Genomic DNA, 144,179 nt, shown 5'->3' on the forward strand with positions numbered 1-144,179 from the left:
TATAGCAATGGTGCTGCATTATTCTTTATGGTTTCATTGATTTATGTATTTGTATTTATTAAATGGTAATCAGAAGTCACCTGGCAATTTTCTTTTCTCTCTTTTCATTCAAATACTCCCCAACAAAAGCCAAAGAAGAACATGAGGCACTTCTTTAAAAAATTGTCAGAACAATTACAAATTATTTTTCATCAGCTTTTGAGATGAATCCTCTTCTTTGGCACCTTTTTATCTGTGAGTATGAAGAAATGTTTTCTCCAACTTCATTCTTTGGGATGTATCCTATAATTGTTTATCTACTTGCTTGTTTTTTTTTTTTTTTTTTTTTTTTTTTTTTTTGAGACGGAGTCTCGCTCTGTCGCCCAGGCTGGACTGCGGACTGCAGTGGCGCAATCTCGGCTCACTGCAAGCTCCGCTTCCCGGGTTCACGCCATTCTCCTGCCTCAGCCTCCCGAGTAGCTGGGACTACAGGCGCCCGCCACCGCGCCCGGCTAATTTTTTGTATTTTTAGTAGAGACGGGGTTTCACCTTGTTAGCCAGGATGGTCTCGATCTCCTGACCTCATGATCCACCCGCCTCGGCCTCCCAAAGTGCTGGGATTACAGGCGTGAGCCACCGCGCCCGGCCGTTTGTTTTATAATCTATGTATTATTTCCAGGTTGGCTTATTTACAAAAATTACTCACCATTGACTAGTAAGAGCTGTTTCCTTGGGTCAAGTTATGTGTAGGTGACAGTAAGTACAGTAATGGGGGATTTGAATATTTTATTTCTAGTATTAGTTATTTAACCTTTTCAAACGTTTGTTTTTTTCTTTTATCTTGGTTAATATCTATTCAGTGTTCTTGTTTAATATGTGAGTGTGGAAAAGTGAGTTTGTAATAAGTACACTTTAACTTTATTATTGCTATTTTCCTTGAAATTATATTTTAAATTGCTTTATTGTATTATAGGATAACTTTAAGCCAATCCCCTTCTCTTAAAACTCTTTCATTAAAGATGATGAAACGAAATACAATTATTTCATTCAACTAGCTGTGGTATCAGAATTCATGTGATCTGGGATAAATGGTTTTGGTAGAGCTTACCCCAAGGTGATCTTTTAAAAAGATAAATTCAGATATCTAATCTACAATTAATTATTTCTCTCTCCATGAACTTTCCTCCCTTATGTTATTAGTGCCGTCTGATATAATTTAGATAATTACCCAACCAATATTCCTTTGAACTTGCAGAGAGAAAATAAGCAATTTTTGAAAATGTCATTAATTTTAGTAGGTCACTTGGGTCAAAGTCAGAAAAAATATTGCTTTAGGTTGGACAAAACAGTGCCCTTGTGATTTAAAACAGTTAATGCAATTTCCTTACTTAAAATTTAATTAATGCTGGGATTTAACACATTTGAGAATCTTTGTGGCTAATTTCCAGTTGGCAATAAATTCTCTTGGTTTCAGTTCTGCTTAAGCAAATTATGCAAAAGCGATATATTTAGATGCTATCTATTTCCTTTGTTTCTGAGTTTTGACTCTGAGCAACTTGTGACAGAGTGCACATCAGAGAACAAACTTTTGGCAGAGAGATATAGCAATGATGCAGATCAATTTCAAACCTAAAACAGGCCAAGGGCAATCTTCCCTGTGTTCACTTGTCACCATATTTTCCTGTCATACATCCTCAAAATGGTTAGCAATGAACATTTATTTAGAAGCAACTGTACAATATGAGAATGATTAATGTATTGTTAAAACTAAATTCTACTGTCATCTGCTACTCATAACTCTTTAGCTCCATCTCTTATGAGTGTGATAACTGTGTAACATATACTTCATCTTCCGTATCCTTGTGTGGACTTGTTTTAGACCACATAAGATAGGCAGACATTTTACGGCATCAGATTCTCTAAAAAATACATAACTTTGATGCTATATAAATGAGTTCATAGAAAAAGATAAGAAGTTCCCAATTAATTTGTAAAATCAGAATTGATTATCCAATACTGATAAATATGCTATGAAAAACGAGACGTTATAAACTTCTTAATAAATACAGATACCAAAACTCTAAATAAGATAGATGTTAGCTATTAAAAAACAAGTTTAATTTATGACCAAATTTGGTTAAATTCAGTGATGAAATACTAACCAAATCTGTCAATGTAAACAATTACATCATAAAGAACAGAATGTAAGATATTATTACAGAAATAGATACTAAAAATGAGATTTAGTAATGTTTTGTCATCATTACCAATAAAAACTCCAAGTGAAATAGAAATAGAAGTAATTTCATATAATAAAATTGTCTTTATAAAAAATTATCAAATATTAACTAGATATTGACATTAGAAGAGTATTTCAAGAATTATATGAGGTGCCTAAAACTGTGATTCAACATTGATTTATAGGTGAAACTCATCAATATTCAAAGAACTCTAGGAAGAAGATTCACAATGTCTAATATACGAAGATCTTGAAGGATTTTGTTATGTTATGAAAATAATCTTTTCTGTGTCAAAGGTATTTGGCAGCTTTATATTAATAATGTTTAAGTTTGGTCCATACCTGATATTTCCATTTTTACTAAGATCTCTGCTTAATGAATTTGGGTATAAAAAGCATAAGTCGAATAAATGTGATATTACCCCTGTTATGCTGTGATAGTAGCTATAAAATTTTTAAAGAATGTGGCAGAACCCAAATACTGACTTTTAAAGCTCAAAATTATAAAAGTACTTGTCAAAATATCTGTTTTTTAATATCAAAACAATCTTAGGAACAAATAAAGGAAACACCAGAACGATTCTTTAGAAATAGTGACAGAATACCTTAAAAAAAGACAAGTATAGGGTACATGTTGTTTTACTTTGTGGGCTCATTACAGATGTCCTCAGGCAGGCTGTTTTGCCTTGAAACACAAACTGTATATGGCTGAACTGAGGAAAGCAGTTATGCTTTTGAGACCAAATGAACATATGGAAAATATTCCATTAATACACGATATTTACATGGAAAATCACTTGCCTCTTTTGTATTATAAGCTTAAAAAATAAGCTATTTCTGATCATGGAAATAATTCACGGTCCATGTAGATAATTTGAGAAATACTAAAATGTAAAACAATCAAATAAAAAAAGTCAACAAATTCAACAGAACAATGATAACTATTAATGATAATTTGTATTTTAAATATTTTCTATGAAATATTTATATAAAATACATGTATTCTGACATGAAGTTTATATATATTTTATATGTATATTGAATACACAGATATGTTTGCATATGTTACTGTAAACTGGGATTTTTAATCTTTGTGAGACTTCTATAAAAATATATATATTCTTACACAATTACTATATATTAATATATATAATTATATATTTATATGTTGTCACTTTATGTTTAACATTATTATATAGCTATTTCTATCCTTATATGTTTACTACAATTTAGGATAGTCTATTGCATTAAACATTTCTTTAAGCATCTTAATGACTATATAACTTATCAACTTTGGGTTGATTTTCATGGGCTTATTAGAAATGTTATATTTGGTGCTAATAAAAATAATATTGCTTCTTTTGTTTTTAAAAATTTTTTGTTAAGTAGAGAAGGGGTCTCACTATGTTGCCCAGGCTGGTCTCAAACTCCTGAGCTCAGTTGCTCTTCCCGCTTGGGCCTCCCAAGGTGCTGGGATTACAGATGTAAGCCACTGCGCCTGGCTATATTTCCTCTTTTCTAACAATTAAAGTTATTTAATTATTTTTTTCTTATTGCAATGACTAGAAACTTTCACATCACTATTATGTGATAAAGGTGAAAATCAGAATCTGTTTTGTATTTCTAACCATGATAGTATAGATCTTGTCCTTCACTAGTACATTGATGATTGGGCTTATAGTAAAATAAAGAGTTCTCTATCATGTTAAGGAAGTATCCTATTATTCCTAGTGAGATTTTACTAATAATCAGCACTGATTTCTATCAAATGTCATTACAGTATGATTTATCATCAAATTTTAAACTAGGTCAGTTGAAGTACTTATAGTTTTAAAAATAATTTATTAATCACCTACTGTTTTGCAATAGAGGAATAGTTCTGTTCCATTATTCCGGGCTATTATTTCATTTACTTTGGATTCAATTGGAAAGAATATGTAAAACATTTTTACTACATATTTAGAACAGTGATGGATTTCAATTAGTATTTTCTAAAGTTATATGACCATAACAATAAACCTATGAAAAAGTACATTTAAAAGGTCTTCGCCTTTTTAATGATTTTGCAAAATTCTACATACAACTTCACAATTCACATCAGCATATTCAAGGTTATTAAAGGTTCAAGGACATCACAAAATAAAGAAATTTATTCTATTTTATTTAGCTTAGAGCATTCCAAATTTATTTGAATGTGGCATTTTTTTTTTTTGGAACATCTACTAAGAAACTGCTTTGTGCTATTCAGAACATATTTTGGAAATACTAGCTTAAATAAATGTTACCATTCCACTAATTTTTATAGATAATCAGTTATTTTTCTATCTTAGTATTTACTACTACATTTACGCAAAATAGGTGCTATTCCCTATTTTTTCTCATGTTGAACTTTTTCACAGAATGAGCACATCAGGTTTGGCTGCCTATACCTTTTAACTGAAATGTTCCCAGTAAAATGATGAATCTTATTAAGAATAATCAAACCTAACAAAATAGCACAAAAAGGAAAAAATTACCAAAAGAGACATAGCTTAGGCAAGGTAAGTCACTTCATTTTGGAAAGGATTATGTTTTCAAAGAATGAAAGTAATACTACTATGAATAACTGTAACAAAAATATAAATATAATTAAGCTTTAATTTACAGCTGACTTTCACATACATCTTACTATTTACACACACATACACACACATGACGAATTAATGTTCACTCAAGGAGATGACTTTTCCAAAGTGAAAGTTTGTGACCACAGAATTGAAGCCCCAGGTTTAGTCGTCTAGTCTAACTGGCCCTCACTATGTCACAATGTTAAATGTATGTTTCTCACTCTATTACAAAAAGAAGAAAGTGTGGCAGGGACAGCAAATACCATGTTTTCTGCAAATTGCTTCCTCTTACTAGTTAGAAAACTCTTTTTCCAGCCCCAGTTGCAGGGAGGTTAGGGGCAAAATGACTGAGTTCTGGACAATAAATGTTTTCTGCAAACTGTTATAAGTTAGGTAAAACTCAGACTGCTTCTCAAAATATTCTGTACAATTCTTTAACCCTTTCTTTCTTATCTTTACATCACAGAACCTATATTTAAGATGTAAACGTCAGTAGATGAAAGAGACCTAAATCTTTGACTCACTGCTTGAAGGAGAGTCCAAAGGAAATGGTCCAGCACTAATCTGATGGTTTTAGTGGAAAAATAAACTTTCATTATGCTAAGTCCCTAAAATTTGAAAGTTGTTTGTTAGAGCAATTAGAGTTAATCTTTCTGAAAAATACTAGGACCTATCTGTTCTGAATTGACTTGATTTAAACCTTGCTTTTGTTTTGCTTCCCCTTCCAATTTATGCATTTTGTTATATTGAAGATTAAATACCTAATTTAAAACTGTTTATGAAAAGCCACTTGAGATTGAGAATTTAATTTCCAACTTAAAAAAATTATCAATGAACTATTTGAATTGTTGAGTATCTTTCTATAAAGAAATATAAAACAAAGATAAAAATAGAATAAATTTTAAATGCAGTGAATTTTCAATTCAATTAAAAAATTGAATTGATAAAAATAAGGACAATGATTTGAACCCCTCAGATATTTAGAACCGAATATTATGTTACAATGCTCTTTTTAAGAGTACAAAAAAACTCAAAATTTTAAAATCAAGCAGTGACAAATGAATATTGAAAAAGTAAATTCACTTTTGTACATGGTAATCTAGGATTCAAGAACATTTTTACTTATACTCCTCAACTTTATTGTTCTTATTATAATTCTTATATATTATTAAAAATTGTCTTAATGATTAGAAATCCAGTTAATAAATTAGAGTACACATATTATAGTAGCATAAGTTGAGATATAATGTTAAATCCTATTAAAGGACAGTTTGTTTGTGTTTTTTGTCGCCCAGGCTGGAGTGCAGTAACGCCATCTCTGCTCACTGCAAGCTTCGCCTCCTCGGTTCACGCCATTCTCCTGCCTCAGCCTCCCGAGTAGCTGGGACTACATGCGCCGCCACCACGCCCGGCTAATTTTTTGTATTTTTAATATAGACGGGGTTTCACCGTGTTAGCCAGGATGGTCTCGATCTCCTGACCTCGTGATCCGCCTGCCTCGGGCCCCCCAAAGTGCTGGCATTACAAGCGTGAGCCACCACGCCCAGCCTAAAGGACAGTTTTTAAGACTGGTAGCTAGACTTATACAAATTTGATATAAGAAAAATTATTAAAGTTTGAGTAAAAATATGTAATTCTCTCATTTTTATTAACATGGTTGTTTTCATAATAATTTATTCTAGAAAGAAGTGGCTTTTTTTCTGACTCACAGTCTATACTAGTTATTACAATTTTTTGCTGTTAGGAAAATGGGTTTACTGATTAATCTGTAGCTCTCCACCACAGTTTCTCATTCTCCCCTTTTAGCCAATTCCATGGTGAAGTAAGATCTACAGAAAACCTTCAGCCAATATTTGTACTTAATGATGAAAATTTGAATATTTTCTACCTAAGATCAGGGAAAACTGAATATTCTCTGCCTAAATCAGAAATTGGATGTCACCATCCAATTTCAAAATTTATTATATAGTACAGAATTCAAGACTTCGTGATAGTAGCAGAGGAATAAATAGGTAGATCAATGGAACTGAATAGAGAACTCAGAAATGGACCCATACAACTACACCCAAATGACTTTTTTATGATGATGCAAAAGTAATTCAATGAAGGAAAGACAGCATTTTAAACATGTGATGCTGGAGCAATTGCCTTCACAAGCAATAAATAAATAAATACCCTCAACCTAAATCTCACACATTTTATACAAACTCAAAATAGATCAAGGACTTGAATGTAAAATGTAAAACTACTATACTTTTGCAAAAGACATAAAAGAAAATCTTTTAAATCAAGGGCTGGCAAAGAGCTCCTAGACTTAGTATCAAAAGTGTAATACATTAAAAATAATTTTTGATATAATGTGCTTCATCAAAATTTAAAAGAACAAAAATATTTGCTCTCTGAAAGAACCTATTAAGCTTTAAAAAGAAGTTTGCAAACTATCTTACAAAGGACTAATGTCGATAATATATGAAGAACTTTAAAAATTCAACAGTTAAAACAGCAAACCGTCCACTTAGAAACTCAGCAAAAGACATGTTACCAAAGAATATATACAGATGGCATATAAGCCCTTGAAAAAATGTCCAACATTATTAGACAATAGGGAAATGCAAAATAAAACCAAAATGTGATATAACTACATACCTATCAAAATGTCTAAAATTAAAAATAGTGACAAAACTAAAATGCTGACAAGATGAAATCAGATCACTCATACACTGTTGATGGAAATATAAAATGGTATAGCCATTATTACAAACAGTTTAATAAATTAAATAACTAAAAATGTAACTATCATACAACGCATAAATTGCATCCCTGAGCGTTTATTGTGAGAAATTAAGACATATTCACACAAAAACCTATATATGAATGTTTATAGAAGCTCAATTTGTAATAACTCAAAATTGAATATGACCTAGTTGTCCTTCAATAGCTGAACGGTTAAACAAATTATGATGCATCCATATCATCAAATGATACTCAAAGGTATAAAGGAAGAAACTTTTGATATACATAAAAATGTAACGAAATTGCTACAAAGTTATGCTGAAATGTAAAGAAGCCAATCCCAACAAGTTATGGTTACACGTTGCGTGATTCCTATTATATCACTATTTTTTTTTTTTTTTTTTTGAGACAGAGCCTCACTCTGTCGCCAGGCTGGAGTGCAGTGGAGCTATCTTGGCTCACTGCAACCTCCGCCTCCTGGGTGCAAGAGATTCTCCTGCCACAGCCTCCCAAGCAGCTGGGATTACAGGCACCCGCCAACACGTCTAGCTAATGTTCGTATTTTTAGTAGAGACAGGGTTTCATCGTGTTAGCCAAGATGGTCTCAATCTCTTGACCTCATGATCCGCCCACCTCAGCCTCCCAAAGTGCTGGGAGTACAGGCATGAGCCACCATGTCCCGCCCATAACATTCTTGAAAAAACAAAATTATAGAAATTGAGAACAGATTAATGGTTGTCAGGGTTTATGGAGGAAGTGAAAGTGAGAGAGAAGTAAGTGTGGCTACAAAGAACATTATGAATGGAAATGTGATGGAAATATTCTGTACATTGAATGTAACAATATCAATATCCTGGTTGTCATCATTGGAGGAAACCCAGTCGATTATACCCCACATCTCTCTGTATTATTTCTTATACCTACATGTGAATCTACAGTCATTTTAAAGTAAAATATGTGATTCAAAAGAAAAAAAAAGGTAATGAGTTGAAATTGCATGCTTTGGCCAATTAACACTAAATTATAAGTCCTATTTGATAAAATATGATTCAATTAGTAAATAAAGCACAGGTAAACTTTAGCAGACTTTTGGCAAAATGTGAAATTTGAACTTTACACATTTCGTTTGACCAGAGAAATATTTTGAAAAAGAAGACTGCATTAGTTTATTATGGCTGCCATAACAAAATACCACAAACTGGATGCCTGAAACAATAGAAATTAATTTTTCGTAGTTCTGCAGGTTAGAAGTCCCAGAACAAGATGTCAGAATTTTTTATTTCTACCGAGGCCTCTCACCTTGGTTTGCAGATGGTGTACTCACGTGGCCCTCTCTTCATCTCTGTGTTGTCTACCCTAATCTCTTCTTATAAAAACACCAGTCATATTAGATTAGGGCACACCTATATGACCTAATTTTACCTTAATTACCTGTTTAACAGCCCTGTATCCAAATACAGACATATTCTGAATTATTACGGGTTAGTGCTACAACATATGAATTTTGAGGGGGACATAATTCAGCTCATAACAGAGACCAACATGTAGAAATTAAGGAATTCCAAATAAAAATGTAGGTATCTACGTTATTTTTACAGCCTGCAATTAGTTCTAGCAACAATTGGTAGTACCTGAGAAATAAATCCCTGCTTCAAAAGCACATGCACACGTGCACTCAAACATCTGTAAAATTCATGCCACACACACACACACACACACACACACACACACACACACACACACTGTTGTCTTCACACCTTTATTAAATGACTGGCTTTTGTGGCATTGAGCTTGTGATGTCAGGAATAAGGAATCACATAGTTTCTGATGGAGTAGGGAGGGAAAAGTCAAGAGAAAGACTGAAAGGAGATGTGTGAGAGCTCCATAAACAAACAGCCTTCTTTATAATTTTGTGAGCAATACTCTTCAATTGTTTGGAAGCAGAAACTAGCTGGTTTGCATTTGCAGAGAGCAGACAATTTCTCCCTCAAAAGATTTTAAAAACGTTGTATCAAAAATGAATTAGTCTGTTATTTCAATCTTTCTTTTTTCTTCTTTGTTTGATGAGGAGTTGACTTCTTTTTACCAGGCTCTGTCCTCTCAATTTAGTAAGTCTACTTATGGCATATAGTGCACTGAACTGGTTTATTGAGAGCATTTCTATTATCATAAATAAATGGTCATTCTTAATTCAAACCATTAAACCAGGTTGGCAACCATGTCATTGTAGTTTGTGCATAAAAATATTTTGCTAGGTGAGGACAGCCAATTCTTTATTAGCATGAAAGCTACAAAAGAAAAAAAAAAGATAAGTGACAGGTATTTCCTTAAATGCAAAGCAAAAGTACAAATTCTACACAGTACAAAATGGAGAAGGGATATGAGATGTGAAGAAGCAAACGATAATTTTATTTTACACTGGAGCATAGAGGGAGCTTATTGACAAAGGCCTGGGGTTGTATTTGCATCCTTGCAGTACACTATTTAGTCGTGAAGATTTACTTAGTGGAAAGTCACTAACCAGCTTATTAAAAGTCAAACAATACCTGGAAAAAAATTCATGTATGCCATTGCAATTACATAAGGCCATTTTATTTATAAAATAAAAAATTTATAAAGCAAATAATGAATCAATATAAAAATAAAAGTTTATATTTGCACCGTGTTTTTATTTCTGTTATACCAGTTGATTTTAGTCTAATAAATTTATGAGGAAAATTTAAACAAAAATGTGTTTCCCAAGAACGTTTATATTTGCCTCTACCAAGTGGCCTCTGTGTTTCCCAGTAGGGATGCTGACTCAGCAAAATCAGCATTCATGACTCTAGTTGTCCAATATAGGGAGACAAAATGGCCAATTTAAGTCATTGTGCTTTGTCTTTCTCTCACAGACAGACAGACACACACGCACACACAAACACATGCACACAAAGAAATGATAAGGTTCAATGAAATACTCCATACATTTCCTTCAATTTTACTTTATAATTTTATAATTCTAAGGGTTTTTTTTAATTAAATGATCTTGTCCATATAGGGCACTGGTAAATAAAGTAAAGTCTAGAGAAATCACAAATGCAAGTTGAACTAGAATTTTGTTTAGAGATTTCTAGGGTAATAAGCAGATGAAGTAAATCTTTTCTTGCATCTGTGGCCCCCAAAAGAAATAACTTGTCACTCTAAATTATCTTTGAGACAAAACAAATTTGTCAGCTATAGTTGTCAGAAAACTGTAAAGTGATGTACTTTAAAATAAAAATTTTAACACCTTTTTCCTCCCTAATCTCCAGATATATTGGAAGTCATGAAATTAAAATGCAGTGTTAGGATAATATTTGCCTTTTTGGTAAATATAATTTATAATCTTAAATTCAAGTGTTAAATATTGAGTCTTTCCTTGGCTTTAGGATTAAACAATAGGTGATGCCAAAATATGAGAAAAGCATCTTCCAAGGTACAATTGCATATCTGTTACATACCTGCATACATAGAAAAGAGAAAGATAGGGGTAAGAGAATTAAACAAAAAAGTAGCAGTCACATATACATATCTGTATATATGACATAGATCTGCATATTTGACTACTACTTTTTCATTTATTTTAATTTAAATACATATTTATGTACACATATGTGCGCATACATGTATCTCTCTGTGTGTATCTATATATTTGTTTTGGAAAATATCAGGTTCAATCAGTTTAACCAGGTTTACTTTTCACAGGACATTTCAGAGTATTTAAAAACTATACTGCATTAAAAATCTCCAGGAAATGATGTATGTGAAGAGCTCCAGAGTGTTGTTTCTCATAGAAAACTTTTTTCATAGAGAAGTTTTTTCATAGAAACATTTTTTTTTAATTTCCAATTTTTATTTTAAGCAGGGGCACATGTGCAGGATGTGCATGTTTGTCACATAGATAAACTTGTGCCAGGGTGGTTTGTTGCACAGATCATCCTGTCACCCAGGTATTAAGCCCAGCATCCATTAGCTACTCTTTCTGATCCTCTCCTTCCTCCCACCACTCACTCTCCAACAGGCTCCAATGTGTGTTGTTCCCTCCCATGTGTCCATGTGTTTTCATCATTTATTTCCCACTTACAAGTGAGAACATGCAATCTTTGGTTTTGTGTTCCTGCATTAGTTTGCTAAGGATAATGGCCTCTGCCTCCATCCATGTTCCTGTGAACTCCTCTCTAACTCATTCTATGAGGCCAGCATCATCTTGATACCAAAACCTGACAGAGATGCCATAAAAACAGAAACCTTTAAAGCCAATGTCCTTGATGAACATAGATACAAAAATCCTCAACAAAATACTGGCAAACTGAATCCAGCAGCACACCAAAAACCTTATGCACCACGATCAAATAGTCTTCATCCCCAGGATGCAAGGCTGATTCAACATACGCAAATCAATCATTGTGATTCATCACATAAACAGAACTAAAGACACAAACCACATTATAATATCAATAGACACAGAAACTTTTAAGATGTCAATCTTCCAGAGTCAGTGACTGTCTCTATTACTTGGGATTTGTAGTTAATTTGTTTCTATTCTTACTAATTTAGAAAACACAATTTCAAGTTCTTGCAAAACAAAACACCTGATGTTTTTCAATAATTTTGTTTGTACTATGATGACATGCAAGAAACAAAAAATAACAATTTTCAAAAACCCATTTAAATGCTTTCATTTGCTAGAGTTTACTTCTCTGGAAATTTCATCCTTCAAGACAAATGAGAACCAGAGAATAAAGAATAAAGTTCTCCAAGTAGTCAAATAAAATAACTACAAGCGACGTTTACAAAAAAAGTAATGGTTATACATAATTCTTAGGTGGGCCATTTAGACAAGGAAAAGTAACATCATATTTTAATCTCTTAACTCACAGACACGTAGAAATTGTCAGTTTTCTGGAAATGGAGGAATAAGAGAACTGTCTCAAGAAGATAGGTAGGTCCACTGACAACATTGTGAGGTGCCCTAAAGATAAAAAGAAGTAATACAAAGCTGTCCAAGAAAACATAAAAAATCAAAGTATAATATCTTGGACTAGTTAGGAGATAAATTACCCTCAGTGTTATCAAAGAACAATAATCAATATTGTAGATATGTTTATGATTAAAACTACATTGTCAAGTAAAAGTTGAAATTCATTTAAAACATTTTATAAACACAGGACAAGTTAGACAAGCATGGACTCTACATGGAAACCCAGGTCTAATTCACCTTAAACTCCTTCTAGATTTGACCATTAGACATTAATGACCTCTTAAAGCATCAACCTCCTCATCTGTAAAATATCCATAATAAAATATCACCAACATTGGAGTCCTGGAGAAGATTAATCATTCCTTGGTTCCTAGTGTGTGCTAATAGAAACTATTATGCCTTCTATTTCTGTTACAACTATTACCAGGGAAAAGTACACGGAAGTTTCATTAACAGATTTATAACATATTGTTAATAAGAACAAAATTCCCAAACTTTCTTTGTTGAAAAACAACTCATTCTCTCATTTACGCTGTGTGAATCACACGTGAACTCAAAATGTTTTTTTCTATTTTCTCACTCAACAACCAATAACATGCATAGGGGACTTTTGTGACCAAATATGTGTTTGTTTTTTTTTTCTCTCACACACCAAGCAAACAATCAATTCTGCAGTGGATAGAAGCTGAGTCTCCTCCAATTCAATTCTGGCACTATCTACCTAAAGACAGCATCAGATCTCACCAGTTGAAGGCTCAGTCCCCACGACCACCTCCTGCTCCACTTCAGGTATAAGTCATAAGTCTGGGCATCAAGAATATCTGACCAACCAGCTTCAAGTTGGGGTTGCCACAATACCCTCTTTGAGTTTGATTAAGTTGTTCAGCAACTCTCAGAACTCAGGGAAACATGTGCTTACATTTACCAGTTAATTATAAAGGATATTACAAAGAATACAGATAAAGAGATACACAGGATGAGGTACAGGGGAAGGGGTGCAAAGCTTCCATGCCCCCCTGGTCTCAGGAATCTCCCCGTGTTCAGCTATGTGGAAGCTCTCTGAATCCTGGTTTGGGGGTTTTTAGGGAGGCCTCATTATGTAGGCATGATTGATTAACCTATTGGCCATCGGTGATTAACTTAACCTTCAGCTCCTCTCCCTTCAGTCTCAATCCTTCCATCATACCTTGGTCTTCCCCATCCTGAAGTTGCCTATGAGCTGCCAACCATCAGTCAATTATTGGCATGCAAAAGGACATAACTTTGGAGATTCCAAGGATTCTAAGAGTTATATGCCAGGAAATGGGGATGAAGACTAAATATATATTTCACAGTATCACACTGGGTAAACTGCTTTTATTCAATATCACACTGCGTAAACTGCTCTTATTCTTTTGGTGAAGTGGTTTTTGTTATAAATTTCCCTTCTGAAAAATTTTATCCTCCCTGCCTTTAATCACTACAAAGGAAGATAGGACTTTCTTTTAAAAAATACTGAATATTTTAGTGTCTTTAACATCTTTTTGTTTGTTTGTTTAAACGTAAGCCAACCTGGCCACCTTGTTACTCAAGATGGAACACAATGAGGCTGTTGGGAGTTTATGTTGTGCCCTCCAGACTCTCCTTGGAATTGGCTCTCTTTTCCTCCTTCCGCAGTTGGGATAAATGCAAAGACTTTTATTCTGTGATTTATAAAGACTTTAGAAGACTCTTGAGCAATTATCTTTTTCTGAATTGGGATAAAAGTCATTCTCTCAAGTGTCATCTCTCAGAGCATTTCGTTTTTTATACTTTGTGTAACACTTCCAAAATTGATGTCATAAAAGAGACAACAGATTGCTTCAGGATTCCTCAAATCTTAAAAGAAATATTAAACTTAGATTTTCAATCTGATAGTTATCTCGACAAAAAAAAAATGAGTATATTTTGGATCGAGTTTGACGACCTCCATTTAATGAAATGCCAGCATAGGATATCAATGCCTGGTTTGAAGCTTAAATTATTTCCCAAAAGAGATAACATTTAGCATTTAATGTGCTAGTAATTGCCAGGATGTCCGGTGTCTTAAATTGACATAATATAATGCTAAAATTACAACAGTCTTACACTTGTGTAGTTAGATTGAATTCTTTTGGCAGATTTAAAGGTAGAACTTCTCTAATACAGTGATAACTAAAGGAAATTTTTTTCTAGACAAATTGACAGATTTGTCATTTTAGTTTTTAAATATCTTAATATATTGATTTGACAGAAGAAAAACAAAGACTGTGGCAGAGTAACAACTACTTTAAATAACAGAATACTTTTTAAAATTGTAAATGATGTATTTTGGGCAAGTAAAGGGTAAGTTATGTCATGGAGTCTCATAAAAATGTGAATTTCTCAGTTATAGTCAAGGCAAGTGGTGGCAAAATTTGAACCTAATGTTAATAGAAATGTTGAATTCAACAGTATTTTGACAGTTATTACCATAATAAATCATAGAGGTATTATTGCAATCTTCCCTTACAGAAAATAACCTAAAATAGTTCATTAGTAGTAAGTATATTTTTCTGTTACTAATAAGTTGAGATCCCCAGATGCCTCCAGCAATAAATAGGTATCCATTTTACTTCAGAAAGTGCTCTGTTCTACTTTATTTAAGGTGATTAGTCTCAACACCAAATAGTAATATTTTTAATGAAAGTTTAATCATCTTATTCTCATTTATCCATGATCCAAAACAGTTTAACACCCAGTTGGCCATTATTAAAAATAACAACAACAACAAAAACCACTAACAACACTTTGTCTTAAATTTAACTCTGAAAGTACCTTTTGGTATTATGAAATATGCTTGTATTTGAAATTCAATTTCTATTTTGAGCAAAGTGTGCTTGTTACTATAAATTTTAAAAGATCAGCAGCTTTTAGAACTTTATATTATTTTAATAAAATCTATAGTAAAACATTTTTGAGACAATTTTTTTGAAAATTAAAATAAAATCCTGTCTATTTTCATTGTAAATGTAAGATAGCTTTTATTTTTTCAGTTATGTTCTCTAAGGGTTAGACTTTCTGTCATTAAAATCTCCAAATAAATAACAAGCAGCAGTTAATGAGCTTTTCCTAACCTATTTTAACCTTTCATATTCCTACCATCTGCTTTTAATAATATATAATTTATAACTTATTTAGTTATTATAATATTAATTTACCTGCATTTTAATGAATAAAAATCTTAAAGGCAATCTCTTGCTTTAGACTAGAAAACATCAGTATATCTCAATGTATCATCCTTGGAAATTTTAGATATATACATGAGTTTTTTTTGTTTTTGTTTTTGTTTTGGCAAAAAGACAAGTATGTCTTCTCTCTGATGTTAGTATTGCCTTTCACTTTATAGGAACATAAAATTTTAGTCATTAGAACATTTAGAGATAGGTGTATTAATCAAAAAGCTAGATAAGATGATGGTATGAGAGTCCTGTCCTCTGCCCTAATGAAGTAAACTTCCAGTTATAGCGAGTGCTGGGCAAAGCAGGAGTGTGATTATCATCCCAAAACGGGCAGTCTATAGGGTCTTTCTAGCTTCCCATTACCCTATGGAGTTGGTTGAGGCATTTGTTGTGACTGCATTGTGGCCAATTCCTCCTCCTCCCAATGTTGTTTCCTTTCCTTTCTTTACTGTTATAAATCCTGAGAGTACTTTCTAATGAGTTTCCTGTATGCAGATTTCTATTTTTTGTTGTTGTTTTTGAGATGGAGTCTTGTTCTGTCGCCTAGGCTGGACTGCAGTAGCTTGATCTCAGCTCATTGCAACTTCCGCCTCCCAGGTTCAAGAGATTCTCCTGCCTCAGCCACCCAAGTAGCTGGGATTACAGGCATCCGCCACCATGCCCAGCTAATTTTCGTATTTTTAGTAGATACTAGGTTTCACCATGTTGGGCAGGCTGGTCTCAAACTCCTGAGCTCAAGAGATCTACCTGCCTTGGCCTCCCAAAGTGCTGGGATTACAGGTGTGAGCCACTGCCCTGGGCCCAGATTTCTATATCTGAGTTTACTTTCTGAATAAATCAACCTCTCTAAGTTTGTACCAGGAGGAGTCAATAAAAGTAGATGCTAAGATGGGATTTTGAAGCTGAGCTGGATCACCTGTTGGCTAGCTGACAATAAAGAACTTTCTGTAAGCAGTAGGTAGACTATGAATAAACCCTGGCCCAATGTAACATTATAACTTAAAAGTTCATCTGGGTTTAACTTAGTGGTGTACCAATAGAAAAAACAAATGCAACTAGCAGGTGAAAGGTAGCAAGCTTTTAAGAAATATGAGAAAAATAGTAACTATAAAAGCAATGAAATTGTCTGGCTGTAGGGGCAAGCGATACTGTGGAGAAATGTAATGGAAGACTAGAGGTGGTAAGTTATCAATTAAAAGCTACATGTGAACAAATAGTGCTTCTTTACAGCATATAAAAAGCCTCTCAGCAGCAGATGGGCAAAGAAAGCTGAATATCATATCCAGAAGGCAGCACACCAACATGGCACATGTATACATATATAACAAACCTGCACGTTGTGCACATGTACCCTAAAACTTAAATATAATAATAAAAAAAAACTAACAGAACTCAGGAGAAAGATAAATTCTCAACCTAGGTAGGACTGCTATGCTGACATCAGGGCCCTGTTTAGGAAAGAATTGGACAGTTGCCTATGAGTTGGGTTGATGAACTTGAGAACCTTGAGTCCTCAGATTAATCTAACTTGAGCCTGAAAAAGTGGCTATTCTTCCTTGTTAAGGGCTAGTGCCCTTCCTTTGCTTGCAGGTGATGCAGACACCTCTTGCCTTCCAGTGAGCATGAACTCCGCATAGATTTGCCCCTGCCTTCCCTCCTGACCATCAGACCAATATATAAGAACTATAATTTGAAGGAGCTGTAAGAACTAGAAACATATATAATGTGAGTGGGTATTCAACATGCTGAATCAAAGGAGGATGACACATAACACTGATTAAGAAAGACTTTATTGAGATGAGAGCATTCTCTTAAAACAAAAGATTTAATACTTTGGCAAAAACTCCAGATGTTTCTAAAATGCTACTAAGATAATTCTAGAAACTGGAAAAGTATTGGCTCACATCAAAGAGGAAGTGCAATACCTGACCTGGCAGTTAGTGGATAATGGAGCAAAAGAGGGTGCAGAGATGTTCATTTTGTTCTCAAAAGGGTTCAGAAGACATGTTTACCAAAGCAGTAAGAAATGCACAGCTGAGAGGTGCTTCAATACCAAGTTCAGTGATGTCTGCTTTCTTGTATGCCAGGACTAACAGTAGCAGGTGCTGTTATATCAATATGCTCATTGAATTCAGTAATGAAAGAGAGGACTCTGGAATAATAGAGGCCAGGTCGTGGTGCATAATCATCAAAAATCCAGTAGATGTAATTATTGTAATGAGAGACATGGTCACAGTGGTAGCCAGGGGAGCTTGACATATACAGTTATAAAGCTAGTTAATAGAAGTTAACATCCCTGTGGTTAAGAGCAACCAACAAACAAACCAAGGAGTCTGAGGGCAGTCTCTTGCCTGTTTTCCATACCCTGAGTCCATTGACTGAAGAAAGCTAGAACAGAGCTGCCTACACTAAGGCCATTCCCTTCTCAAGCAAATCCCACACCCATTGAAGCATAAAGACTTGGTTCATACACACCAGTCCAGAACATCTCTGCAAAGCCATCCCACTTTCAAATTTTCTCATGTTTACGTGTGCATGTATTGCTCACTGCTCAACCTCTTACGCCCTTTTTCCCATAGGTGTTGATGTTGAGAGCAATTCTTAATAATCACTTGAATGTGAATCCACAAATTAGGGTTCTGTTTCCAGAAATACTCTTGCAATAATATTTAAGGAAACAACTTTTTTTCAGCTAAAAATTATAATGAGAAACCATATACATATATATATGTAAAATGAGGAGTTGTCTTAGAAAAGGACAAAGCATGCATGCCCTCAACTCCTCTTTGGATGATTCTTGATTGTCACCTAGGTATTTTGCCTATGTTTGTCACCAATTTATGTTCCATGGCAACAGCTAACTTCAGACTTTGTGTTGAACTAATATTCCAGACCTTAGCAGATTTTACTCTCTTTTTCCATGTTAGTGACAACTCTTGGCCCGAGCAAGAAGTGATCAAAGGGACAGGTGTCTTTTAACAGTAAACTAGTTTTTCAGAAATTAGCATGAACACAAAGAAACGTGCAATCCTCAGGGTCAGTATCTGCACCTCCCCAGTAATAGCCTCTGATTTCATCAAGTCCAGGTGCCATGTATTCCACCCTGCAGCTGTGACAAAATTAAGGGCTACCTGGCAAGACACTTACAGTCTCCTGGGCATATTTCTTCTTCTGTGGACTAAGCAGTTTGAATTTTTTTTAATTAATTGAAGTTATATATTTAGTAATGTTAACTTCACTACCATGAACATACAGAGGGCTATTCTCTGTCTCTGTCTCTCTCATTTTCTTTCCCCTAGACACTATACCATTTCAAAATTGCATCTGTTAACAATGTATCGGGCTTAGAATTACAACAGTCTTACTTTAAGTAAGTATTTTTTTTACATGTATGGTTTCACTTTAAAATTTTCCAATGAAAGAAAAATAGATAAAGAGATGGACTGAATTATTTAAAATAGTATGAAAAATGGTCTCTATGTATTCAACTTTCGTACTGTAAATATGAAGACTTCTAAAGAAACTCCCATTATTTAGTCATAATAGCATTAAAAACTAGTAAATGGTATTAACAATTACATATATTTCCTTGGGTTCTAAATTTTACTTCCTGAAAATTTTGTTACCATTCCATTGTCTCTCATAGCATTTTTTCAGCAGTTGAAGAATAATACATTTGTAGGAATTGATTATTTTTAATTAGGCCCTCTACATAAATTTTAAAATGTCTCTGGTAAAAGAACCATCAAAGAAGTATTTTGTTTTAGGTATAAATGAACTTTCTCGTACATTTTAAGAGAAAACCATCTTTTTGATTTATTGAAACTCAATTCTGTTCCCTGTCACATTTCCTCATAAAGTAAGATTGAAATAAAAAAGGTATATATATTATACTCTATGAACATATTGTACAGGTTCCCTTTGCCATTGTAAGTCGGATGTGCATTATAATTTCTTACCTTTCTCAACTCACTTTTACTGCTTCCTATAAATTTAAAAAAAAAAACTAACATAATTAAACCAAATTTCTCTTGATGAACCAAATTCATTCTTGATGGAATGAATGTGACATGCGACCTTCTATTCACAGTATAGGATGTGGTATTTGGAGCTCCAAATCAGGCTGAGTTCCTTGTTGTGTCACTTTGTACACATCATTTATACTCTCATCTTTAAAAACATGCATTTCATGTTTTTTATTTGTTAATTACTGATGTGAATACCCAAGGAAGTAACATATGAAGAATATCTAGCAATGGGGCTGGCACATGATGGAATCTCATAAATGGTATAAATAAAGTCCCCAGGTTTTACCCTAAAAGAAAAGACTTCTCTTTTATAGAATTGTAGAATTACAAAATAAGGCATTTCAGAGACCAAGAAGCTGCTGATGCATTTCTGTGATAGAATGTAAAATTTATCATTGAGTGTTTCCCCCCTTGTTATCTTTCATGGGATTTGTTTTGCACTTTAATATTCTACTGTAGATTAATCATTTTTAATGTTTATATACTTTCTGCCCAAAGAAATTCTACTCAGACCCTGAAACTAGACAACCCATGTTTCTATTCACTGCTCCATTAATTCTCAGATGTGTATGATGCTGAGTAAGTTACTTAAACACCTTTTGCTTTAGTTTCTTAATTTGAAAATCAGAAAAAAATAAAACCTCCTCCATAGTTTGTGCGAGTTATGTGAATTTGGATGTATAAAGTACTTAGAATATTTGGTATCATTATTACTTTTAATATAACTTTGAAATGATACAAGGTCTAATATAAAATGGAAACTGTACTTCATAGAGATTTGCCAATTAGATAAATAAATAATGCAAGCATCAATTCACAGACATCTATATCAAAATATGAGTGCTATGTCCTATGCAGGATACAAAGGTGAAGAAGATACACAGGACTTCATAACTGGATGAGAGGAGAAATAAATCTATACATTCTTGTAATTTATGCTGCCACATAACAGAGGCTCAAACAAGTTATAACAGAAATTGGTCTATGTATCTCCCCTTTTTCTGGCCACCACAATCAACTTATGACTGACCTTTTCTTGGCTATTTTTTGCTTCTCTGACAGTATTTTCAGAGGCTTCTTTGTTTTGTGACAAACAAAAAGTTCTTTTATGATTCTCAATTAACAAGTCTTGGAGTTATCTAATTCCCTTTTATCACAATATTCTAGAATAAATGCCATTTCTTTTCTTAATTATCAATGCAAAATGGTTATTAAACATTGTATTTTTTTCCTTTTAGTTTACATTATTTATTTTTATAATTTCTTTATGCAACTGCATTTAGCCAGTAGGGTGTGGAGTTATCCTTGCCTCCTCTTTTCACTGTAATAACTCTGTGACACTCTTAATTGTGGATTGATTATGAAGTGATCATTCTCTAGAACAGCAGGATTCATGGTACAACAATATCAAGTTTAATGCATACAACATAAATAATGAGATAATAATGCAAAAAAAAGTATATGAGGTTTTTACTGTTTTCGTTTCCAATCTAATATGCCTTCTCCAGTAGGAAGAAAGGGGCAATGTTATAGCCAATCTTAGCTGAGACAGTCTGTGACCATCGCTGACATTCATTTACAATGTGTAACAAAATTTAGTAATGCCTATGTGTTTGCCTTGCTCATATGACTTTTATATATCATACGTGTGATGACAGAAGTTAGAGCTAAGAACAGCTTTTCTAACTGTTCCTTCTGATTGTAATTTTAAAATATAATTTATAATTAATTTCCAAAAGCTAATGCCTCTTAACCAAAATTGTCTTACCAATTATTTCTGGGTGGAAAATATCAGGTATATCCTGTTTATAATGATAGGTCTTGAATTCTTCAGATTCTAACTGTTCTTTTTACTAACTGTTAGTTGAGTAAAAATTTGTCTCAAAATTGAAAGCTAAAGTAAAATATAGCACAACCTGACAAAACTATGCAAGGCCATGCTTTTTATTCTTGTGTTTTAGTGGAGCAGTTTTAAGTATTAGAAATGTGGAGTAAAACATTTAAAAATGAAATTACCGAAAAGGAAATGAACTAAGTGTTCAAAATTTATACTGTAATCATTTTAGACTTTAACAAATCTCTCATGATCTATGACTGATCCATGGTCATCATATGGTGTACTTACTGGCTCATCAATAACCCTTTATTGTTATCAGTAGTATGAAATCGTAAGAAGTGTTTAACATTATTTGGTTTAGCTCCTATATTTCAGAAAAAAAGAAAAAAACACTTCAGTAACCTGAGGTGACACTGTTAATGCTTTTTTTCCAAAATAACTGTGTGATCTAGGGGTATCTTACTTTCTTCTGCCCACTATTGAATGCAGATGCAACAAAAGTGCAAAGATTATAGGAGGACCACAACCTGAATCTGGGAAAGAGAGCTGACTTGGTATTCTGGGTGAAAATATAATCTATCCGCTTATTTTTCTTTGTGCCTTTCAAGAGAATTTTAGGTTCAATAGGCCAGTATGAACTGTTGCTCTCTCAGGATAATGCAGTTTTATTCTGCATAGTGTTTATCAGACAACCAGAAAGAGAAAAATGTTTCTGATATAGTTATTACAAACACACAGATGGTGTAGACTGAAAGAAAATCAGAAGCAAGAAAAGAGGTTCAAAGTTAGATTTTTAATGGAAATAGTTGCAGCTATCCATAACGTTAGAATTCAAATGTCAGTATTATCTGACCTGGTGAGGTCCAGCTACCTAAATTAATGGCTTTTAATTACGTATTTTACTAAAGTTTTCTGGTATACATAGACCAAGCTATTACAGTTTGCTTTTTACCAATGCTTTAAATTAGTAAATCATATTTATTAGATAAGTATTATACTTTTACAGATGTATATTAAAATAATTTCAAAGATACTGGAAAGCCAGAAAGAAGAATAATTTTATGCTTATCTTGATCTCTTGGATCTGCAAAACAAGTCGGCCTCCAAAACTACTATAAATCCATTTTCTTTTTACATTTTACCTGGCTTTGTCAATGGGTGATTGTGATAGTTTCTAAAATTATAGTTATGTTTTATAATTTGGCTTCACATCAATCCATTCTCTATCCAGAAAGCTGGATGATCTGTTAAATATGCAACTCTAATTAAGACATGCATCTGCATAAATCATGTCAATGGGCTTCCAGCTACAATTTAAATATCACCTTTCTCTGACATCTTATCAAAAGTTGATTTTTTATTAATATCTATGGTAGAATTCTACTCATTTATAGAATTTATTACAATTTAAAATTATATATCTTATTATATACATGTATGTATAGAAATATACATGTATAGGTGTTTCTTTAAATATGCATTTTTTGCTACCACTAATCCAAACATACACAAAAGAGAAGGTAATTCATAAGAACCAAGTTCCTATCTCTTTCATTTACCAGCACTTTGTAAGGACAAAATAACTCATTCACAGGTATATGCAAAATGGAACTATTTATCTATGAAATTAAGGAACTCTGAGTCAAAAGAAAATGCACCAAACTAGTAAATTCAAGCTTGTGTAACATCTTTCTTTCCCTATGTGAAATATGATGGCAACAACATAAATAATAAACACAGAATTTTTAAAGTATTCGTTGATTTTGCTTCTTCTAGTTTTGATCTTTCAAGAAACAGACATGTTTAATTTTTTAAATGGGTTAGCCTTCTATATAGAAATATAATGAACTTTGTTAAAATTAGTGCCATAATGCTTCATGCTAAGGCTTTACTAAGAACTATGGAGAACACTAGCTATAATCATTTTCTTCAAGGAGATTATAATCTAGTTAGGGTGATTGAGTATAACATTTTGTGACATGTTCAATTAATAATAGAAAAGCTTTTACAAAACTATACTGCATACAAATAATAACAAATGCACGGCTAAGCTGCAAAGACACACTTCAGGGAACTATTTTGCACTATTTTAGTACAAATAAGTAATCTATTTTGGATGAGTAATTTTCCTCACTGCATTAAACAGATGTGTTTAAATCAGGCATTTAATTAAAATTGAAAGGAAATGGGTAGTCATATTTTCCTAAACTATAGGCATAATTTGGTATCAAATATTTTTCTCTCAGGTTATAAAAGCTCTTAATTAAGTACAAGTGAATTAAGTGTAAAGCAGCACAGAAGAGTTTAATGCAAATTTTAGAAACATGTTAGTTGTTGTTCCAAGATCAGACTGTGCAATAGAGAAATGCTTTTTGCTTTTGTATTGCAGTCATATTTATTTTTAGCCACTTTTTATTCCATAACCTCTACCTGTCTCATGAATCTTAGTTTGCTATTTTGAGTTCATTTATTTAAAATGAAAAGAAACAATTTTAGAGCCAGCTGGATGATTCCATTACTGTCATTCTACTGCTACCATTTCTGTGTGCTTTTAGGAATAAAAAATTAAAGCCTTTTATGTAAATTAAAACCTAAAACATAAATTCCCAAGTTTTTTGATCCCACTATCTATAGAAAAGGAAAACCTTGAAGGATTTTTTTTAAAAATCAATAAAAAGTACATTCAACGTTCTCTTGTGACTTCATCTGTTCTTTCATAGTACCTATATTTTTTAAATTCTTCTTAAGACTCTCATTAATGCAGTTATAATTCATTAATGTGACTAATATTTATTAGTTAGTAGAATTATGGTGACACCATGAAAATCTTTATGGTTCAATAGACAGAGCTTATGATTGGAGGAAGGAGATTTTGAATCTTGCTTTCAGTAATAATGTCACTACAGGTGAATAGGTGAATTATTGAAACTTTCTGTACCTTGACTGATGTAATCTCATGGGAAAACGGTATCTCCCTTTAAGCATAAAATAGCTAAATGTACAGAAAAGCAATTATAATGAAGTGAGTTTATGTTGCTGTTATTTTTTTCATCATCATTATCATTTCAAAAGAACAAGAACAATCTTTAGATCCATATTTGGCAAGGATGAAGGGAAAAATCAAAAGTAATATGAGAAACTAATAAACCTCTATTCCAAACACAGTTGGAATTTTCTATAGTGATGTTTCTATTTCATCATTTTTTCAATAAGAAACTTGCATTAATGCACAGAATGTTCAATTTAGAATCAAATAGCCAAATTCCCATTTAATTTTCTGAGTTATATATAACCCATATAGCTCTTATATTTCCTGGGTAGACAGCTCACAATACCAGACGACATGACAATTTTGCTAATTCCCAATTTTGTTGTTCACAAGCTAGATTTTCTCTATAAATCTGATTTGAGAAAAATTAATTTCTAAATGTTCTTTTAGCTCTAATTCTGTGAGGTTTCATTACTACTGTAAGATGCATTTTATTTATATACAGACATAATTATTATGTAATATTATACACAATAATATATTATTGAAATATAATTTTCTTAGTGAAATACTAGAACAAATGAATAGTAAGACATAATTTATGTCAATCAAGAAACAATGTACATGGAAATATTGAAGGACACAGAGCATGCTACTTCAGATTGCATTAAAGACAACCAGAAAAGTTTTTAGAATAAAAGAAAAAGGATTGTATTCAACAGATTTTTTTTATTAAAAGAAAAAATATCAGTGAATAAAAAATATTGAAGAAAAATAATATGGGGTTAACACTGGAAATCAGATCCATGAAAGCAAATTTCAAGAGAAAGCTTTATTAAAAATAGAACATAAAAAGTCAAGAGAAGCATATTCTTGCTACTTAAAAATGTGACCTTTTTGCATAACTCAAAGTTCAAGTTTGTGTTTAGAAAAGGCTTCTGCAGCCCCTGACAACATCTATGTCAATTTATATAGACATATGAGAATATACAAAACTTCATGGATTTAATTAGGGAGAGTTCTAGAAGTAGATAGACTCAGAGTTTATCACTAAAAACAATTTGAAGAAACCTCAAACAATTCCCATGTCTACTAAGGGAGAAAAAAATGAGAGGTATTTATAGGTAACTACCGTCTCTTTTCTGTGCTGCTACACAGCCTCCAACATGGTCTTTGCCATGTTAATTTTTCTAAAATATAAATTAAATTGTATTACTTCCCTTTTTAAAATCATTCATTAGTTTCCCCCATCCTCAAGGACAAAGGCCACTTTCTGTTCATGACTTACAAGGCTTTGCAAAATATGGCTTTTGTTTATATCTGTAATCTTACCTTATCCCATTCTTTTCTTCATTCAATATATTTCAACCACATGATCCTAAAATGTGCCAACCTAATTCAGTTGACATTATTTAACACCTGCTATTCCCTCTGAGGGTGTGTTCTCTGAATCACTCTCACTGTGAAAGATGCTCATCCTCTCTAGATCTGAGCTTAAATCTACCTTGTAAGGTATTTCTTTAAGTATCTCACTTTTAACTGGATCAGTTGAATTTACTTCATAGCCACCCAATGATGTTTTGAAACAATAACCATTTTGTTGCTCATTTTTCTTTGTGAATAATATTGTCTGTACTAAGCAAGGCAACTCTCCTGGTATCTGAGGGATCGATCATTCATTCAGCTCCTGTCAACTGCATGTCATTGGCAGCTCGCTTCTCGAGAGTAGCTTCAATTAGGAAGACCAATCTCTGGTCCATGCAGTTTCTCACATTCTAGAATGCTAAGCCAATTTGTTCACATAGTCAAAAGGCAATGGGGAGAGAGAGATCTTAATGCTCACAGCAGTCACACTATCACTTCTAATGCAGTTTTCAGGTCAATACAAGTCACTACAAAGCCCAGAATCAAGGGAAGAAGATACAGACTGCAGTGTTTGATGAGAAAAGCTGCAGTCGCATTACAAAAGATGCAGAAACAGAAAGGATGGAGAATCGTGGCCATTTCTGCGGTTCACTACACAGACTTATTGGTAGGAGAGCACCCTGTTTATTTCCTTTATACCACATGCGAAATGTGCTTCACCAGTTTGATGTTTGCTGGATTTGTTTGTTACTCCCTCTAGACTATAAACAGAACAGAGACTTTTTTTTTTTAACATAGTATTGCCATGGTCTGACATTACACTTTGCACTTGGTAGGCACTTAATGAATATTTTAAAATAAAAATTTTAAAAAGCAAAATAAGAAAACTCTATAGGAATAATTTTCCTTACAGTTTTACAAACATGAAGGTTCTTGTTAAGGCTCATATATCTGTCATCTATTCACAATCCCAATAACTAGCAATAACATTAAAATGCATAACAGTAATTTAAAAGTTATATCAGAGAAACTGGACAAAAACCTAGCTTAACTGGAATGTATTGCTTTATTAATAGGAAGGAGATAACATACATTTGCTCTGTGCACTCAATATGTCTGTCACTACGCTGATAATTTTGTTCACACCATCACTGGTCTGCAGAACTAATGAGAGAACAGAAGAAAGGTGACCGTTTCATGAGTCAGAGACCTCATGGAGAGAGACAGCATGAGGTCTCTGACTTAGAGATGGATGCTTGGATTATCTGGCAGGAATCCGTGGAAAGCTAGCACATGTAAGGTGAAAGGAGTTACATAAACAATGAATGCTAGTATAGGATTACCATAGACTTCAAGAAAATACAACCATGTTATGAATATAGATATTTTTCATAAGGAATTTGCCTTCATATAACTCCAGAATTTTAGTCTTCCCAAATACAGAAACATTCAAAATAGAATAGTTTTCAGATTTTGGTATTTAAGAATGCTGTATCCGGTTGAGATTTCATGATTTTTTTTTTTTTTTTTGAGGCGGAGTCTCACTCTGTCTCCCAGGCTGGAGTGCAGTGGTGCGATCTCAGCTCACTGCAAGTCGGCCTCCCGGGTTCGCCATTCTCCTGCCTCAGCCTCCCGAGTAGCTGGGATTACAGGCGCCTGCCACCACGCCCAGCTAATTTTTTGTATTTTTAGTAGGGACGGGGTTTCACCATGTTAGTCAAGATGGTCTCGATCTCCTGACGTCATGATCTTCCCGCCTCCGCCTCCCAAAGTGCTGGGATTACAGGCGTGAGCCACTGCTCCCGGCCCATGAATTCAATTTTAAGAAGAACTATGGTATTAGAAAGGACTAAAATTTAAATACTATGATCTTTTCTGCACAGTACTTATTCCCTGAATCAGAAGAACAAAAACTTACTTTAATATTGGTTATGCTGACATATTGAGAGGTGACAGCATGCTGGCAGTCCTCACAGCCCTCGCTTGCTCTCGGCGCCTCCCCTGCCTGGGCTCCCACTTAGGCGACTTGAGGAGCCCTTCAGCCCGCCGCTGCACTGTGGGAGACCCTTCCTGGGCTGGCCAAGGCCGGAGCCGGCTCCCTCAGCTTGCTGGGAGGTGTGGAGGGAGAGGCGCGGGAGGGAACTGGGTCTGCACGCGGTGCTTGCGGGCCAGCGCAAGTTCCAGGTGGGCGTGGGCTGGGCGGACCCCGCACTCTGAGCGGCCAGCCGGCCCCACCGGCCCCAGGCACTGAGGGGCTTAGCACCTGGGCCAGCAGCTGCTGTGCTCAATTTCTCGCCAGCCCTTAGCTGCCTTCCCGCGGGGCAGGGCTTGGGACCTGCAGCCCGCCATGCCTGAGCCTCCTCCTCTCCGTGGGCTCCTGTGCCGCCGGAGCCTCCGGGATGAGCGCCGCCTCTTGCTCCACGGCGCCCAGTCCCATCCACCACCCAAGGGCTAAGGAGTGCAGGCACACGGCGCGGGACTGGCAGGCAGCTCCACCTGCAGCCCCTGGGCGGGATCCACTGGGTGAAGCCAGCTGGGCTCCTGAGTCTGGTGGGGACGTGGAGAACCTTTATGTCTAGCTAAGGGATTGTAAAAACACCAATCGGCACTCTGTATCTAGCTTAAGGTTTGTAAACACACCATTCAGCACCCTGTGTCTAGGTCAGGGTTTGTGAATGCACCAATGGACACTCTGTATCTAGCTAATCTGGTGGGGACTTGGAGAACCTTTGTGTCTAGCTCAGGGATTGTAAATGCACCAATCAGCACCCTGTCAAAACAGACCACTGGGCTCTACCAATCAGCAGGATGTGGGTGGGGCCAGATAAGAGAATAAAAGCAGGCTGCCGGAGCCAGCAGTGGCAACCCCCTCCGGTCCCCTCCCACAGTGTGGAAGCCTTATTCTTTATCTCTTTCCAATAAATCTTGCTGCTGTTCTCTCTGTGGGTCCACATTGCTTTTATAAGCTGTAACACTCACGGCAAAGGTTTGCAGCTTCAGTCCTGAAGTCAGCGAGACCACAAACGCACCGGGAGGATCCAGCAACTCCAGACGTGCCGCCTTAAGAGCTGTAACACTCACCGCGAAGGTCTGCAGCTTCACTCCGGAGCCAGCGAGACCACAAACCCACCATAAGGAAGAAACTCCCAACATTATAAGGAATGAACTCCGGACACACCGCCTTTAAGAACTGTAACACTCACCGCCAGAGTCCACGTCTTCGTCTTCATTTTTGAAGTCAGTGAGACCAAGAACCCACCACTTCCGGACATCGTATAGCCTGAAAATAGAAAAAAATCATAAAAAATTACTTTGTTTAAACTAATGAGACCAAAGTACAATAAAGCTAAGGAAACTTTTTCTCATAAAAAATAAAATAATCACTATAATACTAATATTGTATTTGTGAAGCACTGTGTAAAATCTCTTCGGCCAACGAAGCACAGGATTAGGATTAAAGAGATTAAATACCATGCATAAAGACTGCTGGTGTTAGGTACAAATAAACGCAAGACTCCTAATTTATGATCCAATGTCTTCTGCTTTGTGATGAAATATAGCAATAAATTTACAAAGAAATAAATAAGGGCCATAGCGTTGGTTGACACGATGCTAAATAAATTGCAGGATCCTTGAAAGTGTATTAGATTTCTATTTAGTCAATATTTTCTTATACATACACAAAGCAAACTGTCCACAATTTAAAAGTTAAAATATAATTTCAAATAAATTTGTGTTCACCCAAAATTCATAGGCTAAAGTTCTAACAATTGGTACCTCACAAAGCGACTGGACTTAGAGATACATAATTAGAAAAGGGGCTTTGAAATGGTCATATGAGTGGGCCCTAGTGAACTCTTACCAGTGTCCTTGTAACTCAGAGATACCAGGGATGTGTACACAGAATGACGAAGACACAGTAAGAAGGTGACTATCTGAAAGCCAAGGATAGAAGCCTCAGGAGAAACCAAATCTGCTCACACCTTGATAGTGAACTTCGGTCTCCAGAATTATGAGAAAATCAGTATTTGTTAAGTCATCTAGTCTATGGTACGTAGACCTAGCAAACTAATGTATCCACCTAAAAGGGAAATATCTCTAAGACCAGGCAGAAGGTAAGCGGCCTCCATTATAGAAACAGCAATGATAATTGGCTATGTGTCTTAGGGCTGACAGAATGTGTAAAGTGACCAGCCTCCCTGGAATTCACTTCTCTGTTGGCACTTCTCTGCAATAACCAATCAGAGAGTTATCTATGCTGCTTTTACTCAGAATATCCTTTCTATATGATGACAGGTCTTTTAAAAAAATAAAAAGAAAACAAAAAACAGAGCTTGGATCTGACCTCTTGTGTTACAAAATGCATGGACTTCTCCCTAATTTTTTTGTGTCCCTTGCCCTCTGCCCAGACTCATGATACCAAGCTGACTTCCCATTCCTTGTTCTCTCTGGCATGCACTATTTGGCAATTGTCCAAAACCTTGGTTGTAGTCATTAAATTTGATCACTGGCATATCAAAGGGCCCATTAAAGGTGTAAGAGACTATGCAGCAACTTATGAGTTTTTCAATACACAATTCTATTATTGGGGACTGGCAGAAATCCAGGTTAAAATTGGTATTTTTGCCTACGTATAATATACAGTGAAAAGCTCAAGTTTCTCGTTGCCGCAGCATCTGCTCCTGGGAAATTTAAGAGGCCAAAAAGTGGAAAATCAAGTCAGGGCTATAGCTTGGATTTCAGGATAAATAAGGAATTGGTAAGCCATTCATGTTGCTTTTAGATATAAATAATTTTAGGCCAAAGGAATGGAGAGAAAAATCAATAGATATTTTATTCTTCTTTCACTCTGCAATGCTTCTCTTTCATCCTATAGGAGGCAGAGAGATGGCGACATTGATGAATATTTTTATGTTTTGATTTATATCTTAAGAGATCCCTTGGTATTTCAAGAGATATGTAGTATACTTACTGTTGTCAAGACACGTACTTCCCATTATATACCCCAGGAAAAGAAAAAGTAAGTTCAACTGGCAATTTGAAAGATACATTGTGAGTGTCTCTCACAAACACTGAAGACACATTTGAGTCTCTGATGTGCAATTTTTATAAAATGCTACCTTTGTGCGTAAAATAACTTTTTTTTTCCTGCAACTGTGGTAAGATTTCTGATCTGTATATAAACTAAGAGAACCATTGAAAGTGCCTGGGCATCATTCTAAGCAGACTATCACAAGGACAGAAAACCAAATACCACATGTTTTCACTGAAAGGTGGGAGTTGAACAATGAAAACACATGGACACAGGGTGGGGGACATCACACACTGGGGCCTGTCAGGGGCTGGGGGACTGGGGGAGGGATAGCATTAGGAGAAATACCTGATGTAAATGACGAGTTAATGGGTGCGGCAAACCAACATGGCACATGTATACCTACATAGCAAACCTGCACGTTGTCCACATGTACCCTAGAACTTAAAGTATAATAAAAAATAAAATAAAAAATAAAGTGCCTGGGCTCCCCCTAATGATCGTGGAACCAAAACGGACTAATTTTGCTTATACAGGATGCATTTCTTTATAGCTTTGGCAAATGACCTTAAACATGATCATTTACTTATGCCTCTCCTTTGTGCAAAATGTTCAAATTCCCCAGTGGCCTAAGTTCTGAGTATTCCATGGGGATGTAAGTTGCAGTGTGTCTGAACTGAATTCCTCCTGTTGCCATTTCTCTAAACCTGCTTCTCTGCTTACATTCCGTCTCTTGGTGGATTCTACTCAGTCATCAAAGCTGGCAGCTGGAAAGCCATCCTACCAGTGTTCTTCCCCGTGTCACTCACCATATTAAGTTGCAGATTCTTTTACTACCTCATTATAAACTTTGGTACTGCTATCCTAAGTGAGCATCATCAGCATAATTGATCTCTACAATTATAAAGTCCTCCTTGCTGTGTTTGCTCTAACATTCCCCACATCCTTTTCACTACTGTCTTGTGTTATGGGCATTTATCTCCTCTTCAGATCTCTTCATGTTAGTACTCACAGAAAAAATGTTTGATATCTCCCTTTTGCCTATGTTTAAAATTATTAATGTGGACAATCCTAATCTGTTCTAAAGCTATTTTCCTGATTACCACTGAAGTAAAGATACTGGATCATCCAACAGCTTAATGGAATACTAGGAAATTATCTTCACTGAGTCATAATTTTTGGTCTTTCAAAAAACACTCAAATTTTTCTGATACTGAACAAATGAGTGAAACCTATTGGGTTCAGAAAGAGATGAGATAATATATGCTTTTAGATCAATTTAGCAATTTTAAATCAAATTTTAGCAACATTTCCCCTATGGTTAGTTTCTTGCATGGTCTTATTCATTCCAATGCAGGACCTGAGTTACTCCCCTTCAACATTTGTTAATTTCTATAACTTATAACTGTTGGAGTCAGGTTGATTTGTACATTTTAATATGACATTGACAATATGTGTTAATCTGTCACACTTCCCTATAAGGATCCAAAAGTGCCAAAACCCTGCTTCACTGTCCTAAACCCATTCATTCCACATCTCGTGATATACACATATAGATTAAATAATAAAATCTTTTACACCACTCAAAGGCTGTGCGTATATACTGGAAAAACATCTGCATGCTTTATAAAGCACTACATACCCTCAGAATCTGAACAATGCAGTGATAATCTCTAATTACTTTGCTTTGTGGATATTTTCTTGCATTTCTCTCAGGTGATAATCCATAGGTTTTACTTACATACAACTATTAAGAATGCTTCATCTTAAGCAATCAAGAAGAAAGCTGATTTACCTAAAAGTGATATTCTTAAGCTCAAACTATATTTTGACATTATTATTTTAAAATATAGTAAAAATATACTAATTACCCCTTAAATACACACATGTACAGAAACATATACATCACTAGTAAATGTGTTATGCTCTTAATTTTTTTTCTGTGGAAATAGATTGTGAAAAGTGGCATGGGGAAATCTAAGAAGAATCATGAACACCCTAAAAATAAGAAAATAAGACAAATAATTTCTGATATAAGACTGTAAATAAAAGGAGTCTCTGAAGAATCATAGAAGTTTGGGCAAAGAAAAGTTTTATAAAATCAAAAGTATTAAAGTGTTAACATTCATGGATATTATTTACCTCTTGGTATTCTAAGGATACTTATGGCATAGGCTATATGTTTTCTCCCTTTTGCGTCGATTATGCAGTTTTTTTCAATTCTATCATACTTGGGCTTGGGGAAAACATGGAAGGAGATTTAGAGGGAAATGAGAACTCAACCAAGTAAACCTTCATGGTCTACTTGAAGGTTTACTTGGTTGGCTAAGGCAGATTGTAGAGAGACTTTCCAACAGTCTGGAGGAAAAGGCTCTGGTAGGCAGTTGAACAGTTTTATGCAACTGTATATTAAGGAACTCAATGGTTTGAAGTTTGATTAATCAGGGCAAATTTTGTTTTTTTATGTAAGCGTTTTTAGACTTTTATCTTTCCATCATTCTTTTGCTCCATCTCTCTGCCTTTCATTTCTTTGTTCCCTTTTCCTCTCTTCCATGCCTCCTCTCTCCCTCCCCTGCTTCTCTCTCTTCCTTCTCTCTCTTCATCTCTTTCTCCTCTCCTTCTTCCTCCTCCTTTTTTTACTCTTGTTCTTATTGTAGTTCATGTTCTTCTTATTGTTTCAGCCTCATTCTCGTCCTTCTTCTCCTCCTTCTATCCCACTCCTGGTTCTTTCTGTTCCTCCTCCTCATCCTCCTCCCACTCCTGTTCTTCTTCTTCTTCCTCCTCCTCTTCTTCTTCCTTCTCCTCCTCTTCCTTCTTTTTTTCTCCTCCTTCCTCTCCCTCTCTCTCCCCTTACCTTTCTTTGTTCCTTCTATTTCCATGTGTTGTAGATTTCACAGGATAATTAGACTAATAATTGTACTCCAGTTATTTGGGTGAGATTTTGATCTCCTGGATTTATTCTCAGAAAACATAACACTGCATTTAGCCATATAAGCTATGTTTACTTCAAAAGGTACTTTTTCTCTAGCCAGGTATGGTTGTCTGTAATTTAAAAAAAAAAAAAAGGCATCTGAGGAAAAGATGATGATAGATGTTACTTCTTTCTTTCAAGGCCCTCATGCAATATAAAACAGCAAAAAAAGTTGGAGATTTTTATAAGATGGAAGTCTACTCAATCATACTAAAAAAATTGTCTATGTATTACTTAGCAAAACTTAATTTGTAAATCACTGTATCTGTGTCATTGCCAATATATAGTTAATTAGAACATATAGCATCAGAAGAAAAGAAAATGTCTTCAAACTTTGAAAAACATCATTGCTCAAAACAGTAAAAGAAAATTTTACCCTTGAGTTTGTATCTAATTTTGCAATCAGCATAATTTGATGTTCGAAATAAAATTAAAATAGTTATTAATAGAACATAGAAATCAAGAAGTGCTAACTGTACCAGGGCGTCAAGATAAGTTAGCTTTCATCTTTAGTCTCCGAAAAAAAAAAAAGCCAGAAAAAAAACCTTTTACATTCTCTTGACTATTTTTCTCCTTATGTTAAAAATGGATATTTTGGGTTAGACTAATTTTTCTCTTGCATGTAAACAAAAGTGGTATTTGTTTAGAAATAACTAACTAGAATATGGAATTGGCCTGGAATGTTTCACAGTCTCAAAAACCATAGTTGATTGAATGACTGAAGCTTTATTTTAAATGTAAGTGGGAGACTTAAATGAATGCTTTTTAATTCCCTGAACTTAAAGAGAAGGGATTTACCCCAGTGCACCATTCTTTCTTTTTAAAATGAGAAACTGCTTTAATAGAGTCTAGAGTCTGTGTTCTGAGGCTGGAACAACTCTAAGATTTGACATTTTTAGTATGATAAACACTTTAGAGTTCTGACCGTTTTGGAATCTCCAAAGGAGTGATTAACTGTGAAGAAAGTAATCATGGATGAATAATTTAAGTGGTCTCATGTTAGTTTGAGTTTAATGATGTTCAAGATTTCAATTGCTTATGGAGTTCAAATTGCCTTTTGCTTTTTTCCTCTTTCATATAATTATTGGAAATTAAGTATATATATAAATATTTCATAGTTCATTCTTTTTTAATAGGCATCTAAGAATTATTTTGAATATGACATATGTCTAATCAGGACACTTACACGTGCTTTTTAGTTAATTTTAAATTATAGTTGACCCTTTAACAATGCAGGAGTTAGGGGTGCCAACTCCCATGCAGTTGGAAATTCGTGTGTAACTTTGACTCCATAAAACATAGCTACTAATAGCCTACTGTTGACCAGAAGCCCTACCGATAACATAGTCACTTAACATATATTTGGTATGCTATATGTATAACATAGTGTATTCTTACAATAAAGTAAACCAGAGAAAAGAAAATCATAAGGCAGAGAAAATATATTTGCCATTCATTACATGGAAATGGATCATCATAAAAATCTTCATCCTTATTGTCTTCAGGATGAGTAGGTTGATGAGGAGAGGAATAGGAGAGGTTCTCCTTGCTATCTCAGGATGACAGATGCAGAAAATCCACAAACGGACTTACACAGTTTAAACCCATCTTGTTCAAGGGCTACCTATATTTATAGTGACACAATTAAATATAGTTGTATTTATAATTTCTAGAATTGCTATTTTTTGCTACACTTATGTTTCTTCTTTCATGCCTATAAGAAAAGACCTCTATGGAGAAAAAGGGGGAAAAAAAAGCACTTGAGGGTTATGATAAGGATATGGCACCTGTACATACCAAAGTCAGCAGAAAACAGAGTAATAATTCAATGGTAGAAGTGTAGACAAGTAGGGATTTGCTTTTTAAAAAGATATAATTTTTAATCATTTTATGCCTGAGAAGCAGATTTTAGCACATGTTTGGTTATCTATTGCTATTATATAACAAATTATTTCAAACTTTAGTGGCTTAACACATCATTTTATGCTATTCATGATTTTGTTAACCAAAGATTTGGGAAGGGCTTGGCTGGGGCATCTGTCTCTCACTCACAAGCTGTGAATTGGAGTAACTGAGGATAAGGAAGTCAGTTCCAAAATGGCTTCATTATGTATACGTCTGGTACCCTGGTGGGGACAACTGGAACACTAGATTCTGAGGAGTTCCTTTGGTTCTTCATGTAGCTTCAGGGTGTCTCTCCATGGTCTTTCTAGTATATTAGTTTGACTTTTCAATTGGTGAGTCAGAGCTCTATAAGCTATTCTAAGTAATAAGAAGCATAAAATGCCCTTCTTTTTAAAGGTTAGAGCTGGAATTGGCATGAATTACTTATGCCATACTCTGGTCATACATTAGGGTAAATAAATCTCATCTCTCTAGGGAAAGCTGTCAACATATTTGTGTCATATTTACTCTGCCATAGTTCATACTATATCTCTTTCCTCTATCCTACCTCTCACATTTATCCAATCTCATAAAATGTATTTACAATGAATGTTTTCTATATCCATCAGCAAGTGTACCATCTTCTTTAAATGCATCTATCAATTACACTATGATCAGTATAATAACAGAGGATAAAATGGGGATAACTGGATATGATATTACTCTTTGAATATCTATTTAACATTTTTATTAGCAGGTACTGAAATGGATTTTTCCTCAGTATTCCCATAGTGTCTTAGACAAGGGAAAAAGACAAACCTCCATTAAGAACATTCTAAATCCTCTAAAAACTTCTGAATTATTGTGGTACCATGTGGAACTTGTTCGTTCTTTCCCACATCTCTGCTATCTCCAGAAAAATATTTTGCAACTTGCCATATGCCATCCGTATACTTCATGCCCATATATAGACAGGACATAATGTCCTGTAATCTGATGATTCAGAAAAGTCTTGATGAATATTCTTGGGAAGTAAAATAAAATATATTAATGTTTATGAAGACATCTTACTTAATAGCTACTTGATATATGATCACTCATCAAATTCTCTCAGATGAATATCTATAAATTAGATATTTATTATTCCTTTATTGAAGAGAAACTGAGACTGACTGAGAATAAACATTTCCAAGGTAACACATTTATCATGTATCTGAGACAAAACCTGAATTTAGTTTGGACTGATTCTAAAACCTATTGCAATAATCAGGGTAGGTTAAATTATGCTGCAATAATAAGCAATACCGTTTCCCCCGAAAATCAAGCAAACCAACACATGAAATTCCCATGGCTTATAACAAGTAAGGTTATATCTTAATTTCATTAGGGATATCCTTCATGAGTTGGTTCAGCTCTGTTCAATATTATTTTCATTTTTGGACCCAGAATAGCAGAGCAATCTCTTTCTGGAACATAATTATTCCTACAAAGAAGGAAGAGAGATACAGCAAACTACCAGCAAACTGGCTCTTAAAGCTTCTGCTTGAAAGTGATGCAACCGACATCTGTTCCTATTTCATTGATAAAACTCATAGTCCCAAACATGATGACAATGCAATAGGAGAGTATAATCCTCCATCCATGTGGAGCAATGAGTACTTGTGAGCCATAATGCAACCTTCCACACTCATTTCCCATTTGCACATTATTTGTTCTTTAGATTATCTTCTTCCATCTTTCCACTTGCCACAATTCATTCTGTACGTTCCATACATATTGGTGCATAGCAGAAACAGTAATCACCAAGAGAAGCAGCAATGGTGCATCTTTGGCATGTGGTTTCTAGTGCCAGGAGCAGTTATTTCAAGCAGATAACACATGATATGATCTACTAAGATATGAGCAGAACTTCTTAATATTCTTGTATGAAAATCGTGGGAAGAGGCGGAAGTGCTGAGATCCTATGAGGAGTGATATTTGAGTAATTCCTATAAATGTGACCAATTTATTTTATCCCACAATTTCGTAAGGCCCAAGAATCTCTGGTTTATTAGTAGTAAAGGACTTTAAAGAATGAATATTAACACAGTCATGTAAAGAAACTTCTTCACTCTATAAAGGCTTAGCAGTTTATTCTGTTCAAACTGACCATCTATGAGAAAATATCCAAAGAAATGAATGTCAATTCATGTTTCTATGATTGTCAAGAAATGAAATAATAAGAAATCAAAATTTTGAATTCCTGATGCTCATACTCAAGTAATCTTCTTTAAAGACCACAGTGTCCAGGCATGTCCTTGGAAGGACAAATTACTGCAGGTTTCCTTCAGAGCTCCATTTATTTAAGACTCTTTCTCTGAATTAACCATATAACCATCAGCTTTGGCTCTTTCATAGCCTGTCAGCAGATGAAAGAGGGCTGAGTGTGATCAGAAACAGGTTTGAATGGTTAAATATGTGCAACAACAATGGCATTTTACTATACATATAGCTTATAGACTGCTTTTTATTTAACACTTTTCCTGGTCTCTTTCAGTGTTAAAACTATGTAATGATATTTACTGATAGTATTTCATACAGAATTATTTAACCACACTTTTTGATTTAGTCATCTAATTGGTTTCCAGTATTGTTTATAACATGTAATATGCTACAAATAATATGCTTGAAAAGAAATCATTTTCTTTTTAAAAAAATTATGTCCTTGAGAAAGATTGTGTGTACTGTGATTTTGCATTCCAAAATATATACATGTTGATTTTTTTTTTGCTTGGTATCCTTCCTGGACTGCACAAATATTTCTTGTCACTTTTTCCACACATAATTTTTCTACATAAAACATTAGAATTATTTGAAATAACTGACCACCTAATGGAAATAAGTACATCAGTATTTTAACATGTAGTTTTTATTCATTAGCAATTTCCAACATTTTTAACACATTCCTGTCTTTTGGACATCTGGGTTTATTATCTTGTAAATTATCATTTCCTTTTTCGATTTTCTATTGGAATATTCATATTTTTTCCTAAATGTATAGACCTATTTACATAAATGATGCTAACCCTTTGCTATAATATATATTAAACTATTTTATCCATTCTTTGGTTTAATTTTTCCAATTGTTTTAGAAATAAAATCTGTCAATATTTTACTCTGCAGTCTCTGCCTTGATGTCTATGTACAGTCAAGGCTGTAGAAATACTAGGCTCTGTAAGGATTGAAGCATGCATAAATTCAATGGGTGATCACAAACAACAATTCTGGTGCATAAGAAACACGACTTGAGAAGGGAGCTATGGAATTATGGGCAGGGATAATAACTATCTCATGTTTCACTTGAAAATTTAGTGGCAGAAAATAGGTTATTAACTTTGCAAGCTCTCTGAGTTTTCCTTTCTTTTTATTTTAGACCAACAATGTCTCCCCTAAAATGCTTGTGTGTTGGGGGGGGGTGGGGGTTAATTTTTCTTCAATCCATTAACTCATGTGATTCTAAAAATAATAACATTTTTGCAGACAAGATCATTAAGCCCATTTGATAAATATTAAGGAAAAAGAAAAGCATAAATATGTCTCCTAGTATCATAGGCAAGTTATAGACATGTCCATAACCTGATTCAGGTCTTCACTTCACATCAGAATCTGTATTGTATGATAACATGTGGTTTTCCCTGTTACTCTTTGCTGAATACGTTGGCTGATGTAAGAATCATCAGTGAAGTTTTTTTAATGACATTAAGTTTACCATGAAATAAAATTCATATTAGTTTTAATACTTTGTTATTTCCTCATAATGTACACATTAAACTGTACATTATAATGTGTACATTATGAGGAAATAACACAATACATTTATTACCAATTTTACTATCATAATATTTTAAAAGCAATTTCAGAGAACTAATAGTTTGTAACATTAAGCCAGAATTATTATTTGATTCTGAGGTATCTTTGTTAAACCCTTGATATTTCCATTGGAAAAAAGAATTGAGTTGGGCCACAATGAAAGGAACACATATATGTGATTCTAACTCTATATTTAGTTATAAAAATAGTATCTGAGAATGTTGGCTCATATCATTTAAGCATTTTACATATGTCCAACCATTTTCATAAACTTGGTAAAATAAGATGTATACATTGTAGACTGACATGGTTCGGATCTGTGTCCCCACCCAAATCTCATGTCGAATTGTAATCCCCAGTGTTGGAGGTGGCACCTAATGGGACGTGATTGGATCATGTGGGCAGAGTTCTCATGAATGGTTTAACACCATTCCCTATGTGTTGTTCTCATGATAGGGAGTGAGTGAGTTATCATGAGACCCGGTTGTTTTAAAAGTGTGTAGCACCTTGCCCCTCTCTAGCTTGCTCCTGCTCTGGCCATATAAGACATGCCTTCTTCCCCTTTGCCTTCTGCCATGCCTGGAAGTTTCCTGAGGCCTCCTCAGAAGCAGAAGCTGCTATGCTTCCTGTATAGACTTCAGAATTGTGAGCCAATTAATCCTGTTTTCTTAAATAAATTATACAGTTTCAGGAATTTTTTATAGCAATGTGAGAACAGACTAATACATAGACCTATAAGATATGGAAAGTGGGTAGCATGTGTCATTGATGTTTTACAAACATAGATACAAAGGCTCAGACAATTTAGTGACTTGCTTAAAACCAAACTTAGCTACACGTTTGTATGATTCATCAAATTCATTCATTACATATTTATCGAGATCATTGTATGTGTCAAGCACTATTCTACCACAGGGGGCATAACTGTGGGAAAAAAAAAAACTAATGAAAGTCACCTTGTGGGTCATAAGTCTACTGTTAATGGTGAGGAGGAGAGCAGTAAATACATGTAAAATATGTTTATACTTATATTTTGCATGTATCAATACATATAAAAATGTATGATCTTACAGTATTTTAGAAAGTAGTAAGTACTAGAACAAGGTAAGAGAAATTGGGTGTGCAGGCAAGCTGCAAGGTCATAAAGAGTGGTCAGAAAAACCTCCATAGAAATTCTAGAATGTTAGCAAAGATTTGAGGATGAGATGGAGTGGTGTATAGATATCTGAAGGTATCTTGAGGAAGAGCAAACAACTGAACAGCCCATGTACTGACCCTTAGGCTGGAGTGTGATGGTTTTGCAAGGAACACTAAAAAGTAAGCATGGACAGAAAAAAGCACATTAGAGGACAATCATAGAAATTAAGGATGGCATGTTAATTGTAGCCAAGTTATGAAGGGCTCCGTAGAATTTTTAAAATTCGTTTTATATATTTAATAAAAAGAAACACATACTCAATTTTAAATAGATTTTGGGCTCATGGAACTTGTGTATATCATGTTCGACTGGATCCAGGGGCTCAAATTATGCCAGCAATTTTTTTTTTATGTTTTCTTCACTGTGATGACACTATTCTCTACTTGTGCTATTTGAATTGCTCCATAAATCTTGAAGATGGCTACTTGCAGCCTTTGCTACTAGTTTAACACCACCAGTTAAAAATAGATTTCCCCCGGTGATATTATGCCAATACAAATGAAGAACCTCAACCAGCTTTGTTTCATCATTTGTCAACCCCTAAAATGCTCATTATTGTGAGACAGAGGTAGTGCTACAATGTGAAAAATCTAGATTTCATGATAACTTCTGTAGCTCAGGTGAGAGGCTTAGATTGATAGTTTACCAGAACCACATCGGATGGGGCCGATTACTTTCCACAAAGAAAGGGATGTCGATGAAAACAAGTATCTATCCCTGCTTTAATGCCTAGTAAATGGAGTAAAATCATACATATCTTCTGATTTCAAATCCTGCTCTCTTTCTTTTTACAAGAAGATTATTTTGGTTGTAAACTCCTTAAATCTCTAGAGTTCTAATTCTTTATATTGTTGACTGGTTAGATATCTCCTTTATGCGACACCATTGCAAAATCTTGTGTGTCCAGGTTCTTTCTAAATCACATGCACAACTACGTAAGAGGAGCTCTCAGTTTAGAGTGCAAACATAAATAGCACTACTCCTCTTCCTGTAGTCTCAAACAAGTACTCAGAAAAGCACTCTCTATACCTACAATAAAAATCTGAATAGTGTAGCATTGAACTCTTTGTGGAAAAGATACATAATTCTTTGAAAAAATACTCCAAATTTGCATCCTGTAAGTGAAACTGTACATGATAATGAGTTGTTAACCTTGAGTTCTTTTTTACCTGTAGAGGGGCTATGAACGGGCCAAGGATAATGGTTATATGGTTGATACAGAGAAAGAGACTTAAATAAAAGGGACTCTAGAAATATTCAGTAATTTACCCTTTCAACGACTTTCCTGGATACTTGTCTTTAAATAAAACGATTTTATAGCATGGTGTTCTTAGAATGTGAGTGTTAGCAATCCTTTGGATGTCACCCTATATTTGGTGGATACATGCTATCTGAATTCATTTGTGTGGCATATTTAAAATTAGTCACATTCACTTGGAATAGGGAAAGTTAGGAATATATTCCGTCAAATTTACCTTAGGCAACAGAGGACTGGAGGAAACTATTTCTCTGAATAAACTACTTCTGTCTACATAAACGTGTGTTCCAGCTTTCTTCCCTTTTGTGTCGTTATATCTGAAAAGAAGAGCGAAATCGGGGCAATGCTGAGCTACTAACTAGTATTTAGATTGGAAATAAGTATGAACAGTTTGTTAGTTAAAGGAGTTTATTTAACAAGCCTGAAGATTGAAATGAAAAGGCAAAAGATTGAATTCTTTGCTGTCTCCTAGCATATATCTTTCTGAATCACCTAAAAATGTTTAGTTACTTGTAAATTCTGAGATGTCAGCTTCTACAATGCTACTTTATTGGCAATGCAGAAACATGGGAAATACTATAAAATATTACTACCAACCCGTCCCTCACAAATTTAACTTTGTCATTAACAGATCTCTGAGTGATGTACTTTTGTGTCCAGAATTGGGAGGGTTCTTGGTCTCACTGACTTCAAGAATGAAACCAGAGACCCTCGTGGTGTTACAGTTCTTAAATATGGTATGTCTGGAGTTTGTTCCTTCGATGTTCAAACGTGTCCGGAGTTTCTTCCTTCTGGTGGGATCGTGGTCTCGCTGATTTCAGGAGTGAAGCTGCAGACCTTTGCAGTAAGCGTTACAGCTCTTAAAGGCAGCGTCTCTGGAGTTGTTCTTTTCTTCCAGTGGGTTCGTGCCCTTGCTGGTTTCAGAAATGAAACTGCAGACCTTTGCGGTTAGTGTTACAGCTCTTAAACATGATGCGGACCCAAATAGAGAGGCACAGCAAGATTTACTGCCAAGAGCAAAAGAACAAAGCTTCCACAGCACTGAAAGGCATGTAAGGACGGTGCTGCTGCTGGCGCAAGTGGCCTGCTTTTATTACCTTATCTGGCCCCCACCCACATCCTACTGATTGGTCCATTTTACAGAGAACTGATTGGTCCATTTTACAGAGAGCTGATTGGTCCGTTTTACAGAGAGTTGATTGGTCCGTTTTGACAGAGTGCTGATTGGTGCATTTACAATCCTTTAGCTAGACAGAAAAGTTCTCCAAGTCCCCACCCCAACCAGAAGCCCAGTGGCTTCACCTCTCAATGGCACTCACTGCCAGACTTTGGGGTACCTAGCCCAGGCACTTTGGCAGTGCAGAGGGAGCTTGTGCCCCATCAAGGCCAGCAGGCACTGGCTGGCAATGCCTAGTGCGGGGCCGCTGAGCGGGCGCCCACCCAAAACCTGTGCCAGCCTAAGAGCGCCCAGTGCAGCCCCGGCTCCCACCTGCGCCTCTCCCTCCACACCTCCCAGCGAGCAGAGGGAGCCGGTTCTGGCCTCCACAGGCCAAGAGAAAGGCCCCCACAGCACAGCGGTAGGCTGAAGGGCTCCTGGAGCGTGGCCAGAGCAGAGGTGGAGGCCCAGGAGGCGCCAAGAGCAAACGAGGGCTGCTAGCACGTTGTCACCTCTCAATTTGACCTGTATTAGTTCTGAATACAATGACAACCAATTTCAGCAAAGAACTCAAGGATATATAATAGGTCACACCATGATTCATTCAAATGCACACTAGGCTCTGGGATTTCTTAATGGAATCTTGTCTTTATTGATTTCAAAGAGATCTAGAAACTTAATGACTGCGTGTTTTGTTTTTCCTGTGTTCCAAATTACTTCAGGTAATTAAGATTGCAAAGTAAAATACTTTGAACCATCACTCTTCTAGCTGCCAGAGAGGTATTCATTAGTTTGCATTAAATCCGATTGTATTTGGAATCAGCATCACTTTTATCAGTAAAATACCTCCCTTTTTGCATCAAATATTGAATAACTTCTTTCTCTAAGACAGGATTTCTCAAGCTTGGCACTATTGATATTTTGGGCTGGGTAATTGTTGTATGGGTTATTCCATGCATTGTACTTAATATTTAGCAGGATCCCTGAACTCAAGCCACTACATGTTAATTTAACTCTTCCCCCACCACACACACACACACACACACACACACACACACACACACACACACACACACGAGTTATGACAACAAAATTTCTCCAGATACTAAATGTCCCCTGAGAAGAAAATCACCCAGGTTGAGAACCATGACTCTACAGCAATGGCAACTGTCATAAAAGGTGTAGTCAAAAATTTTTAAAGAGAAATGTAAAGTTAAATGTTATGTAGTCAAATAACCCCTCCTATTGCAGATTACTAATTTAAATAACAGAAAAGCTTATGGAATTGAGTAAGGTGACACAGAGCCAGGATTTAAACTCAGCTACCTCAAATTTCTATCAAATGCCTTATAGTTATTCACTATAAAGAAAATAAAATATTGTAGAAGGTATAAACCCAATTATATTTATTTGTTGACATACTTTTTAAAATTATATTTTATGCAAATTGATATATATCTTAGCAGTTATGCATTTATGTAAAGGCTTTTATATTTTTATGAATGAACTTTTCCTTGTGAAAAAATATTCAAATAAGTTGCTGGCTTTGATTAAAACACAAATGTTAATGCAAACCATATCAGAAAAGAAAAAGAATACTTATCATTAGAGCTTGATTAATGACTCAATCATATACATTGTAAATTTTTGATTAGAAATATTCCACACTAAAATAATTATATTAAAAAATTGTTTTTATAATATTAGGAGAAATAAAAAAATCATTTGGAAGTTTATCATTGTCCCTAGTGTTTTGTCTGAAGGAGATTGCTAGTATGCGTGTGTTTGTACGTGTGTGTGTGTGTGTTGTGGATAATCAGAATTGAAATATAATTTTCCTCCTGAATCAATTTTCTAAATGTGTTATCTTTACAATTCAATTACATGTTTAAAATGCACTACTACACTTCTTCTTAGGTTTCTATTGCTACTGTAACAAATTATCAGAACTTTAGAGGCTTAAAAAGCACAAATTTATTATCTTCCAGTTTTGTAGGTCAGAAATCCAACACAGGTCTCACTGGGCTAAAATTAAGGTGTCAGCAAGGCTGAATTACTTTCTGGAATCTCTTTTCCAGAACGTAAAGTCTCGGTGGAATCTCCACTGAGAACTTTTACCCTTTCTAGCTGCCTAAAAATTATTTCTTAGTAACTCCTGTATTATTTTCACCCTCAGGAGATTTTGCCCTAACTGCTGTTGGGGGTGTTGGATGATGATTCTTTCTGGTTACTTCCTGCCAAAAAGGGGCGTGGTGTGGGGGTACAGCAGTTGGGGCTCCTCCTGAGGTTGGTCTAAGGGTTCTCACAAGATTGGTGTGTCCATGTGTGGCTCTGTCTGCAGCACCATTTGGTGTTTGATTGCTTTTAGGCAAAAAGAGATAAATTTTACAAGAAGGTTTAAAATATAAAGTTAGAATATGAGTATTAAGATTATCACTGTTAGTGGGGATACTGTAAACCTTAACTATGACAATAGTTTGATACCTGTTAGTTACACCAATGGATTGTAATACCGGTCTGCCTCCACTAGATGTCATAGTACACTACAAGAAAAGTTAATATAAAAGTAACATTTTCCTTGAGAAAAACACATTTTGCCCCTTGACTTGCCACTAGGGGATAATTTTAGGCTTAGGCCTTTTTTATAACTTGTGATATGATTAAGAGAAAAGCAGTATTAGGTGGCTAAAATAACTTTAGTGTCAATCTTGGCAATTATTTCCATTTAATTATTAAATTCTTACATGATTTTCACAGACCCTCTTAAAACATATTCAAACTTTCTGACTTGTCCTAAACATTCATCCTTAAAACAACCAGTCATTTCCTTTTAGGATGAGAATTTACTATACAAGATCCTTTCTTATATAAAATCTCTCTTTTATAACCTTTCCATAGCTTAGAGTGCACCATATTATCAATCTTCAGTAAAAAGTCCTAGCAAACTTAATGATAGTAAAACTTTCATGGTTACTTCTTGATTGTAACTAGTACTCCTGCTACAGGCAAAACAAACTTGACTAAATCCTTCCTGTAATTATTAATCCTGCTATAAAGATGATAATTAGGCAAAATATTACAGCCATGAGAATTTTAAAACCAGAATTCCACATTGTGGGTACCACAGTGTATAGCTTTATTGCAAATCATAGCGTGACTATAACAATTCCCATAAAAGTGGCATAGTAAATAATTTTTGTTTAAAACTTTACTTGCCAAGATATAACATTTCCCTTGGGGGATTTATGAAGTTACAAATGCAATTCCATGTATAATTAAAATCTCTCTGCAAATACGCGTTACAAAGAAGTTCTATTATTTGGCAGAATAATTATATTAAAATAAATTATTTTTATAATACTAAGAAAAATAAAAAAAATTATTTGAAAGTTTATCATTGTCCCTAGTGTTGTGTCTGAAGGAGATTGCTAGTATGTGTTTGTGTGTACGTGTGTGTGTGTGTATAGATAATAATAATAAAGGTAGAAGTAATAAAAAGTATTTGTTGAGGTAAAGGAGTGGGGCTGAGTAAGATGATTGTCCCTCACTCAGTTAGTTATCTTTTATGATTTTCAGCCTAAGATCTTCTGTTTCTCCACATTGATATTCGAGATGTTCCTCTGGGCTGTCAGGGGTTGCTCCCTCAGGTCTTCAGGCATTGACTTGAGTGTGATGTATTCAGAAGTTGATACCTGTAACGTTTACTGCTGAGGGGGTTGAAAGAAGAACTGTATAGGGCCCTTCCCAGCTTGGCTTAAAGAAGAAGAGAGAGAGATGAGTTTTCACTAATACGAAATTTCTTAGGTTAAGTAAAGGTGGTCCTATTTCTTGGGGTTGGGCTTTTTCTAGATGTATCAATTCCTATTGAAAGTGAGCTAGAGAGGGTAGATGCTTAACCAAGTTAGAGGTTTTCTGCCTGAAAACAACCTCTGAGCACATTGATAAGTTTTATCCTTTCCTAAGTGAAAAGCTTGGTGAAGGAATGTAAGGACTTTCCATTGACTGGAGGCTGGCAAATGGAGTTTGCCATCCTCTGACTGTAGCTATCCTGAGTTATGAGAAGTACACCCTTGAGAAGTGGCTCACTCTATTTCTGCAGGGGAATAATGAGGTTTAATTTTTCTTATGGAGCCTTCCTTGATTAGGATGGCTTGAAGTGTGTTAATCCCTTGAGGCTTCCTTGCCACCAACTTAGCTGCCTGATCAGCTAACCTATTTCCTTTGGCTACTTTATCTGTTTCCTTTTGATATTCCTTACAATGCATTCCTGCTATTTCTTGTGGAAGGAAAACTGAGGATAATAGCCTGCTAATTTCCTGGTAATATTTTATAGTAAATCCATTAGTGATAAGAGAATGTCTTTCCTTTTAAATGGCAGCATGAGCATGAAGAACTAAGAAAGCATACTTGGAGTTAGTATAAAAGTTAGCTACCTTTCCCTTGCTTAATTTGTGATCTTATAAGAACTTTTAGTGCAGCTAATTCAGTGCTTGTGTCTGGGGAGAGACATTTTTTAGACGTTATCCTGCCTTATGTATTGCTTGCTTTACTGGCTGTTTGTTTGCTAAGGATCCTCCGTCCACTCCTCACAGCCTGTTTACTACTCTAATGAGCAGAGCTTCATGTGCTTTTAGTAACGGCAGTGATGAAGATGACCTCCCTCCAGACCTGGCCGAGGCAGTGGGAGTGACCACATCTACAACCACAAACACCACAACGGCCGCCACTCAAGTCTCCATGCCACTGCCGTCCCCCAAGGTCCAGAATGTCAGCTCGCCTCACAAGTCAGAAGGCCAAGGCCTGCTGTCCCCTGGGGCCAAGGTATTGGGGGGTGGAAAGCTCTGGTGAGCAGCCACACTTGCTGGGAATGTGGGGTGTAAACAGGTAAATTATTTCCTAGGGTTAATTTGGAGGCTTTTCTGATGAGTAGAGCTACTGTGGCAGTGGTTTGGAAGCATGTATAAATAACAGGTCCTCCTAATTGCAACTAAGAGGCTGAGAAAAATATTGGATTGGAGTTTGTCCTGAGACGCCCCTTACAGTCGTATTATGGGAAGAGGGGAGGTCTAAATTAGAGAGGAGCAAAGAGAGACAGACAGGCACTAGTGTTCAGAACGAGGTCTACTTTCCTTCCTTCAATTTCCAGAATTACCCAGAGCTCCTGTGCTGTAATGACACTTTAGCCACCGGAGCCAGGATTTGAGCCCCAAGACCTATCAGTCCTGCTGGAATCATCGGTGAGACTGGTTCTGTACTCAGTGACCTCTGCCTTCGGGGGCAATTTGATATCCAGTGGCCTACACTTCAGGCTGGACCTGGTCAAGGTGGCTTCTTCTTGATGTTTGGGCACTCCTTCTTAAAATGCCCTGGCTCGCCACACTCATAGCAACTAACGGATGCACCTGGGGTATCCTGGACTTTGCAAACTTGCAAAGCGGCTATTAGAGCCTTTGTCATTCTCCTGAGCTTCCTCTCTATCTTTTAGGCCTCCTCCTGGTCCCTATTATAAGAGACCAAAGTGGCCACCTCAAGGAGGTATTCCAAGATGCTATCTGGTCCTATAGCTTACTTCTGTAGTTTCCTTCTAATATCGGAAGTTGCCTGTGTAATAAACTTAAGCTTTAGAATGAGCTGTCCCTCAACTGAATCAGGGGATGAGGAGGTGTCCTCTTTTAGTGCCTCTCTCAGCCTTTCCACAAAGCCTGCAGGATTCTCATCTGGCTTTTGGTCTATCATGGACAGTTTAGAGTAATTAACAGATTTTGCCCTATTCTTTCATAGGCCCTCTAAAATACATATTAAAAAGTGCTTTATTTTCCATTCATCTGTAGAGCTATTGGGATTCCAATTAGGGTTGTCAAGAGGAACAGCTTCCCTTCCTATTGGAAATGGTGTTTCTGCTATTTCTTCCCTTTCCCTATCTCTTTTCTTCCTTTCTGATATATTACAGGAGGTATATTGCTCATCTCCAAAATTATCTGCTACCTGCAGAACTGCCTGCTGTGGTTAGAGTTTGGTTTAGGAGCAGCATAACATCCTTCCATATGAGGTGAAACACCTGAGTTAAATTCTGGAAACCTTTTGCATACCTATTGGGGTCGTCAGAAAATTGGCCTAGTTCTTCCTTTATTTGCCTAAGGTCCTGTAATGAGAAGAAAACTTGAGGTGTCCCCAAATAAGGGGAATTATCAGATGGTTCCCCCAGAAACTGCCTTTGTAATTGGGGGATTATTTTCTATAGGCTTACCTGTTATGCCTGTTAAAAAAGCTAGGTCGATCTTACGACACTTGCAAAGGTTAGTAAAAATGCCATGCCCTTGTGCGAAATAAAATGAGTCACATTTCTCTTTAAAGTACCGAGGTTAAACAAGTTCCAGTGTTTCAGAGTGCACTCCAGAGGGGTGCAAGCTGAAGATAGTCTGTTACCCATCTAGAAAAAGAAGTGAAAATAAAAGCATCCTTTTAGTCCTTCTTTCTTTCATTGTGACCCAGGGTGGAGCGGGAGGAGAAGACAGTGGGAGCATCCCCCCAACTATTTTCTCTCCTCAGTTCCTAAGTCCCAGCACTGTGTTAAATATTCCACCCAAGGTTGCAGGCGTAGCCTTCCAAGCCATGGAACCAGATGAACTAAGTGATTGGATTAACTATGCTTTACCCACAGAACCTCAGCTTATCTGCCTGTTGTGATCCCCTTTGACTTCCTAAACTTGTGTGATCTGCCTGGCTCCCTGAAAAATGGATCTCCAGAGAGTCTATGTCATCTTTGGTCAAGGCTCCTTTAATGGAGGGAATGTTCTATATTGCCTGCTACTACAGCCTGTGCTAAAACATTTACCCTTAGCAAAATGGTTCCAGTTAACTTCTGAACTTAAAAACTTCTTACTAATTAACTACTGTTCCAACTGGAGACAGAAATGAATGTGGGGACCTAATGACAATTTTCCTGCTGATGGTGAGAGGTGAAGCCAGCTGGGCTTCTGGGTCAGGTGGGGACTTGCAGAACTTTTGTGTCTAGCTAAAGGATTGTAAATGCACCAATCAGCGCTCTGTGTCTAGCTAAAGGATGGTAAACGCACCAATCAGCACTCTGTAAATGGACCAATCAGCACTCTGTAAAGTGGACCAATCAGCTCTCCGTAAAATGGAGCTGATTGTGGGTGGGGCCAAATAAGCGAATAAAAGCTGGCCACCCGAGCCAGCAGTGGCAAACCGCTAGGGTCCCCTTCCACACTGTGGAAGCTTTGTTCTTTTGCTCTTCCCAATAAATCTTGCTGCTGCTCACTCTTTGGGTCCACACTACCTTCATGAGCTGTAACACTCACTGCGAGGGTCTGTGGCTTCAATCCTGAAGTGAGCAAGAGCATAAACCCACCGGGAGGAACAAACAACTCCAGATGTACCAACTTTTAAGATCTGTAACGCTCACTGCGAAGATATGTGGCTTCACTCCTGGAGTCAGCAAGACCACAAACCCACCAGAAAAAAGAAACTCTGGACACATCTGAACATCTGAAGGAACAAACTCCAGCCACACCATCTTTAAGAGCTGTAACACTCACTGTAAGGGTCAATGGCTTCATTCTTGAAGTCAGTGAGACCAAGAACCCACTGGAAGGAATAAATTCCATACACAATGAGACAGTATCAGATCTAAAATCTGGTCATGGAGGACATTTTACTCCTAATTGTTGATGGCAGAGCTTTCCTGTTCACAGAAGGATCTTTTCCAGCAGCACGAAAAAAGAGGATTAGAGAACTGCAGTGTTACCAGACTGACAATGTGCCTCATGAAGAGGATTTCTATTTCCACTAGATGGTTATGTTGGCTTAGAAATACCATGTACTCACCAGAGAGAGGATAGAGAGAGATGCTTATTGGGTTACTGCCTGTGGCGATTGCCTATCTTTCCTAAAAGAACTGTTTGCCTCAACTGTAAAAATTTTTGCACATTGCACACACACAGAGAATAAGAGACAAGTGACCACAGAGAGAAAAGGAAGAAAAATTTTGTGACAGGATAGCTGGAGATCCATTACCAACACCCAGATGGCTGACGGAGGCTGGGTTCAGTCCAGACTCCTTTGAAAAACACCAGGGTGTGCCCTGGCCAGAAATTCTCATTTGCTGGAGGACTTCTCACAGCCTAACACAATGGCTAGGAATTCCATGAAAGGAAACTGGTTTGAATAAAGCCTTGAGATTAAAGGACAAATTTGAAGTTCACTCCATACTCACCACTCTGATGTTTCTACCTTCCATTCTGATTCTGATCCCAAACGAGCCCCCAAAATGAAACGGCTCTGTTGTCTGGTGTATATACCCTGGTCCTTGGTCATGCTGGAGAAAGAATTCAGAATACATGTTTTTCAAACTCAACTAATAACATGTTTAAAACATGATCCTTTTATTGTAAGTTGTAATTCAATAAAGTTGATTAAGAATATCCAGCTTTAGGTATCTTTATATGTTTGTGACGTAAAAATATACACAATTTTTTGAAAGTTTCTGTTGAGATCTGTTAGAAACATGAAAATAAATAATGTCTTACAAGTTTAATCAATCTTCATTGCTTACTGTAAAACTTTCACAATTAACTCAAATTAAATATTGCTTAATAAAAAAATTCCTGTTTTTATGTAACATTGTTTCCAATCCTAATAATTCATTTTTACATTATTTAAATCTTTATCTAAATAGTTCTGCTTTGTATTTTCATTATTTTTCTAACTTTTATTTTAAGTTCATGGGTACATGTGCAGGTTTGTTACATAGATAGTTAAACTTGTGTCATGGGGGTTCATTGTACAGATTATTTTGCCACTCAGGTATTAAGCCTAGAACCCATTAGTTATTTTTCCTGATCCTCTCCCTCCTTTTACCCTCTACCCTGCAATAAGCCCCAGTGTGTGTTGTTTCTCTCTATGTGTCCATGTGTTTTCATCATTTAGCTCCTACTTATAGGTGAGAACATGGGGTATTTGGTTTTCTGTTCCTACATTAGTGTTCTAAGGATAATGGCCTCCAGTTCCGTCCATATTCTTTCAAAGGTCATGATATAATCGGTGGCCATTTAGATTGATTTCATGTCTTTGCTATTCTGAATAGTGCTGTAATGAACGTGTGCATACATGTGGCTTTATAATAGAACAATTTATATTCCTCTGGGTATATACCCAGTAATGGGATTGCTGGGTCAAACGGTAGTTCTGTTTTCAGCTCTTTGAGGAATTGCCACACTGTCTTCCACATGGTTGAACTAATTTACCCTCTCACCAACAGTGTATAAGCATTCCTTTTTCTCTGCAATCTCACCAACATCTGTTATTTTTTGACTTTTTAGTAATAGCCATTCTGACTGGTATGAAATGGTATCTCATTGTGGTTTTGATTTGCATTTGTCTAATGATCAGTGATGCTGAGCTTTTCTTCACATGATTGTTGGCCGTATATATGTCTTCTTTTGAAAAGTGCCTGTTTATGCCCTTTGCACACTTTTTAATGTGGTTGTTTCATTTTTTTCTTGTCAACCTGTTTAAGTTCCTTATAAATGCTGTGTATTAGACCTTTGTCAGATACGTAGTTGCAAAAATTTTCTCTCATTTTGTGGGCTGTCTGTTTACTCCATTGATAGTATCCTTTGCTGTGCAGAAGCTCTTTACTTTAAATAGAAATATTTATATATCCTAGTGCTTATCATTTGTCAATTTTTGCTTTTGTAGCAATTGCTTTTGGCAGCTTCATCATGAAATCTTTGCCTTTTCCTGGGTCCATAATGGTATTGCCTAGGTCTTTCAGGGTTTTTTAGAGCTTTATGTTTTACATTCAAGTCTTTAATCCATCTTGAGTTCATTTTTATGTATGGTGTAAGGAAAAGGTCCAGTTTCAGTTTTCTACATATGGCTAGCCAGTTATCCCAGCATCATTTATTTAATAGGGAATCCTTTTCCAATTGTTTGTTTTTGTCAAGTTTGTCGAAGATCAGATAGTTGTAGGCATGCAATCTTATTTCTGTATTCTCTATTCTGTTCCATTGGGCTGTGTGTCTGTTTTTAAACCAGTACCATTTTGTTTGGTTACTATAGTCCTGCAGTATAGTTTGAAGTTGGGTAGCATGATGCTCCATCTTTATTGTTTTTGCTTAAGATTGCCTTTGTTATTATGGCTCTTTTTTGGGTGCATTTGAATTTTAAAATATATTTTTCTAGTTCTGTGAAGAATGGCAATAGTAGTTTCATAGGAATAGCATTAAATCTATGTATTGCTTTGGGTAGTATGGCCATTTTCACAATTGATTCTTCCTATCCATGAGCCTGGAATGTTGTTCCATTTGTGTCATCACTGATTTCTTTGAGCAGTGTTTTATAGTTCTCCTTGTGGAGATCTTTTACCTCCCTGGTTAGCTTTATTCCTAGGTATTTTATTCCTAGGTATTTTTGTGGCAATGGTGAATGGGATTGCATTCCTGATTTGGCTCTAGCTTGACTGTTGTTGGTGTATAGGAATGTTAGTGAGTTTTGCATATTGACTTTGTGTCCTGAGACTTTGCTGAAGCTGTTTATCAGCTTATCAAGCTTTTGGGCTCAGAATATGCGGTTTTCTAGATATAGAATAATGTAATCTGCAAGCAGGCATAGTTTTACTTTCTCATTTTCTATTCGAATACGTTTTATTTCATTCATTTGCCCAACTGCCCTGGCCAAAACTTCCAATATTATGTTAAAAAGGAGAGACCACCATTGTCTTGTGCCAGTCTTTAGGGGGAATGCTTCCAGATTTTGCCTATTCAGTGTGAGGTTGGCTGTGAGTTTGTCAATAGAAGACACTTATTATATCAAAGTATGTTCCTTCAATACCTGGTTTATTGAGAGTTTTTAACATGAAGGAGTTTTGAATTTTACTGAAAGCCTTTAATGCATCTATTGAAATAATCATGTGTTTTTGTCCTCAGTTTGATTGGGATGAATTACATTTATTGATTTGCATATGTTGAACCAGCCTTGAATCCCGGGAATGAAGCCAACTTGATTGTGGTGGATAAGCTTTTTGACGTGCTGCTGGATTCAGTTTGTCAATATTTGTTAAGGATTTTTGAACTGATATTCATCAAGGATACAGGCTTAAGTTTTTTGTTGTTGTTGTTTTTGTGTTTCTGCCAGATTTTGATATCAAGAAGATGCTGGCCTCACAGAATGAGTCAGGGTAGAATCCCTCCTCCTCAATTTTTTAAAATAGTTTCAGCAGAAATGGTACCAGATTTTATTTGTGCATCTGGTACAATTCAGCTGTGAATCCACTGTATCCTGGGCCTTTTTTGGTTGGTAGGCTATTCATTACTGCCTCAATTTCAGAACTTGTTATTGGTCTGTACAGGGGTTCAATTTCTTCCTGGTTCGATCTTGAGAGGGTGTATGTGTCCAGGAATTTATCCATTTCTTCTAGAATTTATATTTTATGTGCATAGAGGTGTTTATAATATACTCTGATTATTATTTGTATTTCGGTGGGGTCAGTGGTAATACCCTACTTGTCATTTCTGATTGTGTTTATTGAGTCTTCTCTCCTGTATTAGTCTAGCTAGCAGTCTATTTTATTTTTTCAGAGAAACAGCTCCTGGATTTGTTGATCTTTTGATTCTTTATTTAGTGACTCAATCTCCTTCAGTTCAGCTCTGATTTTGGCTATTTCTTGTCTTCTCCTATCGTTGGGATTTATTTTTTCTTGGTTGTCTAGTTCTCTTAGTTGTGAAGTTAGGTTGTTAACTTGAGACCTTTCTAACTTGTTAATGTGGGCATTTAGTGCTACAAATTTCCCTGTTAACACTGCATTAGCTGTGTCCCAGAGATTCCAGCGTGTTGTATCTTTGTTCTCATTAGTTTCAAAGAACTACTTGATTCTTGCCTTAATTTCATTATTTACCTAAATGTCATTCTGGAGGTTACTTGATTTCCATGTAATTGTATGGTTTTGAGTAAATTTCTTAGTCTTGATTTCTAATTTGATTATGCTGTGGTCAGAGGGATTGTTTATTATGATTTCAGTTTTTTTGCATTTGCTGAGGAGTGTTTTATTTCTGATTATGTTATCAATTTTAGAGTACATGTCACGTGGCAATAAGAATAATGTATACTCTGTTGTTTTTTGGTGGAGAGTTCTGTAGATATCTCTAAGGGCCGTTTGATCTTGTGCTGAATTAATGTCCTGTAAATCTTTGTTAATTTTCTTTCATGATGATCTGTTTAATATTGTCAGTGGGGTGTTAAAGTTTCCAACTATTACTGTGTGGGAGTCTAAGTCTCTTTGAAGTTTTCTAAGAACTTGTTTTATGAATCTGGGTTGCTCTTGTGTTGGGTGCATATATATTTAGGATAGTTAGATCTTCTTGTTGAATTGAACCATTTACATTTATATAATACCCCTTTTTGTCTTTTTTGGTATTTGTTGGTTTAAGTCTGTTGTGTCTGAACTTAGGATTGCAAACCCTGCTTTTTTTGTGTGTGTTTTCCATTTGCTTGGTAAATTATCTCCATTCCATTATTTTGAGACTGTGTGTGTCATTGCATGTGAGATGGGTCTCTTGAAGATGGCATACCATTGGGTTTTGGTTCTTTATCCAGCTTTCCACTCTGTGCCTTTTAATTTGGGCATTTATCCCATTTACATTTAAAGTTAGTATTGACGTGTGGATGTGATTCTGTTATTATGATGTTTCGCAGGCTTGCTTATGTGGTTGCTTTATAGTGTCCCTGTTCTGTGTACTTCAGTGTGTTTTTGTCATGGCTGGTAATGTTTTTTGCTTTCCATATTTCATGCTTCCTTCAGGAGCTCTTGCAAGGCAGGCCTGGTGGTAACAAATTTCCCCAGCTTTTGCTTGTCTGTAAAGAATCTTATTTATCCTTTGCTTATAAAGCTTTGGCCAGATAAGAAATTTTGGGTTGGAAATTATCTTCTTTGAGAAGGTTGAATATTGGCCCCCAATCTCTTCTAGTCTGTAGGGTTTCTGTTGAGAGGTCTGCTGTTAGTCTAATTGTCTTCCCTTTGAACATAATCTAACCTCTCTCTCTAGCTGCCTTTAACATTTTTTCCTTCATTTCGACCTTGGATAATCTGATGATTATGTGTCTTGGGATGACATTCTCATCAAGTATCTTACTGGGGTTCTCTTCATTTCATGAATTTGAATATTGGTCCCTCTATCTAGGTTGGGGAAGTTCTCATGGATGATATCTTAGAATATAGTTTCCATATTAGTTCAATCATCCCATCTCTTTTAGGGACATAAATGAGTCATAGATTTGGCCTCTGCATAATTCCATATTTTTTAGAGCTTTGGTTCATTCCTTTGCATTATTTTATTTGACTCTTGTATTTCAGAAAGCCAGTCTTCAAGCTCTAGGTTCCTTCCTCCATTTGGTCTATTCTGCTATTAATACTTGTGATTGCATTATGAAATACTTGTAATGTGTTTTTCTATTAAGTCAGTTACATTCTTTTCTATAGTGGTTATTTTGTGTGTCAGTTCCTGCATTTTTTATCATAATATTTAGCTTTCTTGGATTGAGCTTCAACATCCTCCTGTGGCTCAATTATCTTCTTTCCTATCCATATTCTGAATTCTATTTCTGTCATTTCAGTCATCTCATATCTGTTCAGAACCCTTGCTGGAGAATTGATGCAGTCATTTGGAGAAAAAAAGGCACTCTGGCTTTTTGAGTTTTCAGGGTCCTTGTGCTGATTCTTTCTCACCTTTGTGGGATTATCTGCCTTCAAGCTTTGAGGTTTCTGACCTTCGGATTGTTTTGATTCCCCTTTTGTCCTATTAACTTTGAGGGTTTGGTCATGGTATAAGGTGCATTCAGCCATCTGGCTTTGTTTTTGGAAGATTTTAGGGGGACAATTCTCAGTTTCCAAATCCTGGACTGCATGCTCTAACTCTTGGGGACTTGGATTGGGCACCACTTTTGTTCTCTGTCTCCTCAAGTTTAGGACTCTACTGCACTGGAGGGACTGAAATGCATCAGGAGAGTGCTAGCAGAGCCTGGGTGCCTGCTCCTTCCAGCATTCACCACAGTGGTGGAAGCCTTATAGCTTGGGAGGGTGGTCTGCTGGTGACTGTGCATGTGATCACACTGGAGGTGGTATTGGCTCTGGAGCAAAGTGCTGGCAGGTGCAGGTCTGTGTACCTTCTCTTTGTTCTGCAAGCAGGAGTGGTCACTCAGTGTGGGGGAGGATCTGCTGTTCTCTGCACAGTGTTAGCACAAGGGCAAGTTGCCTGCAGGGGAAGGGCTGGTTGACTCTGTGTCTGCCAAGGCTCTATATGCAATGGTGGTTAGTGGGGAGAGAGAACGGGACTGTACTCCTGCATGCTGGTGAGGAAATCAAAACCCACCTATGTAGACAGATGCCAGCAAAGTGATGTGAGGAGTTGCTATGGGCCTGGAATAAGCAGCAGTATGGGGAAAAGTTGCCAGGCTGGTACACAGCCAAAGGGGCCAGCTCGCTGGAGCTCTCTGCTGGTTGGGCAAGGTCTGCCAGCCAGAAGCTATGGTGCAGGCCCTCAGGGCACCCAACACTGCCCTACAAGCAGGCATGGCCAGGCTGGGGTCCCAGGAGAGACCAGGACACCAAGGCCTACTCAGGTCAAACTACTCCCATCTGATGGGCAAAACTACCCTGCAGAGATCAGGTCCAACAGTTCCCTTGGGCTAAAGTGTCTTGTGGGAGCAAGTTGAGTTGAAGGGGATGTGTGACCCTGGCCATGCTCCACTACAGAAGCTCCTGCACCAGACCCTCTTGGCTCTACATGAGCTGGCTTGTTGCCCCTACCACTTCTCTAAGCAGCTCTCCCTGCCAACTCAAGTGTCCATAGTGATCAAGGGGTCTCCTCTTGGTGGTGTTTCAGAGGCCTCAGGAAAGAGCAAGTTGCTCCTTCCCAGTTCAACTCACCCTTTCCTCCAGAGCTGAACCAGGAGCAGGTCCCAGTGTGCAGTAGCCCTGTGCAGGGCTCCCAGCTTCCTCCCCCTTCAGCCCAGCCTCTGTGTCTTCTCTCCATCCACTTTTAGTGCCTTCTCTCTGAAGATCTGTCAGGAGCATGCAAGTCGTCTCATTCCCTCAGTGTGAGCTGTTCCACCTGGCTGCATCTAGTCAGCCATCCTGCCCCCACCTTGGCTTCTACTTTTTATATTTAAACCAGCTATAAAAATATAAAGATTAAAGTATATAAAAAGTGTATTTCAGCACTTTTTACTTGTCTGGAGGAAAAACAGTTTTATAAATCTCACCAGAAGTCATTAGAATAAGATTTATAGTGCACATTTTCTTATATTGTATCCAAGACATATAAAAAGTTTTAAATTTGGTTCACATATCAGTGGTTTATAACAATGGAGTCACTTTTCTTTTGTCTATACCTACTATTTGCTTTTTTATGAAAGCATTTTTTTTTTACAATGAGGAGTGACTGGGGAAGAAGGGGTCAATGAGTCCATCATTTAAACTTTTAAAGTCATTATGTCACAATGGGAATTCTACTCAGCAACAGCAGCTCATAGAACTGAACAGAAGTAGTGCCTTGACTCATGTTTTAACATATAGACTTATTAATCACTTGCATAACAAAAAAGGTCAATTCAAATTATTGGATATCCCTATAAAGCCTTTTGGGCAAATACACCTGATTCCTAAGCCTTAAAATATTTTATTTGCATGTATATAAAATATATTGCCATTTAAATGATGCACATTTTAGAAATGTGGTGGATCACTGTGGTCCTTAAGTCCTTCCTCATATACATCTGAAGACTAAATATCTCTGTAATACATTGTCTCTGCCTTGTGTCTTGAATATTTCTTTTATTTATCTTGCTTTTAAAGTAATACAATCATAAAACTTTGAGAGTAGTCAGACCTCAAGCCACATTAGTTAAAACTTATGGGACAGTAGTTCCTCTTTGGAGAAAAGAAATCATAAGTATCCCCATGTTATGGGATTCTGCAACCCAGAGAGAACCCTTGGAAAGAGTTTACAACATAAGAATCCAAGTAGGTTGACTTCAGGCTAGACTTGAGCAGACTATTCGATAAATCACTGAGAGTATTTTAAGAGTGATGTGTATATATATGTGTGTATATATATATATATATTGCTAGGATAAAATTTATGATTTGTAAATTACTTACGAAAGTACTGGGAAAATGGTCAGTTCATTTGGGCAGTATTCCAGCCATATTCAGCCTGTATTTGAAGCATTAAGAACACAAAGGTAGTCACTATGACTATATCAGGGTTAAAGAATTCCCTTTCAATACTCCATTGATTAAACAAATATTTACTGATTATGTATATTTGTGAAATAATTCTTCATCGCTCTTTAGCATTTCTGTATCTCTTGAGAGCAGAGGCATGAACTAGCCTTTTGTTCCAGAAAAATCTTTCCAAGGATGTTTATATAAAACAGAACATAGAGATAGCCAGTGCTTCATCCAAATAAGGCTCTCCTTGTACTAATACTTATCTTTCATTTTCTTGGGGTTTCTTTTATAATTTATTTTGTTTTTTAATTTGAATGTCTTTATTGGTATATTATAATTTAACAAAGTGCAATTTTAGCTTAACAAAAGCCACTCTATTCTCATAACACTTTCTCTATAAAATGTGGAAGTTTTGCAGAGAGAGGGTGAGTTATTTCCCTTAGGGAGAGAAAGTATTAAGATTTAACCTCTTTTTTTTAGCTTAAATGTTATTTGTCCCTTTTTTATAATTGAGATGGTATCTGCTGAGATTTGCAGGCTGGTGTGTACCTGAAGGCTTTGCTTTCTCTTGCATAGGGGGACACATCATAAATAAGATGGGCAGCTGGCCTAGTCATCTAATGCAGTGATGTCTAATTTGAAAGTCACACGTTCAATCTTGCCCGCAAATGTGTTTTGGTTGACCTGCCAGTATAAAAAAAAAACCAATAGCTTTCAAATTCAGTCTGTGTTCATATTCCTAACTGTTCTTGAAATATTTGAAGATGAGGCCATACTACCACAGTCCCCATGACAGCAATGGCTGTAAGAGAATAGTACCGGATCCTCTCAGATGAAACATGTGCTTTCCAGTTTTCTGGCCCATCTGCTTCACTTGCCCTGTCAGATTCCTATAATTAATAACTTGTTAATGACCCATGGTTTGATTTCTTGTCTCCTATGCACAAAACAGCAAGAACGGTATTTCATAAATATCAATCACATCATGTGATTTCCTGAACTGACCCTTCCCGTGGCTTTCTCTCCCACATAGAAAATAATCTTTTAAAAAATAATAAAAATAATAAAAAAATAAAATAATAAAAAAGTTTTATTTTGCTCTAGAAAGCCCCATATGATCTTAGCCCATTTCGCAGACCTTATTTCTTATTATACTTTCTTCACCCACCCCCATTATCTCTATTTATATGGAACTTCTTTCTCCCTGTTACCTGAACATGATAAGGTCATTTATCAGGATTTTTTGCACTTGCTGTCTTTTATGTTAGGAGCACACATAGCATGTTATCTCTCTCCCAGTGGCTTCTTTTCAGAGTCTTTACAATACCCTCCTTCAGTCAGCTCTATACACTGTTGTAAAAATAATCTCTGACACACAACCAATCTTGTCATTAATCTGATTTAAATCCATCAAGAATTTTCCACTAACCACAGTGTAACAGTAAAACTCATTGGCATGATATACAAGGCCTACCGAATCCAGATTGAATATACATTTAGGTCTTATACTCCCACTCTTCCTTTATGAAACATATGCTGTACAGACTGTACCATTTTCCAATTGGGTGAGAATTTCCATAGCTTTGCTTTTACTAGGCTGGTGAAGAAGTAATTGTGGTTTTGCCATGAAAACTGCAATTACTTTTGCACCAACCCAATATGTTTGTGGTTATTCTCTTGGCCTGACTTTCCCCTTTCTTACCAAAAATCTAACCCAAACTATCATTCCCAGTCAAAAATATGCATAATTCATTAGGCATCTTCTGTGATACTGCAGCATTTTCTTAGACTTTTAAAATAAAAATAAATAAATAAAATAAAACCAGTGTGTTGAATGCTGTTTAAGTTACTCCTAAAGAGACTCCGAGTTCACTGAAAATAACAATAGAGTTTATACTCCAGTATAGAGCATATTCTCAACAAATTTATTAAATTCAAGCGAAAACTAGTGAAATTCATATCTGATTGCAGTTTAGTACTATGAGAAGACTTCAAAATCAATGCTTAGTAGTCATTGGCTCAGTTCTGTTCCCCTTAGGTGACTCAAAAAAAAAAATTCAACGTGCAAAGGAAATTGGGTTTGGACTTTGATTATGATTATGCAAGACAAACTATAGTGTAGGAAGCTTGTCCAACACACTTTATTTTATTGTTGTTCTGCTTTGTTTTGTTTTAGGCTTTTAGCATACTGAAGCCATGGTTTTTAGTTTCTGCCTCTAGTGATAAGTGGAAAAGAGGATGAGGAAAGGGCCTTACTGGCCCAACCAGAAACAGAAACCAAGAACCCATGAGTTTTTTCTCTCACTTGGACACTCCTGGGAGGTGATTTTGTATCATGTAACTTGATTCATTCAGATAGAAAACTCAAGTCCTATTGTAGCAGGGCATTGTCCATACAGATCATAGCTTAATAGCCAAACTTGGTTTCTTCTGAGAATAGAAAAGCCTTAACTTTATGGAATAAAGTAAAATTCTCATGGTTTGCAGTCAAGAAGAGACACTTTTGCTTGCTTCAATAAAGACAAAAGCAAGCACAACCTTCATGTTTGGGTCAGTTTCCTTTATCTTCCAAATTTCAAGAAGATGACATGATGAGTCCCAGGTGGATGCTGCATGAGCAATAGCTTTGTAGCATACTTCAGGAACTCAGAGTTTAGGGAATCCAAATATTTCGTAATTGCCTACAAGTAAACAGGGATAAGCTTTGCTCCAGATAGAAACACTATCCATTGATCTATATCTCTGTTTTGGTACCAGTACCATGCTGTTTTGGTTACTGTAGCCTTGTAGTATAGTTTGAAGTCAGGTAGCGTGATGCCTCCGGCTTTGTTCTTTTGGCTTAGGATTGACTTGGTGATGCGGGCTCTTTTTTTGGTTCCATATGAACTTTAAAGTAGTTTTTTCCAATTCTGTGAAGAAAGTCATTGGTAGCTTGATGGGGATGGCATTGAATCTATAAATTACCTTGGGCAGTATGGCCATTTTCACAATATTGATTCTTCCTACCCATGAGCATGGAATGTTCTTCCATTTGTTTGTAACCTCTTTTATCTCATTGAGCAGTGGTTTGTAGTTCTCCTTGAAGAGGTCCTTCACATCCCTTGTTAGTTGGATTCCTAGGTATTTTAGTCTCTTTAACACAATTGTGAATGGGGGTTCACTGATGATTTCGCTCCCCGTTTGTTGGTTATTGGGGTATAGGAATGCTTGTGATTTTTACACATTGATTTTGTATCCTGAGACTGCTGAATTTGCTTATCAGCTTAAGGAGATTTTGGGCTGAGACGATGGGGTTTTCTAAATATACAATCATGTCATCTTCAAACAGGGACAATTTGACTTCCTTTTTTCCTAATTGAATACCCTTTATTTCTTTCTCCTGCCTGATTGCCCTGGCCAGAACTTCCAACAGTATGTTGAATAGGAGTGGTGAGAGAGGGCATCCCTGTCTTGTGCCAGTTTTCAAAGGGAATGCTTCTAGTTTTTGCCCATTCAGTATGATATTGGCTGTGGGTTTGTCATAAATAGCTCTTATTATTTTGAGATACGTCCCATCAATACCTGATTTATTGAGAGTTTTTAGCATGAATGGTTGTTGAATTTTGTCAAAGGCCTTTTCTGCATCTATTGAGATAATCGTGTGGTTTTTGTCTTTGTTTCTGTTTATATGCTGGATTACATTTATTGATTTGTGTATGTTGAACCAGCCTTGCATCCCAGGTATGAAGCCCACTTGATCATGGTGGATAAGCTTTTTGATGTGCTGCTGGATTCGGTTTGCCAGTATTTTATTGAGGATTTTTGCATCAATGTTCATCAAGGATATTGGCCTAAAATTCTCTTTTTTGGTTGTGTCTCTGCCAGGCTTTGGTATCAGGATGATGTTGGCCTCTCAGAAATAATGCTGCATATCTACAACCATCTGATCTTTGACAAACCTGACAAAAACAAGAAATGGGGAAACGATTCCCTATTTAATAAATGGTGCTGGGAAAACTGGCTAGCCTTATGGAGAAAGCTGAAACTGGATCCCTTCCTTACACCTCATACAAAAATTAATTCAAGATGGATTAAAGACTTACATGTTAGACCTAAAACCATAAAAACCCTAGAAGAAAACCTAGGCAATACCATTCAGGACATAGACATGGGCAAGGACTTCATGTTTAAAACACCAAAAGCAATGGCAACAGAAGCCAAAATTGACAAATGGGGTCTAATTAAACTAAAGAGCCTCTGCACAGCAAAAGAAACTACCATCAGAGTGAACAGGCAACCTACAAAATGGGAGAAAATTTTCGCAACCTACTCATCTGACAAAGGGCTAATATCCAGAATCTACAATGAACTCAAACAAATTTACAAGAAAAAAACATACAACCCCGTCAAAAAGTGGGCAAAGGACATGAACAGACACTTCTCAAAAGAAGACATTTATGCAGCCAAAAAACACATGAAAAAATGCTCATCATCACTGGCCATCAGAGAAATGCAAATCAAAACCACAATGAGATACCATCTCACACCAGTTAGAATGGCAATCATTAAAAAGTCAGGAAACAACAGGTGCTGGAAAGGATGTGGAGAAATAGGAACACTTTTACACTGTTGCTGGGACTATAAACTAGTTCAACCATTGTGGAAGTCAGTGTGGCGATTCCTCAGGGATCCAGAACTAGAAATACCATTTGACCCAGCCATCCCATTACTGGGTATATACCCAAAGGATTATAAATCATGCTGCCATAAGGACACATGCACACATATGTTTATTGTGGCACTATTCACAATAGCAAAGACTTGGAACCAACCCAAATGTCCAACAACGATAGACTGGATTAAGAAAATGTGGCACATATACCCCATGGAATACTATGCAGCCATAAAAAATGATGAGTTCATGTCCTTTGTAGGGACATGGATGAAGCTGGAAGCCATCATTCTCAGCAAACTATCGCAAGGACAAAAAACCAAACACTGCATGTTCTCACTCATAGGTGGGAATTGAACAATGAGAACACATGGACACAGGAAGGGGAACATCACACTCCAGGGACTGTTGTGGGGTGGGGGGAGGGGGGAGGGATAGCATTAGGAGATATACCTAATGCTAAATGATGAGTTAATGGGTGCAGCACACCAACATGGCACACGTATACATATGTAACAAACCTGCACATTGTGCACATGTACCCTAAAACTTACGGTATAATAATAATAAAACTAAAAAAAAAGAAACACTATCCAAATTATACTGAACAGTAAGCAAACCTTCTCTGGAGGGAAGCACTCTCTTTTGTGCCTTGTCAAATCATGTCATGCAAATATGAGCATTCGCAGAATCAAAATAAAAAACATTCTGAAAAATAGAAAAATGAAATAAGAGTGTAGGTGCAAGTGCCTTATTTGGTTAAAGAACTGACTATGTATTTAGAAACAGAAGGGACATATATTAAAAGTTAGCATTGTTTGCTAGTGAGATTATCGGTGTCCTTAGAATATTTGATAACATATTTACATGTTGCCAGTCATTTTCTGGAGAAAATCTCTTATGGTAGCAAATTCAAGGTGATAGTTAGCCAACAAATAAGATATTAGTGAGAAGGGAGACAAATTTATTCCCGCAGATTAAACTAATCATAGCCTCTTCTCCTTTCTGGCAGAAGCCAGTTCCTTCTATTCATAACTAAACCAGCCTTCCAAAAGAATCAGGCTCTCAATTCAGTCATAACATAAAAGTAAAAAAAAAGTCTGGATTTCTGACTTTCTGTAAATATTTTTACCTGTGAATTTATAGACAGCTACATTTTATTCCTTTGCTTTCTTTCATATATTTAAAATATTGAGCATTTGCATCAATAAAGCCACAGAAGATATATTTCTATTTATGTGACAGTATAAAAACAACTAATGGGAAAACTGCCATGCCAATTCCAAAGTATGAGGGATCAATTGTTGGACAGATTGATTGTTGCCTTCCAGTCTATGACAATGGTGGGGAGGGAGCTGGTTTGAGGAAAAGAGGCAATAGACTGCTGCTAATCCTGAAAATATATTTCTGGCTTTTTCTTCATTCAATCTCATGCATTTTCTTCTTTCTGTCTGATTTGGACTTGCCACTAGCATCTGAGATTATATGGTGCTTGCCTCTTACAAAGGGAAGTTTGTAACTAGTTTGCATTTTTAAAGCTTCTACAGAATAAAGAAATTTCTGATAACCCTCCCATCCAAACCAATTAGAGAAAAACTGCTGAATTTGTGACTTTATCAGGTTTCAGGGAAATCTCACATATCCAAAATCAAGCATTCTTTATAAAAATTGTGCCATTTTCAGACATTTACTTTTCTTGAACCTCCTTGAAAGTCATTGCAAAAGCAAAGTGTTTCAGAAATAAGTACACTTACTTCTAACTAGCAGTCTCATAGACCATCAGTTGACATTTTTAAAGATACAGAAAATTTCAGGCAAAAACATTTAAAATTTGCTTTTTTCCTCACTAGGAGGATGCATTTGATTATACATTTTAGATTATTTAACACAATATTTATGTGGCATATAGAGTCTTTGCTATGACTTCCAGATCTTTTAATATGAAAAAAATATTGAAAATAGTCAATTGCATTTGTCTTTAAACTTAGATTATAATAAAACTGATTTACTTTACCAGACAAACTATAGAGTAATGATTAATAGTACAGATCTTGGAGCCAGAATGCCCAGATTTGAATCATAACTCTGCTATTTAATAGCTGTGTTATCTTGAAATATCAGGCAAGTTATTAATATCTCTGCACTTCGGTTTTATCATATTTAAAATAGGGATGATAATGAAGCTTTCTAAGGTTGATGTGAGGATTAAATGAGTCAATGTTGGTGAATTTTGAATATTATCTAGAATTTGGTACATGATGGAGGGGTAGTTAACTATCCTTATTAAGATTAATGAGCCAAACAAGCTCTGCATAATGTTAGGCATCTTATTTATTAACAATGGTCCAATTGGGACATAGCACTCAGCAGTACAATATGAACGTTCTATCAGAACCTGCTTTCCTGTGGATTCCTCAATTGGAAAATAAAGCAAGGGAGAACTGTATCACCAAAAACATGAATGTAAAGGAAACAATCTTCATATTTGATATGGTTTAGCTGTGTCCCTACCCAAATCTAATCTCAAACTGTAATCCCCATAATCCCCACGTGTCAAGGGCAGGTCCTGGTGGGAGGTGATTGGACCATGTGGGCAGTTTTCCTCATGCTGTTCTCTGATAGTGAGTGAGTTCTTACAAGGTCTAATGGTTTTATAAGTGTTTGACATTTCCTCCTACACACATTTACTTTTGCTCACCTGCTGCCATGTAAGACGCACCTGCTTCCCCTTCTGCCACGATTGTAAGTTTCCTGAGGCCCCTACAGCCATGTGGAACTGTGAGTCAATTAAACCTCTTTCTTTCTTTATAGCAGTGTGAAGATGAACTAATACAATACTTAATAATATTAATTTTATTTCAACAGCAAAAGTAATCATTGATTATAAAGATGACCCAGAAATATCTTTTTAATGTCTAGGGCACAATATCTGGAACTTGTAGTTGTTTAGTTTCAGAAACTCATAATTTTCAGATACCAACTTATAATTTTCAGATATTTATTTTAAAAATGTCCTGCCTTCTGAAAGAGTAATATAGCTTTGTTTTTCTCATTATTGTTTTTATGTTTAGCTTATGAGGAACCATAACAATTTATAATTTTTGTGGCACAAAGATGAACTATATGTATTTATTTATTTTTACCATATTAACTATGAGACCTATTTTCCTCAGGAACAGATCATATCATTGGCAATCTAGGCATTCTCCTAACCCAGTCATGCCCTAGAAGGTTGGCCACCAGAAATGTTAAAACAGGTCGTTATAAAGGGCATGAATATAAAAACAAGAGACTGCCCTGAGGAGGAGGTGCCAGCCTCTGGCCAAGCATTGAGGTTTCTCTGGCCCAAGCAAATCACTGAGCCTGCTCCAAGTTTTGCCTTCTCTGCCATCATTGTTGACATGGTGTTGGAGACTGGCAGATAATTTAACATTGTGGTTCCAATTCTAATTGTCTATGTGTTCACAAGCTGTTATTAGTTTTTAATAATATGTCAATGTTACTATTATTATTATTACTCTTCTTATTATAACTATTTTCAAATAGAAATTGGTCTGTTTAGAACAGATCCCTGTTAATCTCTCATTAACTGATTCCTGACTTCACCATTTGATTTCTTTAACTCCTAGACCAAATCTACATTTGTTGCTTCTGATGTAAACATCTTAATGTCTGCCTATCTCATAATAGTCTTATTATTCTTAAAAAATAGAATAGAAAAAGAAGCAAAATTTATTTTCACAGTTTATATTTTATCTTTATCATTTATTGACTAATCACTACACATTGAGAAGTTCCTTTTATTTGGTGGATATATTTAAGAGTCTAGCTTACGGTCTTGGAAATTGTACCCAAGGAAGAGCATAGCTTTCTGTGTGTTAGCATCACTGACATTAATTTTACAATTATGTACCTCTCTATACTTAACCTTAGTTACATGTTTCTCATTCCATATTTTGTACATATTCTAATTTATCTCTTTGTTCTTTAAAGAGCTCTCTGTATAACCATGTTGCTTTGAGAAATGTGGCTTAGTAATTTCTCAAGGACAGTTGGAAAAAAGTTTAAATTGTTTATAAATATTGTAAGAAATTGCCACCTTTCCCTAGATATTCTTCCTTTAAAATAACAATATGAATGCATTTTTCACCAATATCTTTTATAAGGCAACCCAACAATATTTATCAATACTTCATCCCACTTTCTAGAATAAGACAGACATTCAAATTAATTTCCCCTTTCAAAGTGTTGATGGCTTGTGAAATTAGACTCAGGTAGATAGCCTGGAAAAGTGTATTAGCCTCTCCCTGTCACTCAGACTTTCTGAATGAATAGACAGGCTTTCCTCTATTTAAAAAATGCTTGTATTTCATTTCAAAAGCATCAAATGTCTCTATAAAGAGAAAAATGGGAGTCAAGAGGATTGGTATTTTTCAAGTGGGGAGAACTCAGACTAGATTCTATGATTAAATGTAGAAACAACCCTCCAAAAAACTAGTTTATTAAAGCCATTAAGTTAGTATAACTACTTCATTTTGAAAAATAGCTACAGCAAAATCTAGTGTTCGGTTTATGCATTTATTTTTAGGTATTCTTTTTCCTTATGGAAAAAAGAACTTTGACATAGCTTTTTATTTATTTGTTTAGTATCAATATGAGTTGAGAAGAGACATGTTAAAATGCTGGAAAAAAATGTATACAAAAAATGAAATCAAGAGAGAAAATAGTTCATGATAGCAGGACCCCCTCCTGTTATACTGCAAGAATATGGATTCATATTTATTTTATAGTCTGCTTATCTTCATGCAAAAATAAAAGCAAATATGCAAAAATGGAGGTTATGAGATTTACTGATTATCATACACATAACTGGAAATTTGAAAAGCTGATATGTTATTTTATCAAAATGAATATTTTATAGAAAAACTAAAATGTCTTTAGTGAAGTATATCACAAGGTACCATAAAGAACTGTCATAAATGGACAGTATTCTCAAACCTATAATTTGCCCTAGTCCTAAACAATCCAGCTAAATAATTCTGTCCTTAAAACTGTGAACAATCAACCACAACCAAGTCTTTTCAGAAAAGCTTTTACACAATGTGTCCAAGTGAAAGGAGTAAAGCCAACTGTCAGTGCTAATTGCTTAGCAGGAATATTCTAACAAATTCAATTCAGATAAAATAATGAAAAATAAAATGATTAGTTATTAATTTAATTACTTTGGGTTCTCTCTAGCCTTGGAGATATTTTAGAAAGAGAAAACAAACAAATAAATGAATAGTAATTTTAAAAGAAGGAAATGAAACTAATGGCAAGTGAAATATTACCCTGTGGGATCAACAGACTTGTCTGCTGCTTCCTTTGTTCAGTCTAGCCTGTATACTCAACAGAACACATAAGGGTGTGGCTGGAACCTCATCTTGGGCTCTCTGATCTTCTCAGAGCTCAACAGCGGCAAGTCCATCGCTTTTGTTGGTCATGAAGGACATTGTCAACAACACTGTCTGGAATCTGCAAACCCCTGTGTATCAATAATTTCCAAAATAAACACCCCAAATAAAGGAGAATCACATATTGCCTGGTAATAATCTAGAGGATCTAAACACCTTATTTTCAGTGACTTTGTTTGTTTTGGATTATTCAAATCCTAGTAAAATGATTTAAATTCTCTTTGGTCATCTATTAATACCAACAATATTGATCAGGTGGGGTTCTGGGTGCCTAGTGACCATAAAAGACACTTAAAATGTTCAAGTAGTTTAATAATATCTTTCAGTTAAAGATATGACTTCAGATTAGTGGACTAAAAGGAGCTTATAAGACTTTTTCCCAGGCTTTGTCTCCTCCTGGCTAGATAAGTACTGCACACACATGTATGTGTGCTCACATACACACATGCACACACCCCTTTACATTGCAATTCTTCATTGAATAAATATCTACTGAGTATCTTTCATATGCCAGGTACAATCCTAGGTGCTAGGATGGAAAACAATTGAATAAGGAAAAGTCATTGCCACAAAGATTATAGTTGAGTTACTGCCTACTTCATTTTATAAGTTAATTAATTGAAAAAAATCATGATTCAACTTCATATATTAAATCAGATTTTCTAATCCAATTAAGCATCTCATTATAGAGCATATTTACTAATAACTTGAGCATGTTGTCATTATCTTTTAATAATAACACTATCATCTACCATTATTTAATATTTTGAAGGAATAAGATACTGTGCTAAGGGTTTTATATAAAATATTCATTAATTCAGCAAACATGTATTAGTATCTATACCTTACTGGAAACTAGTATAGGCTAGGGCTTCCCATGCATTTCAAATAAAAAAGCTGATGCTTTAACCCAATAGTGGTGATTAACTCCAACTTTCATATTCAAATGACTAATAGAGGAGGTTCTCTATACTCCTACCTCCTTTACATTTTTTAACACACCATGAAATAATAAAACACAAAGAAACAGCAACTCCCAGAAAGCTCTACTAAGAATACTCTCTATCTCTTTCTATTTCATAGAAATTCAGTTACTGAAGCAAAAACCCACAAAAATAAAAATTTTACTTCAGATCCCAGCTTCTTGTGACCCATTGCTTGCTGTAAAGTATACATTTATTTTGCTGTCTATTTTTTTCTTTAAAATAATTTCAAATTTACAGAAAAGTTGTAAGAACAGAATATTATTTTTTATTGAACCATTTCATAGAACATTGAAGATGTGTTAGGCCTTTATTCCTGAACACTCAATTTGTATTTTCTATAACATGGACATTATCTTTAAGGCCAATACAAGCATAAAAATCAGAAAATTATTAATGACATGTTATAATCATCTAAAGCACAGATTATCTGAGCAGAAGTTTCTAAATTTTTTTTTTAATAAAAACTGACCAGCTCAAAAGTACATCAATTATAAAAGGAATTCTTGGCATTTAATGATAAAGCACAAATGCAACAATAATTTGAAGAGTTGGAAGACAAACGCAAGCTACTTACTCGGAATATAGAACCAAACAGACATGTAAATCAGAAAAGCAAAGATTAGAAAATCAGAGTCAACTCAGGAAATACAACATTCAAAAAATCTTGATGAAGGAGGCTTTCAGGGACAGTGATGAAACCCTTCCAATGAGACATTCAGAGACATGGTCCTGCCAAAGCTTCACTCACTGTTGGGAAAAGAACAAGTCCCCCTAAGTAAATGTTAAAATGACCTTTGGAAATGAAACACAGGTATGCTTATACAAAACATTCTTACGTAGTCAAGTGACTCTTCCATCTTCCCCACATACAGTAGAGATACAGAGACGAGGGATGGGAGCAGGGGCAAATCACTCGGTCAATCTTTATTTTGACTACCTAAGATTCAAATTGTCCTGAGGTAATGAATCTTTTTCCTGTGGATTGTGGGAACAGAGCTGCCACTTGTAATACAGCCTTAGAAGTAGGCAGGCGACAGGTGGATTATTATCTCTCAGACCTGCTACTTTAAAATAATTATACAAAATTAAAATAAAGCAAACAAACACCCTCCCCTAATATCTATCATACCATGTTATACAAGCTATATTTTGGATTACAATAGACCCTTGGATAAATAATACTTGAATATTCCTTCCTCTTGCATGGCCCACATGTGGTCAACATGTGACTTGCATTCCTCACCCTGCCATTGAAGAGTGGACAGCTAATACCCCAGTAGTCCACCAGAAGAGGCTGTTTTTGCTTTCTCAAGGGTAAGTCATTAGTCTACAGATGCCCTTGACTGCCGTGAGCACATAACAAGCAAGCTTTTGAAGGTTCCCATTGCAGAACCCACCAATAGTATTGGAGTTAGAAGATAACTCCCTCAGTTCTTTCAGTTGGTGGGATTTTATCAGAGGGCTCTGGGAGAGATTTCTTGAAAACAATAAAATTGATGAATTATATAAAATTATTTGAACTATTAAGAGACACATGCAACTGGGAGGCACTGAATTAGTGTTAGGTCAAAAAAAAACCTAAGCAAGTGAAAATATGTCTTTAATAATGCTAGAGAAAACAAAATATTGAAAGAAATATAAAACAATCCTTGTAGAGTACATGACTGAGCTGTAAATGCTATCATTTAGTCATAATATAATAAACATGAATATTCATTAGATCAAAATTATGATACACTATTTCAAGACGATGAGAGCACAAAAGTGGAGATATGTGTGATAAGGGCTGGAAAATGAAAGCTAAATTCTCATCTTCCATAGTGGGAAGCCAATAAATAAAGCCTATTAATAAAAAAATCAAGACACTGTAGTATAACCATGTTATTTAGAGATATAGAGAGATCTTAAAAGAATCAGGAAATATAGTTGCAAGTGGTTGCATCTGTGCAACAGGAACTGGGCTGGGAAAGAACATAGGAAATGGCTGTTTTTGTAGCAAAACTAATAGAACCATTTGACACCTTAAAGTACGTACATATGTAAGTTGTTTTATTAAAATAAAAAGTAAATTGAAAAATACTATACTGCATATGTTGAAATCTAAATGGCCCTACACATTTTATTTTTTAATGTACATTTTACATTTATTTGAGGTTAAGTTTGCTTCCCTGAGATATGTAAGCTTGACAGCAGTCTAGTTGGAACTTTAAGAATACAAAACTGAAAATATTTACTTTCCTGCAAATGGAAAAAAAATTGAGCTACTGACACTATAGTAAAGTAGAATGTTTACTTACTGATTACTTGCTGATTACAGAAACTATAATCACCACAATGGTAGTAATTTTAGCCAAAAGGACAGAAATCTTATGTAAATAACTCAGAATTGTACACGTAACAAGCCATTTATGAAATACTGAAAAAATATACGCATAGAAAAATATTATGGAAAGTTCACTGTCACCATTTTACAGTTAGCAGGATTATGAATAACCCTGAGAGATGCTGCACATCACAGCTGTGTCTTGCAATGTTTCTTTCAAAATTTTAACATTTACACCAAAACTAAGAGTTATAAGATCATTCATCATCAGTGACCTTTAACAAATTTGTCTGTGATGATTTGAAAATTTTTGATTTTATTTCCTCATGGAAACTACATTTGGATATTTTAATTTCAAGTTACAAATGTATTAATGGCTCAAAAACATATGTTGATAAGCTCAGGTGAGCCTATTATTATACTATTTTATCACATATTTGTTAATGGTGCCTGATTTACTTGATGAATGAAACTGTAAGTCTTGACCCAAATGAGTACCAATTAACATTTGTAATATGTAACTGGAAAAGGGAACTGACAGATTCTTGAGTGCCAGCGGTCTCAATTTGTCTAGGCTAGATTTAGTCCTAATAGACAGAAACCACATAGGATAAATGACATTCTTTGACTACTTTAACCTAAGCTTTTATTCTGCCTTTAGATTTTACCAAACAGATGGAAGAGTAAGGCGAAACTAGTAAAAAAAAAAAAATCCTGCTCAAAAATGCAGGAAATAAAATAAGAAAAGCTAGCCAAAGGTCTAGAGCAAAACTTGCCTAGGTCACCTGTGAGATTCCAAATGCAGCATGCATTGGCATGGGAGAAACCTCACACACAAATGTAACTCCCATGTAGTCTCTAATCTTAACTCCCATAATCAGCAATGTCAAAACTTCCCTTTCAGATTCTGCATTTGTGATCCATGAACCCTACCAATCATGGGTAGTATATCACTTTCTACGGGTATAGAAGTAGAAGTAGGAAAGGCAAACAAAATAAGGTGTGAGACTCTTTGCCTATCGTTGCCTGCAGGTATCTAATTTTGGAAAAAAAAATGAGAATACACATTCCAAGATGTTTTTGAATGATAACAATTATGGTGCAAGCGGAACCCTGGAAACCCTGAATTGTAGACCTATGAGCCCTGGTAATTTGTCATGGGAAATAAACAAACAAATTAAGAAAGAATGAGATTAATTCGCTGACAGTGCTGTTTCCAAAGCATGATATTGCAAGGCTTGAGCATTTTGGGGAGGTGGGTGGGGACAGCAAGGGAAGACAGGGTCTCACTCTGTCACTCAGGCTAGAGTGCAGTGGTGCAATCACAACTCACTGCAGCCTCGATCTCCTGGGATCAAGTGATCCTCCTGCCTCAACCTCCCGAGCACCTGGGACTATAGGCACTAACCACCATGCCCAGGTAATTAAAAAAAAAAAAGAAATTGTAGAGACAGGATCTCACTGTGTTGCCCAGGGTGGTCTTGAACTCCTAGGCTCAGGTGATCCTTCCACCTGTTCCTCCCAAAGTGCTAGAATTAGAGGAATGAACCACTGTGCCAGCCAAACCTGAGCATTTTATTTCAAATGCAATTTATACAATTTAAGACAAGGAAAAAGAAAACACAGTTAAACTTCAACAGAATTCTTAGAGGATCACCAATCTACCGATCGTGAAGACAGATCTCACACTATGCTCCAATCCTTCTCTCCACTATTTGCTTTTGACACTCCTTATACTAGATACCTTCTTGGAAATATCCTTGGCATTCCCCCAGAGCCTGCAATACATGCCTAGGTTAAAGCAGATGCTAAATGCACACACATACACACAACACACAACATAGACACTCAGGAAGAAAGATCAAAATAGGCCTTTTCAGACATAGATATTAAATTATCATACAAAAGATACTTCTACCTAGAAATGAGAAGTCAAAGTATTTCATTTAAAATTACAATTCATACATATATCACCAATCAATGGTAAGTTCATTCTGCATATAGATTGCAGTAAGAGTCCTGCCTGTATTCACAATCTTTGCACTACAACTTCACAGTTCCTCCCATAGAGAGTTGCTATTCACCTGCCCTTTAATTCTGAGTTTAGCCATAAGACTTGCTTTGGCTAAAGGGATGTTACCAAATGTGATTAAGCAGAGGCTTGTACAATTGGGCTTGTTATTTTCTCCTCTCATTATTGTGAAAAATTAAGATCATATGCATATTAGTTTACTGAAAGATAAGAGATAGAAAGCCCTGTCCTTGCCCTAGCTGAAAACTGCCAACTACAACTACTACTGCCAACAACTTCTAGTTTCCACATGGAAACAAGAAGAACCAACCAATTAAGACTGACGTAAATCACCAACTCTCAATCAGATCTGCAAGCCAAGCAAACGCTTATTGTTTCAAGCCATTGAGATCTGGAGTGGTGTGTTATGCAGTGTTAAACATAACACATAGCAATCTCTCTTTTGAGGACATTCATAAGAATATCACCGAAAATGCATGGAACTAGTTAATTAATGGTTAAAAAAGTCATAATAAAAAATATCAGGTCGTAGAGTTTGAAAAATATCACACTGAAATTCATGTAACTTGCAAAGCCATAGTTAGAAGTTTAAATTGACAAGAAGCAAATAAATATAAAAATAGATTCTTACATAAATAAAGCGCATTGTATTTGTTACCTGAAATTTACTTCTCGTGGCAAGAGGGACCCTGTTTTTATGAAACTATCCGTTGGTATTGGAAATGTTTAGATAAAACGTACAGCCATGCTATGATAAATGTATTGCATTTCTCAAACTGTTTGCTATTAAATGTGAAGACATCATTGTAGCAAACTCTATTTCCCAGTAAAGTTGAGACACGGATTGATAACATTTGCAATACATCGTCATCAATTCAAGGAAAGTCTTTTGCTCCTTATCAATCCTTTCTTGTGTTCTTGTTGTACTACATCTTCCATTCTCTTCCAGAGCTATTCTACAACTTCACTGTCTATTCAAGCCCCCTTTCTGATATTAATCATTTCACTCACCGACTTATAAGGCACTATGCTATTATTCTAGTTTTCTATTTCTACTACAATATTAATCATTTATAAATAGAAAAATATTTTAAACATTTTCAAAAATTCAAATTTTTGTGTTAAAGTGATTTGGTAATATACTGCATCCCTAAAGCACATCCAGGATAATACTGAAAAGAAAAAGAAACAAAATCATAAAAGCAGAAGATATTTTTATGAAATGCAACCATTAAAATACAATTAAGGAAAAAGAATAGTTAAAATAAGTATCTAGAACAATTAAGAAAACAAATCAAAATTGTAAGGAAAAAGTACTTGGAAAAGGATGATAAAACTAAATGAAGTAAGGAAGACAGATCTAGAAAGTTCCACATGGGTCTAATCTGAATACAGAAGGCACCCACCTCCTAAAACACCTCAATAACAAAAATTAATGAACAAAAAATGAATAGTAAGTAGAAAATAATGTCTTTAAATAAGCTCTCCAAAATAAAATAACATATACCAACATTATCATAGTAATACTAATAAAATTGATGAAACTTAATGTTGAGGCAATCACACAAAACAAATGGCAGAAAGGTAATGAGGGAGAAATGTGCTAAACATGGCTACATTTGTTTTGTTTCAGGCTAAACAAGATAAATTTTCTAAATATCATTGCATTGTTAAATATTTCTGGTTCATTATTTAGGATAATTTAATAAACTGAAGGGTGTGTTTAGTAGTGTCAAATTTCATAAAAAGTGCTTATTCCAAAGGAAAATTATAAATTGATTTTTGATCACTAGAAAGGATATATATTATGAGTCTTTAAAATTGTGTCTTTATAAGGAAAACAAATGTAAAACAAATAAACAAAAAAAAAATATTACCAGGACTGGGGCACAAAATATATACCAAGAGGGGAAGGAAAAACAATGTGAGAGAGAGAAGAGGAAAAAATCTTAAAACAATGGCTCATTTATTGACAATTTGAGCTGTGTTCCTAACAAAACAATAAAAAATACTAAATGTAAAACAAATACACTTGCAAAGGAATAAAAAAGAAGCTTATTTTAGTGCTGCAGAAGTTTTTCTAATCAGTTTCTGCAAATCATAATCTTGAAATCTATTATTTATTTTTGTGAGCCCTTAGCATTAAGTTAATATAAAGAGTGCCTGAAAAATACACTTTCTAATTAATTTGAGGGGTTACTCATTGTCAATGAAATATTTTTGACCTGAAATTGACAATACCTAGATTCCAGTCCATTTCTTTTTAACTAACTCATCATGTTAAGTTACGCAAGTCACCAAAACTCAGGATCATTATCTTCTCATCATTAATACAAGATAGTTACAATATGTTGCCGTATGGTTCCATTTTGAGAGCTTGATACATTATTGCAAACACTGTGATATGTGATGTACAGCCAGTTCTCTGTATCCACGGTTCTGCATCATCAGATTTAGCCAATGGTGAACCAAAAGTATTTAAGAAAAACATAACAATACAAATAATACAAATAAAAATACAGTATAACAACTGTACACAATTGTAATTGTGTACACAGCATTTACATTGTAAATACACAGCATTTACATTGTATTAGTCATTATAAGTCCATTAGTGATGATTAAAAGTATAGGGAAGAAATGCATAGCTTATATGCAAATACTATGTCATTTCATATAAGGGACTTGAGCATCCACTGATTTTGGTATCCACAGGGATCCTGGCACCAATCCCCTGCACATAACAAGGGATAACTGTATATAATCTTGATTAAATCCTATCAACAGTATTATTAGGAGAATTTTTTATCTCTGTTTTAAAGATAGGGAAACTGAGGCCAAGAGACATTAAGTAGCCTGCACAAAGGCACACAAATGCATCTTAGTATTCCAGTTTGCCTCAGCTATTATGCAGTACTGCATCCAGGTGGTTGTAATAAAACAGCTAATTTCTTATGAAGCGTGAAAGAACTCGTGGCATGATTAGTTAGACATGTTAATTGCTCACAATATATAATTTCAGGTGAATTAAAAGTAGTTTATTTCCATTAGCCACTGCCTCCCACTTTTCTTATGTCACCATTAGGGATGCATTACCTTGGGATATCAGATACCATTAAAATGGGAATTGAAATATGGCAGAAAGGTATGAATCATTAAATACTAGCTCATAACAATCAGCCAAGGATAAGACACAAGATAATAATCAGTAGACAGGAGTAAAAATATGAACAAACTTCAGAATATTCTCTAAAGCAAATTCCATCTACTTCACACATTATTAACACTTGACTGATGGAGTACAGTAGTTACTCTTTTTCAGTATTTGTAAAAACAAATCTAGAATCTCAGGTCAGGAAAAGGATACAGAGTTGAAGCCACTTTCAGACCAGATAAAAATGTTCAGAACTTCTGGTAGACAGAGTTATAGAAACCCATCTGTCTCTAAAAAATTATGTAAGGAGAAAAGTTAGCAATTCAAAAATGAGAAAGAAAACCGAGACTGTTTTATTCTAGGAAAACTGAACAACACCAGCAGCTACTCAGCTGCCAGAGCTGTTTCATCTTTTCAAATAGAGGATCCTACAAGAATTGGATAGCAACAATGAGAGAATGAAGACAGCTCCTACTCAGCTCAGTCCTTTCCACTTGGCCCCATAATCCCCGACAACCAGTGTGAGTTTGTGTCTATAGATAAAAATCATTTTGCCATCTGAGATCAAAGAAAAAAATGAGTTCATTCTGAGAATGGAATGTGTCGAAAGATTATTCGTACTCTTGGCACTAAAGATTAGTATCGTATGCTCTAACACTTCTTTCACAAAGGACGAATGAACGCAGAGATCATATGGAATTAGAAGAACCGGCATTCACTTGTAGGAAAAATGTTAATCAATGATCATAATAATGCTTATTAAGGAAAATAATTAATTTGTCTGGAGATTTTCAATTTCTGTCATTGTGCTACTTTATGAAGACTATCTTATTTAATATTCTCAACAACCTCATGAAGTAGACACTGCATTTTACACATGAAGAAGCTGAGAATAAGAGAAATTATGTGACATGACTAAAACAATTCAGATATGAAACAGTGAACCATGATTTGAAATTGTCTGAGTGCAAAGCTTTTGTTATTAATTACTAATTATGTAAACATTTTGAGTTTTATCAAGTTTTTTTGGATACGGCTCATACTATCATTTTCTAGATAGCATTTGTAAACAAATACTCTCTCATTCTCTCAAAGAATATACATAAAATATATAGAAATGAATGTATCTATGTATCATCTAGAAATTAATATAAACCTGGGGTCCTCAAAATAAAAAAATGATTATAATGAAAAAACTATATGAGTTTTTTTCTATATGAGTTTACAACTCATAAAAACTTATTATTACATGTTTAAACAGAATCTAGTTTGAGAAACTAAGAAGGATAAGTATGAAAAGCCCCTATCAGAGAAACATGAATTCTGCTAAAACTGAAGCAAGAACAAAAACAAAACTTATGAGGAAGCTTGGGTGGAAGAATGGTGAAATCATTGCTGCTTCATATAAAGTTTATAGAGGCAATGCCCCAAAGAAACCAGCAGTTTAAAAATTAGTGACTAATTTTAAGAACTGATGAGATGATGTTGAAGATGAAGCCCACAGTGATAGACCATTCACATCAATTTGTGAGGAAAAAATTAACCTGGTTCATGCCCTAATTGAAGAGAACCAACAACTAACAGCAGAAACAATAGCTAACACCATAGATAGCTCAACTAGTTCAGCTTAACAATTCTGACTAAAAAATTAAACTTGAGCAAGCTTTTCACAGAATGGGTGCTAAAACCACTGCACCTAGATTAGTTACAGACAAGAGCAGAGCTTTTGATGTAAATGTTTAAAAAATGGAATCAAGATCTTAAAGCATTTCTTCAACACCCGTAACAGGAGGCGAAACATGGCTTTACCAGTGTGATCCTGAAGACAAAACACAATGAAAGCAATGGGTACCAAAAGTTAGACATGGTCCACTTAAAACAAAAGAGGACCAGTCAAGAGCAAAGGTAATGGCAAGAGTTTTTTGGGGGCACTCAAGGCATTTTGCTTATTGACTTCCTGGAGGGCCAGAGAACAATAGTATCTGCTTATCACGAGAGTGTTTTGAGAAAGCTAGCCAAAGTTTTATCAGAAAGACACCCAGAAAAGCTTTACCAGAGAGTCCTTCTCCACCATGACAATGCTCTTGCTACTGCTCATTACTATTACCAAACAAGGACAACTTTGTAAGAGTTTTGATGGACAATCATTAGGCATCAACCTTACCGTTCTGGTTTGGATCCTCTGACTTCTTTTTGTTTCCTAATCTTAAACAATCTGTAAAGGGCACCCATTTCTCTCTAGTAAATAATGTAAAAAAATTTCATTGAGATGGTTAAATTCCTAGGACCATCAGCTCTTTAGGGATAAATGAAATGGCTTGTATCATCACTTACAAAAGTCTTGAATGTGATAGAGTTTGTTGAGAAATAAAGTATATATTTTTTGTTTTTATCTTTTAATTAAATTTTTCCATGAACTTTTTGAAGTCTCCTCATATGTGTGTATACATATACATATATCCCCTATAAATGAAGAAAATAACACCACAATGTCTTCATATACAAATATAATTTGTACCTAATTTTTTTATTATGAAAAAATGGAAAAGAAAGACAAAAAATAAAAACACTTGAGGTTAAATTCATTTTGAATGCCTACTTTTTAAAGTGCTATTTTCTATATAGGATTATGAAGCAAAAATTTCACTTTGTCCTGTGCTTACTAAGATTATTTATTAGGCCATGATGGATGCTGTCATACTCATAAAGTGTTCTTATAAAACACACAGCACAAGAAAACAGCTAAATAAAATGGTTCATAAAAACTATTTCCATACAGACAACTCAAAAAACAGAATTGCTGCTTGTAAAATTGTCTGAAAGTCTAAGCTGAGGACAGAGTCCAGATGGTAAAATGTATGGCCAATATGGTAACGCCTAATTATAAAGGAATAAAAACAAAAGGTCTCCAATAATTAGATGGTGATGCAGACTAGAGCATACACTGTGAGTAGGAGGGTTAAACAGAAGAGTTGCAGATCTAGATCTCAAGTAAGAAAAAGCAGACAGCAGCTATGGTGCAACTGAAAGTAACTTCACTGAAGATATGAGGGATACACCACCCCGGGCAAGTCTCTGTATTATCTCAATCTTAGTCTCTTCATCTGTGCAATGAAGACATCACCCTTTATCCTTTTGGGGTTATAGCTCTTCTGGAGAATCTAGTAGAAAACAATCCACATAGCCACAGAGATGTGATAGTTTATATAAAATCTGTAGTATTCCAGACCCTCATAAATGAGAATTCCTGAATTAAATGATCTTTATGGTCTTTCCCAGATTGCCCACCTTTTCACTTTTCTTTTTCTGACACAAAACAAAATTCACAGGCTAAGATTTGATCTATTTTTTATGCCTATTTTCAGAATCAGACACCATAACTAAATAATTAAATAACAAAACTGATAGTTTGACACCATATATGTATTTGTGTGTTTATGCATGTGATTTCAATGACTATTTTTTGCAAGTGAAATCCAAGTTATCTTGGGTTTTAGTTTACATATCACACTAACAACAACCCTCTAGTAATCAGTGACTATTTTTTTTTCCTTCAGGAGACTTCAGAGTGGCTAAATCTCTGACTGCAAATAGGCTTCATGCTTTCTAAACAATTCACGGGCAACTTAAAGCATTTCTTGATGAAAATGACAGTGGTAAGGGCAGCCAACATTGATCCCCTGCCAATGCTAGGAAAAACTCACTCTGGTTTCTCTACTCCTGGAACACTACAGGTTATATCATGCCTCTCTAGCTGTCTTAGTCTGTTTTCTGTTAACTGAATACCACAGATTGAGAATTTTTTAAAAATAGAGGTTTGTATAGCTAATGATTCTGGAGGGTGGAAAGTCCAAGATCATTGTGCCAGCATCTGCTGAGGGCTTTCCTGCTGTATCATGAACTGGTGGGAGGCATCGAATGATGAAACAGAACAAGTGTGCTAACTCAGGTTTCTCTTCTTCTCCTTATAAAGCCGTTAATCCAATCATGGGAGCCCAACCCTGGTATCCTCATCTAATCCTAATTGCCTCCCAAAGGCCCACCTCCAATCATCACATTGACTTAGGGATTAAATTTCCAACACATGAAATTTGAAGGACATTTAAACCATAGTGCTAGCCTCTGCGAGTACAGTTTTTGGAACACGAAAACACATATACATACACACACACACATAGGCACATAGAAAGAGAAGAGAAGAGAGAGAGAAAGAGAGAGAGAGAAGGAAGGAGAGAGAGAGAGAGAGGTGTCCTGTGCTTCTTTAGAGGGCCATACTTAGGCCCTGCTTTGGCCATGTCTGTCCTTAGGGATAAACCTGGAGCTTGTGCTGTCTTCCTTGCCTAATCCAGATATCCAGAACCAAAAATGCCCCTGCAAAACTGACCTTAAGTCCGTCTTCAGTGTCTGCTTGAGCCTCTTCCCAGGCCTGAAGGTTGGCCAAGAGTTGGCTATTTCCTTTAAGTGTGGATGGAGATTGAGCAGAGGCTGGAGTGTCCACCATGTGTAGAAGGTCACTGCAGCACAGAACAAAGGTTAAAGTGAGAAGAGAAAAGCAGGATTCTCTGCAGGCTAGCTGTGGAGGCCTGATCAGCCCAACGTGTCCCTGTTTCAAAAAAATGCTATGTCTGAGAATTATAAAGGTGAGCCTGGATATTAACATGGTTAATATTAACATGGTAAAGGTATAAGTGTGAAAATAATAGATTAGAATATATTTTTTAATTAGTTTACCTGCTTGGCATATAATGTTTAAATACATACAACTGTTATATGTACACCTCCATTTGTACCCTTGCCCCAGGACCACAATATTGCAGGTAAATTTATCCGTTGCTCTTCTCCAAGATCATCCCTTAACACCCAATTTGAAGACAAAGTCACCTGATTTAATCTCCTCAGAAGTAAAGTTGTCTGCTTCTCCCTCTACTACTTTCCACGCTCCCTGTATAGTACATACTCTATGTAACAAGTCCTATTAATGCAACCCTTGTTTGCAAATCAAGTTTACTTCTCAAATTACTTTTTGTGGTATGAGTTTTTAAAGCCTCATTTAGAAGTAAAGACTAGACATAAATGAGGAACTAAGTGGTTCTTTTTATAATGTCAATCTTTTGGAAAACTAAAACATAGTTTTTCCAGATTGAGAACATGTTGGTAACATTACTAGGAAAAGGTAGGAATATTAAAAAATTAAGTCAGTCGTCATTTTCTTTACTACCTTATCTTCCTCACCACTCCAAAAAACATAAATATTATATGGCAGAAAACCAAATAAATGATTTAGAATAAGAGATGTGTTCGCAAAAATTTGCTATGAATTATAATACAACGTATGTTATTTCACTATATAGGAAAAATGCCTTTTTAGAAAAATGGCTCTGAAGTTTTGAAAAAGTTTTTTCTAAACATGAAAGTACGATGACATTATTGACAAAATGACCATGACTTATTTTTAAAACACCAATAGCAAAGGAAGAAGGTCAAGGGTATAGTCGTATCTTCTAAAATTCAGAAATAAATTTTGAAAAATAATTTGAAGATACAACAGCACAATTCTCTCGCTGATTTTCTTTCTTTCTTTTTTTGTTTGTTTGTTTGTTTTTTGAGAAGGAGTCTCGCTCTGTCGCCCAGGCTGGAGTGCAGTGGCGCTGTCTCCGCTCACTGCAAGCTCTACCTCCCAGGTTCAAGCCTTTCTCATGCCTCAGCCTCCCGAGTAGCTGGGACTACAGGCGCCCGCCACCACGCCAGGCTAATTTTTTTGTATTTTTAGTAGAGACAGGGTTTCACCGTGTTAGCCAGGATGGTCTCAATCTCCTGACGTCGTAATCCACCCGACTCGGCCTCCCAAAGTGCTGGGATTACAGGCGTGAGCCACAGCGCCTGGCTGTTCTGTCACTGATTTTAATGAGAGTCTGTGAATATTGTGACAAACTTCCCCAGTGGAAGTAAGCAGAGAAAATATCTGCAAATTCAAATTGGTTGCATTGGAGTTTAAATAAATGTAGATTTGGGGGAGTCAATTTTGTCAAAGCACAAAATTTGAAAGGAGACCACACTTCCAAGATCCAATACAAAAGGGAGGTGCAGGCAAAAGAGATTCAGGCAAGCTAAGGTCTATAGTGGCCTAAGCAACGTTAACATATATAATAGAAAAGGACACCTTGAGAGTTAATTTAAATATGATCATAAAGGAGGGAATAGTCTTTATTCCATGTCATTAGAGAGAAAGAAAGAGGGCCAAGGGGTTCAGTCTCCAGGAAAGAAAATCTGAGCTTAATGAAAAACCAGTGTTTTTTCTCTCTGCTAAGACAGCAAGTCAGCTAAGGGATTTTGAACATCAATGTCTGGATGACCACCTGACAAGACTATCACATGGGTGGCTTTCCACTGGTGGGGAGTTAAACAACACAACGTTCATAGGTCATTTTCAATTAAAATATGCCGTGCAACTAACATTTATTTATTGATATATTTGAAATCACACACACACATACAAACACACACACACAGACACGAAATTTTAATGGCATTCAAAGTTATATTTTTTCAATGTTATTTATCACATAAAAGGTCTTATATCAGTTATCTATTCTGACAATAATGCTTGCAACAGAAAAATATCTTTAAAAATTCAGTGGCCTGCAACAACAAATATTGAATTAGCTCATGTGTTTGTGAAATTCCTCTGACCTGGGCTGGATTCAAACAGTCTCAGTGGGACTCACTCACATATCTGGCAATCACCTGGCTGACAACTAACCTAGGATGCCCTGAGCTCGTGTGGTTAGAGTAGCTTCGCTCTACTTCACTCTAGCAAGCTCTAAGAGATCCTGGAAGGGAACCCAGGCCTGTTTTCTAAGACTCTAGAAGGCTTGCCCACATATGTGCTTATGGCCAAGATAGAGGATCAGGAGCACAGGTTGAAATATGCAAATAATTTTGTAATCTTTTTCTGTGTGTCATACATTAGTACATCTTAGTGCCCAAATCAAGACATGTGGCTAGCATAAATTTCATAGTGGGAAGCCACAAGAATCTTATATCACAATGGATGTGCATAAAAAGAAGCTGAAGAATTGGGTTTATTAGATGCAATCTATGTACCACACATCTAAAATTTCCAAAGAATGACAAATAAGTACCATGAAGCACATTAACAAAATGTGTTCATACTTTTTCTGATGTATTTAGTTCCTTTTTGTAAAGAAAATATTAATTGTAAAGAAAGCCATATGGATTAATAAGGATTAATAATAATTTCTATATTCAGATATTAAGTAAATGTTTACACAAATATTTATATTCAAACATGCATTGGTGCATGCGTAAGTATATGTAGGAAATAACTCCTATTAGAATAGCCAAAGGTAAAAAGAAAAAGAAAAATCAATACCAAGTGCGAATGGAGCTAGAATTTATGTAGAAACCCCATCCCTCAAGGAGATGGCACTTAACTCTCCACCTTTTGAGGGTAGATTATGTTTATTAAAGAATAGGTTATAGAAAGAATGATTGTCATATGCAGAAGAATGAAACTGGACCCCTATCTCTTACCATATACAAAAATCAACTCAAGATTTATCAAATACTTAAAGGTAAGACCTGAAAATATAAAAATACTGGAAGGAAACCTAGGGGAAACTCTTCTGGATATTGGTCTAAGCAAATAATTCATGACTAAGTCCCCAAAAGCACAAGCAAAAAAACAAGAATAGATAAGTCATACTTAATTAAACTAAAAACCTTCTGCACAGCAAAAGAAATAACCAACAGAGTGAACAGACAACCACAGAATAGGAGGAAATATTTGCAAACTATACATCCAACAGAGTACTGATATCCAGAATTTACAAGGAACTCAAACAACAACAAAAACAACCCCATTATAAAGTAGGCAATGGACATGAATAAACATTTTTCAAAGATGACACACAAATGGCCAACTACAATATGAAAAAAAAGTCCAACACCACTAATTATAGAAATGCAAATTGAATTCATAATGAAATATCATCTTATACCATCAGAGTGGCTGTTATTAAAAAGTCAAATAATAACAAATGTTGGAAATAATGTAGAGAAAGGGTAATGCTTATACATTCTTGGCGGGGATGAAAATTAGTACAGCCTCTATGGAAAACCGTATGGATATTTCTCAAAGAACTAAAAGTAGAACTACCATTTGACCCAGCAACCCTGCTGCTGAGTACCCAAAGGAAAAGAAATCATCATATATACAAGATACCTGCCCTCATATGTTTATAGCAACACTATTCATAATAGCAAAGAAATGAAATCAACCTAAGTGTCCAACAACAGATAATTGGATAAAGAAAATGTGATACACACACACATGCACACACACACATACACACACACGTATACTGGAATACTATTCAGCCATAAAGAAGAATGAAATTATGTCTTCACAGCAATGTGGATGGACCTGGAGGCCTTTATCTCAAGTGAAACAACTCAGAAACAAAATCAAATACCATATTCTGACATATAAGTGGAGGCTAAATAATAGACATACATGGACATCTATTGTGGAATAATAGACATTGGAGACTGAGAAGGGCGGGAGGCAAGTGATGGATAAAAAATTAATTATTCAGGTGATGCATTACACTAAAAGCCCGACCTCACCACTATGCAATATATTCATGTAGCAAAAATACACTTGTACCCCTTAAATTTATACAAAGAAAAAAAAAGAATGAAAAAAACAAACCAAACCAAACCAAATCAAACAAACAAAACTTGTAGTGAAGAACCTGGCAACCACTACCCTGGCCCAGTGATCATGCCTAACATCACCAGTGATAAGTCATGTTGGTAGCATGTATTCTTGATGTGATGTGATGACACTTCACTGCTGTGGTCTTCCTCCCCCAAATCTATGTTTCCTGTCTTATGATGAAAAAACAAAGTTAGACAAATTTAAATTAAATAACATTCTAAGAATTATCTACCAGTAATCTTCAAAACTGCCAAAGTCATCAAAAACAAAGAAAATCTGAGAAACTGTCACAGTTAAGAGGAGCCTAAGGAGACATTACTAAATATACTGAGGTATCCCAGATAGGATTCTGGAAGAGGAAAAAAAGTCACTATGAGAGAAAAAACAATAAAATCTGAATTAAGAAGAATGGAGTTTGGATAATAGTAATATACCATTTATAAATTGGATATAATCTACATGGCATGTATGAATCAGTGTTATGAAGAGAATGAAAGAGAATGATAGCATCTATATTCTCCACAACTGATATTAATTTATATGCATTTTCATAAGCATGAGTAGAGTACTAAGGCAGATAAATTAACATGAAATGACCAAAAAAAAAAAAAAAAAAAAAAACCCTTGAAGGCGCCTGCAATTATTCAGTGTAATCATGTTTAGGGGGCAAGTTTTTGGCAGAAAATTGACATATTGAGTGTGGAACACACGATCTTTAAATGAGACTTTGAATATGTTTTATAAATAAAAACAAAAAGTTTGGCTCTGCTTCACTCTAGCAAGCTCTAACAGATCCTGGAAGACAACCCAGGCCTGTTTTCTAAGACTCTAGAAGGCTTGCCCAGATACGTGCTTATGGCACCGCCATGGTAAGACGTGCTTTCTTCCCCTTTACCTTCTGCCATGATTGTAAGTTTCCTGAGGCCTTCTAGCCATGCTTCCTGTACGGCCTGTGGAACTGTGAGTCAATTAAACCTCTTTTCTTCACAAACTACTCAGTCTCGGGTAGTTCTTCATAGCAATATGAGAATGAACTAATACATGTATTATAAAGGATTTTACTAAATTTTATAACTAATACAATTACAACGTCCTTCAAAGTCCTCAATCACCAGTTATAGTCTATAGTCTACTGACAGTGCTAGTCTATGTCAGCAGGGAGTGAGGTGGGGGAGGTGAGGTAAAGGTATTATCAAACAAAGGATTGAGCTTGCTGTGTAACTTAAACTGTTTGCTTTAAGCGGTCCTGTTTCATTCTTGTGATCTCCTTTATTTGATGGCACCCAAGATCTCTCATACACAATAATAAATTCAGTGTTTACTAGAAAACTTAGCACCCCAATCCAAACTTCAGAAATGATATTGCATACATTATTCAATTTTTATGTCTATAGCTTTCACCTAAATGGGCAGTTATTGTAGCAAGATCTGGAAGATGATTTAACTGTTATAGTCCATCTTACCTGATTGTACAAAAAAAAAAAAAAAAACAAAACAAAAAGAGAAACCATTATAGAAATACAAGGTCTTCAGAGTTTTTGTACTCTATCAGATAGATCGTAATGGTATTATTTTATTTTTTATGTTATTTTTATTTGTTTTTGAGATGGAGTCTCCCTCTGTCCCCCAGGCTGGAGTGCAGTGGCTTGATCTCGGCTCACTGCAAACTCCGCCTCCCGGGTTCATACCATTCTCCTGCCTCAGCCTCCTGAGTAGCTGGGACTACAGGCACCCGCCACCACACCCAGCTAATCTTTGGTAATTTTAGTAGAGACGGTGTTTCACCATGTTAGCCAGGATGGTCTCGATCTACTGACCTTGTGATCCTCCCACCTAGGCCTCCCAAAGCGCTGGTATTACAGGCATGAGCCACCACGCCCAGCCTGTAGTGGTATTTTAATATTTGACTTCTCTTTCATAATTCACATGAAAAGTAAGTCCCTGCAAAATAATTTATTTTGTGCCCCTAAGACAACTTTGGCCAAATAATAGGTAAAAATAGGTATAAAAGGTAACTAATCACCTTTCACAGTATAAACATATGATATTACCATGGAACTTAAGAATTAAAGTTTTGTGTAAACTTTTTTTTTTTTTCTGAGACAGAATCTTGCTCTTGTCGCCCAGGCTGGAGTGCAATGGCATGATCTCAGCTCACTGCAACTGCCTCCTCCTGGGTTTAAGCAATTCTCCTGCCTCAGCCTCCTGAGTAGCTGGATTACAGGCACCTGCCACCATGCCCGACCAATTTTTGTATTTTTAGTAGAGATGGGGTTTTGCCATATTGTCCAGGCTGGTCTCGAATTCCTGACCTCGTGATCCACCCGCCTTGGCCTCCCAAAGTGCTGGGATTACAGGTGTGAGCTACCGTGCCTGGCCTTGTGTAAACTTTTGAATCTGAATATAGCATTCTGCCCTACGACAAGGGATTCCTTTGTAATGATTTCATTTTACTGAAACTATTCGCGTACCATTTTAAAGTAACCTTGTTAGACAGTTTATATAACCTTGTTATATAACATTGTTATCATTGCCCTATGAACAGCACAAAACATAAAACAGCTTGTTTGCACATGAAAAATTTGATTTGAGTTGTATTTAAAAGAATTTATCATTTTCACTTTTGAATAAATAATTTTTCTGATTTAAGAGAATTTGGGGATGCTTTATTAAGACTAATAGTGTACAGCCTGACTTTGTGTTGATGCAAATAATAAAAATAAAAAGAGCAAATATAACACATTTTTATTTAAATGTGAAAAAACCCCAGCTTTCTGTTTATATTTAGAGGTTTAGATAAGGGTGACTAATTTTTAGAAAAGACATTATGTCAACATAATACTTAGATACAGGAGTCAAATTAATGAGCAGATACTAAAGCCATTGACAAGTGCATTGTTTATAATAACTTTGTAAAAGTTAAAATTTTGCTTTTCTTACCAAGTATTTTAAAACTTAAACATTCTCAGAAAAGGAAAATGACAAGTCAAATTTTTGGCAAATTGTAGATAGCCTAGAAAACTAACTTAGATATTTTCAAATAGTGTACAACTTTTACTGAATTTTAGAATATCAAAGAATAATGTCAAGAATGATGCATGTAGACAGACTTAATATAGAAGCACAAAATTAAAAACCAAGCAAACAACAAATGTATAAGTCATGCTACAAGGTGCTAAGAGCAATTAAGATAAAAAATCTGACATAATGCCAACTAACTTCAAGGCAGTTCTTACTTGGTTTCGGAGAAGAAAGACTAACATGTTGAAAAGATAAATCTCAGTCAAAAATTAATGTAATGTATATGACATGGGAGTATATTATTTCAATTTGGGCCAGAATCATTTTAAATACTACTAACAAATAGTAAGACCAGGCAGATTCATGCTAAATTAAAAAGAAAATACAACTTAAAAGGTCACTAGCTCTTTTGTCAGTTTATCCAAATGAGAACCTTACCATGAACCTTTCATGTGATACATAAACTTAAGGTAGGCATGACTCTAAGTATAAAGGTAATTAATAAAAATAAGTAAACAATTGGAATTGAATGTTATCACAGAATCTGTCTTTTCCCAAATAACTTATCCAAATACATAATGATGAATGTTTGCATTTAGCTTGACGTCTTATAAGCCAAATGCAAGGTGATTTGGAGATCTATTTTTTTAATGTGTATCATCTCCCTCATTCACACCCCACCCCTGCCAAATATATGCCATCCTGTGTATTAGTTTTCTATTGTTGCAGTAACACATACCCACAAACAATGGTTTAAAAAACAACACAGATTTACATTTTATAATTCTGTAGGTCAGAAGTCCACCAAGCTAAGATCAAGGTGTCAACAGATTATATTCCTTTCTACAGGCTCTATAGGACTATTTCTTGTTTATTCAGATCACTGGCAGAATTCAGTCCCTTGTGATTGTAGGGACAAGGTCCCTATTTTCTTGCTGGTCATAAACTGAGATGCATTTCTAGCTCCTAGAGGCCACCGCATTTCTTGGCTCATGGGCCCTTTCCTTCATCTTCAAAAGAAGCAATGGATAATCAAGTCTTTCTCATGTTCCATCTCTCTGACAAGCCCTTCTGCCCACAGTTTCCACTTTTAAAAACTCATGTGATTATATTGGGAGGACATAGGTAATCCAAGATAATCTCCCCAATTTAAGGTCCATGCCTTCATTTTAATTTCTAACCCTAAAATTCATTTTTGCCACATAATATAACATAGACACAAGCTCTCAAGATTAGAAATAAATGCCATTTCTTGTATTTTCAGGGTTGTCTCTTCAACCATAGATCTGATTTTCATCACTGTGGTTTGTGAAGATTTCTCACTTGTGTTTATCTTGTCTATACCTCTCTACATTCTACTACATTCTAAGTAAGGCTCTCCTTCTGCACAGTGAATAATTTATTAAGTCAATGGGTGGGAATTCATATTCCCTCCTCTAGTAAACACATTAATTGTCTAACAAAAGGAAACCTATCAATCCCAAGTTATAACTTAAAAATGTGTGCACTGTTGAAACCTTCGTAAAATCATGCAACCAAGATTGCAAGCCACAGGGTTTTTGAGTAGCCATTAATTCATACAACATACTCAGCTGCCTGTGAATACTGGACTAATCAAGCTCTTTAGTATTCCTGGGTCTTGAATTTCTAAGACAAGATTTTCTGTACTTTATTGTGAGAATAAAAGTATATACTGAGATTGTATTATCTTGGAGTGGAGACACGTTTTTGGTTCTCCCCAGTGAGGAGTAATTTGATCTCATGATACTATATGCTTCTATCTTTCTTCTATTTTTTGTTCTTTGTTTATATTTTAGAGGAGGTTTGTATTTTAGGCTTCTTTTTGTTGTTGTTATGAAACTTGCATCCAGTAATATTAGAACTTAAATATTAGGTTAAAACAAAGTTCTCAATTTTTTGGAAAGCAAGAGTAGTATATATAATTTCTTTAGTAAAAGGACAAAGGAAAAAGTTAAGGAAAATAATTTAGTCTGATTTACTTATAAAGTATGGAGACTTAATAACTGACTTTTACCACACTACTTATCCACAATATCTACAAACACTCCCTATGCTTCAGAAATGCAAAAAAAAAAAAAATTACTTTGAAGTGCTATTTTCTACTTTCTTTTCCACTCTCTCTTCAATTTCATTCCTCTGAAATAAGCTGGTGTTTTGGATATTTTCTATTTTGAAATAGTAATGCATTTTTGAAAATCAAATAGTAGTAATAAAATCCCCACTAGCATTGCTAGTCAACCTGAGAACTCAAAATTAAATTCTTCTGCACATTGCCGCTATAAAATTTACCGTCAGAACTTTAGAAATGTGCTTATGATGCACAAAAGAAAAATGAAATCTATTTTGGAGGGGGAAATAAATGAGCTCTCTGCAATGGGCAGACTCAGTCCCCAAGCAATAGCCTTGAGTCGATAAAGGACTGAATATTTGGAATCAGGACATATATAATATCAAGAGGAAGGGCCATGTTATCAGTATAAATTTTGCCAGCTCCAATATAGTATATACTCTTTTGTTAATCTCACATTAATCAGTCTATTGACAATTGTTATTCAGGAACAAATAAATAAAAGTATATAATAGTTGGATTACCAGCACAATGTAGGCTTAGACATGTTCCACAGAGGATAAGTCAATTATTAATATTTCACTTCTTTGTTTTTCACGCTGATTTCAAGGAAGGATACAAGATATACAATATATTATACATCTTAATTCAATAATCACCTTTGAAAATACACATACAAAATGAAATCCAACTTATAAATATTTAGAAATAATAAATGTTTGTGAAATTCAGTTTTCCATGTTGCTTTTGGTTAAGAAAGTAAAATATAGTAGAAATTGATGGAAAAGTGTACATAAGGGAAAAATAAAAGTGTATTAGAGAGAAATAAAAAGGGATGAAAAACAGGGAACTAGAAATAAAATCAGTCTTTATATTATAGTTTGAATGTTTAGAATCTCCTTGTAATCTTCAATGGTCAGGACTAAAGACTAATACTTATTTACCAGAGGCATTTGCAAATATTTTGTGCCAGGAATGAGTCTCTAAAATACTTGCTTAGACATTTATGTGTTACACAGAGACCAAAAGAAAAAAAATAAAATATATGATTTTTTCCATTATTCATCCATTCACCCATGTGTCTGTGTGTCTATCCATCTATTACTTTCTAAAGTTCCATTAGAGTGTTTTCAGAGAGTGGATAAATGACTACCTGGCTTATTTTTTTTACAAAGCCTGTGTGCTTCTTTAAATTTGTTTTCTCGGCCATTTGGCACTCTTTGATAAATAGTAGTTACTGTGCTTAGAGGACAAGCAAGGTATAAAGCCAAGCCTGTAAGACTCTAAATCTCATGCTCAAAATCATTATATTTCTCTTTAGAAAAAAAAAATCTGTGACTTTCAGCATGTTACTTAATCTGTCTATGCCTCAATTTCCTTTTTTTTTTTTTTTTTTTTTTGTAAAACAATTAGTTTTAGTATCTGCCTCATAAGGTCCTTGTGAAGATTAAATCGTATTATACCAGTAAAGTCCCTAGGTCAGAGTTTGGCCTGTATCAGGTGTTCAATAATTGTTAACATTTATTTTTATTACCTTAATTCATATTCATAGCTAAGTCAATCATAGTCATTCCTCATAGTCACAGTCATAGTGGCCTCAATGAATAAAAACTCAAGTTCTTTCAGATTTTCAAACTGTTACTGTGTTTTTATAACTCTCAGAGAAACAGAACCTATAGAATATATGAGAGATTTATTGTGGGAATTGGCTCACACAATAATGGAGACTCAGAAGCCCAAGGGTATGGCTGTCTATTACCTGGGCAACCAGGAGACTGGTGGTGTAACTCCCAGTCCCAGGCTGAAGGCTTGAAAATTCTAGTGCCCCACCCCCACCCCCCCACAGCTGATATAAGTCACAGAGTCCGCTGGTCTGAGAACCATGAGCTCTGATGTTGGAGCACAGAAGATGGATGTCCCACCTCAAGAAGAAAGAATGTGCCCTTCCTCTGCCTCTTTGTTCTATTTGGGCCCTCAGTGGGTTGGATGATAATGGCCTATATTGGTGAAGGTAGATTTTCTGTACTCGTTTTACTGATTCAAATGCTAATCTCTTCTGGAAACAGCCTCACAGATACAATGTATTACCAACTATCTAAGCATCCCTTAGCCCAGGCAAGTTGATACATAAAATTAACCACCAAAATAACCAAGTTAAGGGTTCTGCTTCATAGCACTGAGGGTCTTGACAAATTCTGTTGGTACCTCTACTTATTAAACCCCACTGAATAAAGACCATCAGGGATACATTGGCAGCAAAGTTAGTTTTACTGGCTTACAAGATAGAAAGCAGCCTGGCAGAATTGTGAGCATCTCAAAAAGAAAGTGTTAAAAAATAACCTTAGAGGATTTGGGGGTTACAATTAGTCACACAGTTTTCTCAGGCTTTAGTCATCATTTGTAAGCTAAGTGATTTGCTGGAATAGTAAATGTTCTTATCTTTAGAACACATGACCTCATGCCAAATTACTGTTACATTGGTTTATCTGGTGTCTTGTCATTAATTTATGAGAATTTTTTAATGTTTTTGTTTAGTGTGCCTTGTATGTTTGGGTTTGGTAGTTTCTCTATTCTGTGTCTCACAGGAATGTTTTACAAATTGTGATTTATATTCCATTCAAAGTTCTTCCATCACAGCCTATTTGCCAATGGGGCCATTTTTCACATCACCAGCAATTAGTTTTGAAACTTACAGTAGTTCTGGTGAGAAATAATTGTGGCTTATAGCAAGATATCGTAAGTAGAAATCAAAATAAATTGCTAAATGTGAGGAGTTTCTATGAGGCAGAACTATCATGTTTTGGTGATTGATGAAAAGCCAGGGCTAAGGGAAAAAGACATATCAAAAATGCCTGCTAGATGTCTAAATCACAAAACTTTCTAGCAAATATGCACCTACAAATATAGAGCAAGATACACATCCACCACAACAAGTACAATGCTACATCACATTCAATTGAAATATTAATATTAAGCAGAATGGAACATCAGATGAAATTACAAAATATTACATAACCTATTGAGCCCCTTTAATAGCATTAAGATTACTGCAATGTTAAGCAAGAACATCACTGAAAAAAACAATAATAATGAGTAGTTTCTCCATATAGTTGAGAAATTGCATTTATTTTACTAGAATCTTAGATTTTCAGAGTGACCTATTTTGCCTTTGATGAAATGATCTGAACTCAAATGTTTTATTTAACTTTTAACAATTCCATTGAATTTGATCATTTTAGTGGAAGATATTTTAAGAATACACTAACTTTATTCACGTAAAAATTATTCCTCTTCATTGAGTAGCTGCTCTTTCATTCTTTATGCCTCACATTCACACACAAGAGAACACACTTAAACAATGCTTAGCATATGGTGTGTGTTTATAATATTCACATATTTACAGGGAAGTGGAAAATCAAAGGCTTCTTATAAGCACAAATAAAAACAATAAAAAGATAAAATGCAGCTTAAAATTAGAACTCTATTAAAAGGTCCAGCTAAGGTCTAGAAAATACTTATACTGTGGCATTGGTGTATAAGCTAATTGGAGAGCCATGCTGGTTTCAAGTATGTGTGAAGTCTGCTCCGAAAGGGCAGCTTTGATCATGATTGTGTCTTTCTTATCTGATCAAGTAATTAAAGTTTTATAATGCAAGCTGGAAAAGTACAACAATGGCAGACTCTTCCCAAATATGTTTTAAAAAAAATCTATCACGGTCTACTGATCACCTATCCCAGATTATCTGTTTGGAATATTACGCTTCAGGCCAGGTGCAGAGGCTCATGCCTGTAATACCAGCACTTTGGGAAGCCGAGGCAGCAGTATTTTTGAACCCATGAGTTCTAGACTAACCTGAGCAACATAGAGAGACCTCCTGTCATGAGTCATCACCCTCTTCACTTTAGGATGTCACCTTCTTCTCTCCATGGTAGGGTTAAAGACTTCCTAGGTGCTTTCAGGACACCAGATTAGAGGCATTCTGTTTTCACTTTTAAATATATTTAGAGTAATATCATTTGTCACTTGATGTTACCCTAAATACATCATAAGCAATCTGAAAATAAATAAAAGTTTAACAATATATCTTATTTAAAAAATTATTTTGTTTCCTTGAAGCAAAAAATGAGGACCAGAAAACACTCTAAAAAGACTTTTGAAATGTCAGCAAAAAGGTTTGGTATTTTTGTGAATGCACACACATAAAAAATTGGAGTTTATACGTCATAACTGCTAGTAGACACAAGTTCATGTAAAGCAAGCTTACGGATTCTGGCCCAACAACAACTAGAGAAATAAACGAATAATAAGAAGGCTATACCAAAAATGTAACACAAAATGAAATTGTGCATCATTATGGTGTGCTCTTCAATTACAGCAAATAAAACTTTTCACAGATGGAGACAATAATACTATTTGGTTGTCTTCTGAACTGACATAGAAACATATTACCAACATATTGTCAGGTTAACATTACATTCCAAGTTTTTCTCCACAAAAACTACGCTCTAGCTTTGTGTGGTGCTGTCTTAGAGTTGCGATTACAGCCTCCAGGGATAAGTCTATCTGCTATGGTAATATCCTGCCTGGAGTCTCATCAGCAAAAGTTGAATCAATCTTCAGCAATCTTCGGCACATTTTATGAATAATAGGAGATGTGTCATATTCTGCCCTGGTAGGTTGTTTTCTGAAATTGTAGATATTTTTCAAGAGATTGGAACACCAATGTGCTATACTTATTTAACTTCCATATGGTAAGATAATTTTAAAAAAAGATGGGTCTGTAAACACAGAGGACATTGTACATCATTATTATTTCTGGTTTTTATTCTCCATACAAATATCATACTCCAAATAAAATGAAGAGATTTGCTAGTTATGGATCATTACAAGAGTTATTTTGCTGGTAAAAGCAGTTGATGGCCAAAACAAACGTTTTATTACATACTGAAGATTAAATATATGGAAATACATTCATCACAATGAGATTCTTTCTTCAGAATGACATGATTAAGGTGAATTATGGATGGAGATAATTAAATAAATCTACTTTCATGTTACAAATTGAAACTAAAACAAGAATCAGACATCTCAAGTGTCTTTATTATCCTCTATAACAAATTAGACTTTACAAGATACAATATGTGTTTTTTCAGAATGGATTTATCCTGCAATAACTTTGCTGGTCAATTGCTTTACACAATGACTTGGATCCAGTTTCATTATAAAATAAAATTGTCAAAAACTTAACTAGAAATACCATATCTATACTGAATATATCAGTCAGAATTAATATAATTTCTGTTAATATTTTGGATATATATACACAGTATATATAATACTGTAGTCTATGTATTTCTTCTTATTATTATCATCCAATCTACTAATTTAGCTTGGATCATTCCCATTCTAGAATTTTTGATGTTGTAGTTGATTTTTTCAAAATTATTTTATTTTGTATTTTGAGAGTTTCCAATTATTTAGTTTTCTTCATCCTTCTTATTTTGTTGTGTTATTTTTTATTTTGTGATTTCTTGTTTCCGCTTATGCACATAAATGTTCTCCATGTTTTTGAGGACTTAAGTGTAATTGTTTTTAAATTATTCAAAATTTTCATTATTATTTTTATTTTGAAAAGTGAATTAATTTACAGAATGTTACTGTATAGGTTAGCTTCCTTTGTTCACCTATGTATTTAGAATTTTAGTTTCTAGGCTCTGTATTGACCTTGATTATCAGCCTTCTCTTTTCACTAGTCCTTTTTCAGTTTTCTCCCCCTTCCTTCCAGAAGCTCATGTCTAAACCAAGTCTTATGCAGATGGCTCCAAAATGCTGCCCCAATGCAATAGTGGCTGGGCTAGATTCTTGGGCAAGCAACACGAAATATTGCATTGGATTGCTAATTTAGATGAGCCCCTTCCTTGGTTTAATGCTCTTCTGTCTTGGTCTTGGTATTGTTAATAATGTTATCTTTAAACTTGTGTTTGTCAGTGAAATCTGAAGGGACAATGGAGCATGCATTTGAGCAGACTTATGTACAATATGCATGTCTCTGTTGCTTGATGCCCATGCACATAGAGCCTTCCTGGTGTCCCATAAGCACAGAGTCCCTGTGTGCTCTCAGTAAGTGGTAGTTCCAAAAAATTCAATACAAGTACAGGGTAAATGTGTTCTGTTCAGGCAGAGCTGTTAATAGCGCCGAGAGGCGATAATTTCTGTTCCAACAAAAACTGGCTGCACACACAGAAAGAAGGCTACAGATTTCTAAGAAACATGAACAACCAAAGAGTCCTATCATATCATTTCTTACTCAGAAGTTTCTTTCCTATATTAGCCGACCACTTATGCTGAAAATGAAGGCAGGGAAGAGAAACATAAGACAGCTCATAGTCTCTTCTCCATTTGATCCTTATATACCCATTGGTAAGTAATAGGTAGAGAGTGTTGGTAGAATGTGTGTATATTGATACGATAAATAGAAAAGTTGAGTTAGTTTTGTGCAGTGTTTCTACTGCACAAAATATATGTTGGTAGTAACAAAATATACATGCATGTACATACTATGAAATATGTATTATGTAATTTTTGTGATTCTATGTATAAGTTAAATGCTTTTATATTTGCATTTTAAATTGATACTGCACAACATAAAAATGAATGTGAAAATTTATTGTGGTAATTTAGATTTTTAATTTTTTTACATAAAAGGACATAGAATAGCAAAGGAAAAACAAAACAAACAAACTGAAAGACGTAACAAGTTGAAAAATAGATCACAGATAAAGGAAACATTTTATACTTTGATACACTTAATAGAACCTTTTGCTTATATTTTGAACTAGAGCCCCACACTTTCATTTTGCACTAGACCTTACAAATTATATAATCAACCCTGGACACTGAATTAAGACAAAAGCCAATATTTACAAAAATGGGCACCATAGCCCAAGCTATTGCTTTGAAGCTACATTAGTTCCTGTTTCCAGCTGTGAGCCTGAACTCCATTTTAGGAAGTGAGACTGGCCAGGGTTTCTGTGTAGAGTTTGGCATTTTTATTCTCTAGGACCCTGCAAGAGTCTACAGTAATTGTAGACTCAAAAATGTCAGAGATTGCTGCTTGTATTTATATAATGCCCCATACTGGAGAAGGCAGCCTCTCTCTATTACGGAATAAAGACAAGACTGTGGCTTTGGTATTTTTTTATCTTCTAATTCCTGGTCCATGGAGATAGTTATCTTATTTTGTTTATATCTACCTTTTAAATTTTATTTATTCATATTCTCCTGCCAACACTCTGTATTTGTAGCAGAGTTCTGGGCAGATGTCTCCACAAGAACAATCATTAACAAAAGTAAGAAGCACAGTTTAAGATAAACAAATTTAATGAAACATAAACATTAGATGTTATATATTTAATATTTCTAACAAAAATGAAATAAGAAAAAGAAAGAACAGAAGAAAGAACAAAAGGAAGAAAGACAAAAAACAAATAGTTTATTTTCTGAAATGTCTACATCAAAATGATTCACCCTTGCTGCCTCTCTTTGGTGATCACAGAAAAGCTCACTACGATAATCAACATTCACATGAACACAACTCCATGTGTCTGATGTTTACTAATACGAAAAAGTTGTTTCCCTTCTTTGCCAGATCTTTTAAATTTGAATTTATGTTGTGATCAATGATTATTAGATTTGACCAAAGAATCCTTTTATCTCTGTTTAATTACATTTCTTGTCATCAAGAAGTTAATATTGCAAAAACAAACAAACAAAATGAAGTATTTCCTTGGCAGTCTCAACAACTGAAAACAAAGCAAGCAAAATGGACACAAGCCATCTAGAAGACTTCATCAAATATTATTTTACTTATTCCAAGCTAAACCATCATTACTCTTGTCTCTCAGCTAGGGAACTTAAAAAGATGATCATATTCTGAAACTTTAATGTTCTATAATAATTGTTTATCTGTGAACCTGCAGCAGAGCCATGAACAAAGGAAATTATTCTCTTGTCTGAAACGTCTGCATTTTGCAATGTGTGGAGTGGACATTTGGGGGTGTAGAGCATAGTGAACACGTTTCTTCAGTTCCAGGGAATTACCAATTCAGTACCTTCAACCTTATATTTTGTAGCTTAAGTCCATGTTTGGAAATGTCATCTCTTCCATTCTAAAATAATTTGTATTTCTTGCCCAATTTCACTTGCCTAGTCTCAAGGTAAACAGTTTGGAAGTGGTAGTGCCTGATAATTTTCTAACTTAAAAGTGCAATGCCCACTTGGAATTCTATCCAATTAAGGCAAGGAAGTACCCACTGTCACCAATACTGCTTTATCAGCCAGTTTTATTCTAGCAGCTGCATCAAGCAGCTGGTTCTGAGACTAATTCCACATCTTTCCAAAACATTATTGGTTTTTCCTCTCTCCCTGAGTAGTGTTAAGGATGGTAGAAGTAGATGGATAGCTTTGCTCTATGTTGACTTATATGCATTGAAGTATCAACTACTGACCTGCCTGTATGAGAAATGTGTGCTTTCTTCAGATGATAAACAATGTCTTGTCAGTTGGATCTCTTTAGGAATCTCATCTCTGATTAATAATATCTGATTGAAGACTTAACTTGAAACTTATTAGGTCAACAAAAAGATTAGTAATAAAAAATATACACCCTGAAGTGAAACATAAACAGAAAATATGCAAACAAGCCAAAATTAACTTTTTAAAGTCATGATTTTTATTTCTATATTAAAATAAGTATATATCTTTGCAATTTATCATATAAGTATCATACAATATACTGAGCATCCACTATGCCATAGTGTTCCTGGTATTTTTGAGAAAGCGTCCTATGTTCAAATACTGCATTGGTTCTCACTAAAGGAATGGTATTAAAGTAATTATATTACCACACACAACCTTAAACTTCTCATCCATAAATAACACCTTATTTGCACAGTTATTTAAAGGATTTATAAAAGATATGCCAGTCATTTGTTAACTGTATTGTCCATAAGAATCACCAGGAAAGCAGGTTTACATATAGATTACATGGATTACAGCTCCATAGATTCCAATTCAGTATATTTTAACAGTGTGCAAGAATATTCCTTTTAAGCATAAACCACAGTGACTTTGATTTAAGTAGTCAGTGGATAGTTAATAATTATCTATATATAAATCAACTAGTACAATGTCATAGGTTAGGGGTTTTGCAGGTAATAGGAATTAGATAACATGTAGTTAGAGTTATAGTGAGATACTGGTGTTACCTAAAACTTCTCACTCTCTAGGGTTCTGTTCAGCCCTTAACTAAAGGCAAGTAGAGGAGGAACCCCTGTCTGAGATCAGTCCAGATCCATTTATCATAATCCTTGTGCTGAATGCCTGACCATGTTGTCAGGTTATGAGTCTTATATTGGGTCAGTCTAACTGGAGTAAATGTAGATATATTAAGTGCTGAGATCTCAATCTCTCCACTAGCAATTGCTCACGCTTCTGTTTACTCCTCTGGTGTTTATAAAATCATGGCTTTAAGGATGAGATATGATATAAGAAATACGTTGTAGGCAATTTCATCATTGTGAAAACATCATAGAGTGTACTTACATAACCTGGATGGTATAGACCACTACAAATCTAGGATATATGGTATAGCTTATTGCTTCTAGGCTACAAACCTTTGTAGCATATGACTATACTGAATACTGTAGACAGCTGTAACGCAATGGTAAGTAATTGTGTATCTAAACAAATCTAATCATATAAAAAGTACAATAAAAATACAGTATAAAAGATATTATAAAACACGGTACATCAATATGGGGCACTTATGATGAATGGAGCTTGCAAGACTGGAAGTTGTTCTGAGTGACTTAGTGAGTGAGTGCTGAGTGAATATGAAGGCCTAGGACATTACTCTACATTACTGTGGACTTTATGAACGCTGTATACTTAGGCTACACTAAATTTATTTTTTAATATAATTCTTCAATAATGAATTAACCTTAGCTTATTGTAACTTTTTTACTTTATGAACTTTGTTTTTTTTTTAACTTTTGGACTATTTTGTAATAACACTTTGCTTAAAATAGAAACACATTGTACAGCTGTGCAAAAGGATTTTCTTTACATCCTTATTCTACAAACTATTTTTTCTATTTTTAAAACTTTTTAAATTTACTTATACTTTTAAAACATTTTTCATTTAAAAGTAAGACACAAACACACTAGTCTAGACCTATAGAGGGTCAGGCTAATATCATTGCCTTTCACTTCTTCATGTGTTCCCACTGGAAGGTCTTCAAGGACAAAAACACACATGGAACTGTCATCACCTATTACAATGCCTTCTTTTGGAATACCTTTTCAAGGACCGGCCTTTTCAGGACCTTTTCAAGGTCCTGTTTTACAGTTAACTTTTATTTTTCTTATAACTAGAAGGATTACACTCTAAAATAACAAGAAAAGTATATTATAGTAAATACATAAGCCAGAAACATTTATTTTTCTTATCAAGTATTATGTACTGTGCATAGTTGTACGTGCTACACTTTTAGATGGCCTGCAGCACAGTAGGTTCATATACACCAGGATTGCTACAAACAAGTGAGTCATGCATTGGACTACAATGTCATGGCAACCACGTCACTGGGAGACAGGAATTTTTCAGCTCCATTATAATTTTGTGGAGCTTGACTGAAACGCATATTCGTTGACTGAAACATCGTTATGCAGCACATGACTGTATTCCTAAAAGCTATGCACAAGTCTAAGTGGCAAAGGAAGTGATGTCAGTGCCATCTCCTGAGCTGTCTTCCTATACATTTCTTAGAAGGCCTGAGAGTTGCACTTATCCCTGGCCTCTTTGCTCATTCAAATGTTCTTTCAGCAACATCCCCATAGAAAAGAAAAGTCCTTTCTGGAGAGTAATGCAAATAAATCTGGGACCCCCAGAGAGTCTATGCAAATGATCAACAGGTTTAGAACAACATGTTTAGAAAATGACCAGAAAGTAAAATTTTTAATTAACATGTAAATAAACTGATTTATGGGCTGACTAGCAGCTTATATCTTTTTTTTATCCTCCCTGAGAAGTAGAAGGGTAGTTAGTTAGGGGAATCTTGGAAATTGGTTGGATTTCTAACAGTTGCCTTAAGGGGATTGTCATAAAATGTAAATAAAATAAGGTACTAGCAAAAGTGTGTGATTTGTGATGAATCACTTGCAGATTTTTCTTTTCCATGGTACTAAAACATCAATGAACAGAGACTAATTACTTTGATCAAGAATTTCAATTTAAGGAATCCCTTTACTAAAACACAAATATGTTATATGATTACTACATAACTAACTGCTCTTTTGGAAAACTCACTTTCACAAATTGATATTGCATGTTAAACTTTTAAGACATGGAATATAGAAAGGGATGCTTCCCAGACATTGGCAGAATGCCTCAGGATGGTAGAGGTATTGCTCTCACATGGGAACATGTACCTGGGAGGAAAAACTCATGCACCACAAGTGGGGAGATGAGAATAGAAAGGAAAGGTGGACAGGACTGAACTGAAAATTCAATTACTTTACAATTCTTCTCAGGCTTTCCCTGTCTTTAAATCATCTTGAGAGGCAGATTTGATTTTATGCTACACTGCAGGGCAGGGAAGAGGAATGAGTGCTATTCTGTGTGCTCACCTTTGGATACAGGTGTGAGAACGATATCCTCTGACTGACTCAAATCCTGAGCAGAATGAAGAATTTAAATTATTTCATCATGACTGCTAAATTTCAAAATGAATTACATGATTTTAAACAAACAATTTTAAGCATCATAGATGACAATAATGATTTGTAATAGGAATAAGCTGATGATTTGCTTGTTAAAATATTTTAAAATTTAGTTTTTTAAGTTTATCATCTCAGCTTTAATTTGCCTAAATAGCAGTGAAATCAGCTTTCCATTGAGTACGGAGCTGTTTAAATCAGGGGTAGGCAAACTGCAAACTGGTAAATCTGGCCCACCACCTGTTTTTAGAAATAAAATTTTAGGGAAACACAGCCAATTTGCTGGCTGCTTTCCAGCTACAACAGTAGATTTGAGTAATTATAACAGACACCTATAGCCTGCAAAGCCAAAATTTGCTATCTGACCTTTTACAGAAAAAGTTTGATGACCCCTGGTTTAAATGTAATCGCTTCTTTAAAAAATCTCAAAGCCTAGGTAGCTTTTAAACAAAATGACTCTTTAGTAATTGAACAAAGCTATCTTGGCTGACACATGAATCATAGGAATATTGAAGAATGGCATCATAGTTTGAAATGTTAATTGAAAAATTAGCCTAAAAACCCAATTGTCTCTTCTTCGATGTAATTTCAGTGTGATGATTTACTAAAAATTATATTATAAGATTAACAAGTGACGTTTAAAATTTCTCAAGTATATTTAAAATATGATTGTATATACTTCTTTTTAGGAACACAATACTGCCTACATATAATTAAAATTCATTACAAAGAGAAGTGATGTACTGTATAATTAAATATTTAAAATGCACGTTGATATTGATATAAGCCATTGGCTTGACTGTAAGATATTAAGTCAAAGTATTGGTTGGAATAGTCTACAACTAGAATCAGGACTAAAGGATCTAACTGGACAATGGTCCTGTTACCCAAGAAAACTGATTTGTGTTTAAAAACAATACAGTAATAGGACATATTCATATGCAATTTGAGCGGATGCCATTATCAAAATGGTAGGATGTGGTAGCTAGGTATTCCACTCTAGACCAATATGTGTAATCAGGAAGGCAGGCCAGGGCAAATGAATGGAGAGCTTGGCAGAGTTAGTAATTCACATGCCTGAAACCTAGACTCAAATCTTACTCAAGTCGCTTCTTATCTGATGTTAACATGTCATTTTCCAGAACATTTCTGAACTTCGATTTCCCCCTAGGAAATCTAAAATGAGGATATGTATCTCAAAAGACAGCATATGGGGGTCATATGAGAAAAGCATGTGAAACAGTTTCATCTGTAGGAGAGCCACTTTAAAATTTGTGAATTAATTTTTATTTTTGCTCATATTGGTATTGTGACAGTAAACATTTACCCCCTAAAACAAGCTATAATATTAGCTGGGCATGGTAGGGCACACCTGTAATCCCAGCATTTTGGGAGGCCAAAGCAAGGACAGCCTGAAACCAGGAGTTTGAGACCATCCTGGGCAACATAGCAAGATCCTGTCTCTACAGAAATATTAAATAAAATAAATTGTCTATGAGTGGTGGTGTGGGCCTGTGGACTTAGCTACTTGGAAGGCTGAGGTGGAAGGATTGTTTGAGCCCAGAAGTTTGAGGCTACAGTGAGCCATGATTGTGCTTCTGCATTGCAGCCTGGGTGACAGAGCAAGACCCTGTCTCTAGGAAACACACACACACACACACACACACACACGTGCACAAACACACAAATACTATTAACATAGATTTCTAATTTTTATATTTAACTTTTTAAACATATATTTTCTTTAGAAATGTATATTTCCTTTGTATACTTGGAAGATGAAAAGGGAGGTCTTAATGGGTGACACATTACAAACAGGTCTGATGGGGGAGCTTATCTCCTCCACACTTTTTGTAGTCTCCAAAGCCCACCACAGGGCTAAACATGCCTGTTTGTGTTTGTGGCTGCCTTCATTTGCTGCCATAACCACCTTGAACATTTGCTTGATGGAGGAGTTTCTTAGGAATAATTAAGTCTTAACAACGCCACATCATAGAGGAAAGACAATATCTAAATCAGAAATGTCACCAATTTGCGTATCAAACTAAGATGCTAAACAGAAACAGGGACAGAGGATGAAAGGGGTTGGAGGGAGAGGGGGTGGAAAACAGGAAAGCCTTACAAGAGACTAGGGAAAGTAAAAAGCAAGGAAAGGCAAGCAGTTTTGAAGACAGTTCAATCATTACTGACTTTCCCCCAGGATGTTTCTTTTAGATAGAGTCCACCTCACTTGGATCAGATGGAAGTGAACTCTTTTAAAAAGTTGAACAGGGCCAGAAAGACAGTGCCTCAGAGACTTGCTTAGCAGGCCAAATAAACCTCTCTGAACACCTTCCCCTAGAGAACTATTCATAGAGAAAGTTGCCTGCCTCACCCATTAAAGCCCAGGCTTCCTGCCAGCCAGTGGAGAAGTTTATTTTCACTTACTTGTCCAGCACAGGAACACACCTGGAAGAGCTCTGCTTTCTCATAATCCTCTATATGAGGATTTCTGATAATTAAAATTTGAAAAACAGGTGATACCTTTTGGGTGAAAACCTGAAAATTATCTGTGAGCTATAAATGATGACCAAATTAATTATTATGTTTATTTATTTATAGCCATACTTTTATTTATAGCCATTATTTATAGCTATTCTTCTATTCCACCAAAAAAATCTGAAAATCATTCATTATAGAGTAAAAACAGGTATGGCAAAATACGTATGTATATATGAGATACATATATAATTTGGTATGTTATATGTATCTATTATACAAAATATAAAATATATATTACACATGTAAATCTTGCTTTTTTTTGTTTTTAGACAGAGTCTTGCTCTGTTGCCAGGCTGGAGTGCAGTGGTGCGGTCTCGGCTCACTGCAACCTCCGCCTGCGGGTTCAAGCAATTCCCCTGCCTCAGCCTCCCGAGTAGCTGGGACTAGAGGTGCGCACCACCAAGCGCAGCTAAGTTTTTGTATTTTAGTAGAGACGGGGTTTCACCACGTTGGCCAAGATGGTATCGATCTCCTGACCTCGTGATTCGCCCGCCTCAGACTCCCAATGTGCTGGTATTACAGGTATGAGCCACTGCGCCCAGCCCAAATCTCGTTTTTCTTTAGAGACCAAATTCTTAATAGAGCGGTGCCTGAAAACTTATAAACTACAATGATGACCTTGATATTTAGGATTACAATAATAATCCCTGCCATTTATATGCCCATGTGACCAGCATGCTAAAAACAATATCTAAATCAATCCAAAACTCTAGGAAGTATGCAATAATATTTGTAGCTAACAAAGAAAATAAGTAAGTTTGGTTTCCCACAAAAGTTAATATTTTATTTTATTTTTTAAAGACAGGGTCTCCCTGTGTTGCCTAGGCTAAATTCCAACCCCTGGGCTCAAACGATCCTCCATCCTTAGCCTCCCAAGTAGTTGCAACTGCAGGCATGCACCACTGCACTCAGCTCAGAAACTTATATTTTAAATCACACTGTCTAATAGCTATAATCATGATTAAGTAATGGAATTAAATTAATCAAATTCAATGTGCATATAATCATATTAAAATACCTAAAGTTAGTCTAAGTTAAGGACTGTGTCAAACTGCTAATAACATAGTATCTTGCCAGCAGCAGCATGAGTCTATCCAGATCTAACAATTTTAAATCTAGTGATCTTTCCTTGAAACTCAACTACCCATAAGAGTCAGTAGCCAGAAAAACAAATGGCTTTCTCTCCAAAAGTAAAAATAGCTTTCCTCGTGATATAGCTATAGATGGAACAGGCCTAACTGTGCTCTAATTATGAGAAATACATTTTATTTATCCTCTGGAAGTATTATTTGCTCAAGTTTTGGGGCAGTTCTCACATTTGTCTTTATGAATAGTTCTGGTATTACAAATACTTCAATTTTAGAGAAAATGTAGCTACACATTTTTACTAATGTTGTGAAGAATCAGACACTTCCAGATCCAAACCATACATTTTTGATTTTGTATTTACAAAGTGGTAAATATAAAACTACCTTAGAATGTCATATGGGAAAATATAGTATTTTCTTAGATTACGAGAATAAATCTACATATCTAAATCAGAAATGTCACCAATTTGTATATCAAGCTAAGATGCTAAACTGAAACAGGGCCAGAGGATGAAAGGGGTTTGAGGAAGATGGGGTGGAAAATAGGAAAGCCTTACAAGAGACTAGGGAAAGTAAAAAAGCAAGGAAAGGCAAGCAGTTTGGAAGATATTAGTTCTGTGAACTAATATTCTTATATTATAAAGTATTATACTATTAGTTGTGTGAACATGCAATGAAAAAAATCAGAGATTACTGTACTATTAAAAATGTTAAGCTATGAATGACAGCATAAGTAGTATAGTTCAAAAGATTAATTGAACTTCCTAATCACATATGGAATTTCATTTATGTTATGTAGCGAGAACTCTCTAACATGCACACAATTACTCAAATTTCACATAAATATATTTATACCTATTAATTCATATTCAGAATTATTGGAATATGGATGTCTTATTGCCCATCTAAAAGAGATAATGTATTAATGGTTTAGTCTCTCCAAAGAGTGTTTATTTGCAATATATATATATTTCATATTTAGAAGAGCTCCAAATTTGAATATAGATGGACTAATAATAAGGTCTTTGGCTGTACTCAGCAGTGCAAATGACACTGAGTAATTCTCACAGCTTCTGCAGAATCTACAAATGCAACCTTATTCAGATTACTAGATTAGATACCTTTGCAAATTAAATATAAGTAACAATAAGATTTTTAAAAAATGCATGGGAAGCCATTATTTTATTCTTTAAAAATTAATGAGCTCATGACAGAAAAATAGGTTAGAAGGGTCAACAGTCAATTCATGAAAAATATATAAAATAGCCCTTAAACATAACAAAAGATGTTCCACCTCATACCTAGAGAAATGAAAATTTCTATCACACATGAGATATTATTACTTATCTCTAAAATTGGTTAAATAATAAAAATTATTATAATTGTTAATGAGGCTGGGGAAACAGGTACTTTCATATAATTCTAGTAGTAATATAAATTAGAACACCCATATAAAGGAGCATTTTATAATATCTAATTAATACACTAATAAGCTTAGCTTCTGGCCCACATCTAGAAATTTTCCATGAAGATTCAACTCCAATAATATAAAAAGATATCTGCACAAAATTATTTATAGCAGGAAGATTTATAATTCCAAAATGTTGTAAACAAATTAAATGCCCAAATGTAAAAGAATAGTTGAAAAAGATGCGCTCCATCTGCATATTGGAGTATTGTCCAGCTGTAAAATAAGGAATAATATTTTCATGAGCTGAATGGAGTGATTTCCAGCTTATGTTATTAAAAAAAAGAAATATTCAAAGGAATATATATATATATATATATAGAGAGAGAGAGAGAGAGAGAGAGAGAGAGAGAGAAAGAGAGAGAGAGAGCTCTTTTGTGTAAACAAAAAGAAAAAATACATATATACAGACATACACACACAAGGAGAATAAATAAATAACTGAATCAATTACCTAGAGGGGTGAGGGGCTGGAATTAGGTGGAACAGGGTGGAAGCAGTAGAGAAAGAATAGGGGACAAATATGTGGCACCTCTCAGAATACACACTGGGGCACACTCCTATCTTTTGAAACTATGTGAATCATTCATAGTATACTACGTATATGGGAGTTTGTTTGAGTCTTTCCTTCAAATCTCATGCTGAAATGTAATCCCCAATGTTGGAAGTGGGGCTTAATGGGAAGTGTTTGGGCCATGTGGGTGAACCTCTCATGAATAGATTAATGTCCTCCCTATTGAGTGGGGGATGTTGAGTGAGTGAGGTCTGCCTCTGTAGTTTCCATGAGAGCTTCTTGTTAAGAAGAACCTGGTATCTGCTCCCCTTTCTCTCTTGTTTCCTCTCTGCCCAAGCTGGCTTCCCTTTGCCACATACCAGATTTTGAACTTTCCAGACAACAAAATCACAAACCAAATAAACCTTTTATTCCTTATAAATTACCCAGCCTCAAGTATCCCTTCATAGAAATACAAATGGACTAAGATAATGTACTCAAAAATAAGATAAATAAATTAACCAAAGTAAGACATTGGGGACCTACCCAAGTAACTTTGAGCATGTATTTCGGTTAATGCTCTTAGATGAAAGAGAAAAGCAACTTTAAAAAACATTAAATCAGAACTGGTAAACTTTTGTCTTCTTTTCTTTCACCGTTTGGGTTGTTTTTGTCATTGTTATTTTTTTTGCCACTAAATTGGGTAAGCTACTTTCTATGAACTTATGTTTGAGAAAATAAAATAAAATAATCCAGTTCCTTCACATTTATTCTTGGAATAATTTATTCAATATACATACATTTATTGAATATCTAATAAATAGTAGCTACCAGGTTATACAAACATAACTAAACAAAAATTAAGGAACAGCAAATGTATTTAGTGAGCTCAAGTTTTATTTAGAAAGACAAATGTGCAAAAAATAATTTCAGGATAGAAAATTAAATGCAACAAAAAAGAGTTATGGGAGAAATTTTCATATGTTTGTATATACTTGTGGGTGGTGGATCAAAGATATTTTCAGGAAGTAAACAAAAATCTACATACACTTTCTTAGGGGAGGATATGGTTAAACAAGGGTTTTGAAGCACTGTTTTTTCCTGAAATTAGTTAAAAGAGATACCAGCAAAGTAGCCCGATCCATGTACATAATAAATGGGTCACTGCTGAAAGGCTCATAATAAATGTAGCTGCCAGAATTTGAAATTACAAAGACAATTTTTGTAGACATTCAGCTACCTTGTGAAATTAGCATAATGCACACAAAAAGAAACATATAAATGATTTAATAATTTATATTTAAATATCTGTTAAACATTTTTATTAAATTGTCAGGACTTTGTTTGCTAGGTGATTAATGAGGGTCCTATAAATAAAAGAATGCTGTGTAAAAATACTTATAATCCATCTCTTTTGGGATGTTCATATTCAGAGAATAGACTATTACCGCTCCCATTACACAAAGATGCCTTTTAGAGGCAACTATTTTCAAATTGGTTTAATTACATTGTAGCTAATTTTAATTTGATTAGAATTTATGGCATCTATTCATTGCCTCTCAAATAAAATAAAAGACTCAATAAATGTATAATTAAATATAAAATCTTCAAAAGGAGTGAAGCAATGGACAAGAAAAGGATATTCTTTTATCTGTCACCAGACTTGAACCCATTTGTTGGCTTGCAAATGAACTGTCAGAAGGGCAAGTAAAGAAAATCTGCTTTGCATGGGTGTCACAGATTTATTGTGTGCAAAGAGTATTTGCTTTCTTCTATACAAGTCAGTGTGAGAGGTAAAGGAAAATGACTTCTTTATATTATATGCCACAGACAGTACACTGTATCATCTCACTTCAAGGGGAATTTAAGTATGGATACTCAAATTTAAGTATCATAAGTTTTAGGAGAAAAAAGTTGGTAACATTCACTCCATATTGGTTATTACATATTCTTTCCATGAAATGGCTATTATTTCCATGAAAAACTTAAGTACTGTAGTATAGGACATTCTCTTCTATATTTAAACTTAGGAAGACTGGCTTCAAAGAGTTATACAATTAACAGGGAAAGTTACTTAATTTTTTCATAAACAAGCTACATTTATCTTTGAAGATGAAGGCATCATTTCACTTGAATGGTTTTCCTATCTCTTCTGAGAATTCTTCCTCACAGGGGGAAAGTATTCTGCTCTGCAATTTTAGATTCAGGACTAGAAAGGAAGTCATTGACATAGATAGCTGAATTTCATCTCACAATCTATTCTTGATTTCTGCTGCTAGTGCTATATTATATATAATTCTATATATCATATATGTAATTCTATATATAATATTATACTGTATATTATATATTATATACTACATATATACATAATATATATTATTCTGGTCAAAAAGTTGCAAAATCACTAATTTTGTTATACCTTGTTAGAATAGTAACAAATTTTACTGGCAAAATGTGTCACTTATATCATATAACTATAGATATTAATAACCTAACACCATCTTAGTAAAATAAGTTATCTTAATTGACTAGTATTTGTGAGACTAAGTCTTCCATTTTTATCTAGTGGTATCTTTTATCAGTAATAAAATAAACTCTGTATTTCAATTTGATTACTTAAAATGTGTCACTCCTTTTGCAAAATACAATAAATTCAAAGAAATTTATTATGTGAATATTTACTCTAGTTGTAACAAATTCTAATATGATTTGACACCTGTAAGGTTTCTTTAAACATGATCATTTTCCAGAGGCCATATATTTTGACATTATATTAAATTAAAAGTGTGCCTTAGTTGGATTACTTTATAAAACACAGGCCCGCTAGCACGAGGATTTCAGAATGACTGGGTCATAGTTCCAGGTTTAATAAAATACTCATACTATCTTCTGTTAAAAGAATCTCTCCCCTGCTGGGAAACAGAGCATCTAATAACAGCAGAGCCTAAATATGCAATATGGGAAGAGCAAATTCTCCAAACAGGTTTCTGGAAGGAATGTTAAAAAGAACTAAACTTTACTTTAGTCTTTGGTTTCTTTATCTGTTATTCTATATACTAAAGAAAGAGACCTATGTGCTGGCTGCTGGTTTGGTACATAGAGTGTATTATATAGTGGGTGCTGTCACCAAAATAATAGTTCAGCAAAGCTTTTAACAGATCATTGCATTGTTCTACCACGCTAGTATTTTTCCCTAATACAGATTACATGAAAACATAAGTAGAGCCTATGATTACTCATTGTCATAACTCTTTTATCATGAAATCATTCCTTTTTCTTAGATGTTATACTGTATCTCTTGTCGGCAAGTCAGAAAATCCACAAGCCCTCAGAAAGTGGTACAAGTGGTGGTAGAGAAGTTATCCCCAAAAGATAAATGCCTGTTGTGTCCAGGGTGAAATGAGTCTGATGTAACTAACTTCTCAACACTTGGCTCGCTGTTCTCTTTGGATTACAGCACTATATTGAAGACTCTTCATTGGTAGTTGCTCCTGGCAGATAGGGTAATGAGTTGTGGCATGATCTAGATCATTCTTAATGAGAAGGTCCTCTATAGTATCGGAGTCATGTATTATATAACCCTGCCTGCCACCATGCCCCCTGCATTCATGGGACTTTTACACAGAGTAGTCAAGAAGACAGGCTGGCTAACCACCACCAGGTAAAGCATTACATTCACCTGTTTGGTAAATGACTTTTCTGTAGAGAATGGTCTGCGGTGGGAATTTGCAGGAGACACAAAATCTGCATGCTTTGTACTCACTCTCAAAGGTGTATTGATAATACCTCCTCTTAGACGTCTTTGTTGATTTTTCAATCTTGCTTGTTTTACACTCATGACCAAAAAGTCAAGCCATTCTCCACTGTCTGAGTCCATGTATGTCCTTACCTTAGACGACTTTACCCTCTATAATTGTGAAAAACAATGTGAATGGCTCACAGCAATAATCATTGGACAGATCCTTACCCATGGCATGCTATCACGAGTGACTCGTGAGAGTGGATGTGGTGTGGTAACATTCTATATTTAGCTCACATCAATATACCAGGGAAACCCATCCATTATCTAGGTCCAAGATATATTCCACTTTTGGTAGGTAGCTGTAAAGAATTCTACATGAGAACACAGATGTAGATAAGAGAGAGAAATCTGTGCAAAAGAGGCAAGTTTTATGAGTCTAGACTACATCTTCATGTAACATCTTTATAAACATTTTACTGCTCAATGTTATACAAAATGGAAACTTTCTATTATATAAAAAATTGTTATTATAGTTGCATTAACCTAATCCTTAGAGTATCTGATGTTTCCCAACATTTTATAGGCAGTTATCTTTGACTTCAGAATGATACTAGTGCCTAATAGCATACTAAGAGCACTATTTTCCATATGATAAGTAGTTTTCTGCTACATATTACCTGGCCTTGATCTGTAGTCTTTTTGAACCTCCACGAAGCATCTGTAACAGTCGTGGATATCTGCAACAAGATACAGCACTTTTAGATATTCTGAATAATATATTTTAAGTCCAGAACAGCTTATGCTGTAGTCTCTCCCCATACAGAGCCCATTGTCATCTAGGTCCCACATGAAACTGGAATCTTCCTGCATCATTAATACATTTTGGCATATACCCAGATGTAGTATATATTGTCTTTAAAATCCAAAGAAACCTACTAAATGTTATGCCTCTTATGTAGAGGCTCAAGGTGCAATAACTTGTTCTCTACTTTTGACAGAATGCTCTGATATGCTTCAGAACATTGCAGCCATGAACACTTTTTTGATGAGGCAGGATTTTTAACATTGTGATATTTTTCTCCCATATCCTGCCATGCATCTATCTTACATAGAATTGCCTGATCACTACAGCCAAGTAACTTGATCTTATCATATAATGGACTATCATAATATTCTTTAGGAAGTCAAGAGATAAAGATTCAATAGATTATATTACGACCCAAATTGTGATAATTAAGGCAGCCTAGGGCATGACGGTAAATGTTCGCTGTTGTCCTTTTCATGTAAAACAGAATTTGTTTTGATTTTCCTAAAGTATGGGGATTGAAGACAAAACATGCTACTGATCAATAACTATATATCAAGTTTAATAGGTAAAATATTAGTCAAAGCCCATACAGAGCAGTCCTTTGCAGCTACAGCTGTAATTACAGATGAGGTTGTGTTGGTGTGAGGCAGTGCAGAAAAAACATCTTACACAAAATAAAAAACTGATTGCCATTAAAATGAATGTCAATTTCTAGCTTGATGTAAGTTTTAAATTATTTTAAAACCTTTATATTAAGTGAAATATCCTATCTTGTTACTCACATTGTAAAATGATGTTAGGATGATGGCAAAGCTAAATGTGATGTATTTATATAGTGAGGATACCTCTTAAAATTTATAATGTGTCAGTCAGTACACTGGATGCCTTATATATTGTAATTCATTTAGATGTTTTACTACCCCAGTGATAAATTTCATCCTCATAGAGGTTATCTGTCAAAGTCACACAGTCATTACCTGGAAAAATCTGAGAGTCAAATCTTATCGATTCAAAAGCCACCATGCTTTCCCTTATATTACCTTTCTTCCTAGTATTTGGCATAGTTTTAGGGAATTTTATTTTCTAAAATTTGTTGTATAGGAACTGTTATTTTCATAGATAAACAACTGGAGGTGAACATAAGAATAAACATCGTAGAGTGATATAAAATTATGTAATCTAGCTTATCTAATATATTTAAATTTAATAAATAATGGTAAAATTAGCTAAAATCTTACCAGCAGCTACCTACAAGGAAAGAGGACCCTTCTAATGACAAAATTCACAAAGTAGAAGCTGAGAAATAAAATGGATTCTGGATCTGTGAAGAGCAAGGCCCTGAACTGCAACCCTAAGAATCCTATGAATCTATTATAATTATTCTCAAAAACTATTCTTACAGGTATCAATTTAGTCTGTAGAGAGGAAACTAAGTTAAAGTGCTATAGTTTCCTCCTTTCCCTCTTTGCCTGGGATGTAGACCTAGGTGGGTTTTGTGGAAAGATAGGCAAAATGGTGAAGGGCTGGTGAACACCCAGAGCTGTTGTGCAAGTTGAGACTGCAGGGCTGGATACCACAAGGATGTCTACCCATGTGATATGGTTTGGCTGTGTCCCCACCAAATCTCATCTTGAATTATAGTTTCTGTAATCCTCATATGTGATGGGAGGGACCCAGTGGGATGTAATTGAATCATGCAGGCAGTTACCCTCATGCTATTCTCATGATAGTGAGTTCTCATGGGATCTGATGGTTTTGTAAAGGGCTTTTACCCGTTTTGCTCAGCACCTCTCTCTTGCCTGCTGCCATGTAAAATGTACCTTTGCTCTTGCTTCACCTTCCGCCATGATTGTGAGGTCTCTCCAGCCATGTTGAACTGTGAGTCCATTAAACCTCTTTTTCTTATTAAACTACCCTGTCTAAGGTGTGTCTTCATAGCAGTATGAAAATGGACTAATACACCATGAGAATTGGTTTTCCTCATTATACGTTATTTAGACAGAAACAAAATAATATCCCAACTCTTCAGATCATTTACATTGATTCTTTATTCATTAGAGAACCCAAATCCTGGATATCTCATTGTCTGTGATTTTCTCGTAAACTCAGGTAAGTTGGCCTAGACCTGCTATGGGCTATAGCACAATTATACAGGCAAGAAAAGTCATTGGTCTAGAGCATCACATTACTGCAAACATGGCAGAAAAATCAAAGAAGTAACTCAAAAATCATGGCAACTTTTGAAGCTCCCAGAACTCTGAATTACTTTACATATCACTCAGATAAGTAGGGCAAGCCAAAGTACCCTTGTAAAGGATAAATCTCATTTTTTTAAAAAAAAGAACAGCATAGACAGAAAATGAATTTTAAAGGTCCTTCATACATTTCCCAATGCTTCCTCTTCTGGTTTCAACAGATATACTCAGTCTCTTAATACTGTGTCATCGTTTATTTCCTAATTTTTTACAATAAGGTGACCTTAGTCTTGCAGGTGGTAAAAATGGAAATTATTGAATAAACCGTGCCACAGATGAGAACTGCTCTTTTAAAGTCAAAAATTGTTCCACTTTATGCGTCTTCTCTAAAGTGCATGCATTTCAATTCCCTGTTTGCCCTTTCTTCTATTTTAATATAATTGAGTGGCAATGATGTTCTCTGGAAAGTGTTCCTTGTGGAAGAAGTTAGATAACACATATTCACTAGAAGGAAAAATATTCCTGCTAAAAATTCCTTACCCAGCATTGAGATATACTTTGCAGTTTGTACCTTCCCATTTTGTTTTGCACTGCAGAATCTTGTAAACTAAATGCTTTCTACTACCTTCATGGACTTATTTTATTATTATTATTATTGTAAGGGAAGAGCTCAATTTATGTTTCTATATTCTTCTAAGACTTTCCCTGCTGGGTATCACAACACTTATGGTTACTAAATTAATATCTCCAGCCTTATCTTTTCCCCTGAATTTCATATACTCAACTGTATTAGAAATCTTCATCTGTATGTCTAATAGACATCTCAAACATATACACCACATATAAAAATATCCATCGCAGATTCCATTGTATTTTTTTTTAATTGTCAGTTCCAGTTTTCCCTATTCTACTAAAAGTTTCTCTGGTTCCTCAAGTTCTAAACCTAGAAGCTACTTTCAGTTCGTCCATCACACACATTAATCATCAGCAAGTCATGCTGGCTTCGTATTCAAAATGCACAACCCAGATCTGATCATTTTGACTGCTTTCTTTTTGCTACCAACTTTGTCCCAGTCACCATCACTTGAAGCATAGATTAATTTGAAAAGTTTTTAATTGGTAACATGATTTTCACTTTTGCTCCTCTCCAGGGACAAAAATCATTTTTGACTCCACATGAGAGCCAAAACAATCTTTTAAACAATTAAATGATCAAAACATTCTGCTTTTTAACATTCTAGCATGTGTTCTCTTATTGGGGTCTATAACCTGATAAAAATTTGGGTTTTATTATAAGTATGATGAGAACACACACATTTTGGTCTTTGCCCACCTCTTAACCTTATATCCTACCATGTCCCTGTTAATTCTGCTAAAGTCAAACAGGATTATTTGATGAATATGCCACATTTGTTCCTGACTCAAAGGTGCCCCTCCTTGGAGTGTCTTATTCCCAGATTTCCATGTAGCCTCCTCTCTCCCTTGATTCAGGTCTCTTGTTCTAATGTCATGCGATCTACAATATTGTCCCCTTCCTCCACTAGGCTCACTCTAAAATGTTTTATTGTGTACCAACTTTTGATTTTGTATTACATATTGATTTATCCATAACTTATTTCTGTCTCAGCCAATATTAGATGAGAATCATAAAGAGAGGGATTTGTTTTGTTTTTTCATTTGTTTGTTTTTTCTATGTATACACTGCTTTATCTCCAAACCAGGAATTCTCAACTGTGGCACTACTGACATTCTGAAACAGATAATTATTTGTTGTGGATGGCCATGTTATGCATTGCAGGATGTTTGTCAGAATCCCTCTACCTACCTTAATCTCCCTGGTTTATCTTCAAATATTGCTAAATGCTCCATGAGGAAAAAAATTCACCTCTTTATGAAAAGTAATGTTACATACACTAACATTGCCTGCCACACAGAAAACGTTCTGTATTTGTCTTCTGTCTTTCTTTCTGTTTTAGGTATGTATCCCAGGACATTTAATGGCATAGGAAAATGTTGATTTCAGGTTGAAAGAAAGGAAATAGAAAGCACTTACAAAGTTCAATTATGCAAAACATTATAACATATTGGGCTATTTTTGTATTTGCATAACAAACAAAAAATAACTGAAAGAACACATAGTAAAATTATGTCAGTAGTTTTTCTGAGAGGTATGATTCTAAGTAATTTTTTTCTTTATAATTTTCTCTCTATTCAACTCACTTAATCATAATCTTTATAAATAATGAAAGAACAAGCAAAATATATATGTTATCAATGCCAGAATCAAATCCACATGTTGTTCTGTCCTGCTTTTAAAGAGAGTTTTTTTTTTAATGGTGCCTTTTTACATTGGAGACAATCTAGGGTGCTCTCTTAGAGAAACTGTTGAAAACTTTAGACAAACTGCATTTAACAGAGTTTATTTGAACAAAGAGTAATTCATGAATTGGGCAGCACTCAGGACCGGAAGAGATTGAGTGAACTCTCCCCAGCAAGTTTAGTAGCAAGTGAGTAGCAAGCTTATAGGCCAAACATGGAAGCAAAGTAGAGAAATAATTTGATTGGCTACAGGTAGGCATTTGCCTTATTTGACATGGTGTGATCAACTGGCTGCCTGTGATTGGCTGAAGCCCAGCTGTTTATGATTGACTGAAATACAGCTATATGTTACAAAATATATATACACTTGAGTTTTAGTTCATTTACCTACTGAGTTAAGTTGTAGCTTGTTTTGTAAAAACACAAAGTGTAGAAACATTCTCAGGCCAGTGGCCCTCTGCTTATTTCATTTAACAATATGGGCAAATTTTGGGAGGTAAATCACAAAGTCAGATGATAAAGCAGAGACTTGTAAAGTTTTTAGTTTGTGGCTTCTTTAAAATCTGATGAAAACTTTATACTTTTATCCCATTTGTCTTGCTCTTCTTTTGTTCCTAAAGTTTCAGGTTTCTGCCTGTTATTATTTTTCTTCAAACTGAAGAATGTCCTTATCAGTACTAAGCAAATCTAGTGGTGACAAAAATCTGTTAGTTTGCCTTCCGGTTTCAGCTCCAACATGTAAACAGCTTTGAAGCCATAATTCTCATACTTTGAGAAAAGTAATGCGAACAAACTGAAAATTAAGAACTTTTCACAGACTCCTTAGAGAATTAAAGTTGTACAGCAAACTGTCATACTGAAACTTGGAGAGATAAATGAATCCAGAGAATCTCAGCGAAGACTTCTTATCTAGAAGAGAGCCACTGGAGGCATAAATTAGTAGGTGCACTTAAGTAGTAATTTTGAGCGATTGCTGAAGGCTGAATGTAGACTATTGGAGAGTGAGAAACTCTTAGGGGCAACAGTTCTAATAAGTTCCATCCACTTTAGTGAGCTTTACCTCCAGGAAACCCATCAGGTTGTCATGATGTTGTTCCAGGAAAGATCCCCTTATAGGTCTGGCTAGAGTAGGAAAAAAAAATACTTTTTGTGAAATATGCTTAGAGCAGTCTCCATAAAAAAGGCCTATATTCCATGAGGAAAGACTTTACCAAGCTTTATTCCAAATGGAGAATGACATTCCTACCACTGCAGCATCATCTAGCCTTCCTATGTTATCTAAGAAGAAAAAAAGAAAAAGTTAAACCACTAGAGAAACACTTGCAAAAGTCATACCCAGAGGCATAGGTCTATGAAAGATGTTACCAGAAAGGAGTTCAGATCCAAACCTCAAGAGAAGGTTCTTGGATCTTGTGCAAGAAACAATTCAGAATGAGTCTACAGTGCAAAGCAAAAGCAAGTTTATCAAGAATTACTGCGGCTACTCCATAGGCAGAGTAGTCCCAAGGGTTGCTGGTTGCCCATTTTTACGGTTATTTCTTGATTATATGCTAAACAAGGGGTAGATTATTTGTGCCTCCCCTTTTTGGACCTTATAGGGTAACTTCCTGGTGTTGCCATGGCATATGTAAACTGTGATGGTGCTGGTGGGAGTGTAGCAGTAAGGATAACCAGAGGTCACTTTCATCACCGTCTTGGTTTAGGTGGGTTTTAGCCGGCTTCTTTACTGCAAACTGTTTTATCAGCAAGGTCTTTATGACCTGTACCTTGTGCCAACCTCCTGTCTTAGCCTCTGACTTAGAACGCTTAACCATCTGGGAATGCAGCCCAGTAGGTTCCAAACTTATTTTACCCAGCCTTTATTCAAGATGGAGTTGCTCTGGTACAAACACCTCTGACAAAAGGACTGTCACTTAATCATAAGATTATAGGATGCTTTCTCTCCCCAAACCTTACAACTGCACTAACAGGATTCCAGAATAAAAACAGTGGAGTACAATGGAAATAGCTTTAAGACACGTGCTCTCTCGAAGGAGGAGTACATAGGGAAATCTAAAGTCAACAGAGGAGACCAAAAAGAGGACACTGGAGGAATTTGAAGCCTCTGGCACCTACAGCGATAGTAAGGACATTGTTGACAAAAGCAGAACTATTAATCAACTTGATCTAATTGAATTCAAAGAATATTCTACCCCACTATAGCAGAATACATATTCTTTTCAAGTTCACATAAATTTCAAATTCATCAAAAAAGACCACCTCTCGAGTCATAAAGTACATCTTAATAAGCTTAAAAGAATAGAAATCATGCAAGGCATGTTCTCAGATTACAATGGGATTAAAATAGAAGTTAATAACAGAAAAATAAATGCACAATCCCCCAAATAGGTGACAATTACACAGAATACTTATAAATAACACAGGGCTCAATTGCAAAGTCTTGAGAGAATTTGTTTTAATATTTTAATTCAATGAAAAAAATACAACTTTGTAAGGTAGGATGCATCCTGGGAAGAAATTTATATCATTAAATGCACATATTAGAAAAGAAGGTAAACCAAAAATCAAAAACCTAAATTCTGAAAAATAAAAAATAAAAAAGCACCATTTTCAGATGGTTTCACTGGTGAATTTTAACAAATAATTAAGGAGGAAATGATACCAATTCTCCACAATCTCTTCCACAAAACAGAAACAAACACTCTTACTCATTCCATGTGGTCATCATTACCCTATATAAAAACCAGACAAAAGCATCTCAAGAAAGGATAGCTACAGAAAAATACATCTGACAGACATAGATATAAAAATCTTCAACAAAGCATTGGTAAATCAAATCTAATGCATAGAAAAGCACCAAAAGCATTTCAAAATTTAACACCCATAATGATAAAATCTCTTAGAAGACTTGAAACAGAGTATAGCTTTCTCAACTTGATCAAGAACATCTGCAAGAACCTTCAGTGAAAATCACACTTCATTGTGAGAAACTGGATGCTTTCCTTCTAAGATCAGGAAGAAGGCAAGAGTATCCTCTTTCAGATCTCACATTCTGCATCATCCTGGATGTCCTAGCTAGTGCAATAACACAAGAAAAAGAATTAAAAGACACATATAGGAAAGGAAAAAATAAAGCTTTTGTTACTCACAGATGACATGTTTTCTTTGTAGAAAATTCCAAAGATTCATCATCATGAAGAAGAAAATGAAGAGAAAGAAGATGAGGAGGGAAATGGGAAGAAGAAGAAAAGAAAAACTGGAATTAAAAAGTGAGACTATTAAGATTGTAATGTACAACATTAATACACAAAAATCTATTGTTTTTGTATATATCATCCAGCAATTAATAATTGGAATTTAAAATAAAAAAGTGGGCATTCATAGTGTTTGTTAAATGCATAAATCCATCTGTTTATTCTTTATCCAGGATTTTATACAAATACTGTCAAATGCCTGAGATACAGTGGGAAACAGGGAACATATATCCTAACAGTCAAACTTTGGTCAATAAACCAGCATTTCAGTCATGAATTTGAACAAACACCCAAATCTTTCTGAAATTCAGGACTCTTGCTTAAAAACATATTTAATCAAATGTGGCACAAAGAGTTATTATAATAATTTTAATAAGAAAATGAATATAAAATGAATATACTGTGTATCTGCACAGCAAATAGAACATTCTTCTTAAATAGTACTTGAATCCAAATCTAGTATTAAATGTAAACTAGGACTAATTAATTAACTAAATAAAAGTGATTAGCCTCAACTATATGACAGGCACTTGACCAGGTGATATGGTTATAAAGATAAATTAGTGAGGCACATGTCCTCCTTCATGGGCCTCTTCAACTAACAATGTAATCCAGTGGGATCTGAGGTCTTAACAATCCTGCCCCTGTATTACTTTTATCTACTTTCATCAAGCAAAGTGTAACTATTTAAATTAGTCACCTCTTTCCTTGTTTCCTATCACATAGACCCAGAAAATTAACTATGGGAAAATTAATTATAGCACATTAACCAACTGTGCCGTAATTAGCTTTGGATTCTGTCAAGCAACAAAATAGTTTATCTGAAAATGTTCCATGGGAATATTTGTAAAAACCATAAAATCAGTATTTTTATAATATTTGAGAGAGATTTTTGGAGTTTTTCTCTGGAAATACTGCCATGGTGCATTTAAATGAGCTACTTGTGTACTAATTTGCAATAATTTGTATATAAATACATTCTGTTATTGTGCAAAGATTATCTTGCTTTTACAGTAGGTGGAAATGATAATGTGGATTGGTTTCTGATTTTTTTTTTTTTTTGAGATGGGGTCCTGCTCTGTCACCCAGGCTGGAGTGGAGTGGCGTGGTGATCTTGGCTCATTGCAAGCTCCGCCTCCTGGGTCCACACCATTCTCCTGCCTCAGCCTCCTGAGTAGCTGGGATTACAGGCGCCCACTACCACGTCCAGCTAATTTTTTGTATTTTTAGTAGAGACAGGGTTTCACCGTGTTAGCCAAGATAGTCTCGATCTCCTGACCTCGTGATCCGCCCACCTTGGGCTCCCAAAGTGCTGGGATTACAGGCGTGAGCCACCGCGCCTGGATGGTTTCTGACATTTTACATAGTACTGGTGGAAACAAATGAATGAAAATTCGAAGCAAAAATAAATATATTAGAACATTCTATTAGAATACAGATGACCTAATTTTTGGCAGTTCAGCCCTTCTCTATAGAATCTTTTTAAGTTTAGCCAAGTCATTTCATCATTCAGGGTCTCTGGTGTCTCACTTATACAGGCAAAGCGGTTGAAGTGGATCTCTTTAAGAGATTAGATCTTAGGTATCAAAGTCTCAGGATACAAAATCAATGTGCAAAAATCACAAGCATTCCTATACACCAATAACAGACAAACAGAGAGCCAAATCATGACAGAAGTCCCATTCACAAATGCTACAAAGAGAATAAAATACCTAGGAATCCAGCTTACAAAGGATGAGAAAGACCTCTTCAAGGAGAACTACAAACCACTGCTCAACGAAGTAAAAGAGGACACAAACAAATGGAAGAACATTCCATGCTCATGGATAGGAAGAATCAATATCGTGAAAATGGCCATACTGCCCAAGGTAAGTTATAGATTTAATGCCATCCCCATCAAGCTACCAATGACTTTCTTCACAGAATTGGAAAAAACTACTTTAAAGTTCATATGGAACCAAAAAAGAGCCCATATTGCCAAGAAAATCCTAAGCAGAAAGAACAAAGCTGGAGGCATCACACTACCTGATTTCAAACTATACTACAAGGCTACAGTAACCAAAACAGCATGGTACTGGTACTAAAACAGAGAGATAGACAAATGGAACAGAACAGAGAGCCCTCAGAAATAACAGCACACATCTACAACCATCTGATCTTTGACAAACCTTATTAAAACAAGAAATGGGGAAAGGATTCCCTATTTAATAAATGGTGCTGGGAAAACTGGCTAGCCATATGTAGAAAGCTGAAACTGAATCCCTTCCTTACACCTTATACAAAAATTAATTCAAGATGGATTAAAGACTTAAACATTAGACCTAAAACCATAAAAACCCTAGAAGAAAACCTAAGCAATACCAATCAGGACACAGGCATGCCCAAGGACTTCATGACTAAAACACCAAAAGCAAAGTCAACAAAAGCCAAAATAGACAAATGGGATCTAGTTAAACTAAAGAGCTTCTGCACAGCAAAAGAAACTACCATCAGAGTGAACAGGCAACCTACAGAATGGGAGAAATTTTCTGCAATCTACCCATCTGACAAAGGGCTAATATCCAGAATCTACAAACAACTTAAACAAATTTACAAGAAAAAACAACCCCATCAAAAAGTGGGCAAAGGATATGAACAGACACTTCTCAAAAGAAGACATTTATGCAGCCAAAAGACAAATGAAAAAATGCTCATCATCACTGGTCATCAGAGAAATGCAAATCAAAACCACAATGAGATACCACCTCACACCAGTTAGAATGGCGATCATTAAAAAGTCAGGAAACAACAGGTGCTGGAGAGGATGTGTAGAAATAGGAAAGCTTTTACACTGTTGGTGGGAGTGTAAACTAGTTCAACCATTGTGGAAGACAATGTGGTGATTCCTCAAGGATCTAGAGCTAGAAATACCATTTGACCCAGCAATCCCATTACTGGGTATATACCCAAAGGATTATAAATCATGCTGCTATAAAGATACATGCACATGTACGTTTATTGCAGCACTATTCACAATAGCAAAGCCTTGGAACCAATCCAAATGTCCATCAATGAAAAACTGGATTAAGAAAATGTGGCACATATATACCACGGAATACTATGTAGCCATAAAAAAGGATGGGTTCATGTCCTTTGCAGGGACATGGATGAAGCTGGAAGCCATCATTCTGAGCAAACTATCACAAGGACAGAAAACCAAACACCACATGTTCTCACTCATAGGTGGGAATTGAACAATGAGAACACTTGGACACAGGGCGGGGAACATCACACATGGGGGCCTGTCATGGGGTGGAGGGCAGGGGGAGGGATAGCATTAGGAGAAATACCTAGTGTAAATGACGAGTTAATGGGTGCAGCAAACCAACACGGCACATGTATAATTATGTAACAAACCTGCATGTTGTGCACATGTACCCTAGAACTTAAAGTATAATAAAAAAAGAGAGAGATTAGATCTTAGGTATTCTCACCACACACACAGCGATACACACACACACACACACACACGCACAAAAGGTAACTATGTGAACTAATAGATATGTTAATTAGCTTTGTTGTGGTAATTATTTCGCAATATATACATATATCAAAATATGAAGTTATACAACTTAAATATGTATCATTTTTATTAGTGAAGTACCTTGATAAAGCTAAGAAAAAAGTCAGAACTTCAGGCGCTAATATTATAAATCTAGATACAGATTTTATAGTCTATATGTAGCTCCATAAAAATAATTAATTGTAAGAGAACATAGAAAAGTTAAAAAATATTTACAGTAAGTGCATAGAAAATCACCATCTAGACCTGGCAAGTAACACTTTAATATACTTTATCAAATATCTATCAATTCATTGCTATTATTTCATTAATTGATATTTAATGCATTTGTAAGTAAGCTGAAGATATCAGTAAGTTTCCCCTCAAATACTTCAGGGTGCATATCATAAATTTTAGTGAAATATTTGTGTATTGGTTAATTAATTTCTATTTTATGTAAAATTGACATGTAATTGAATATATAAATTATAATTGTATCACTCAATAAATTTTGACAAATACACACACTTACATAATCCAAACCTATATCAAGATATATATATATAATGATTATGAAGCCAGGAATCTTCTTCATGTCCCTTTACCATTAAATTCCTGACATCCAAACCCAGGCAATTATTATGTGTATAGACTGTTTTAGATATAAAACATATATAATGAAATCATGAAGCATTCATTCTTTTGAATAAAGTTTCCTTCACTCAGTGTAGTGTTTTTAATATTCTTCTACATTGTCATATGTATCATAGTTTGATCCTTGTAATGCTGAAATACTATTTCTAAATATGAATATGCCACAGTTCATTTTATTGATGGACACCTGAACTGTTCACAATTTGGGGATATTATGAAAAAGTTTGATGAACATTCTTTTAAGATTCATTTTTGTGGATATATATATAGAAAAGTGAAATTGTTGTGCTATAAGATAGGTAAATGCTTATTTTTTTAATCTGCCATTTGTTTGCAGAAAGATTTGAAGGATAACTTTGCAATAGGAGGAAGGCAGTTTTAGAGTTTGATATAAAGATATGCAGGTAGGAGATAATTGTGAAATTAGTCTGCCAAGAAAACTGCCACAAATGACAAAAATAAAATGTATTTTAATTTTGTCTAAGCTAGTTTGTTAGGAACTGATATATAATAGAACTTAATGATTCAAAATGGAATATTAATATTATCTTGAAAAAATGTCTGGGTAAGGATTAAACTGTACAAGCACCACTCCTGGATGTTCAGATTATAGTGCCCTCCCACATTGCTAATGAGATTATAAGAGATAAGTAACAGGTGAGTCCATGTAATAAACCTTAGTTAGCAGCTCACTTTCTCGTGCCCTAGCTAGTTCTATCCTGATTCAAGATTTAGGCAAGAAGTTGGGGGGAATTTGTGAGATGGACCAAGGGCGAGCTCACAAGGGATGGACCCAGTAGTTAGCAAAGAAAGTATACTGAGATGGTGTGCATGAGTACCTCTTGAGTACAATGCAAGTGTGTTCTTTCTTCGACTTACTTAAAGATAGTCATTTCAAATTAACGAAGCTGTTTTGTGAATTCTTTTTTTGCTCTTTTTTTTTTTTTTTTTTTTTTCCTGAGAAGAGTTTCACTCTTGGCACCCAGATTAGAGTACAGTGGTATGATCTTGGCTCACTGCAGCCTCCACTCCCCAAATTCAAGCAATTCTTTTGCCTCAGCCTCTCAAATATCTGGAATTACAAGCACATGCCACCACACCTGGCTAATGCATTTTTAGTAGAAACGGGGTTTCACCATGTTGGCCAGGCTGATCTTGAACTCCTGACCTCAAGTGGTCCACCCACCTTGGCCTCCCAAAGTGCTGGGATTACAGGCATGAACCATTGCGCCCAGCCTGTTTTGTGAATTCTCGTAGCTTATTTTGTCTGCCTCCTGTTTCCCCTGTTACAAGAAAATAAACCTAATCTAAGAAATAAACAGCAGTTACTCTCCTGGTGGCCTGTGTTAAGTGTCTGGGGATTGTAGAAAGCATTGGAGATGATTAGGGTGCTCCATCACTTCATTCAATCTGCCAAAGAGGGTCAAGCCTTCTTTTTAAGGAGGGAGTGAGAGAAGAAGAATAAGTCAATAAGGTAGAATTACAGTAAAAAAAAAAAAAAAAAAAAAGGAGTAAAATAAATCAAACGTAACTTTAAAAGCAACTGGAAAATTACATTCCAAACAATTGCGGTATCTAAAGCACTCTTTAAACAATCAATAGTAATATCTAGGCAACACTATGCTAAAAAGAACTCCAAAACACTTATAGATTCCTGCACCTTTCAGTTGGGATCTGTGATTTTAGGCCTTTGTCCAGCAACACAATATATTGATTTCATCTCCATTGTCCATGAGGAGCTTTCATTTTCTGAAGAGCACTACTATAGTGTGAATCACAAAGAATCCTGTGATTTGCATAGTTGAGAAGTTACTATCTTTTCTTCTTATCTTAGGACTCAAAGCAAGACAGAAGCAACAGTAAAGGGAAGAGAGGCTGCTGAATTCTTTGCCCTAAGCTCGGTTCTTTAAACAGTGGCCAAAACTGAAGTATTAGCCAATTTGAAGATGGATTCCTTGTTTTTTTTTTTTTTGTTTTTTGTTTTTTTTTAATGGCTGTTATCTGTTATCTCTTTAAAGAGATGCAATGTAGAGATCAAGGAGGATTTTAAAACTTTGCTTCTGTATTTGAAGCATTCGTTTATCCAAAAGAGTAAGTTAAAGTGTATCATTTCACTCTGAGTCACTTGACTTTCTGCTTTAAACTAGTGATTAAATGAAATCACAATTTTAGCGATAAGCCAAATTTTAACAAATTTGACAGATGCAGGCCTTTATATAATAAAGATTTTTATATCACTTATTGGTGCACACAATGTTTTTTAGAAATCTCGATTGATTTGAAACTTGAACTTAATGAAACAGAAAGCTTTTTCTGTAAAGGGCTGAATAGTAAATATTTGGGGCTTTGCTGGTCATAAATTCTAGACGTTGCAACTACTCAATTCTGCCCTTGTAGCATGAAAAAAGTTATGGACAAAATGTTAAAAAAATAGTGTGGTTGTGTTCCAATAAAACTTTATTTACAAAACAGGCAACTGGCTGGATTGAGCTTATGAAAACAGTCTGCTTTAAATTAGTCTATATATATATTTAGACTCTATAGATATTTAGACTCTTAAATATTTAAATATTATTCACAACTCCTTTAACTAGAGGTAATGTTATTTAAATTAGTATATTTCCTAGAATTTTTTCTACACATGTATATGAGACAATGATAAAATCATATGGAATTATTTTTTGTATTCTATTTTTTATATTAAACATTAGCTTTTTATATCAATACAGTAGTTTTGAAAACTTCATTTTGGTTACAAAAATATTAAAATTTAATGAGTATAAATTGATTTTTGTAGTCATTTTCTTTGGCTGTTTTATTTTATTCCCCAAGTATCTGCCATACTGCAAATGTCACATGTTTTACACAAAACTTAACCACTTTGATATATTTTCATTAATTGGGTATATTTTTAGAAGTGGAAACACTAGATCAAAGTGCACTAACTTAAAAATATCTAGATATAGAATGCAAAATTACTTTCTAAAAAGCAAAGGACTTTCTATTTCAACACATGCTCATTAATAGCCATGATTATTGTGTAAAAGAACTTGTCAACCCTCTTTTTCTAAATTAAATGAAAGAAATGGGGAGAGAGAAAGATAAAAAAGAAAGAGCACTCTAAAAATTATTTCTTATTTTTAAAAGGACTTAAATATTTATATATATAAAGATACACAACATATGAATAACACGTTGTTTTCTATATTTACAACATGGCATAGAGAATTTATTTTTCTAATAACAAAGCTGTAACTGTAATAACCACAATTCTGCTTACTCAATTACACAAAGCAGGGCAAGAGTTTCTGAAATTTTTCTCAGAGAGCTACAAAATTGCACAATTCACAGAGGCCATCAAAAAGTAATAAACTATGTAAAATTATGACGGGTATCTCAGCAGACATCCTAGTAAGACCTACCTGCTCCAGGATTTCAGTGGTTAGTATAAGCTGTGTAAAATCATTCACATGTTACAGTGTAGCAAACTAATGAACAATTTTTCCCAGTGCTGAGAAAATTTATAGAAAGTCTACAGCTACATTTTTGGGGAGGAAGTGGCAAACGTGGTGATTAAATGCACTTCAAAGTCAGTGAAAATAGGACATAACAGTAAGTGAGGTAGTACATATGTATGACTATATAATAGATACGACCATAATACTTCTTTCAGTAATCCTCATAAACTCAGTCTAGAAAAGTACTTTGGCTCAGTAATAGACTTTAGATAATATATTCATATCCAATTCAGTGATACGCTTAAACCCTGTTTACTTCCAGTGAGATGCTATGGGGCTGAAATAGTTTTCTTGATACAGTCCTCTAAACCTTGGACTGCAGTATTTTCGAGTTCAGAAATGTTTACTAGTAGAATTGCTTATTTTTTTTGTCCAAGCTACTCCTCCAATTTTTAACATTTAAAGGGAATGTTCTTCAACCTACATGAAATACAATATTTTATGTATCCTAATGAGGTAGAAATGAAGTATTTTTGCAGCATTATTTTTATTTTTCAAATTGTCAATTGTAAAAAAGTTCAAACAAAAAATATAAGCATGTAGTACCATAAACATATGCATATGTCTGCCATCTAGATTCAATATTTGCTTTCTCCATCTAGGTAGCTATGAGAAAGAATTTTTGATTTTTGTTTCATTTTTCTGAGTAAGCTATTGAAAATAAGTTGAAGACGCTATTAACATTTTGCTTCCAGAGTAATCTAGCATCCACACATAATAATGAGGACATTCACATGGGCAGTCTCAATCTCATTATTTCTTCCAAGAAAATTAACACAAATTCCCTGGTATACAATATCTAGTATATATCAAAATTTCAAAAATTTCCTCAAAATGTAGCTGCTATATAGAGCCAACATTGTATCTTCTTAATCTTTTTTAATCCGGAACAGTTCCACTACAATTTATTTTTACATTGCAGAAAAAAACACTCATATGTTTAAAGACATTACAATAGAAGGTACCCACAATGAAATGCAGAAAAAATTACTGGGAAAGAAATAGTCAAAACAATGGCCAGCTGTGGTAAAACTTTATGCAGCCTAACAAATGTGCAAATGCAGTTCATGACAGCAGAAAGAGAGGTTGACAAGAAAACAAAATAAAAAGAAACAATGGCCAAAAAATCCCCAATTTTATAAAAAATAAATAAATTCAGATCCAGAATCTCAGCAAAAGTATAAGAAACCAAAATGAAAGAGAAGCCAAGGAAGACAGTTTTCTTGTTTTTTGACCAGAAGCACTGCAGGACTTTCTTCTAACCTATATTTTTAAGAATGATTGTATAGAAAGAAGCCTTAGAGGACAGAGACAGTGTCTCTCTCTGGAGCACGGATTAGGTGTATACACTGTGCATTAATAAAAATTCCACTTTCTCTGTAACAAAATGCATTGCATATACAGGGACAGATCACATGGTTCTCTTCATATCACAAGTTGGGAATTGGGCTTCAGAGAACCAATGCAAGAAAATGCTGGCGCTGGAACAACCGGAGACCCATATGAAAAAATGAGCCTCTGTCTTTACCTCAAAATGGATCATAGACTTAAATATAAAAGCTGATACTATGTAATTTAAAAAGAAAATCTTAGAGACTACAGAGTAGGCCAGGATTTCTTAGAACTATAGGAACAGAAATCATAAATTGAACTTTATCAAAATTAAAAATAAAAATTTTCACGTCTTTACAAACACCATTAAGAAAATGAAAGACATGCTACAAACTGGGAGAAAATAATTGCAATATATGTATCTGGTAGAAGATACATATCCAGCATATACAAAGAAAAATTATAACTCAACAATAAAGTGAACAATACAATTTTTTTAAATGGGCTAAAATTTGAAAAAAAATTTGTGAAGGAAGATATTTGAATGGCTTTTGAACATAAAAAATGTTTGATGTCATTTAAATCAGAGAAATGTAAATTAAACTTACGATGTGATACCACTGCAGAAATGCTAACATTTTAAAAACTTACATAATTTGTCATCTCTATAGAATGGAATATTATCTAGCAATAAAATGAGTGAAATTTTGATACATCCATTAACATTAAAAAGCAAAAGAGGCCAAAGACAAAAGAGAACGTAATCTATGACTCCATTTAAATGAAAGTCCAGAAACTGAAACATAAATCTACAGTGACAGAAAACATTCAATGCTTGCTTAGGGCCTGGAATTGGGAGTAGAGATTGACCTCAAAGGTATGGAAGAAAATTTTCCAGATAATGGAAATATTCTACATCATGATTGTGCAGGAGATTACATGGGTATATACATTTGCCAAGGCCAGTTAAACTGTACAGTTAAAATGTAAAATCATCTCTCAAAAAAAGTTGATTAAAAACGTAAAACCAATGGCCACATGCAATGGCTCACCCCTGTAACCCTAGCACTTTGGGAGGCCAAGGCACATGGATCTCTTGAGCTCAGGAGTTCAAGACCAGCCTGGACAACATAACGAAAACCCATCTCTTCAAAAAATACAAAAATGAGCTGGGTGTGGTGGCACGTGCCTGTAGTTGCAGCTCCTTGTGGGGCTGAGGAAGGAGGATTGTTTGAGATCAGGAGGTCAAGGCTGCAGTGAGCTGGGATCGTGCCACTGCACTCAGGCCTGGGAGACAAAGTGAGACCCTGTCTCAAAAAAAAAAAAAAAAAATAAGACCAGTAAAGTAAAATATTTAACTTACCAGAGACTCATGGAGGCTTTTTTAATAGTAGAAAAATTAAGAAATTTGATTTGGTTGATAGGGAGATGAAAGACAGCAAGATAGATTTATTTTGATAGGAGAAACCACTGCCATTCACCTCTAGTAATGGGGACCAGAGAAACTTCAGCGAGAGAATTCTGCAGAAAATTGTCCCTCATTGTAAGGGAGAAAAAGAAATAAAGTCTCTAAAAGTTTACAGTAGATAATCTTACATATTATATGGTCATAAATCCTATAATTCATTTGTAAGAAACTTTAATTTTCTAATGTTTACTGTGCTTCTTAACAAGACCTGCTACTCATAATTCAAAATATTTATAAGTAAGTGCAATGTTTATTTCCATATTTCTCAGAGTAGGCTTTCTATGCACATTAATAAATGGATATGAGTTGATTAATTGTGTATTTTGCAATGTTCCCAAGAACATTTTTATTTATTTTCCTTTCTACATACCCATTAATTTTAATATTAAAGTAATACCTATCTATTCATTTATCCAGGCTTTAGGTAACAGACCCTATATTTCTATATGTCTTTTTTCCCAAAGTTATTTCAAATGCTGTCACTTAGTATATATTTGTTTAAATATTTATTTGATTATTAAAGAATATGGATGATGGAGGATCTCACTATGATAGCAAAATCATATCATTTGTTTACATATGTAGCATGGAGTAATAAGTTTGTGTTATTTGTTATTAGATCTAGATAAATTAGAAGAATGTACTATTATCTTTAACAATACAATTGCTCTGATTAATGTTAACACTCTGCATCACTTCATAAAATAAGATGATATTGAAATATTGTTTCTCTCTCTTTCTCTCTCTCTGTCTCTCCAACCTTATCTTTGTTATTGACTTCATTTTCCTATTTCACCAATTTATTCTCTATTTATCCAATGGGAATCACAAACCCAATGTGAATTTTTGTAAATTTTGGCCTTCATTAAATTTTAAGCCTGACTTATAATCTCCAACCTGCCAGTCTCTTAAACTTCATTCTATTTATCTTCAAATGTTGCTTAAGAGGCAACTAGTGTTTTATATAAGTTAGAAACTGAAAATCCTTTTGAACTTCTCCAAATATTTAGTTATCACTCCACTGTTATAACCAAAATCTATTGATATTTGTGTAGTAAAGAATTTAAACTTTCCCAAAGAGAGGTCTGATCTTTCCCCTCAGCTTTTGGGAGATAATCTCTAAGCCTCTGAAATATCCTGCTTGATAACGGAGTCTTTGTTTAGGGTGGGGTCTAACCATGCTATAAAGGATACAAATGGGATTTACCTAGAGGCTTTGGGTCATGAGGCATTAGCATCGTCTCTGGAGGAGGTGGAGAATGAAATAAGCCAGATAGGCAGTAAACCTGCCTACCTAATGAAGCCACTCAATCTCACGTAATCTTCTCTACTTGGCAATATTCCATGTGTATTATCACACATTGTGGCCAGAAGTTAACGTTGTCCATGAGTCCACTGGGAGAGAACACCCGGAAGTGCCATGTTTAGAACCCATCTATTTTCTGCCCCATGAGTCTCTTTCCCTGGCTAACTTTAATCCATATTCTTTCCCTGTAATAACTATAATCATGAGTATAACAGATTTCAGTGAGTTTTGTGAGTCCTTCTAGTGAGTTATTGAAACCTGAGGATGTTTTAGGAAGCCCCAAACTTACAGTGTCATGAGTGAAAGATTGTGCTTTCTTTAACTTTTGCAATACTCCATGACATTCTTCTCCAATTTCTCTACTCTATTCTATTCATGTGATTACTTGCTCTCATCATATTACTGATGCATTATTACAACAACTATGCAACCATTCTCTTCTTCCTGAAATCAATTTTTCCCATTTAATATTATTCTAAAATATAAATTTCTTAATGTCAGCCTTGTCAAAAGTAGGTTGTTCCTCAACATAACATTTAATACCTGCGTAACATGTCCCCTTTCAAGTTTAAAAGCCTCGTGTCCATCATACCCTGCTCTCCATCAACCCTATGATTTGGTCACTAAAATTCCATCATGGGGCCGGGCGCGGTGGCTCACGCCTGTAATCCCAGCACTTTGGGAGGCCGAGACGGGTGGATCACGAGGTCAGGAGATTGAGACCATCCTGGCTAACACAGTGAAACCCCGTCTCTACTAAAAATACAAAAATTAGCCGGGCATGGTGGTGCGCCCCTGTAGTCCCAGCTACGCGGGAGGCTGAGGCAGCAGAATGGCGTGAACCCGGGAGGCGGAGCTTGCAGTGAGTCGAGATCGCACCACTGCACTCCAGCCTGGGCGACAGAGCGAAACTCCGTCTCAAAAAAAAAAAAAAAAAAAAAATTCCATCATGATTTTCTATGATGAACTTATATAATCCATGAACCTTCTTACCTCTGCCTTTTTTACTTAAATATTCTTTATTGGCTTGTCTACTGATCTTTCAAGGCATTGCCAAAATCTGACTCTGTGGTGCCTTCTTTTGTGGTCCAAGCAGAATGAATTTGTCTTTGGTTTGTGTTCTTTTAGGATTTTTGGCCTATGTTATTACAGAAAATTCCATGTTTTTCTCTTATTACCCTGTAAATACATGCAATCCAAGAGATATTTTTTTTTGGAGGGCAGAAAAGAAAAGTCTTCAAATGATTGACTTTGAGGACTTTGTACTAACTTCATTCTAAGAGCATAACTGTGAGTTGCAAATGCTAATGCCACCTGTCTATGATTTGAGATCAGAATGCTGTCTGTAGAGTGAAGATTCTGCTTTCAGTATCAGAATAGAAAGGTCTAGGTGTTTGAAAAAGAGGAATGAAGAATTATTTAAAGCAGGAACTTAATCATGTGAGCTTGATTATTTACTAAATGCTTACTCTGTGGCAGGCCCTTTGTTAAGCTTTTTTTCATGTGTTATATCGATTATGAAATGCGAAAGGCAGAAAAGTACTAAGAGAATAAGTAATGGATAATCTATTTCAACTCAAAATTCTCAAGCCAGAACTACATCCAGTTGTTTTCTATGCATTTTTGATATTATGTCTAGCATAATAAGCAAGAATGCAAAATAAATAAAATCTCCTTCCTTCAGGGAACATATGATCTAATCAAATATTAGGTTGGTGCAAAAGTAGTTATGGATTTGCCATTTAAATTGCAAAACCCATAATTACTTTTGCACAAACCTAATAGAAAAATATATGCTATGTGAAGATTATTATAATAAGTAGTAATATAATGTGACAGGCAGAAACATAGAAGACTAATTAGCCCTGTCTAAGGATGTTGAAAAGTTCTTAGATATGGTTAAATGGAAATTCGGAATTCAACGAACACTGTTTTCCTTTATAATATGGATACTCTAGTCAGAACTTGAAGAGCTAAATGGAATTTTTGTGTTTAGCATGAAATAATTTTCTACACTTAAACTGGTTAAATATGTTTAGTTAAATTTGTCAGAGACAGAAGCTTTACCAATACTTTATGTTAAGAAAGCTAGTAGCTCTTTCAACATATTGAACTTTGCTGCAACCATGAATTGTGTTTTCAGTGAGTGACTTGCAAATTATAATCTATTATAGATAAATTAGCATAATTTAACATGAATCTATTATTACAGCTTTTGATCTTTGAAATTGTTTTCTCATTTTGGCCATAATCTTTTCAGTTACAGAAATAATATTTTTTCAAGTGTTTTACTATATATCATTTAAAAATTAGCTTGAGCATCAAAAAGCATATTTACTTCCAAGGACTCATGAATATATATCATAGAAAGATTCTCTGTCTGATTACTCAAAATTTAAATATGGTATGTGCAAATATAAGCAATCTTCCCTTATGTTTTCCCCATAAGTGTTCTTCCTTCTATCTTAACACCGCCTTCCAATTTTCTTCAACTGCTTAGGCCAACTGTGTAGTTTTCTGTCTATATTTTGATCTGTGATTTAGGATTTTGTTTGACTCTGTTTATGTCCTCTACCACAAATGTATTTATTTTCTGTATAGAATTCTGCTTTATTTGGTCCTTGACCATAATGACAAAGGCACTTTTTATGAAGACCATGATAGAGGTTGGAAAAAATGAAATTATAGGTGTATATCTTAAGGAAGTGATTGGTTTGTTGCAATATAAGATAATCTGTAGTAGACATTTAATATTATTATTAAAGATTCCCTGAATAGCCCATTTTGGAAAACAGCACCCAATTCAATTCTTTTATCTATTTTTGTGGGTGTCATAATCTCTTCTTTGTTCTGAGAAGTGCCACTGCATACTCACTCACTATTTCTTGTCATTTGGCTGACACATTCAGCTGAGCATTGCTAATCTTTTCCCAAGTCATAGAATGGATTTGGGCCAGACTAGGATCAATATCTCTTTTTAAAAAATTGTGTAAAGGATGCTTTCTGTACTTTAATTTAAGCAAGATTAACACATTTAGAAACAGCTTTATAAAGTTCAGTCTGCATAAGGTTAACAACATTTTCCTTTCTAGAATTAAAATGCTCACAGTTTATTTATCTTTCAATTAATCAATATAAGCACAAATGGCAAGTATGCATGGACACCGGTTGCTTGATAGCTTTTTTATACAAATTTCAAAATCCAATTGACATTTTGCAGTATTTTCCTGTCTTATTTATGGCCCATAATAACCTTTTTCATTTTAGCATTTTGTTTTATTTTTAGAGCTTTGCTTACATTGTTGGATGGATCTAGTATGGATCATATATCAGCTCTCAAATGGTCAAGAAGACATGATAAACAAAAAGCAAATTTTTTCAATAGCATCATATTAGAATGCCTTTGTGATGGAATTTTATATCATGTTGCTTATGGTTGACATCCTTTTTTCCCTTTTCTTCAAAGTGCCATGAGATGAAACTAGTATTTTCCACATTCAGTTTACTGTGTAATTCATCATATGCATTTAATTTTCATATGAACATGGCATAAGACAACGTCTTTTCCAGGTATGATATACACTGCACAGCCTGCATTTAATTTCTTGATAAAAATTGCAAATATCAGCAGATTTAATGTTCATGGGAAAGGATCTAGTCGTGGAATCTTTGTAGCATGCTTTTGTTTTGGGCCATTAACTGGGGTGACTTCATTTGATTTTATGATTACTTCACTCTGACTTGTAAATGGAAGAAAAACTACAGTCCAAGGAATTAAAATATCTAAATTATCACAGATTTTAATTTATATATATTAACTAAAATTATCATTCCATTTTTTTAAATCAGTGTAAATGAATGTTTTATTTAGTATTTTTATTTCATTATAAATATGATATGTATATATTTTGAAAGATGTTCTATACTAGGCTTTTATTCATATTTGATGTATTATTTGCTATGTTTTTATAAAATGTATTTTAATAATATTTTGCTATATTATAAATATCATATCAATGTTGGCATGTGATAACATTTATTAGCCTAATGCTTGATTAATGAAATTATTTTCACTATCTCAGTTCTGATATTTACATATTTAATTAAGTCGAGGAAGTTAATTAGCCATTCTCAGATTCCCTAAAAGCTAAATATAGATAAACCCTCAGATCCTTATGAGTTAAAACCAAAACACCTATCATCAATATATAAGCAGAGACACTTAGTAAGTCTAGATTCAAAATGCCTACCTGTATTTGTATGGTTGTGATATCTCCTTTTGCCAGCAAATGAATATACTTGAAATCATGCTAAAAGCCAGAAAATTATTAAAATAATAAAGAAGTGACTGTTGCTCACTTAGATAGGTAATATAATATCTATAACACAGATGAAAATTAAACATTTTTAGATAAAATTTTTGAGTACACATCAGGATACCTATTTACATTAAACTTACATAGAATTTTAAAGAGACATGAATATCTGACTTTCTGGATTGCCATCAATATGAGGAAAAGAGGCCTGCTCTTAAACGCAAGACAAATGTACCCTACGATAAACTACCTTTAGGAGTAAGGGAAAAGACTGAAATTTTATGGAGCTGACACAAGAATCTTAAAATTTTCTGAAATATTTTATCATAGTATGAAGCAGTAAAATCTATTTTATGTTTTAAGATATTACAATTACTATTAGAATGAAGTGTTACAAAATGAATAAATATGCACACTTACTGTTATATGCTACATTTTACCTCCCAAAAAATTCATATGGTGAAGTCCTAATTTCCAGTACCTCAGAATTTGGACTATATTTGCAGACAGGGCCTTTAAAGAGATGACTAAGTTAAAATAAAGTTGTTAGAGTCTCTGATCCAGTTCGACTGGTGTCCTTACCAGAAGAAATCTGGACACACGGGGAGACACCAGGGATACACACACACAAGGTAGGAAGACCACAGTGAGGACACAGTGAAAGCGTGACCATCTGCTAGCCAGAGAGAGGCCTCAGAAGAGACTGAATGTGCCAACACCTTGATGTTGGGCTCTAGTCTCCAAAATGGCATGAGAAAATAAATGTCTATTATTTAAGCCATCCAATCTGTGGTAGTTTGTTATGGCCATTCTAGCAAACTAACGTACTCATATTAAATAAAAATAATGATAATTAAAATAACGTATGGCCAGTAGATCCTGCTAAAGGAAGCTATGTGACTTGTTTTGGATCATTGCTGTAACAAAAGTTAACAGTTCTGTAGCAGAAGAAAAAAATATTTTGTCTTTTCATCTATTCATTTAGATAAAATAATTACCCTGGAATGCAAATGAATATTATACCCTTCTGTGTATGTGCATCCATGTATGTAGACACATATTCATAAACCTTTATGAATAGTGTCTTTAGAACAGTTATCATGGCTACTTAAATAACAAAAGTAGGCTACAAATTATTAATTTGCTTTCTTCATTAAAAGTATATGATGAATAAAATAATATTCTGAGTAATTATAAAATTTTAGTCATGCATATATAAAACTTTGTTTTCAATATCTAATTGTACCATATAAGTGGATATTTTTGTCTATGCAGAATCCATGCTTTATATAGAGAACAATGGAAAATTGTGCATATGATATATAATTTGATTGTTATTCCTTTCACCATCTAAATTTTTAAAATAGTATATTTTAACACTGTATGCCATTTTATCATATTTCTGCTTCTTCAAGGCCAGCTTTAAAAAATTCAGTCTTATAAATTTGATGAATTGAGGCAAATTGCTGCTTTACCTTTGTTGTTATTTTCAGCTTCAACCTACCTACATTGATAAGGGTCTATCCTCATTCAAATGATTATATTTTAGGTTAATTTTTTTTCTTGTTTGTAAATTATACATTAAATAAATTCATCGCACTTATAAGTTTTCCACACAGTCAGTAACATATTTTTCATAAAGGAAAGAATTTTATCAATTCCACATATCAATTCCACACACTTATATGTCTTAAATAAGACATATAAGTAACTTGCCTCATTTAAGACATATAAGTAACTTGGTTCATGTAGTTCTCTATTCTAATACTATAGATCCCTTAGAATTTTGTTACATATTTTATTATTTATAATAGTTACTTCACTGACTTCATAGTGAAGCAAATATATCATTTTGTACCTTTGCAATTTTCTACAGATAAGCAACTAGCCCGAAATATTATCTAAAAAGGAATCATTCCTTTGCAAATATTATTTGATTGTTACAGCTATACATTCATGTATAATGTGTGATATAGTTTGGATATTTGTCCCCTCCAAATCTCATGCTGATGTATGATCACAATGTTGGGGACAGGGCCTAGTGGGAGGTGTTTTGGTCATAGAGTGGTTCCTTTATGAACAACTTGGTGCATCCTTGCAGTTATGAGTGAGTTCTTACTCTCTTAGTTCTCCGTGAGAACTGATTGTTAAAAAGAGCCTGGCACCTCCCTCTTTTCTCTCTCTCTCTTGCTTCTGTTTTCTTTTGCCAAGTGATCGCTACACATCGGCTCCTCTTCCCTTCCCCTTCTGCCATGAGGAGGTAGCTTAAGGCCCTCACCAGATGCAGATGCCCATGACATGTTACTTGAACAGCCTGCAGAATCATGAGCCAAATAAATCTCTTTTCCTTATAAATCACCCAGTCTCAGGTATTCCTTTATAGTAATACAAATGGACTAAGACAACTTGTCAACATAAATTTCTCATGAACTTTCATTAGGTCATGGATGGGAAGCTGTGAATGATAAATGTAGCAAAAATAATTACCAATTAGTGAATCTCATCTAGTGACATTATTTTAACAATCATATATTATCTAACTTTGTCCTTTGTTTGCAATGTAGTCCAGCAATTTATATTTTATTTTCTGTCCATACTTGATTGACTATTGCTTATTAGGGGATGTCTAAAGCAATTGCTATACCTAGACTCCTAGCTGTACAATCTACAGATGCTTCATCCGCAATGTTGACTGAAAGATAAAATCTTCTTAACTGCCTCTTCATCTGGATTATTTCTTTATCACTTTCCTAATGATAAAGTGTTAAATTGTTTACAGGGTTTTTTTCCACATACTATTGCCTGGCACTTTTTCAAACTGCCTGATTCAAATTACCATCCTCCACCATGCCAAATCAAGACATGTGCTAAGTCCAATCCTCTAACTTCTGTCTAGAATAGAGAATTTGTTTTATTTTGTTTTCTATGATTTATGAAAAATATGTGTTGACATCTTTACCTTAAATTGTGGAATTGTGAATTTAATTTTCCTATTCTGTCAGTGTTTACTTTAAGTATCTTAAAGCTATTTCTCTGAACATTTTTTATCATGCAGTTCTACTGGGATGAATTCTTCCAGCTTCTATTTGTATAAAAGAAAGTCTTTATTTTACACTCAATTTGGAAAGATAGTTTTCTATGTATGAGTTTCAAATCTGACTGTTTCTTTCGTTGCTTTAAAGATTTCATTCCATTTTATTCTGTGTTGCATGGTGTCAGAAAAAAAGTTTGCTGTAATTTGTATTAGTTCTAGTGAATATAATGTGCTGTTATTTTATGGCTGCCTTTAAGATTTCTTTATCGTTGTATCAGCGTTTTCACCTCTTTCTCCTCCTCCTTCTTTTTTTAACTTGTTCTAATTAATATTGTTATTTGTGTGGATGTGGGCTTTTTGGTATGCATCCTAACTGGGGTTGTTTGGTCTACTGAATCTGTGAATTTATAATTTTTATTAAACTTGGAAATCTTTACAGTTAAAATACATTATTCTTCTATGCTCTACTCCTCGAATTTAGATCACTTGCTTACCCCACAGGCCACTATGAATTGTGTTTTTCATTATTTTCCTTTATGTACTTAGATTTGGATAATTTATTTCTGTGTTTTCAAGTTCACTGTCCCTTTCTTCAACATCTAAACTGCCATTAGTTCAACACAGTAATTTTTTATTTTGAATATTGCATGTGTCATCTCTACATTTTTTTATTTAGAATTTTTAAATACCTTGCAATTCTCCCCTCCTTAGGTCTTAGGTCTATGCTTTCCTTTAGCTACCTGTGCAAATTTATATTAACATGAGACTTTGTAAATCCATGTTAGTTAATTCATTAATGGTGTTAATTTGTAGGCTGATTTGCATTAAATGATTTTTCTCTCAATTATAGATCATATATTCCTGTTTTTTGCATGTCTAAAAATTTCTGATTGTATATTTGACACTTTTAGTTTTATCTTGTTAATGCCAGATTTTGCTGTATTATTAAACAGTTTTAGATTTTTTTCTGGTAGTCAATTGAATATGGTAATGTTTGCTATAAGTTTTCTCAGGCTGTGTCCAGAGTAGCCTATAAAATAGAACTATTCTATTTCTAGTACAAAGGGAATGATCTTTCCGTAGTAACCATGAGTGACTTTGTATACTTACTAAGGTCTCTGTACCCTGGATGGTGGGATGTCAAACAATTCAAGATACCTACTAATTATATTTTACTTAGCAATTGTTTCTTTGCCAGTCTTCATAGATATTCACCCTATGCATTTGCTGAATGGTACTATATCAAATCTAATACCTTAGATTTCTGGCACTCATTTTTTATAGATCTTTTCTGCTACTCTGATCCAAAATTTCTAGCTGCTGTGGGCTACTCAGATTTTGGCATTCAATTTCTCAACCCAATGAGGCTATACGTTTTTCAGAATCTACTCTTATAAACTGGGATCTGAAATTTATTCCAGGAAGCAAGCTGTGTAGCTTATCTCATTTGATTTTCCATTCTCAGGAATCACAGACCTGTGCTGTCTATATTTCAATGACTAAAATAAATGTCTTATATTTAGTCCAGTATTCTAGATGCTTACTTGTTATATAAATTATGCCATCGTTGTAGAAAAGAAAAAATAAAAGGAAGACTCAAAATCTACTGTCAAGTATTTTTTACTGGTCGTATAATTTATATATAAAATCTATACATTAAAATGTAAGATAAAAATATTTATAATCAGTCAAAAATTATATTTTGTTTAGACAACACTCAAAAAAAGGTTCATGATTTCGTTCTTCCTTTTTTTTTTTTTTTCTTTTGAGACAAGGTCCTGCTCCATTGCCCAAACTAGAGAGCAAGAGTGCAGTGGTTATGATCCTACCTCACTGTAGCCTCAAGCTCCTGGGCTTAAGTGATCCTCCTTCCTCAGCGTCCCAAGTAGCTAAGAATACAAGTCCATACACCAACATGCCTGCCTAATATATATATATATATATATATATATATATATATATATATATATATATATATTTTTTTTTTTTTTTTTTTTTTTTTTTTGTAGAAATGGGATCTCTCTATGTTACCAAGGCTGGCCTTGACCTCCTAGGCTCAAGCAATCTCCCTGCCTTGCCTCCCAAAGTCCAAGGAATACAGGCATGAATCACTGCCCCCAACTCAAGATTTTTTAATGTAACAATCTCTATTCTCATATCACTTTCAAAATCAATAGCTAATATTCAAAAATTTTTATTCAAACATAAAATTTTAATCTTATTTATTTCCTTCTTTAAAATACTAAAAAGAAAAGTAGATTTACAAATGGGAAAAAGGCGAGAAGATTCAGGGGGATGGAAAAGTAGTATACCCCAGAAATCTTTCTCCACACCTAGACAACAACCACAGTGGTAGAATCTGTCTGATATAACTGTTTTGGAATTCTGGAGAATATTGAAGGCTTGCAGCTTCCTGGGGAAGGCTTGGTTCCTGTTGCAGCACCTTTCTTCAATGTTGCAAGCCTCTCCTACTCTGGCTGAAGCGACTACCAGGGGATTTAAAGGGCCAGTGCCCTTCCTTCACCCCATTATTTTCGTCTTTTTCCTATTTTTGAGAACCAGACATTAAAGACTAAGACATTCAAAAACAACTGTATTTAAGGGTCGGGTGTGGTGGCTCACACTTGTAATCTCAGCACTTTGGGAGGCCAAGGCTGGCGAATCTCTTGAGGTCAGGAGTTTGAGACCAGCCTGGCCAATATGATGAAACCCTGTCTCTACTAAAAATACAAAAATTAGCCAGGCGTGGTGGTGCACGCCTGTAATGCCAGCTTACTCGGGAGGCTGAGGCAAAAGAACTGCTTGAACCAAGGAGACAGGTTGCAGTGAGCCAAAATTATACCACTGCACTCCAGCCTGGGTGACAGAGTGAGACCCTTCCTCAAAACAAAAAAAGTAAAAACAAAACAAGCAAACAAAAAACTGTATATAAAGGGAATATTAGAAAGTAACCACACATGACCAGGAAAAAGGCCAGGTTCATAAAAGAGCAGAGAAGACCTAAGATTATACCTCAAACTTATTATTGACTCAGAGACAGCCAAAATAATTCACAAAACAAAAACAATTACAAAAAACAGCAAACGCTGGGGAAAGGTTAGAATCTCATTTCCACTGTTACCACATTATTAGATTCAAATGTGTAGTTTTCAACAACAAAAATCCGCACAAGACATACATAAAAACAAACAAAAAATCACAGGGCATACAAAGGAATATATAGCCCACTCAAAGGAAAAATAAATTAATCAATATAAACTGTCCCGGAAAAAGACCTA

At 35.0% G+C, this 144,179-nt stretch overlaps 1 long non-coding RNA gene and 1 other non-coding gene across 2 annotated transcripts; both read right to left on the bottom strand.

The window, feature by feature from the left end:
• Nucleotides 1–11,075: 11,075 nt before the first annotated feature.
• On the bottom strand, nucleotides 11,076–11,156 carry MIR3924 (microRNA 3924). Its single transcript, NR_037490.1, has one exon. It is a non-coding gene; the product is annotated as a microRNA 3924 (primary transcript).
• A 17,681-nt stretch (nucleotides 11,157–28,837) lies between these two features.
• LOC105378313 (uncharacterized) lies at nucleotides 28,838–113,895 on the bottom strand. The gene is made up of 6 exons (XR_001747453.1): nucleotides 113,834–113,895; nucleotides 82,574–82,703; nucleotides 59,519–59,573; nucleotides 58,286–58,419; nucleotides 51,578–51,679; nucleotides 28,838–29,273 (listed from the first exon to the last, which is right to left on the bottom strand). It is a non-coding gene; the product is annotated as an uncharacterized LOC105378313 (long non-coding RNA).
• Between the last annotated feature and the right edge of the window lie 30,284 nt (nucleotides 113,896–144,179).

The sequence above is a fragment of the Homo sapiens genome, chromosome 10 (assembly GCF_000001405.40).
Source record: "Homo sapiens chromosome 10, GRCh38.p14 Primary Assembly".
NCBI lineage: Eukaryota > Metazoa > Chordata > Mammalia > Primates > Hominidae > Homo > Homo sapiens.